Source organism: Ochotona curzoniae, unplaced genomic scaffold, assembly GCF_017591425.1.
Source record: "Ochotona curzoniae isolate NIBS_2020 unplaced genomic scaffold, NIBS_Ocur_1.0 contig_908, whole genome shotgun sequence".
NCBI classification, from domain to species: domain Eukaryota; kingdom Metazoa; phylum Chordata; class Mammalia; order Lagomorpha; family Ochotonidae; genus Ochotona; species Ochotona curzoniae.
Window position 1 is genome coordinate 21,752,790 of NW_024466607.1, and position 109,274 is coordinate 21,862,063.

The following is a 109,274-nucleotide window of genomic DNA, read 5'->3' on the forward strand; positions in this document are numbered from 1 at the left end:
CAGGGTGCATATGTGCAGGAAGCTGGAAGTGGAGGGGGAACCGAAGTCTGGAGACCCTGATAGGGGATACGGGAGCCCGAGCCATCTCAGCTTGTGCTGAGCTGTGCCAACACCTGTCCTGCAGCCCTGGCAGCGTGTGCTTGCCAGGCAGCTGGCAGACATGGATTCTCAGCCTGCATGTCTCCTGGATGGCTGAAACTTTACATCATCGACCTTACGACTCGGTGGGAGGGGTGCTACCTGGCTCTCCTTGTGACACATGTGGAAGCTAGTAGATGGCAAAGGGTGGTCAGGAAGCGAGCTGTGGCAGCTTCGGAAACTCAGAGAGCGAGGCTAAAGTTCAGAGACCAGCAGAGGGTGGAAATTTAACAGCAATGAGGGAGAAGATCCTGGCTGGCACGGGCTGAGGCTTGGCTGCCCCATACCCATCCCTCCTGACCCCCAAGTCCCGCAACGCTGCGGCATCCAATCGCACACCCACCTCTCTCAAGTGGGCGCCAGAGGGCGCTGCGCTCCGCGGGTCTCCCCTCCCAATCAGGATTCACGCCTGCAGCCTCGGGCGGACGCCGCGCGATGACGTCACCTCCCTGACGTCACGCCGCCGTGGGCGGCACAGGGAAAAAAAAAAGCCAAACGAAAACTTACCGGGAGTTTGCCCGGGGGGGGGTGGTGATATCGGAGGGCTTGGGACGCCGGCAGCCCGGTTGGGGCTCAGTCGGGCGGCAGCTGGAGCTGACCGGAGTCGGGGCAGAGCTGCTGCCCGTGCGACCCAGGGCAGGTAGGCGGAAGCCCGAGGGAGGACGGTGCGGCCGCGGCTGCGCACGCGCCGAGCCGGCCGAGCGGAGGTGCCCGGTGTCCTCCGGGCGGAGCTGCCCTCCCTCCGGCCGGCCCGGGAGCAGTGGAGTAGCAGTGCGCCGTCCGCAGTCGGGGGTTGCGTGGTGAGGCCCGCAGCGTCCCGCGAGGAAGCGTCGTGGTTCCCTGCCGGGGCGAGGGAAGAGAAGGGGAATCGCGTGTCTGCTACAGGTTGTCCGAGGCGGGGCCCGGGGGTCGTGGCGGTGTGAGGGGCGGTCACTGGGCCGCGCGGGGCCAGGCAGCAGGCGGGCGCCCCGGAGGGAGGGCCGCTCGGGTGCCCCGTGGGAGAGATTTGGCCCCTGGGCAGAGCCCGGCCTGGCTCTGGATTGAGCGGCAGGCGGTGTGGACATCCGAACAGAGCTGCAACACGGCCCGAGCAGATCTTCGCACTCCTAGGCTGCTGCGGACCATAGACTGGGGAGGGACGAAGTCGCTTTATTCCGAACCGAGCTGTTTAAAAGCTGGCTGTGCACAGTGACCACAGGTGGCACGAGGAGTGTGCCAGGCGCCTCTTTGAGTTCGGAACAGCCTGCCGGGGACACTGTCGCATAATGTAGGAGGTTAAACTTACTATTTGGTGAAGCCCATTCCCGCTGTTGGGCACTACGGCCGGTACCCTTCTCTGGCTTGCTCTTGAGGTTTTGATACTGACATCCAAGCGTTTGCACACGCTTCAGAGGCACCTGTCGTGTGCCAGGCACGCCGGGCAATAATAGATGAGACTTCTGCCATTTTGGAAGGGGGGACCTGGGACAGGTAACAGTGCCGGCCTGAAGATGAAGAGCCCGCGCGTTCCAAGGAGTCCCACCTTTGCTTCGCTGGCGCTGTTCTCTCTGCTGAGTGTTCTGCACGTGCTGCCAGGAGTGCATGAGGCCCCCGCAGTCCCGCTGCTGTCCTCTGGGGGTCCTCATCGGCAAGCGGACCTGAACCCCGGAGGCTTTGTAAATGCTGGTCACATCTGTGACCCCAGAGGAGCCCCTTTCTTTGGTTGGGCCTCCATGTCCCGGTCCGCACCATGGGGAGCTCCCTGTGAAGGCGCAGAAGCTGAAGCCTGTGGAGTGCTTAGCACAGAACTGGGTGCTCAGTAAAGAGAAACAGGAGCCAACACTATTTCCGAGTATTTAGAAATGGTTTGACCAGGGCCTGGCGCAGTAGCCTGGTAGCTGAAGTCCTCGCCTTCATGTGCTGGGATTCCATACGGGCGCCAGTTCTAATCCCAGAGGCCCTGCTTCCTGTCCAGCTCCCTGCCTGTGGCCTGGGAAAGCAGTCGAGGACAGCCCAATGCTTTGGGACCCTGCACCTGCATGGGAGACCTAGAGGAGATTCCTGGCTTCGAATCAACTCAACTCTGGCTGTTGCAGCCCGTTTGGGGAGTGAATCATTGGATGGAAGATCTTCCTTTCTGTCTCTCCTCCTCTTTGTATATCTGCCTTTCCAATAAAAAATAAAATAAATCTTAAAAAAAAATAGTTGGACCAGAGTTAGGTAAGTTACTGCACTAAAATAAGCCATGTTCTTAGTAAAAATATGAGAAATGGCATTTTTACTTATATGTATATTTTTTTATTTGAAGGCAGTCAGGTTGCTAATACATCTCTTGGTTCATTCTGCCAAATGGTGGCAACATCCCGGGCTGGGCTGAGCTGGGCTGCACTGAAGCAAGGAGCCAGGAACTCAGTCCGGATCTCCCCTGTGGGTGGCAGGGGCCCAGGCACGGGGTCACCTTCTGCCACTCTGCCAGGTGCGTTAGCAGGGAGCTGGATCAGAAGCAGTGCTGCACGGACTTAGGCTGGTATTGCAGATGGGAGCTTAGTCCGCTGTGCCACAGTGCAGCCTTGACAGCATCTGTCTGGACTTACTGCAGGTGTGTGTATTCAGCGTTGGAAAGGATGCCAGCCCCAGAGACCACTTATGAAAGAGTCGTGTACAAAAATCCCTCCGAGTACCACTACATGAAAGTCTGCCTGTAAGTTCAGTCTCCTCAGTTTTGTTTTAAATTAATTTTTTAATGGACCTGGGTGGTACACAATTTGATATGACTTCACTTTTTTTTAATCCTTTTTTAATGTTTCTTGCAGAGAATTTCAGGAACGCGGAGTTGGACTGAATGCCGCGCAGTTCAAACAGCTGCTGGTCTCAGCCCTGAAGGACTTGTTTGGGGAGGTAGGAGTCACCTGGGGTGGTGGACAGCCTAACCTTCCTTTGCTAGAAACACAGAAAGAATGCTTTCCGAATGTTATCATTTTTAAAGTATTTACTTACTTTGTTGGAAAGACACATATACCGAGAGGAGGAGAGACAAAGATCTTTCTGCTGGTTCACTCCCCAAGCAACAGCTGGAGCTGTGCCCAGGAGCCTCTTCCGGGTCTCCCATGCAGGTACAGGGTCCCAAGGCATAGGGCTGTCCTCCACTGCTTTCCCAGGTCACAAGCAGGGAGCTGGACAGGGAGCAGCCGGGACATGAACCAGCACCATATGGGATCCTTGTGTGTGCAAGGCAAGCATTTAGCTACTGAGCGATCGCATGAGCTATCACAGGCCCTCTCGCTGTTATTGTAAAACTGGGTTGGAGATCACAGAAGCTGACTTAACGGAAACCGTGATTTTGGGGCATATTTTTTCTAATGTGCCTTCTATTTGACAAGGACCTTGTTGGACAAATGGCGTTCTGGCTCAGTAATTCTCACAGGTATGGTTCCACCTGAGAATTGGCAAGCCTTTAGGGGTTTGGTTTTGTTGTTCCCATCTTGAAGATGTGGAACCAGCATAACTTCCTCTGGATGAGAAAGTATGAATGAATGAAGCAGTGAGTCAGTGCTGTTGATTGGCACAGCCGTGCTGCCGAAGGGTTCATCAGTTTCTGTAAAGTACTGGACATGTATCTGCCGTACAGTACAGACTTAGCACCTTTGGCATTTGTCCTAGTGAAACTTGGTGCACGAAAACCTGTACGCAGACGTTCATAGCACCTTTATTTGTAATAGCCAAAGGCTGGACACACCTTCGGTGTCTTTGAGTATATGAATTGATGAACTATGGCACATTCATAGTTATGCCATGAAATATATTCACGAATGGCAGGGGAGGGGGAGGAATCAGCTATTGATGCACTACTTGAATTTCCAGAGCATGAGGCTGAGTGAAAAAAAACTGAGTCCTGGAAGATTATATGCCCTTGAAATAACACCATTATATGCTCTGAATTAGGGGTGGGAGAAGCCAGGATGTGACTACAAAGGGGTTGGAATAAGGAATTATTTGGTGGAATTATTTGTCTTAATTGTAATCATAGTTCCATGAATCTACCTCTGTGATCAAGTGACATAGAAGTGTACACAGCTAACAAATACAAGTATGTGTATAACTGGGGCTCTCTGAATGAAGTGTGGCTTGTACCAATACCATTTTCCTGGGTTTGAAACTCCTGTGGTCATGTAAGACATTGACATCGAGGCAGATGGAGTGAAGGACGCATGGAGCCTCTTTGTAATCTGTGACGCCTGTACTTTTTCTAAATCGTTCTATTTAAAGAATTATTTATTATTTGAAAGAGTTACAGAGAGAGAGTGAGATATCATTCATCCACTGGTTCACTCTCCAGATGGCCACAATGGCTGAGTTGGGCAAGTCTGAAGCCAGGAGCCAGGAGCATCTTCCATGTCTCTTGCATGTGCAGAAACCTGAGGACTTGAGCCATCCTTTGCTGCTTTCCCAAGCACATTAGCAGGGAGCTGGATCGGAAATGGAGTGGCCAAACTCAAACATGTGCCCTTGTGGAGTGTGGCGCTGGCTCATCTAAATTATTATTTAAAGCTCTGTGCACCTTTTGTCAGGTCTAAAACTTGAGGACTAGATCTGCATTTATAAAGTCACGGGACCTCGCCTTGTGGACTGATGGTAATGGTTCTGAAATAAGAAAATGGGTCAGACAGCAGCAATGAGAATAATGAAGGCGGAAGAATGGTGTCAGTAGGGGGAAGATTGTAGGAGGGCAGTGTGACCCTAGAAGGTCAGTGAGCACAGGATTACAGTTGATTGGATAATATTTGCATGAGAACAACTGAATGGCTACCTTTTGTATACCTGATTGGATATCATTTGTATAAGAACAGTTGAGTGGACAGCATGTGAATGAAAACACTTGGTGGAATATACAAAACAAAATGAGTTCCAAACAAAAGTATAGAAACAGTTGATGGGGTTTGTTGATAGGCTCAATACTTTCTCCCTTATCCTATATGACCCTGATGGTATAAAGTCTGATGCTACTGACCATCAGTCAGAGTCCACGCGTGTTATTTTTGGCTCCCTGCACCAAGTCCATCACTGCCTCAGCCCATAAGAGGAGCATGCTAGGAAGCATGCTGTAACACGACGGTGCAGTTCCAGCACCATTGAACAGAGTGCTGCTTTTCCAGAGGTGGCTCAGGTCCCTGGGCTCCTGCCGCACGTGTGGGAAACCTGGAAGAAGCTCCTGCCGTCAGCCTGGACCAGCCCTGGCTGTTGCAGTCATCTAGGAGCCGAACCAGTAGATGGAAGATTTTCTGTCTTCCTCTCTCCTCCTCCCCTCCTTCCCCTGTATCTTTGGCTTTCAAAAAAATAAATCTTAAATAAACAAATAAATAATACTGCTTTTTGTGGAGGAGCAAAGCTCAGAGTGGACAAGTTTAACCACTAGAGCGTAAGAGTAACCATGGTGCCAGTGTGCTAATAGCACCATCTCCCGCGTAGGTCGGTGCGGCCTCGCCCGTGGATGTCCTAACCTATGAAGAAAAGACCTTGCTGGCTGTCTTGAGAGTGCGTAGCAGGTACGGGGCTGGGGGGCAGCATTCCTAGTACAGCACAGCTAATGGGAAATAGAGCAGACACCCTCTTCTGATAGTGAGAACTTCGTTGCAAGTTCTGAACAACTTCCAGGAGTTTAAATTGGGGTTAAAATGAATATTCGTTGAGCAGGTGCCAATACTGTGGAGAGATGGAATGTGTGATATGGTTGTAGGATTGTAGGGTTGCCAGTGGCTGGGTTGACAGCAGAATCAGAAAGGGATGTTTTAGGAACAGTGCTACCAGAGGTTCATGTGTTGTTACCTGGGATATAGTATGCCTCTGTTCTTGGGGTTGGTGGAGTTATTTAGTTAGTTAAGTAGGGTTTTGTTTAGCCACTTCAGGGACTACCAGAAGTGGAAGTATTGGGGAAATGTTGTGGGGTCAAATGTTGGTTTCCATGTTCTTGATCTCTCTGCAGTGATCTTGTAAAACTGTGGAGCTCTTTGACCATGTTGGGATCCTATAGAAGCAGGAAGTGTGCCTTTCGCGTGATGCAGGTAAACGCCGTGCCCTCACATGCCCCAGCCTAGACTGGTGGCCAGCAGGTGCTCAGGGGGTATAAGGTCACTTCTGCAGGGTTAGAGAAAAATGAATGTAAAGTTAAGTTTGTTTTGGTGCAAAAACCTTTTGAAATCCATGCCTAGTTTGTTCGTAATCATTTCCCTCAGCCTTTTTTTTTTTTTTTTCAAGATTTATTTACTTATATTGGAAAGGTAGATTTACAGAAAGAGAGACAGAAATATCTTCTGTCAGCTGATTTACTTCCCAGGTGGCTGCAACAGCCACAGCTGAGCTGATTTGGAGCCAGGAGCTCCTTCCAGGTCTCCCGTGTGGGTGCAGGGTCCCAAGGATTTGGGCCGTCCTCAACTGCTTTTCCAGGCCACAAGCAAGGAGCTGGATGGGAAGTGGAGCAGCTAGGACACAAAAGAGCACCCATATGGGATCCCAGCACGAGAAGGGGGAAGGTTAGCCAATTGAGCCACTGTTCTGGTCCCTCCCTCTGACTTTCTGAAGTGCCTGCATCTTCCTCAGTCTTGTGCTTGAACAGATCTGGGATGGTTAGCATTATCTAGCACAAAATAAGCAAGGAAGACTTCAGCAATTGAGAAAACAACAGGCAAAGTCCTTCAATTTTAGATTATAGGGGACAGGTTTGGGGATAAAACTTGGACTCTTGTGACAAAGGTTTCATGTCTCCTTTCATGCTAATGCCTGGCGTGCCGTCTCTGAGCTTATCAGTGCCTGTGTAGCTCACGCTGCCCCCAGGATGCTCTGGAAGTGCCCTTTCTCTGCTGTGTTTACCCTACAAGTGTTCTCAGGATGCTATGTTAACCCTTCCTCTGTCTTGCAGGTTTCTCCATTTCTGCTGGCCTTATCTGGTAATAGTAGGGAGCTAGTATTGGACTGAACTGTCAAGTGCAAACACTTTTCTTCCCACCTCCAAATATTCTTCGTTGCCTGCCGTTTGTCTAAAGACAGAAGCGAGCCAAGAGCACCTTTGGATGAGATTTGAAGGTGCTGAAGATGTTCCCACTAGCCTGCAGCCCTCGCCTTTGGCGGGGTAGGCTCCAGCTGAGGGTCTGCCTGAGTCGGCCAGGGCTGCCCAGGCAGCACCAGGAGTACATGCACGTCCGAGTTGGAGACCGAGCTGAACTGAGCAGGGTGTTCACACAGAGGGACGTGGCTGCCTTCTCAGCGTTAACAGGGGACGTCAACCCTCTGCACATCAACGAAGACTTTGCAAAGCACACCAAGTTCGGGAAGCCCATTGTGCATGGGGTTTTAATCACTGGACTCATCTCAGCGCTCCTGGGCACAAAGATGCCAGGGCCTGGCTGCGTGTTTCTTTCCCAGGAAATTAGCTTTCCAGCGCCTTTATATATTGGAGAAGTTGTATTAGCTTCTGCAGAAGTGAAAAAGCTGAAGCAATTCCTTGCTGTCATTGCAGTGACATGCTGTGTCCTAGAAAGTAAAAAGACCGTTATGGAAGGCCAGGTGAAAGTCATGGTCCCAGGAGCCCTCAGGTCCTGAAGGAGGTATGTAAAGGGGCACGGCCAAGCACCAGTGCTGCTGTGACGAGAGTGCCAGGCGAAGCAGGGTTGTCTCTTCCCCTGCCGGGGATGGCTTGTTAGGTGAGGGTGTTCAAACGAGCACTTCCCAGCTTGGCCTTCCCAGCTTGGCCATAAGTGTCCTGAATTTCATTCTTGGGTTTGCCTCTGTTGACACCAATGAGCCCTATGTATCCAGTGGAAATTGTTCACAGATTCTGCAGCTGGCATGTACGAAGCGAAGGTGGGTCATTCTTGAGTACTTGCTCTTTACCAGTAAATAACTCCTCGATCCTGTTCTTCAACTCTTTCTGGGTTAGAGTTTGTAATTGTACACCGGTTGCCCCAAAGTGACATCCTGTTCAACCTTCAGCGGGACTTGCTTTTCAGGTTTCCTGTTACTGGGAGAGGGTTTTACGCTCAGGCTTGGGCTCAGCCGTGGAAGCTTGGTCTCAGGTGGGAAGTGACAGGAATGCATTCCTTGTGGGGTTAACGTTGGAGATGATGGAGGCCGAGGGGTAGACACAGGGCTCACCTGTGGACCGCGGCTGCTCTCGCCCCATCTCCCCGGGTTTGAGATCAGGAATGGTGTGAGTTGAAGTTTGCCCTGCCTGCAGTTGAATATACAATGGAAGTCTTCGAGGGCGCTCATCTCTGCTGCTGCTCTAGGATACTCTATGCGAAGATATTTTTAGGAGTCCAAATTCTTTTCACCCTTGAAAATGTGCCCCCACTGTCTGTGACAGAAATACATGCTTATTGTTCCCCAAAGCAAATAATTGAGCAAATAGCATAAGGAAGACGATAGAGGCCAAATTCTTAAAGTGTTTGGGGACACTGAAGGGAAAGCATGCCTGAATCCAGTGACACTTTGAAGAGGAGAACCTACGGCAACTGTGCCTCCATTCCACTTCAGACATAAGTTCTGGCCACGGCTGGCATTTTAAGATCAAACGTGGGCCCGGTGTAGTAGCGTAGTGGCTAAAGTCCTCACTTTGCATGCACCAGGATCCCATATGAGCACCAGTTCGTGTCCAGGCAGCCCCACTTCCCATCCAACACCCTGTTTGGGGCCTAGGAAAGCAGTCGAGGATGACCCAAACCTTGGGACCCTGCACCCAATGTGGGCGATCTGGAAGAAGCTTCTGGCTTCAGAAGGGCGCAGCTCTGAGTGATTCAGCTGATGGAAGATCTGGATCTATTCTTCCTCCTCTCTGTATATTTGACTTTAAAAAAAAGAAAAAGAAGATTAAATGTCACTGGTTGACATCACATTTCCTGGGAATGCGGATTTTCCTTCTGCTGGTGGTTAATGGAGCTTTTTTTCTTTAATGAAAAGTAAAGCTGTTAAATGGGTTACTAGAAATAACCATTCTGGGCACTAGAGGGCAGTGATGCATACAAAATGAGTGCATGAAGACTGACTAGAGTTCCATAGTCCAGTCTGTGAAGGTAAGAAGAAAATATCAGGTCTATGTGAAAGAGTAGGGCTGCTTCTGTTTTGCAGTGCGTGGCAGGTACAAGCTAAGGCCCAGCTACACAACACTTAACTGCAGGCAAACTGCTAGTTGTGTCTTCTTTTTTTATTTTTTTAGTTTTTTTTTAAAGGTTCTTATTGGAAAGATTTTTTTTTTTTTAAGATTTGTTTATTTTTATTGGAAAGGCAGATACACAGACAGAAGGAAAGACAGAGAGGAAATTCTCTGTGCAACAGTTCACTCCCCAGGCAACCGTAACATCTGAAACTGCGCCAGTCTGAAGCCAGGAGCCCAAACCTCTTCCGGGTCTCCCACGCGGGTGCAGGGTCCCAAGGCTTTGGGCCGTCCTCGACTGCTTTCCCAGGCCACAAGCAGGGAGCTGGATGGGAAACAGAGCCGCCAGGATCGGCGCCCACATGGGATCCTGGCGCATTCAAAATGAGGACCTTAGCCGCTATGCTATTGCGTCAGGCTCTGGAAAGAAATTTTACAGAGAGACAGAAAGATAAATCTTCCACCTGGTGGTTCACTCCCCACATGGCTGCAACAACTGGAGCTGAGCTGCTCAGGAGCCAGAAACTTCTTCTAGGACTCTCACACATGCAGTGTTACAAGGCATTAGGCTGTACTGTGCTGCTTTCCCAGGCCAAAAGCAGGGAGCTGGATGGGAAGTGAAACAGCCAGGACACGAACCAGCACCCATATGGGATCCTGGCGCTTGCAGGCAGAGGACTAGCCAGTTCAGCCAGTGCACTAACCCCTGTACCAAGATTTGTTACAGTTCAAAACAAGATGGGGAGCTTGAGGCCGATTGCTTGCTCCTGTGGAACTCATCCCTCGGGGTTCTGCGGGCATCTTCAAAGCAGGTCCACAGTGGAGTATGACGACCAATCCAATGGCTGACAGTCATCAGCATCCTGTGAGCATATGTTAAGCCTTGAAATAACTCCATGAGTTAATGTCCTGTTGCATAGGCATGGAGTTATGATGATGTGTGACTCGCCCAAGATAGTGCCCCTAATATGCAGTTGAGTTGGGGTTCAAATAACAGGGTTTCCCCACTCCCAGCTTTAGAATCATTGTTCTGCCATCACCCTGTGAGTCATACAAAGTTTCCATTATGGGATGCGGCACAATGGCTCAATTCATTAATCCTTGCCTTTCAAGTTCCAGGATCCCATATGGGTGCTAGTTCATGTCCTGGCTGTTCCACTTCCCTTCCAGCTCCCTGCATGTGGCCTGGGAAAACAGCAGAGGATGGTCTAAAACCTTGGGACCCTGCACCATGTGGTGGACCCGGAAGAAGCTCCCAGCTCCTGGCTTTTGATGGGTTCAGCTCCACCTGTTGTGATCACTTAGAGGATGAACCAGCAGATGTTGGTCTCTCTGTAAAATCTGCAAAAAGGAAAAAAAAATAATTAAATGCCTCCTAGGAGTCAGGGTATTTAATCTCTGTAAGGCAATAGAAGTGGAAATCAAGAAACAGGCAAGAAGTTCCGGATGTATCTGGGTTCTAGGTGATTTTCATTTTCACTCGGAGCTGCGAGTCTCAAAGCACTCGGGCTTTGTCAGAGTCAGTTCTGAGCAAAAGCCAGGTGACCCTTTCATTGTGACAGAAAACGAACGACTGTCTCCTGATGAAAGCCTGGGTGGTCTTCAACTTCGGAAGATCTCTTCCAAGACAACGGAGATGTGCTACTGACGTGGTACGGTGCGGAAGTGAATACACCACGATGACTGAAACATCGGGCCCAGTGCGCTGGCACGCTCCACACAGGGGCTTGCTAAGACGGCAGTTTTGTGATGTTTGATTGCCACAGAGAGGAAAACTTATCTTAAGCAATTTCAGCCTAATGTACCGGAAAATTGTTTAACAGATTTTTATAATAATCGATTAGAAACATTTCCACCTCTGTGAAATGCCCTTAGTTTTTTGTTGTTGTTGTTTTTTGCAAGAGCAAACCTTGAGTGGCACCCGAAGAAACCGTCCCCCATGGTCAGTTTGTCTTAAGAGCTCGACTTGCGCATTCATCTAGAAAAAAAAAAAAGAGTTGCTAAAATGCACACCAATGCCTCTTAGGTAACCACAGAAATTCATTTTGTGCTGAATTATTAGTCATTTTCCTTTGTGTTCTTTAGAGTATGATTCACAGACCAATTTACTGCCCTGGAAAATTGCTGCTAAATTACCTCTATTACGTTTCTAGACGCAAACATGTTCTAGCAAGGGCCGAGTGTCACTGAGACAGCGTGCCATTGTGAATGTCTGCCTGCCTATTGGCATAGTCTGTTAACTACCTTGATGTGAGCGGAGCAGAGGCTCCACTGAAGGTCTCGGGGTCCCTGCATGAATACTCGCCCCAAGGTCCCTGACATTCCACGCCTTAGCTGTTCTGCCCTCCCTGGGGTATCAAATACAGCAGAGACGCATGGTTTCAGCACCTGCATAGATAAATTTTGAGTTGGAGCAAAAATCACCTGCTAGAAGAAACCCAAAACTAAGTGTTTACATAAATAAGAAAAAGATTTCATAGGAGGCTCCAAAAACAATGTATTTCCAAGGGTGACTGATTTAGAAAGCAGTTGCAGTAATCTTTATCAGCCCTGGGAGGAATTCCCCTGTGAGGTAATAGAAAGAATCCACCGGTAAGGAAAATAAGAATGTGGGCTGAATTTTGATGATTTTTACTTGCAGGTCATGAATCTTTAAAGAAATAATCTTTCTCACTTGGGAGGCCACACTGCTTGGGAGACACTTCTTCGCATGCTTCTAGGATTGGCTGCCAGAGCAGTTGCCAGGCCTCGAAAGTCCTCACTGAAACTCATTATCTTCATAAGTCTTGCCAAACAGTGAGTTGTTAGATAAACAACCTGTCAGCCATCTAAATACTTGGCCAGCAGAGACCATATGAATTTTTTCTGCTAGCCCTGAGTATTTGTGTCGCCAAGACTGAGGTTCCTACATTCCTCATTAGCTTTATCCAGCCAGATACAGAAAGTTGATTTGACTTAGAACAGCATTGGCCTTGGGAGGGTTTTTGCACATCCGACCTGACCCTGTGCCTTGGCCAAATGGGAGACAGGAGGTGTGGCATAGCAGCATTTACCGCCACGTTGACATGTGGGCATCTCATGGTGGAATATCCCATTTGAGTACCAGGCTCTGTATGCCCGATCCAGCCTCCTGCTATTGTACCAGGAGGCAGATGGCCCAACTACTTGGGTTCCTGCCAGACTATGGGATGTCTCAGTGGAATTCCTGGCTCCAGACTTTAGCCTGTCCTAGCCCCAGCTGTAGGCCTTTAGGGGAGTGAACCAGCAGATGGCAGGTGTCTGTCTGTCCCTCTCTTTCTCTGCCCTTCCTTCAAATGACAAACGCAGAGACTTGCTTCCGCTTCAGCCCAATGGCTGTGTTGAGGCTTTCCTGCAGTTTGGGGCTTCATTCCTAGGAGAACCTTGGAGCCCGTGAAGTACAGGATCCTCAGGGGATCTGAAACTTGCCAGCAGTATTTATTGTAAAAGGCCTTCTAGGAAAAATTTCCCGAGAAAGGGGAAGACTAGATTGAGATTATTTCGTGTTTCATTCCATCAGAAAAACCTGTCTCACTTCCTCCGTAAGCGGGGTGGAGTGGTGATTTTATGACCTTTGCGACTCAGCTTCCCCTTCAGCTCTGTATCAATTCTCTTTCCTTCCAGAAAGCAAACAAGTGAACAACTTATCTCTCTCCACGTGGTTCCGCGTTAGAGTGCCAGTGCCAGATTGAGTTCTGGGCCCCTTCCTTTTGGCCTGGCACGGCCTTGGCTGTTGTGGGCCTTTGGGGAATGACCCTACCATGCCACAGATACATCGCTCTGTGTCTGCATTTCAAGTAAATTTTAACAGTCCAAAGAGTGGAGGCTTTCATCATCTCTGTTTTGTAGATGAGGAAGCTAAAACAGGCCAGAACCCAAGAAGTGCCCTTAGAACTTGGGACCTCAACTTCCACCACACTCTCCAGCTTCCTCTTCAGTTTACAAAGGCAGCTTCCCGGGTGCCTGCCTTTGTCCCAGCCCGGCTCCCAATTCCAGTTCCCTTCACCCTGGAGGAAGCACGTGATGGCTTAAGAACTTGGATCCCTGTCAGTCCATTGAGGGAGGCCCCGATGGTTTCAGTCAGCTGGCTTTGGTATGGCTCATACTTGTCTGTTGTGGGCATTTAAGGAGTGAACCAGCAAAGGGAGTATCTGTCTCTTCCTCTCTCTAGCCCTTTCAGAACAAAAAAATTTTTTTAAGGTTTTTTTTTAAATTTTTTTAACTGTTTGGTATGTTTCCTCCCAATGTTTGTCCCATAATCTGTTAGAATCACAACAATATATTAACAGCTTTTCCCAGCATCTCAAATGTTGAAAACCCAATTCTTAGCTTTGTAAAACAACAACAGCAGCAGCAGCAGCAGCAAGACACTTCCTGATTGTGTTAGAATCTGTCTAATCCTTTACTATTAGACCCCTGCCTTTGCACACCATTCTGAGCGGGTGTCTGATATCTGTCTCACTTCTCCCAGCCGGGGGCCTTCCTGAAGCAGAACTACTGAATTACAAAGCTGCTGATTTGCACTGTTGAGCTCCAGCACACAGCACCAAGCCCGTTACATTGCAGGCGCTCCATCCACACAATAGTAGTCTTGACTCGGCCCACATCAGATGAAAGTAGTGATGAAAGCAGGATTCTGATTTCTGGGCAATGAAAGAATCCATTTTTCTTAAAGAAGTGGAAGTGAAAAGCTGACGCCTCCTTAAATAGCATTTGCTTGGTTGCTCCTGAACACGTTGGCATGCAAATGGGCTGTGAGAACAGCCCTGGCTCTTGGGGCCCGCTCATGAGGTGCCATTCTTTTGTTCACCTCTCCTGCAATCAGGTCTCGGCCCTTGAAGCCAGGCGGCCATGGCCATTTGGCTACTTTGGGGTTGCCCAACAGCCCCATGAAGCCTGCAGTCTGCAGAGGGGACGCTATGGATGCAACCTCGGCCTTATACCAGAGTTGTGATGATCATGGGAATGTGGAAACAAAGAGAAAGCTTCAAATATTTGCTGAGCTTTCGTATGCCCACCCCATTTCCATCCCACCGCATCCCCTGTTTTGCACAGGGGACAGCCGGGGTGCAGGTTAACTCGTTCAGGATCACACAGTAGGTAATACCAGAGGCCTGTAGCCCTTGGTCAGGACTGCAAGCTTAACCCTCTCCACCATCCTGGCACGCTGTGCCGATAGGAAGGCACAGTTGGTGGAGTGGTTGAAAATTCTGGGACTTGCAGACCTGGGGCTGGGCAGAGAGCGGACTAGTTCTTAGGATATGGAGTTCTTAGAGGTTGGGTTTGCAGGCCCCAAGGCCTCCAATTGTGGGTCCTGATTCTGTCGGTCCAACTTTTAGGTTTTTGGGCCTGAGAAGCCACTTTTAGCGACTCAGAAGACCTGAATATGAGGGTTTTTTTTTTTTTTAACTCTTGATCCAGGCATGGTAGCCTAGCAACTAAAGCCCTTTCCTTGCACACACTGGGATCCCATGTGGGCACAGGTTCTGATCCCAGAGGATCTGCGTCCCAGCCAGCTCTCTGCTTGTGGCCTGAGAAAGCAGAAGAGGATGGCCCAAAGGCCTTGGGACCCTGCACCGAAGTGGGAGACCTGGAAGAGGCTCCTGGCTCCTGGCTTTGGATCAGCGCAGCTCTGGTGCAGCTCCGGCCATTGTGATCACCTGGGGAGTGAATCAGCAGATGGAAGGTTTTCCTGTCCCTGTATTTCTGCCTTTCCAATAAAAAATAAAAATAAATCTTTAAAAAAAAAGGAAAGCCTTAAGATCTAGAGAGTTCAGACTGTGTCAGTTCTCATGTTATTATGTTGAGACTCGGGATCCTTGAACCCGGGACGTGGGGCCCAGGGGAGAGCTTCAGTTCTAAGGTTTCCAACTATTCTAGTCCCAGAGTGTAAGACCCCCCGATTCTAAAATCCCCCGATTCTTATACGCTTTGGTATGGGAATCTCTGGGTCTAATGGTGCTTGGGCATGATTTGTCCAGTCTCCGGATCCCTGGTGGTGCTGACTCAGGCTGCAGCGTTTCCCGAGGAGTCAGAGCCCAGTACGCCAAGAGTTGCCCGGCGGGTCTGCCGCGCGCCCAGGAGGATCGGGGAGGTTCGATCTCCGGGCAAGGACACCGTGCGACTCGCCGTGCAGCTGAACGTCCTACGCACGGTGCAGGCAGAGTCCCGTCGGGCGGCTCGGCGCTAGGACCGCGCGGGCAGCGGCTGCCGCCGGTGTTGACAGTGAGGGCGGCGCTAGGACCGCGCGGGCCGGCCGGGCGAGCGGCGGCGGCGCGTGGGGCGGCGCGTGTTGACAGCGGCGGCGGGAGTCGGCGCCTCGGGTTCCTTCCCCGCGCGTCCTGAGGCGGCGGCGGCGGCCGGGCGTCCTCCCCGGGATGGCCTTCATGGAGAAGCCGCCGGCCGGCAAGGTGCTGCTGGACGACACGGTGCCGCTGACAGCAGCCATCGAGGCGAGCCAGAGCCTGCAGTCCCACACGGTGCGCGGCGGGGCAGGCGGGCGGCCCGCGGTCGGGCAGCGGGGAAGGGGCTGGGTGGTCCCCGGCCCCGGAGGTGTCTGGGTGGCTGCGGCTCGCGGTCGGCCCTCGCCCGGCCAGGGAGGAAGCTGAGGAGGGGCGCGGCGGTGGCCTGGGGGAGCTGTGGGATTCCCGGGCCCACCCTGCGCTCGGCTTCGGGAGTCGTGGTTCAGGGACCGCTCAGGACCGAGTCTCGTCCACTTGCGCCAGCCCCAGCCTTCTCTTCGGGCCCCTGGAGGGGTCGGTCCCTTTACAGCTCCCCCTCTCTCCCTTTCCCCTCGGTAGAGAGGCTTGAGAGGGTGTGGAACAGATTGAAGTAGAACTTTAAGAGACTACTTGTGGGGACAGCAGGGGCCAGAGTGGCCCGGGGCGTGCAGCCCCCTTTTCCAGGTCAGCTGCTTGCTCTTGGTCCCAGGAAATGACCAGGGATTCCTTTGAGGCAGAATGTACGACTCTGCTGCGTCCCTTCTCCTCTCCCCAGCTCCCCACGGTTGCAGTGGTAGTATGGGTTTAAGTTTCGATTCCCCTGAAGTAAGAGGGCTTCGTGGTAGGTACAGGTGGAGTTCATTTCGGGTACACGCTCGGTCTTGATGGAGCTTTAAAATGATGCGTGTTTTTATTGGCCTCTACCTCCTTTTCTTTTTTCTTTTCTCGCTTTTACAAGCTGTAAACCCGGGGCAAGCAGTAAAACCCCTTGGCGCTGCCAGCCAGGGCACATTGGGAAGCGCTGAATGGGAGCCGGCGGATTCCTGGAATTGTGATGTTCAGCTCCCCCCCTCCCCAAGCTCGCCATTTCACAGGCTTGTTTGTTCACAAGGCAGGGTGTTTGGGGGTTCATCATCTGGCGGCGCAGGCCCCACAATAGCCTTCTGTTTGTCTTTTTTTGTTCAAGTTCTTCTGCTGTTCAAAGAGACCTTTTCTTCTCCGGTAGTAAAGTGGGACTTTTTTGAACCCCAGTTTCCTCTTCCGAAAGCCACGCTTTGTGGGGCTTGTCTTGTTTTTACAGTGTGCATTTCCAGCTGGGAAAATAATTGTCTCTCTCTTTTTAAAGTGCGTTTTGTTTCATTCTGTTTAATCCTATTCTTGAGACAAGTGAGAGAGAGAGCACCTATAGGGCAGAATTTGTGGAGGACGTGTGGGTGAAGGGTTAATGTTTAGGGGACCGAGACTGGGCTCTTTCTGCTGGTGAATTAGATCGTTGACTGTTGGCTAGGGAACCTTGAAACTTTCTGAGGCTGCAGGTGAGTCCTTTAGGTTTATTTTGTATTGAAAGTAAGGAGATAGATGCTTATCAGTATTCACAGACCACTTGTTCCAGGAAGTGCCTCAGTCCATGTGCCTATCCGGCATCTTCCCCTTTGATCATCTTATTCTGTAATTAGTTCTTTCTACAGAAGATTTACTTTATTTGAAAGGCAAAGTGACAGAAGTCTTCTATTCACTGGTTCACTCCCAGGATGGCAGCAATAGCCAGGGCTGGGCTAGCCTGAGGTCAGGAGCCAAGAACTTCGGGGTGTCATCCCACAGGGGAGGTGGGGCTCTGAAGCACTTGAGCCATTCTCTGCTCCGGGTGCCCTCCCTTCCTGGCACGGGAGCAGGAACCCGAATCAGGAGCAGAGCCAGTCAGGACCCCAGCCAGATCCAGTGTGGGATGCCAGCATCACAAGCCCCAGCTTAGCCTACTGTGCCGAATGCCTAGCGCTGCAATTCCTTGTTTCCTTTTCCTCTCCCCTAGCCTGTGAGAGGAGGGGCACTGCTAGTTGTCTTTTGGGGTCCAGGCCCTGGTGTCTTGATAGGATTTCATGTGTGTGTGTTGAATTGATAAATGAGCCACTACCTGGAGTGTCCTCTTTGTATGTAAAATGGCACCTGTGAGATTTGGAGCACCATGGCCTCTGAGGTGCTAACTGAGGCGTCAGTTCATCAGCAAGGAGGTAAAAGGTCCCACGAGGATCCAGATATTACTTCTGGGCAATTCTTTCAGAAATGAAATCATCTGGGGTAGAAAATGGCAGTTCTTACCATGATGACTGAACACAAAAGACAGTAATGACTCACAGGAGACCCATAGAGGCAGATGTGGTGGAATAAAAAGTGTAGCATTGTCTTGCATAAGCTCTTTGACTGGTCTGTATTCTTGTCATGTTAGCTGTAAAGTTTGGGAAATGTTGCATCAGCTCTGCATTTTATTGAGGAAATCACATGCTGCCAGTGTCTTAGGAGTCAGTCAGGCTGTGCCTTTTGTGAGGAAGCTGGAAGATGCCATTCCAGCAGCTTGTCAGCAGGAGGGAGCCTGCGCCTGGAGGTCAGAGGTCTGCCTCCCTTGGAAACACAGACTCGCTCAGATGCTGCTCCTGGGCTGTGCAAAGACAGAGTTAGCATGCTGAAGCAGACTCAGAAAAGGTAAGACCTCAGACAGTACAGCCCTGGGCTGACACTCGCTAGTCATGTGACCAGTTGGCTGTGCAAGTCCCTCAGCCTTCTTTTTGATGATCGGTTTTGTCAGCTGTACCTGGAAATAATAAATGCAGGCCCAGCTTGCCTCCTGGGGTTCTTAGGAAAATCCAGTGAATTCATCTTTATGATGTCCTTGTCAAGTGCGTCCCTCTTTTTCCCACACTTCACTCCCCGACGGTACAGATACACAGGACTAGACACGTGGAAGTGTGTTGTTGAAAATAAGCCTGCCTCTGTCCGTGGCTTCTGTCATCTGTTGGGTCGGGTGGGAAAGAGAATGGATAGCCAAACAGTTAAGGTTATATCTGATTTGGTTTTATGAGTTTAGACTGAGGAGTGAGTGAAGGGAGATCTGTGGCTTGGAAAATACACGTGCCAGAAGGGTGACGGGAACTCGGGGTCACTGGCAGAAAGGCAGGCAGTGTTTGCAGGAGCGCCTGGCAGAAAGGACGCGTGTTGGTGTGTGCTTCAGTGCCTGACTGTGGCTTGGGTCATATCATTTTCATTTGGTTGGGGCACAGCACAATGAATTGAACTTTCAGGAAACAAGACCAGGCCTCTGTTGCAAGGAACTGAAGCTTCCATAAAACTAATGCTTTAGGGTCTTGATGCTCCCAGCAGGGGGTCGGGAGAAGAGGGAGGATTTTCCAAAGGGAACCTTGGATTAAAAAAAAAGAAAAAGCCACACAGGTGAGTTAGGGCCAGGTTTGAGAGGACTGAGAGAAGACAAAAGGAGAACTTGTTGGATACCTGAGGAAGGGAGAAATTCACAGACCCGAAGCTGGTTATCTGGATGAAACTTGATTTTTGGAGAGGGCTGGTCCACATTCATCTCCAAGCTCCGCGGGTGGGCGTGCTGCGGCGTGATCCGTTTAATCTCCACCTTACTTTTTCACTAGGGTTTTTTGAGGTTCCTGTTATTCAGGGTCCAGTTAACCTGCCTTGAATGTGTTTTGTTCTTGAGAAACACAAGATGATTTTAGTGATATTTGAGGCATGTATAACCACATCTTAAAAAAAAAAAACCTGGGGAAATTCTTTCCTGAAAATGGATCTGTCCTAGAACTTCTGATTTTTTGAAACTGCATTCCTGCACGGTTTGTTTATTCCACAACATTCATACATTCAACCAGAATGTCTTGACTGCCTGCCCTGTGTCAGACACGCACTAGAGACAGGACCACGAGCAAGACAGCCCTTACTATGTGGAGTTTTTGTTCACTAGGATTCTGAGGTCTTGAGTTTTCTAAGATGTATGCAAGTTACCCACGACCTTGACCTGCCGTCCAGGTGGACCTGGAGTTCTTCTGTGGTCTTTGGTTTATTGAGCATCAGTGACCTCCTTTTATTGTCTTTAAAACTGTTCTTATGTCATCCAAATACCTATTTAGCTTTGGTCTCAATCAAGGTGATATCATTGCCTTCAGAACCTGAGAAACCATTTTTAAAAAAGATTTTATTTATTTATATACAAAGTCAGATATACAGAGAGGAGGGGAGACAGAGAGGAAGATCTTCCATCCGATGATTCACCCCCCAAGTGAGCGCAACGGCTGATGCTATGCCGATCCGAAGCCAGGATCCAGGAACTTCTTCCGGGTCTCCCATACAGGTGCAGGGTCCCAAGGCTTTGGGCCACTCTAGACTGTTTTCCCAGGCCACAAGCAGGGAGCTGGATGAGAAGCAGGTCCTCCGGGATTAGAAAGATTAGAAACAGTACCCAGGGCCCAGCGCGGTGGCGCAAGTGGTTAAAGGTCCTCGCCTTGCACGCCCGGGATCCCATATGGGCGCCGGTTCTAATCCCGGCAGCCCCGCTTCCCTTCCAGCTCCCTGCCTGTGGCCTGGGAAAGCAGTCGAGGACGGCCCAAAGCTTTGGGACCCTGCACCCGCGTGGGAGACCCGGAAGAGGCTCCTGGCTTTGGATCGGCATAGTATCGGCCCGTTGCGCTCACTTGGGGAGTGAATCATGGGACGGAAGATCTTCCTCTCTGTCTCTCCTCTCTGTATATCTGCCTTTCCAATGAAAAAATAATAAAAAAAATAAATCTTTAAAAAAAAAAAAGAAACAGTACCCGTATGGGATCCCGGTGCATGCAAGGCGAGGACTTTATCCACTCGGCTACTGCACTGGGCCCTGCGCACAGCAGCTTAACCCTTCATGCCGTAATAGTGGCTCCTGAACATTTTTATGAACTTATTATTTGAGAGGCAGACATAGGGAGACGAAAGTCCCATCTAGTGGCTCACTGAAAAAATGTTTAGTTTTCTTAGTCCTGGGGTTGGGAGCCAGGAACTCAGTTCAGGTCTCCTCTATGGGTGGCAGGAGTCCAGTTAGCATACCTTCCCCCCAGGTTACAGTCAGGAACAGGGCTGGACATTTTGCCCAGGCGTTCTGACATAAGAGATGGGCATCTATTTCTCTCTCTCTCTCTTTTTAAACTAAAAGATATTATTGCTTTTATTTGAAAGGCAGAGTTACAGAGAGAAGGGGAGAGAGAAAGAGAGAGAAATCTTCCATCCACTGGTTCATTCCCCTAGTGGCAGCAAAGGCCAGAGCTGAGCTTATCTGAAGCCAAGAACCAGGAGCTAGGAACTTCTTCTGGATCTCCCAGGTGGGTGCAAGGGCCCAGGCACTTGAATCATCCTCTGTTGCTTTCCCAGGCCGTAAGCAGAGAGCTGGATCAGAAGTAAAGCAGCTGGGACATAAACTGACCCCCGTGTGGGATCCCAGCGCTTAAAGGTGGAGGAGTAGCCTACTAAGTCATGATACTGCACACTTCCCCTTTCTGCCCTCCCTTTAAAGGTTTGTTTATTTTTTTTGAAGACCAGAATTACAGAGAGATGAAGAAACAGAGAGACCTTAAGCCAGGAGCTAAGAGCTTGCTCCAGGTTTCCCACATGAGTTCAGGGACTCAAGGAATTGGGCCATGTTGCTCTGTCTTTCTAGATGCCTCAGCAGAAAGCTGTATCAGAAGCAGCAAAGCAGTATGGGATGGCAGTGTCACACTTGGCAGCTTAACTCGCTGTGCCAACAATGCCAATACCCCAGATTTTAAATTTTAAGATAATCTAGCACTTGAGATGAAAATGTGTATTTGGACTCTCTTTTAGGATGTTATTTGGAAGACTTTTGAGGATTCCAAATTATATTGAATACTGTAAAAATTTGTGAAGATGTTTGTGTAGACAAAAGCAAGCTGGTGGTTCATTTAGCAGCATTTCCCCACATTAGATGGTTTTAATGGCAATTATTTCTGGGAGTCTAATCACTGCACTGGATTGTGCATTTCCTCCACTTGTCCTAGGAACCTGTGATGAAGGCAGTCAGAGTTGGAAGCTTTTAAATATTGGTAATGAATTCATGTAGAGGCTGTAAGTGATCTCTTTGTCTTTTTTTAAAGATTTATTTATTTTTTGCAAAGTCAGATATACAGAGAGGAGAGACAGAGAGGAAGATCTCCCATCCATTAATTCACTCCCCAAGCAACCACAACAGCTGGAGCTGAGTTGATCCAAAGCTAGGAGTCTAGAGCGTCTTCCAGGTCTCCCAGGTGGGTGCAGCTTCCCAAGGCTTTGGGCCGTTCTCAGCTGCTTTCCCAGGCCACAGGCAGGGAGCTGGATGGGAAATGCAGCAGCCAGAACATTTTGCATGGTCTCATATGGGATCTTGGCACCTGCAAGGGAAGGATAAGCCATTGGGCCATCACTCTGGGCCCTGAATGCTTCAGTATTTGCAGGATGTCAGGGAGAATCTGACTCCTCCTATTGTTTGTTTTCCCCTTAGTCTGATAACTGTTCTTATCAATGACTTGTTTTGCAAACACCAAGCATATAGTGGGGGAAATTAACAAGTGACTCTGGCTGCCCTTCCTTAGCAGCTTCAAACTGTTGAGTCAGGAGTGAAGGGACAAGTGCCTTCTATTGGGTCAATACTGGGACTCTCAGGAGGGGAGGGGTTCGTGGCGACTGATCCTTCAGTCTCCAGCTGACGGTGCTGACAACAGGGTTTTGGGGAAGTCTGGCCACTTCCTTCTGCTTACTAGCAGAGTACAACTGAAGGCGAAAGGGAATTCCATTGCCATTGTCGTCATCACATCCTTGAGTAGTTACTTCTGTGTGGCTGAAAGGACACTGTCCTGTTTATTAATGCAATGACAAGTTGGTTTGGGGAATCCATTGCAGAATCACTGTAAGGTGTGTTGTTTGTTTTAGATTACCCCAGTGTGTGCAAATCCCATACCATTCCCTTTAACCCTTTCACGTGTACAATTCAGTGGCTTTTAGTGTGACACAGAATTATGTCTATATCACCACAGTCAATTTTTTGAGAGTTCCCAGCTCCAGTCCCCAAATCTAACACCTCTCTGGGTCTCACTGACCTGAAGCCTGCTCTCAGAGTGTTTGGGGAAACATTTGTAGATGACCGCCTGGAAGGACTTTGAGTTGGTGACAATGCTCACTATTTAGAACAATAGGTGGGTCATGTTTTGTAGGTGTGAAAAAGTCACTTCAGGTTGCAGCTTATGTGGCATTTAGGTGTATATGCACAGGTGATTTATTAAAGTGGTACGAGAGAAGGGCAAAGGGCTGTGTGCCAGAAAGCAGGGTGCTTGTCCCAGCCAGAGTTCTGCCCTCTTGTCATGGCACTTGGGTTTGTAATGTTTAAACCACAGCTGCCGGGCCCGGCGGCATGGCCTAGCGGCTTTCGTCCTCGCCTTGAACATGCAGGGATCTCATATGGGCATGGGTTCTAATCCCAGCAGCTCCACTTCCCATCCAGCTCCCTGCTTGTGACCTAGGAAAGCAGTCGAGGACGGCCCAAGGCCATGGGACCGTGCACCCGTGTGGGATACCCAGAAGAGGTTCCTGGTTCCCGGCTTCAGATCGGCATAGCACCGGCCGTTGTGGTCACTTTGGGGGGTGACTCATCGGACGGAAGATCCTCCTCTCTGTCTCTCCTCCTCTCTGTATATCTGACTTTGTAATAAAAATAAATAAATCTTTTAAAAAATAAATTAAAAAAATAATAAACCACAGCTGCCCACTTTTCTCTGGCCTGGCTCAGCAGGCTATTTCTTGTTAACTCAACTGAGGCCATCATGGTGCTGGGGGCAGTCCTGGATCTAAAAATATCTCAGAACCACTGTGCAGTGAAGGCAGAATGTGGGCTTGTTCCCGCAGCACCTTCCTTCAAGCTTGCCCTTCCTCTGATGACAGGTGACTCCCACGTGGGGACTTGTTGCACCCTAGCCCTTGATGTGAGGCTTGATACCAGCAGGTCCCACCAGTTGCTGGTGCCCACCAGAGCCCAGGGCATGGCTGGGCCTGGAGTGGCATGCTGTGGTGTGGGCTGCTTGTTCAGCCTCTGGCCAGGTCTTTCTCTTTGATTTTTGTTTCTGTTACTCTAGATCCAGCTTTCTCATCTATGAGCTATTTTGGTTAGTTGCAAACTGGAATGTTTGCTGGCATATAGATAGTAGGCATTCAGTAAATATTTGTTGAATCATTGAATTTTTTAAATGAATGTAGTCATTCGCGGCACAGGATGGGTTTCCGGTGCCCTGCTGTGTATTTCTCATCTTACCTGCCAAGCTGGATGTGATTTCCCACCCACTGAAATGCCGGCAGAGAACTGTCCCCTAAGTACAAGTGTTTTACATACATGCCAATTTCTTACTGCCCTGCTTTCTATTTATACTTCCTCTCCCTGCCTCCACAGCTGAATAGCTGAGGAGATAGTGCTTTCAGAATTGCTGTCGGGTTGCTTAAGCTGCCCAACCTCCATTTTTCCGTCTGTGAAGTGGGGGTGCTCAGCAACGTCAGGGCTGCTGTGAGGACTGGCTGGACTGCCATGCTAAGTGTCAGCTGCTGGGTGCTTGTTTATTATCTTCGCGTAGGGCAGAGCCTGAGCACCTGCCTGGGGCTTTTTTTGGCACTCAGGTTTGTTGAATAGAAAAAGAATCACTTATTTAAGAGTTGATCTTTTTTTTTTTTTAAGTGATAGATTAATGAATATTTAATATATGAAACAAACATTTCATTGGTAACAATATATTACAATAGTAAAATAGCTGAAGCAGAAATCAAGAAAGCAACATGTCTGACCATAAATGCCAAGGAAATAAAGAGTACATTTAACAAAGGAAATCAAATATCTGTGTAATAAAAACTGATGAAGTTATTGAAGATGCATACATATACAAATGGAAAGACAGCCACATTCACAGATTAGAAGAATGATATATATTTTTTTTATTGTTATTAACATTGTATTATGTGATACAGTTTTATAGGCACTGGGGATTCCCCGCAAGAGTTGATCTTACTGTCAGCTGAAACTAATGGCCAAAAAAAAAAAAAAAATCAGTGACATTTTCTTCCTTTTTTTTTTTTTTCTCCCTTTTGCCCCAGATGTATATGTTTTGACAGCCAGGCCCTGGTGTACACAGCAAAGTGTCTCCACTCCAGCTAACTGGCAGTAGACCTAGTTGCTGGTGGTCAAAGATAGCAGTCAAGGGCCTGGCGTGGTGGCGCAGTGGTTAAGGTCCTTGCCTTGCACGCCCGGGATCCCATATGGGTGCCGGTTCTAATCCCGGCAGCCCCGCTTCCTTTCCAGCTCCCTGCCTGTGGCCTGGGAAAGCAGTCGAGGACGGCCCAAAGCTTTGGGACCCTGCACCCGCGTGGGAGACCCGGAAGAGGCTCCTGGCTTCAGACTGGCATAGTATCGGCCGTTGCGCTCACTTGGGGAGTGAATCATCGGATGGAAGATCTTCCTCTCTGTCTCTCCTCTCTGTATATCCGCCTTTCCAATAAAAAAAATAATAAAAATAAATCTTAAAAAAAAATAAAATAAAAAAAAGATAGCAGTCAAGGCCAATGGGAGGGTTGAGGGCCCAGCTATGGACCCAGTCCACAGAGCCAGCCACTAGCAAATGGCCATTTCAGCTCTTCTCCTAGCCCAGTCCAGGGTGAGTTCTTACATCAGCACACACCAATTTGAAGGTTAACAGACTTTTGTGAAGAGTCTTCTGGGCGCCAGGCACTGTGCTGGGCACTAACAAAGACATGAGTGAAGCAGGGAGCTCACACCCTGGTGGAAGTAACAGAGGTGTAAACTGGAAGTATGGAAGGTGCCGCAAGGGCCCAGCTGCCCGGGAGTGTGCAGGCTCCTGTGAGAGGCCAGTGCTGTGTTCCTGGGGTCAGGCGATAGGAGAGGCTCAGAGAGGAACCAGCATTTTCAGAGTAACGCTCACAACCCAGCCATTTGCAACTTGCATACCTCTCATGGTGATACGGAGTGATATGAAACCATGTGCCTGGAGGTGATTTTAGGTTACAACTAATATGTTCAGATCAGCATACCATAAACAATTATATTAATTGTTGGGATCTGAATTATATTGGATTTTTTAGATATTAGAGATTATAATTGTGATAAGATGAACATGATTTAAAGCATCTTTGTACAGCTTGAATTTTTACAATGATTCTCACCTCTGGTTTGTCTTTTTAAAATTTATATTTATTTATTTGGGAAGAGAGACAGAGATCTTCCATGCGCTGTTTTATTCCTTCAAATGTGTGCAATACTTTGAGTGGGCCAGGACAAAGCCAGGAGGCTGGAACTCAATCTGGGTCTCCCTTATGGGTGGCAGGGACCCAAGTACTTAAGCCGTCACCTGCTGCCTCTCAGGGTGCACATAGGCAGGAAGCGGGAATTAGAATTGGAGTCAGAACTTGAACCCGTGTATTCTGATGTGAGATGCACATATCCCAAGCAGCATCTTAACCTCACTTCTTGTATTTATCACCAGCCTTTGCTCTGGGGATTCCTTGAGTCTGTAGTTGGCCAGTGGCCCACTGTGGACTTGATGCATGATTGAGCCAACACGGCAACCAAGTTGGGAGCACACTCGTGTTACGCACCATTCTCCCCCTCAAGTTTTCTGTGAGCACATTTGGAGGCTCCTACTTTACTCTGAGTTCAAGGTTGAAAATGTTTACGTTGTCATTTCAGTGACAGTTCTTTAAACGTAGAAATAGATACAGAAGCCTTAGTAGCCTCTGATATAAATCTGAAACCCCCTTGAGTCCCCTGGCCATTCATCCTTTTCTAAACTGTGCTTAACCCACCATAAGGACTCAGCTTTAAAAACCGCATGGGACACCTAGAAGATCCTGGCTCCTGGCTTCACACCAGCCCAGCTCTGGCTGCTGTGGTTATTTGGGGAGTGGGCCAGTAGATGCAAAATTTCTCTCCCTAAGTCTCTCTTCTCTCTGTAAATCTTCCTTTCAAGTGAAAATAAATAACTCTTTAAAAAATTATAATAATACCCAAATGTACTATGGAAAGGGACCCATATGTTTAATGGGAAAAAGCAAGTAATAGCAGTGTTTAGTGTGGTTTTTTTTTCATGATTGTCAGTATATACCTGCAAATACTCGCTAGGTACACTCAGTGCCCATTACCATACCCACTGGATCACTTTAAAAGAATCAAAATGCAGTCCTTTAAGTACTCTCCCTGCATTTCATGAATTCAGTAGTACCATGAGCATGTGGCTGCCATCGTGGACTTCAGACCTTAGAACACTGCTTCCTTCCAGCTGCTGAATGGTTGAGGAGGACTGAGCAAGAGGATTGGGTCTGTTAGCCCTGTGGCCAGTGAGTCCTGAAGTCTCTGTGGTTTGTAACGGGAAAGTGCAGGAAGGAAGCCCATTGTGAAATTTAGTAGGAGCGGAGTGTGGAAACAACACAGCCTTGCCAAGGACACTGTTCCTCTTCTGAACCACTGAAGTTAACTGCCATTCGCATTGCTGGCTACCCCATAAACTTGATGTCCGCTCTAGGCATGTTCATACCCAAACACTTCTGTTTGCTGCTTCCAAAGCTGTGTGATGTCCATGGTGAGGCTTGTTTAACAAAGTGGAAGAAAATAGCTTTCCTATTTGTCCACAGCTTCCGTGTGGTGTGGTGTGTTCCAGTTACATTCCATCTCAGCAGCAACTCCGGGTGTAAGCAGTGGGTTACAAAGTGCAGAGCTGCCTGAGGCAAGCTTCAGTGGCCAGGGGGTGTTCCGAGGGCACTGTGACTTTAGTAATTCCCCTCTCTCGCCCAAGCCTGCGTTCTTGGCCTCCCTGCCCCTGCCTTCTCAGCATCATCCTGACCTGGTAGACCCAGTTCTGCCTGCTCAGCTGCCCTCTTCCCTCCCCCAAAAGGAGATCATGTATGGTGTGAAGACATCCTGCTCACAGCTGTAGGATGCAATGACCGTGGGCCAGACCAGCCCACTGTTCTCATCACCTAACCTCTCTGAGCCTCAGTGTTCTCACTGTAAAAGGGAGATCATAACACCTCTGTCCAATGGTGGCAGGAAGAAGAAACAGGGCGACACACAGAAGGCAGAGAGCCCGTGGCCCGTGAGGGCAGCAGCCTGGGCCTCTGCTTTGAGGAGATGCTTGGCCACATGATGCGCTGGTAAGGTACAATCCAGAGTCCAGCGTAAGGCTTTCTAGGAAACTGGAGCTGGTATCAGGAGGGTAGTGTCAGGCTAGAGAGAAAAGATGTCCTTTATCCTTAGTGATGGTGACGCCTCTGGTTTCTCAGATCAGCAGCACGTCTCTGGCTTGGCTTCAGCCCCTCATCCTAGGCTTCCTTGCTGTCAAGTGCATTACCAGCCCCAGTGTGAGTAGGAGTTAGCTTGCTTTCATCTTCTTACACCTGTCTCACACACAGTGAAGGTGCTGGTAAGTAGTAAGATCAGCAAAAGCTTCCTTGCCCTAGTAAAAAGATCAACTGCAAACAAGGTCAGGTTATCTCATTCCATGTCTTATTACTTAGTATTCCTTGTTTTGTTTTTAAAAGATATGCTTCTTTATTTGAAAGGAAGAGTTACAGAGGGAGGGAGAGACAGGAAGAACCCCCATTTGCTTGTTCACTCCCCAGATGGGTGTGATGGCCAGGGCTATGCCAGGTTGAAGCCAGAAGCTTGGAACTCCATCCTGGTCTCCTGTATGGATGGCGGGGATTCAGTTGTCTGAGCCATCTCTGCTACTTTCCCAGGCACATTAGAAAGAAGTTGGATCAGCCAGCCTCCTCTTCAGTTTTTTTTTTTTTAAGGATTTATCTATTTTTATATGAAAGGCATATTTACATAGAGGAGAGATATATAGAGAGAAAGATCTGCCATCCACTGGTTCACTCTCCAAATGGCCGCAATAGCCAGAGCTGAGCTAATCCGAAGCCAGGAGCCAGGAGCCAGGAGCTTCTTTCAGGTCTCCCACATGGGTACAGAGGCCTAAGGACTTTAGCCATCTGCTGCTCTCCCAGGCCATAAAGCAGGGGGCTGGATCAGAGGTAGATCAACTGGGACATGAACCAGCACTCATATGGGATGCTAGTGCCACAGGTAGAGAATTAGCTTGCTACTCCACCACACCAGCCTGTCCAACACCCTGTGGAGCTGCTGCTGTCACCTGTCCATGCTGATTAAGCCATGACTTATTTTCCTGCAGACACCTGTGTTTATTGTGTTCTTAGGGAAGAAAAGGGATGATTACAAAGCTGGTCATTGCACCAATGCTCTAAATATACTGTCTTGTTTCTTATTCATCAGAACCCTATTGGAGGGCCCAGCACGATGGCGCAGTGGTTAAGGTCCTTGCCTTGCATGCCCGGGATCCCATATGGGCGCCGGTTCTAATCCCGGCAGCCCCGCTTCCCTTCCAGCTCCCTGCTTGTGGCCTGGGAAAGCAGTCGAGGACGGCCCAAAGCTTTGGGACCCTGCACCCTGTGGGAGACCCGGAAGAGGCTCCTGGCTTCGGATTGGCATTGCACTCACTTGGGGAGTGAATCATGGGACGGAAGATCTTCCTCTCTGTCTCTCCTCTCTGTAAATCCGCCTTTCCAATAAAGATAAAATAAATCTTTTTTTTAAAAAAAAGAACCCTATTGGAAGGGTAGGAGTTAGCAGATGAATAAACTGAAGCTCACTGCCAGCCAGGCTTTGAATCCAGGTCTCTGAGAATAGAAAAACCTATGCCCACTCTTGGGGATGTGTGGCTGTAGTGTGGAGAGGTATTCTAGTGTGGCTAATCATTATGCGGTGACCAGCTCCTCCTCTGACTCCAAAAGGAACCCAGGGGAGCTGCCTTTGAGGTGATGGAAAAGAGGTGCAAGTAGAGCAGATGTGGCTCCAGCAGAGAGCACTTCCACCATCAACAGGTGCTTGGGTGGCTGCCAGCCAAGGGTGTGAGGAACAAGGACCCTTTAGAGTCTAGAGTCAAAATAAAAGTCATCATGCCTGGTTGATGTTATGGTGTAGTGGGTTAAGTCACTGCTTGCCACTCATCTCCTCTTTCTATTCAGCTTCCTGCTAATGCGCCAGGGAATGCAGTGAAAGATGGACCAAGTATCTTTGTGTGTGTGTGAGACTCTGCCTTTTCAAATTAATATTAAATAAATGAACAGATCTTTAAAAATCCTGTTGACAGCCAGATTGGAGTTTTCATGGTTAAATAGATGTTGGATGTTTCTCTGGGCTCATGTTTGCTGCCCCCATTTCTGCAGTTGCAGAATTGTTAACCAAGCAAAGGTTATATTTCATTTTGATTACTCTGTATTTGAACTTAAGAATTTTGAGGGTTTTTAAAATTTTTTTGGTTGCTTTTGTTTTGTTTTGCATTGTGAAGGAAGATGATATTCTCGTTTCAGCAAATCATGTGATTTGGCTTTGGTATCATGTAAGGGTCCTTGTAGCAGAGAGAGAATATTGGAGGAGCAGGCTCTCGTGGCCTTTAGGGTCATATCCATCCTGTAGTTATGTTAGAGTGGAGGTAAGAGGCTTTGGGAAAGCTCCTTTGCATGTTTCACTTGGTTGGAATATCCGCTGGCTTTGAAGTTGGTGGAGGTTGGCTCTTTTCCAGCTAGTGCAGGAGCTGGTCCCACAGAGCAGAACAGGGCTTTCAGAAGGGAGAAGGTTGGCGCCAAGCACAAAGGGGAGCTATATTTCTCACTGCAGGGAACCAAATGTTTGTGACGCATTCCTTGTTAATGCTGTAAATAGGAGAAACCACTTTGCATAAAGTTAAAGCACATAGTTCTGTGATTCGGCTGGTTGGCTTTTTAAATACTATTGATTTCCCTTGGCCGACAAGGAGATGCACCTGGCTACACTCATCTGCCAGAATGTGGGTAAAGATAGTGGGGATGCTTCAGAGGTCTGGAAAAACCCTTGTCATTTCCATTTGTTTGGGGGATGTTTTTGCCCAATATGGGGTTGCCCAGTAATTGGACTGAAACAAAGGTAGGTTCTAGCCCTGAAAATTTGCAGATAGAACAACAGTAATGAATATTTCACAAACAAGGAATAGTCATTAATTCCAAGTAAAATATCAAGGACTGTGAATAGCCTGGCAGGTGCCACTGAACTGAGCGCAAGTCTTACAAGCTGATTCCATCAGAATTGCCTCAGAAACACCACTGTCCATTAGTGGTAGTGATCACTGCCTGTGGGCTGCAGCTGTGCTGTGTGACACTGTGCCTTAGTAGGGCAGTTCTTGGAAAGGCATACATTTGGGGCTGGGGAGAGCTCACCAAGGTGTTCTTGAATGCTGTCTGATTTTAGTTGGTTGTAGGGGCGCAGGCATCCTCTTTCTCAGAGGTGTGTGTTGGGACACTCATGTACCACATCGGAGTGCCTGGGTGCCTATTCCAACTTCCTGCTCGTGAGGGACCATAGGTGACAGAGACAGCTCAAGTAGTTGAATTCTTGCTATTCTGCTAAAGACATAAATTGAGTTCCTGGCCATTGTGGGCATTTGGGAAGAGAACTGATGTGTGAGAGCCCTCTTTTTGTCTATCTCTGCTTCTCAAACAAACAAAACAAAACAACAAGTATTTTATTTGCCTCTGTTGGTGCTGTTGGTCTGACATGTTTCGGATGCTATTTGGAATACATGTGTGTGACTCCAATCCTTGAAGAACCTTGAAGTTCAGTTGGAGAACTACCCCCTTCCCAAAGATATGCAAAAATGGAACAAAAATGATTCCAAGGCTGAGCTTTTCAACTTTGGAATAATTATCCCCTCTTTACAGTGGAAGAGAGGTAAGTAAGGAATGTATAGGATAAAAGGAGTCTGAGCAGAGGAGGTTAAAATAGAATGAAAAGAAATGAATAGGCAAGAATAGAAGAGGGAAGAAAAGGTCAGTTTGGTCAGGAGCAGAACACAGAAACTAAGTTAAGAGGGGTGGATTTATCCTATGGCCATTTGGGGCCATGGGAAGTTCTGGAGCGCTAAGATAGCATAGTGCTGAATATTCAGCAAGGTGTTTGTTTTCAAGCCTTTCTTTTCTTTTCTTTTTTAAGATTTATTTCTTTTTATTGGAAAGACGGATATACAGAGAGGAAGAGAGACAGAGAGGAAGATCTTCCGTATGATGGTTCACTCCCCAAGTGACCGCAGTGGCCAGAGCTGAGCCAATCTGAAGCCAGGAGCCTCTTCTGGGTCTCCCATGTGGGTACAGGGTCCCAAAGCTTTTGGGCTGTCTTTGACTGCTTTCCCAGGCCACAAGCAGGGAGCTGGATGGGAAGCAGGGTAACCGGGATTAGAACCAGTGACCATATGGGATCCTGGCACGTGCAACACAAGGACTTTAACTATTATGCTATTGTGCCGGGCCCTGTTTTCAAGCCTTTGTATCATGGAACGTGCCAGGAAAGCAGTACCTTTAGGTGTGAGGGATGCTGGTGGGCCCTTGATTTACACAGGGCTGCTTTGTGTCCGAGAACCACCATTTTCTGGTCTAGGCATCCATCGTTCAGAGAACCATTCACAAAATAAGGAGAACAGCAGTTCTCCCTGCTCCCTGGAGAGCACTGGCACATGGTGTGAGGGATGCTGTGGGAGTGCTCCGAGAAACTACCCAGCGTGGGGATTACCAGGGACGCGGGGTGGACACACCGCCCCCAAGAAGACAGAAGAGTGGAACTCTTACAAAGAAGCAGAGAGAGATGGGTGGTGGGTGGGGGAGACATGAGGCATGACCAGTTTTTGGTTCATTCATTTCCTTCCTCTCATAAGAGGAGTTTTATTTTTGTGGACTGCAGCTGCTTCCGATTTCTGTAAAAGGCTGTAAGACAGTGATTCCTGCCCCTATCTGCACAGCAAAATCACCTGGGGAACTTTTAAGACCCTCAAATGCCTGTGCCCAGCACAGATTAAACTAGGCTCTGGAACTCGGGGCCATGCATCAGTATCTTTTTTCCTTTGTTCTCTGGCTGAGTCTAGAATATGACTGGTTTGACATATTTCCACTTCAGAGAAGAGAGGTGGGAACACTGGCTCCATCTTTAAAACATCTCTGCACAGGTGCCCTTGTCTTTCTGTACTTGGAGTCTCAGGGTAAATCAGACAGTTGAGCCCAAAGTAGAGAGAATTATATGGGTTAGGCTGACTTGAAGGTTTGCAAAAGTCTTGAAATGAATACATTTCATTGCAGCCTTGCTAAGGTCACATAGGGCCAAGCAGATTCAAAGTAAGTTTTCCTAAAATCTCAAGTGAAGGCAGATTTGGGTACCAAGTGCTGTGCAAAGAGATCCTAAACACCCTTCCGAAAACTCAAGAAACACAAAATGCCAGCAGGGATGCTTGGAAAATTGCCCAGGCTGGGAGCATGACATAAGATTTATGCATGTGACACCTCTCACATCCCTCCTGGTAGGAGTCGGTAAATCTGTGTCATTAGGGGTGAACTAACCTAGTTCCACAGACTAGTGAGGACCCTGCTCTTTCAGAGCTGCAAAAAGGGCGAGGCCCCTAGGCTTCCCTGGACACTGGGTGTCACTCATGTTCGGCAGGTTGGAGGCCTTTGAGTTAGCAGGATTTGGGTACTGATTCCTGATCAGCTGGTGTCTATCCCTGTGATCTTACACAGCTCACTTTATCCTGCTGGGCCACGATCCCCTGCCCCACCAGGGTCACTATGAAGCTTGAATGAGAAGTATTGGCTGAGTGGCCTTGGAAAGCTCCTAGTCTGTAGTCAATGCTCCTTTTACATTAATTCTGTCTTCTCTTCCCCTACTTGCTTGGATCAGTAATCATATGGTCCTAGTGCATGTCCAGTTTGACAACCTTTAGCAGCAGACCACAGTGACTTTGCCAAAGTGCTGGCAGGCTATGATAAGAGGTGCAAGTGTCAGGAGAGGAAGTAGAGTCCTTTGAGGAAGTGGTGACAGATGGCAAGGTTGATGAAAATCATAGATCTGTCTGCCTGCAGAGCCCTTAGCTCTCTCTTGCGTGTGATGGGCCTTGTGGTTGATGGGGAAGGTGGGAGTGGCTCACTGGAGACATCTGGGCTGCTGATTCTAGCTTGGAAAGTGGAGGTCTGACTTCAGGGGTCTGTGTTCTTTTGGTCTCCAGGGTAGTTGTTTGTTTGTTTGTTTTGTTTTGTTTTGAAGGTTTATTTATTTGAAAGACAGTTGCAGAGAAAGAGAGGGAGAGACAAAGAGGCACAGATCTTCCATTTAATGGTTCACTTCCCAAATGGCTACAATGGCTAGGGCTGGGCCAGACCAAAGCCAGGAGCTAGAAAGTTTGTCCACATCTCCCATGTGGGTGGCAGGGGTCCAAACAGCTGGATTGTCTTCTACTGCTTTTTCAGGTGTGTTAGCTTGGAGCTGGAGCTGGAACTGAACTGTTGCTTATATGAGACATATTTCCTTTTGTTCAGATCGAGGGGTGGTACCAAGTAATTTGTTTTACTGGTTAAGGATTAATTTGCCTTACTGAAGTGAAATAAAAATATTTGAGAAAATTCAGCTTTCCCATTCTCATTATGCATCTATAACCAGATAACAGATGGGACTTGGGAGCTACAGTCGAGGGAGAGGGAGAAAAGAAAAGGTGGGAGTTGTGGGAGAAAGGACCTTATCCAGTGGTTCATTCCTTCAAATACTTGCACATTCAGAGCTGGGTCAGAAGCCAGGAACTCAATCTAGGTCTCCCACGTGGATGGCAGGGGCTCAACACTTCAACTATCATTGCTTGTCCCCCAGTGTGTGTTAACAGGAAGCTGAAATAAGGACTCAGAGCCAAGACATGAACCCAGGTATTCTGATATGGGACATATATATTAACCTATATTATATATTTTATGCCAAACCCATACACCTAAATTTTATTTCAGTTAGCAAATAATAATTGTACATATCTATGGGCCACAATATATGATACCTACTCTATGTTATGAACACATGAAGAGTTTTTTTTTATTATAATTTTTTTTTTTTAATAATGATTACATGGTTGATCAGGATGGGAAGGATCAAGGTTTAGGGAAAATTGGGTGTACCCATTGCTTCCAAATTTGCTATTTCTTCTTGTTTCTGGGGAAAGGGGAAAAAGACTAAAGAGGAAACCACTCATAACTTCCCACACGTCCCAGTAACCAGGGAGAGGAACCACCACCTCATATCAACCCAGAGTCTCAATGTGTACATATTCTGAGGTTCTGTCCAAGTGGTTTGGAAAGTTCTGAAATGCTGTCGATTTCACCGATCCGAGGATGATATCACCCTCCCAATGTCCACTGGATCCATTCACTGAGATTTTTTTGCTGTCATTTGTTTGAGGTAGTTGTCAAGTTAGTTCTGTTCTTTTGTTACAGCACCAGATGAGCTGCCGTTTTCTTTTACAACAGGGCCTGTGTCCACTGCTCCACCTTTTTCATTAAGTAGGACATGTTCTTACAGACACATCCAAGGACCCAGGCCAGACGACTCAAACCCTGCTGGGTTCCTTCACCCCTGGGGCTCATAAATTTGGCACCCACCTCTCGGGCAGGCTCCAAAGACCCAGGCTAGGTGACCTGAGTCTCCCAGATCATCAACCCTGGGACTCATGAACCCAACACCCATCTAAAAGGCAGGCGCCAGGATCTGGGCCAGGTAACCCAAGCCCAACCAGTTCCCCCATCCCTGGGTCTCGGGAACCTGTTCCCCACCATGCAGGTAGGGACCCCAAGACCTGAGCTAGGCTACCTGAGCCCTGTCAGATCCCCCATCCCTGGGCCTCATGAACCTGGTCCCCACTAGGCCTAGGCTGGCAAGACTCACCTCACCTCAGCATCTGTAATCTCATTGCACAGACTGGCCCAGTCTAGTCTGCCCCCTGTGCTAGCTCCTACTGGTGGGTGCTGCAGCCTATCCCAGCCCAGTCTGATTGCTATTCCGGACCTAGTGTGAACTGGCTGGTGTTGGGGCCCAATCTGGTTCCTCCTGTCTCCTGCCCAGGTTCTCAGATCTGCCCGTGGGTGTTATGTGCTGGCCCAGACTGATTTGTCCCCAGACCTGACCCACATGTATGCTAGCGGGTACTGTAACCTGGTGTTTTCTGGGCTGCCTCTTGCCTTGCTTCTTGCACTCACCTGCAGGGACTACATCCCAATGAAGGAGTTTCCCACGCTCCTCCATGGAGTCTACTCCTGGTGTCAGTTCTCACTCACATCAGTGGGTCATTGACTCAGGTTAACTTTGTCTACTTCCCATCTTGACAAGGACAGTGGCCTTGTTCAGCTGGCTGCACCCATTGTAGTACTTGTTGTGGGGTGTTACAGCCCAGTGACACTTGATTCGCACCCAGACACAGCTTTCACATAGTTCAATGGGAGTCAAGACCTAGCCTGGCCTATCTACACTCAACCTGGCTCTCACGAGTACCAGTGGGGGCTGGAGTCTAGCCCAATCTGACGCTTCACAGTCCTGGTGTACATCCATGCCAGTGTAGGCTTTAGCCACGTACAGCCAAGCCTGCTGCCCCCAGTCCTATTCTTGTCCTGACCAGTGGGAACCCCACCCAGCTGGGGTGCCCCCTCAGTTGCACAGCAAGGCCTGACCCCATCTGTAGTTCTTGGGTAAACCAGCAGAGATTGCAATTCCACAGGGGTGAGCCCACATTTCCTGCATAGATTCTGCTATCAGCCTGCTTCTCTCACTCTTTCTCTCCCCTCCAAACCAATTTGATGCCAGTCCCCTACTTGCATACACATGTCGTGGACTTATCTATGGAAGTCCCTAAGCTGTAATCCCTAACCTGAGCATAAAAACCACAGGTCATTTCTCATTACCACCTATGTGATCCCATTAACTCCCTGTAAATGAAGAAGAGGGTGTGATGCTGGGCAGTCTGAGGGACTTCGTCCAGGGTGTTTGGCTGGGCCCTTTCAAGGGTGGGAGCCAGACAGCCAGTCTACAGACAACTGTGCGGGTCAAAAAAAACAACTTCCAGGATGGGGTGATCCTGGAGGCCTGCTGAGCGTCCCTTCCCTAGGGAACCAGTGTGCTCAGTTGTACAAACCTGTGCTGGGTTTGAAAAACCTCCAGTCAGGGCATCTTGAAGGCCTGCTGTGAGCATCCATCCCCCAAGGCAGCCACATGGCCTGGCTACAGGCACCCGTACAGGTAAAAACACACACACATCAAGAGATTTTGATCATCCAGCATACCTATCATTTCTTCATGGTGAGAACATGTAGAGTCTAGTCCAGATAGTTTTGATATGTGCAATAGATTTACTAGTAACCATAGTCTGCATGCTCTCAGTAGACCATTTGTTCCTTGTGTTTGTCACCCTTGCCCCCGTCCCCCAGCCTGTGGTAATCATGATTCTGCTCTGCTTCTGGAACCTCTTTACAGGGGAAGCAGGACAGATGGTGCTGAGAGGCCACCCGTGACTCACTGTACCCTCCAGCAAATGTGCACACTTGCAAATCCTGTTGCCGAGGGCAAATGACAACAGAAGCAGCTTCTACCACCATCCTGCACCCCATGCCTCCAAGCACTCTGCTGTGGCTTGAACAGAGTTGGGCTACTCAACTCATGCAGACAATGAGTTCCCTTCATGGGTTGATGGTGTCAATAGGGTGGAAGCTTGGACTAGTTATAGTATCTGAAGCCAGGGTCTATGATGGGAGGCAACTGGATTGGGTCACTGGCATGGAGCCCCAGAGTCGAGTCTTGATAGCTTCACAAGGAAACCATGTGGCCAGGTGTGCCTACGGCTTGCCTTGTGATCTTTTCCCTGCTCATGTTCCACTATCCACCACGCTCATCAGACACCAGCTGGATGGAGCCCTGTGATATTAGACTGTGAGACTGCAAGCTATGAGCCCAAACAAGCCGCCTTCTACAAATACCTTCTCTCTTGGCATTTGTTGCAGTGACCAAAGGCTGACTAACACACACTGGAATGACCCGCATCATCACCTAATCCTGGGCTTCTCAGCGCCTGCACTTTGGCCTCTGGGCCCAGACAGCTCTTGTTGTGGAAGCTATCCTGTGCGTTATGGGGTGTGTAGCAGCACCCCTGGCCTCTAATCATTGACTAGATAGCAATCTGCCTCCTCCAGCAAAATAAAAAAAGCCTCCACACATTACCAAATGACCTCCTTGGAGAACACTGACCTAAGGAAGTGTGCGTTGGCAGAAACAGTCACTGCTCTGCCATTTGGGGGTGCTACAGCCTGAGGTTGTTACCCAGGCTGTCTCATGGCTCCTGCTTCCCTTCTACCAAGTGCACTTTCCCAAACATTGTGTACTATTTTATGACCAAGTTTTTTTTTTTTAAGATTTATTTATTTTTATTGGAAAGGTGGATATACAGAGGAGGAGAGACAAAGAGGAAGATCTTCCGTCTGGTGGTTCACTCCCCAAGTGATTGCAACAGCCGGAACTGAGCCAATCCGAAGCCAGGAGCCAGGAGCTATTCTGGGTCTCCCATGTGGGTGCAGAATCCCAAGGCTTTGGGCTGTCCACAACTGCTTTCCCAGGCCACAAGCAGGGATCTGGATAGGAAGCAGGGCCAACGGGATCAGAACTGGTGACCGTATGGGATCCTGGTGCGTGCAAGGCGAGGACTTTAACCACTGTGCTATCACGCCAGGCCCAAATTAATTTTTTTTTAAATAGAAATTATACATCTATAAAGGAAAGGATTGGAGCATAGTGCCTTTCTGGTCAGCCTGTATCTTTATTATTCATTTGTATTCCCAGAATGAACAAAGTACGGGATTTGGAACACATTTACAATCAGCAGTTCACACAGCGTATTTATAGAACAGTTACCAAATTGAGAGCCAAAGTAGGTAAAGCGATCAGCACATGCTTCCTTATTACCTACTAGCTGTCTGACTTTGAGATGAAAATTTTTTTAAAGATTTATTTATTTTTATTGAAAAGTCAGATATACAGAGAGGTGGAGAGACAGAGAGGAAGGTCCTGAGTCCACTGATTCACTCCCCAAGTGGCCACAATGGCCAGAGCTGAGTCAATCCAAAGCCAGGAGCCAGGAGTTTCCTCCAGGTCTCCCAGGTGGGTGCAGGGTGCCAAAGCTTGAGCCATCCTTAGCTGCTTTCCCAGACCACAAGCAGGGAGCTGGGTCTGGATGGGAAGTGGAGCAGCTGGGGCTTGAACCGGCATGCAAGGTGAGGACTTTAGCCACTAGGCTACTGTGCCAGGCCTGAGACATAATTTTTAAATGTCGGATTATTCTTCTGCTCTGTGAAGGCAAGGATGTCTACAATATTTTTTGTTTGTTTGTTTTGCTTGAGATTTAACATTTTATTCCTACGTTAGGTGAAAAAAAAATCACCCATGTAGTATTTCTCAGCTCGTCATCATAGCAAAGACGGAGAAAGGAGAGTTCACTGCAGCCCGTGGTGTTGGGCATTCAGTGTAATACCAGGCAGCCCATTAGTGGGGAGGGTGGAGGCTTGGCACTGGCGGAGTGTGTGTGGAGGAGCAATCCCAAGGCAAGTTACGAAGCAAAGAGGGACACACGCTGCTCCTGGCTCTGTCGTGATCCAGTCATGGTGCTGCATCCTGGCAGCCCAGTCTCCATTGCTAATTCCTTCCCAAAGCCCCCATCCCCTTCAGGCAGCACAGTCAGATTAAGTCTCTGCTCTTAGGCCAAGACTCTAAAATATGGCCTAAGAAAAAGTGATACCCAAACTGAAGCACATATGTAGCAGACTGGAATTCCTCGATTATGCATGCTAATTTACAACTCTGCTATAAGAATGTAAGGGCACGAATTTTGGCAGTAAACAATCTTAAGAAGAGTATCTATTTCAAAGCCACAAGACTGATTCCCAAATGTTAATTAGACTGTCAGACAACTTTCAGCATTTTAACTTTATGTATTCAGAAGGAACTGCATTAGCATATTGCTTAAGAGATTTGCCACATTACACAGATCAGTTTTGAAATGTCAGTTTTATAACCCTGTGCTTGCTCATGTCCATGGGGCTCCAGGTGTCATTATGCAGTTGGCCTAGCCTCGCCTGTTTTCTGGGATTAAAGCCTCTCTGCTTCACCACGGCTAAATATTCTGCATCTGCTTCAATGTGTTCTCACCCCATTCTGCCATCTTGTTTCTACAAAATATCTTTTCTTGATTTTCACCATTTTCTAACTGGATTGTATTATTTTTTAAGCTGGTAAGTTGATTCTTTCGTAAAACAATAGTTTTAATTTTGTTTTTTATTATTTTTCATTTCTTTCATTTTTAATTTTTTTATTAATAGTTTTAAATTTTGAAGATTTTTTTTTAGAACTTTGATTTCTTTCTTTGGTGTTTTGTTGTTTTCAATATATAAGTCCTATGCATGTTTTAGATTTGTACTTAAAAGATTTTTTGATTATTTATGAGTGATAACATATTTGTTATTTCAGTGTCTATGTGTTCTTGCTAGCATATAAATATGCCATGGTATAGGATCACCAGCTAGATTTATTCTGATTTCTTAGCACGACAGATGAATTCAAAGCAGACATAGGTAAAGTACAAGAATGAGATCAGGATTTATGTAAAGAGTTTAAAGAAACACTCAGCTATCCCTGTGGGCAATTCCTGAGGGAGAATTGTTCCCATTTTTCTGATGCTAAATTCTGTTTGCCAAAATATTTTGGTAAGGATTTTCAAGACTATGCCTATGAATGATATTGCTTTGTAGTTCTCTTCTTTGTTTTTTTGGTCAGGATAATACTTCTATTTACAGGAAAAGTTGTAGAATTATTCTACCCCACACAAACACACACGCACAATCAGACCAGGAGAATAAAAAGAAAAGAACCAGAAAAAAAAAAAGAAATTAGTGTTATTCCATAAACATTTGGTAGAATTCTACAGTAAAATATTTGGACCTGTTCTCTTTTTTTTTTTTTGGAGGAAGTTTTTAAATTAGCAATTAATTTTTTAAAAGATTTATTTATTTTTATTGGAAAGGCAGATATACAGAGAGGAGGAGAAACAGAGAGGAAGATCTTCCATCTGTTGCTTCACTTCCCAAGAGGCCACAATGGCTGGAGCTGAGTCAATCCAAAGCCAGGAGCCAGGAGCCTCCTCTGGATCTCTCGTGCGAGTGGAGGTTTCCAAGACCTTGGTCTGTCTTCAACTGCTTTCCCAGGCCACAAGCAGGGAGCTGGATAGGAAGCAGGGCCATTGGGATTAGAACTGGCACCCATATGGGATTCCTGAGTGTGTAAAATGAGAACTTTAGCCACTAAGCTACTGTGCCAGGACCAGGAATTAATTTTTTTTAAAGATCTGTTTATTTACTCAAAAGACAGTTTGGGAAGAGTCAGAATGAACAAAGATCTTCTTTCCAGTGGGCCAGGTTGAAGCCGGGAGCCCGGAACTCCAGGGTATCAGGGACTTATGTATTTGAGCTATTCTCTGTTGCTTTCACAGGCATATTAGCAGGGAGCTGGACTGGAAGCAGAGCAGCCAGGCCAAACTGGTGCTCCTATGGGATGTCAGCCATCACAGATGGCAACTTCACTCACTGGACCACAAGACCAAACCCCCTGAATTCAGTGTTTTAATAGTTACAGAATTAGTCAGATTATTTGTTTTGAAATGGCTGAGCTGTGGCACTTAGTGTTATTGTGAAGAAATGACCCGTCTCATCTGTGTTGGATTTGTTCATAGCACTTCCTCGTCCTTTTGGTGTCAGCAGAGTGTGAAGCATGCACTGTTTTATTCCTGATCCTAGTAACTTGTATCTTTTCAAAGAATCAGCTTTTCATTTCATGTTTTTCTCTAAAAACTTCCTTCATTTTTATTGATTTCTGCTTGTACTTGTGTCTGTGTCCTTGCTTAGTCCTTGCAGTTTATTAGGTTCTTTTTCTAGGTCCTTGAGAAAGTGAGCTTCCGTGATTGATCTGAGTTTCTTCCTCTTTTTATGAAAGGCCATTTAGTGCTGTTCTAGGTCCTCGTGCGAGCGAGCTTCTGTGATTGATTGAAACTCTTCCTCCTTGTACCAAGACTGCGTAGCGCTGTCAGCCCGCATTAGCTCACCGGCTTGAGCTCGCTGCTGTAGGCGAGGGTCGGTTTCCCCTTCCCTCCCCGGGGCTCCTGGCTGAGTCTGCAGTAAAGCAGAGGTGAGCAGAAGGGAAGCACTTTTAATCAAGTTTTAGGTTTCAGAAACAAAACCCCGAGGTCTCAGGGAAAACTACTTCTGTGCTTGGATTTGATAAAGAATGAACAGTCACAGAGAAATGTGACTGGATAGAAGACCCATGCGTACAGCAAGGCGCCAGCCTGCACGCACTGTCAGACTTTTCTCATACTCTGTGAGGTGCCTCTTCGCCCTAGGTGTGGGGCAGGAACCCTTCCGGAATGAGGGCCTCTAACAGACCAGCTGGGTCAACTCCTTTATGGACGGTTCTCACACAGAAAGTCATGGGAAGGCCAAGGTCATATTCCCAGGCTTTATGACTGCAGTGTCTTTGACCAGCCTTGAAGAAAAGGAATTCAAATGTCTCTAACCTACCTGGGGAAAGAGGGGAAGGAAGAGGAGCATGAGAAAGATGGGCAGAGGAAGGTCCTAAAGGTCTGCTTCTGAGCTCCTTTCCTTCTGGTCTGAGTGTCTGGCATGCCAGGCCCCTGTGTTCTAGGGTATCATGTTCTTATCCCCAACGCTGTTTTCTTTCAATCCAATGGTATCATCATCATCGTTATTATTATTTTTAGTTTCCTTGATATGTTTTTGTCTTTGATCTATGGATTATTTACAAGTGTGTTACTTAATTTTCCTGTTATATTTTTGTTCATTTCTTGTTCATAAAATTTCAATTCTTTCAGATTTGTTGAGGCATGCTTGATGACTCAGAGTATGCTCTAAATTGGTCTGTATTGTATGTTCAGTTTTAAAGCAGGAGTACTCAATAAGTGTTAATTAAGTCCTGTTGACCCATGGTATTATTGAAATTTCTATTCTATTTAGGTGTTCTATCAATTACTGAGAGAGGGAAGTTGAAGTCTTCAACTATAATTTGGATTTGTCTGTTTCTTCATTCAGCTCCGTTGACTTGCTGTATATATGTCACAGCCGCACTGTTTGGTGCATGCACATCTAAGATTGCTTTCTTCTGGGTGTGTTGTTTTTGTCTTGATGAAATACCCTAGGTATTTGTATCCCTTTTCCAAAATGCTTAGTACCAGACATGCTTTGTATTTGGGTTTTTTCAGGTTTCCAGAATTTGTAGACTTTGCCAGTTGAGCATCCCTAATCTGAGGTATTAAAATTTGAAATAGGGCTGGCCTATTGGCTCAACCGACTAATCCTTGCCTTCCAAGCAAGGTATCCCTTATGGGTGCCAGTTCTTGTCCTGGCTGCTTCACTTCCCATCCAGCTCCCTGCTTGTGTCCTGGGAAAGCAGTCGAGGACAGCCCAAAGCCTTGGGACCCCACACCCATGTGGGAGACCCGGGAGAAGCCCCTGGCTCCTCCCTTAAGATCGGCATAGCTCCAGCCGTTGCAGTCATTGGGGAGTGAACCAATGGATGTAAGATCTTTCTCTCCTTTCTAAATCTGCCTTTCCAATAAAAATAATATATACTATATATGTATGTGTATATATATATATATAATATTTATTCTGAAATATCTCCCAAATAATGTAAGTGCTCAATAAGTTTATTTTTTATTACTTTTCATTTCAGATTTTCAGGTTAGGGCTGCTTAATCTGAAGTATACCTAATATTTTTACTTATTTAATTTTTTGACTTTGTAACTGAAGCTCTTTTTTCTTTTTTTTTTTTTTTCTAAGGAATATATCATTCGGGTGCAAAGAGGAATTTCTGTAGAAAATAGCTGGCAGGTAAGCAATTTTTTTTCTTCAACAATTAGAAAAATGCTTAATTTTGTGACCAAAACCCAAACTTTAGGGAATATTTAGAAAATTCAGAATGTAAATACATATAAATTATATATTTTGCTTTCAGCTATTAATCTTTAGCTTTAAGACAAGCATTACAAAAGACTTTAAAACTGTTCCCAGGTGTTTGAGAAAACTGTGTGTGATGTTGTCATGGAAGTTGTCTAGGAATTCGTTCTCCAGCTTAACCCAGAGCAAGCAGTGTCTCTAACTTCCTTCCCCACAGCCACGGTCTAAGTGCATGAGCTTGGAGTTCAAGCCAAACCTACACGTACAAAGGCGACACGCTGTCCCGGCTACTGTACCAAATCTCATTGACATCCACACACGGGCAACTTGGGGTGCTGGCTCCCTCACTGTCTGTCTCTCTCAGATGGACTTCTGGGGTGTCACATGCTGCTTTCCATGGCAGTGGCCTCAGAAATAGAAGACTTGAGAGCAAGATCCAGGGCACCTTCCCACCCAGTTTGCTGAGAGCCGTGGGGAGCCATCTCTCTCCAGTTGTGGTCATTATGATCATCACTCCTCCCGCTTCCAAAGTTTTGTCTTATCCTTCAGAGCCCAACTTGAACCTTACCTGCCACCATCCGCAGTTTTTGACCACAGTGGCCTGCATTTGGCATTTTGTCTGAAATCTCAAGCTGCTTTCTGTTTAAATGATTATTATGTCCAACATCTCTGGAGCGCTTACCAAGTGTTCAGAACTGACTCAAACGCATTCATTCACTTGATCCTTGGAAACAAGTGCTATGCAGTCATTGTATCCCCATTTTAGCTCCAGAAGGTTAACTGGCTTGTCTGAGGTCACGCCCACCCCACTGGCTGAACAGGACTGGTAGTCAAATGTTCTTCATGGTTAACCACTATGTATTAACTTTTAGCTGCTTCTCTCTTGCTTGGCATGTTTTATATTCAGGTTTTTTGGTATATGATTGGCAGACAAGACCAACAAGAATGTCTTAGCAGAAAAATCAAGCCTTGAGGAAAATTTCTAAGTCCAAAAACTGTGTTAGAAGCCCAGGGGTCACATGGCAAAAAGCGAGTCTTGGGCCTGGACTTACTGAACTGCTCTTTGGGTGGGGTCCTAGAGGATCTCCGGATAAGTCTCCGGCAGAGTAACTTTGGGGACTCACTGACGAAGGTCAAAGGCACACTGTTCAGAAGCACAGTCATGCGCTTGCTCAGAGCCTGAAGAGCTGGAAGACTCCCTGGAATCAGCATAACTGAGGAGGAATGTGTAGATAACCACAGTATAGGGGAAGATGCTTGGACAATCAGGCGGAGATGTGGCAGCCTGCCTACAGGAGTAATCCAGGACTCTGGGTGGTGGGATCTCAACCCGTGAGAGTTGTAGCCAGGACGAGGAGAAACTTGTCTCAAAACTCAATACTTTTGTTTGATTCCTGCTTAGTAGTCTTTGTGTGTATGTGTGTACAAATCATTATTCATTATTCTAGGCACCTGGTTAATAAGAAAAATGTAAGGGCTCTTTATCCTGAAAAGACATATTTTTATAAAACCACTTGGTGTCCCATGGCTTTGGCTGAAATTAACCTGTTTTTTATAGCCTAGCCCACTCTGTCATGGGCCTGTTAAACAGCTGAGCAGCACTTACAATCCCTCTCACCCTTAACCCAGCACCTCACTTCCAGAGGGTCAGCAGGAAAGAATTGGAAAGAAAGTGTCTTTGCTGACTCAAAACAGTACTGTCTTGTCTCTTACAGATTGTTAGAAGATACAGTGACTTTGATTTGCTGAACAACAGCTTGCAGGTAAATGTCTTGGAACTCCAGTGGTGCATGTTGCTGATTGCTTGGGGTGCCTTGGGAACAAGGATATCGGAAACAAGATAGCAGCAAATTTCTCTGGTGACGAAGAATGATTCACACTTTTAACAGATGATATATGACTCTGAAATTAAACTTTTAAGAGCAAACTTGTGATTTATAATTTATCAGTCAGTCATCTTGTCCCCAAGTCCCTTTGTGCCAGAGTGTGTCCTGACAGCAATCCTAGATTGCTGACACAGCCTGTCCTTAGACTCTCAGATTCTCCACGGAACTCAGCCATGGGGTTAGCAGTGCCAGTCCTTGTTCAACAGCAACTGTGGAAACTCAGCCTCTTCGGTTTAGTTGTTTTCTGTTGAATATGGGAAGTCTTCAGGAAGTTCGTGAAAAGATTAAATGCAAGGATAATGTGCATTTTGAAGCCCTTTCATGTTTTTCTATATCCCTTTAATTTGAACATTCCTGACTTGGTGGCCACAATGGGAGCCAGGTGAGCTTCAGAGCCTTCTTCTAGAAGCAGGCAGTCATGAAGGGTCCCAGAGGGCCTTCGCCATGTTTCCAAGAGCTGGCCACACCGCTCAGGTCTTTCCATGGCAGACCAACCTGCAGTGGTGTGAATTGTGCTGTGCCTGAGATTTGAGCGGTGACCTAAAACCCTTTCCAGCTGACCAGCTCTGCCAGGAGCTAAGTGCTGCTCCCGTCCTGGGTGAGCTAGCCATCAGCCCTTCAGAGAGACCTCTGGTCTGGTTCATGGCAGTCACAGGTATGCTGGCTGGAAGGGAGCACAGTGTTTCGCTCAGTAGGCCACATTTGATTGATCAGACTTGGGAAAAGAGAGCTCAGACTTCCCTTCACATTGTTGATGATGATGCTACCAGAAACACAAATGCCGTATTTTTCTTCTGAAAGAATTGGTCTGAGTATTTGTGTCTTGTCTCTTTTATTTTTAAGATTTATTTATTTAAAAGGCAGACTAAGAGAGAGAGAGAAACAAAGAACAATCTTCCATTTGCTGGTTTATGCTCCCAAAAGCCTAAAGCCAAGAACTCCATCCAGGTTTCCCTCATGGGTGGTAGGGACCCAAGTACATGAACTGTCTTTTGCTGCTTCACAAGTGCCTTAGCAGGGAGCTGGATTAAAAATGGAGGACATGGGCCCGGCGCGGTGGCGCAAGTGGTTAAAGGTCCTCCCCTTGCACGCCCGGGATCCCATATGGGCGCCGGTTCTAATCCCGGCAGCCCCGCTTCCCTTCCAGCTCCCTGCCTGTGGCCCGGGAAGCAGTCAAGGAGAGCCCAAAGCCTTGGGAACCTGCACCCGCGTGGGAGACCCGGAAAGAGGCTACTGGTATTCAGATCGGCATGGTATCGGCCCGTTGCGCTCACTTGGGGAGTGAATCATCGGACGGAAGATCTTCCTCTCTGTCTCTCCTCTCTGTATATCTGCCTTTCCAATGAAAAAATAATAAAAAAATAAATCTTTAAAAAAAAATGGAGGACATGAGATATAGATATTTCAGATAGTGACTTAGCCCATCATGCCATCGTGTTTTAATTTCAATATGATCAATTTTAAATCTCCAGAAGATTGGAAGAGATCAGATTCCCCTTAGTGAAGGATCTAACTGGGTTCACTTGTGAATGTTAATAACCTGTTATTTGTACTTACAATAAAGCTAAACCTGTGGTGACACAATAGGTGAGGCATCATGTACAGCTTATTGCAACAAATCAATTTTCTCTTCTCATGCAGTGGCCCATGTGACATTTCTGTAGTGATGTGAGTATCTGGAAGCTAACACTGGGCCTACTGTGTGTGCACACCTTTATAGCCAGCTAGCCAGTGCTGAGTCAGACTCCTGGAAAAAACAAGTCTGAAATTGCCATTTTCTAGGCCAAGTGCCTTTCAGTAGGTATGGGGAGGAAAGTTTTAGCTCCTACTTGCTTTCTTTTTCTTTCTTTTCCTTCTTCTTCCTTTTTTTTTTTTTTTTTTTAGATTTATTTATTTATTGGAGTGACAGAGCTACAGAGAGAAGGAGATACAGAGAGAAAGATCTTCCATCCATTGGCTCAGTCCCCAAGTGGCCGTGATGGCCAGAGCTGAGCCAATCTGAAGCCAGGAGCCTATTCCAGGTCTCCCACATGGGTGCAGGGTCCCAAGGCTTTGGGCCATCCTCGACGGCTTTCCCAGGCCACAAGCAGGGAGCTGGATGGGAAGTGGAGCTGTCAGGACATGAACCAGTGCCCATATGGGATCCCGGCACATATAAGGTGAGGATTAGTTACTGAGCCATTGCGCCAGTCTCCACTTGCTCGCTCTTTGGGGACATAGGTTTTGAATCGCCATGGCTTTGCAATGATAGCTTTTTTTTTTTTTTTTTTTAATTGGAAAGGCAGAGAGCAAGATCTTCCATCGCTGATTTACTCCCCAAGTAGCTACAGTGGCCTGGCTGGAGCTGATCTGATCCAAAAGTTAGGCGCCAGGAGCCTCTTCCGCGTCTCCCATGTGGGTGTAGGGTCCCAAGGATTTGGGTCATTCTCAACTGCTTTCGCAGGCCACAAACAGGGAGCTTGATGGGAAGTAAGCCTGCCAGGACACAAATCGGCGCCCATATGGGATCTTGGCATGTGTAAGGCAAGGATTTTAGCCACCAGGCTACCATACTGGGCCTTTTTTTTTTTTTTTTTTTTGGTGATGGCCTTTTATTATAATACAGTTTTATTTTTGCCTCAGTGTGATTTCCCCTTTTAAAATGGGCACTTGCTGTATGCATCTTATTTCAAATGCAAATATGCACATGTATTGATGTTGGCTTGCGTTGGGCAGAACATGGCCAGACATTGCTTCAGTGGGAGGTTTTTCTGGATCCAAGTAAACAAACAGAAGAAAGCTTTTGGCAAGAAAATAATTTCAAAACAGCCTCCATAAGGCAGACCAAAAAGACTCCGAAACCACAGAGTAAAACTGTGACCATAATCTTCAGTGTCTGATTACCCTTTTGACAGACAAATGAGTTCCTGCTGAAAAAGAGAAATATAATACCTGTATGCACATTTGTCAATCCAATAGGAACGTGCCCCACTTGGGAGGGGAGGGAAAGCAGAATGCAAAATTATAAACACAAAATGTTTAGGGTAAAAAATTGGAAGGCAGCATGCCAAAATACTAACAACGACAATCCCCAGGTGATGGGATCATGGGCTTTGTTATTTTCTGGTTCTTTATACTGTCCTGGGTCCGGTGTGATAGCCCAGTAGCTAAATCGTCACCTTGCATATGCTAGGATCCCATATGGATGCAGGTTTGCATCCCAGCTGCTCTACTTCCATCCAACTCCCTCTTTGTGGCCTGGGAAAGCAGTAGAGAACAGACTAAAGCCTTGGGACCCTGTACCTATGTGGGATACCCTTAGGATCGACTCACTCCAGCCTTTGTGGCCATTTGGGCAGTGAACCAGCAGGCGGAAGATTTTTGTTTCTGTCTCCTCTCTGTAAATCTACCTTTTTGATAAAAATAAATAAATTTTTTTTAAAGATTTATTTTTATTATTTTTTTTATTGGAAAGGCGGATATACAGAGAGGAGAGACAGAGAGGAAGATCTTCCGTCCGATGATTCACTCCCCAAGTGAGCGCAACGGCCGAAGCCAGGATCCAGGAACTGGATCTTCTGGATCCAGGAACTTCTTCTGGGTCTCCCACGTGGGTGCAGGGTCCCAAAGCCTTGGGCCATCCTCGACTGCCTTCCCGGCCACAGGCAGGGAGCTGGATGGGAAGCGGGGCTGCCGGGATAGAACCGGCATCCATATGGGATCCCGGGCGTGCAAGGTAAAGACCTTAACCATTGCGCCATCGTGCCGGGCCTGAAAAATAAATAAATTTTTAACTGTCCTGTACTTTACAAGTTCTGTACAAACAAACCCGTGTAAACTAGATAAGTAGAAATAAAATTTTAGGAGCTATATTTCTCAAAATTTTCATGGTGGACTTATTTTGTCATAATAATTAAGATCATCCATGGAGACTGCATACAGTGAAGATCGAGAAAGAAGCAGGTGGTTGAATTGATGAAAGCTGCGCAGTAAAGGTATGCCCCGCGCTTGGAGTGGAGCCCCCATGGCCAGGTCATTTCTTGTAGGGGCCTCACTTCCTGTCTCAAGGGAGTGAGTCAGGCGAGTTCTCAGATCTCTCACAGCACAGAAGTTTTGTGTTTCTGATTTTACTGTCCATGGTTGACCTAGCAGAGACTTTACTGTGCGTTGGAAGAAAACTGGGACAAGTTAAGGGTCTGTTGAGCACTCATAACTCTCTAGAATATCGACCAGAAGTTGGTTGAAGATCATTTGCAGGTTATTAAAATAGATGAGATGAAGACTAAGTGAGGGGAGGGGTGAGCAGGTTGTCCTGAAAGGCTTTCTCCACCAGACGAATGCTGGTTTCCTTGTAGCACGATCCAGTTGGTCACGTCACTTAGAGGCCTCTCGCAGGACAGCAGAGCAGATGAGGACACACGTTCGAGATCATCTGTCCCTCACATTGTCACTGCCAGGCTGCATTCCTTGCTGGCCTCTTGCTTTCTCCTCAGTAAGGACTCAAGAAGGGAACCCACAGGGCACATTAAAGGGCTGAGGTAGGGAAAGGTGATGAGCGGCCCTGGCTTGGAGCTGTCGGTGTGGAGATGTCTAGGAAATCAGGGCCTTGCCGGACTCATCACCCTACGTGCCAGGAGACTTTTGCCCCTCCCTTCTAACTAGTCCTGGTGTTCTACATTTTGTGTCTTGTGATTGGTACACATTTTAGAAATTCTAGGAGAACACTTTGAAAATAAATATCTCTTGAATGCTTATCTTTGTTAAAAGGCAGGGTTTAAAAATAACACACGTTGCATAAGTTTAGCACTTTTAGAACACTTATGAGGGCTTAAACTAGGGCAGAAAGAGCACCTGCAATGTTTCGGTCTGCAGCTTTTGGCCGGAGGGCTCTGTTTTGCCTGGTGATTTATATTTGTTTTTTCTAACTGTTTCTTTAGTCATTTTTATTTATTTGGAAGGCAGAGTGACAGAGACAGGCAGGCAGACAGACATCTTCCATTTGTTGATTCATTCCCCCAGATGTTCACAATCACAGGGCATCCTACAAGGGTGAGGGACTCAGTACTTGAACCATCATCTGCTGGGACAGAGGCAGGACTGGATTCCAGGCACTGTATCAAATTTATTCTCCCATCTCCACCGCATAAGAAAAAAGAGCTAGAATATTGGGGTTTAAATATGATGATGTCAGACATTACCCTTGGATTTAATTTCATCTGCTGTTGTGCAGGTAGTGCAGGCTACTTAATTCATATCAGTTAATATTATTTTTTATACTTGCTGCATAGACAGCTTGATAAACAAAAAGGATTTTCTTTCATTTTAAAGAGCATTGAGCATTGTAACTATTTCATAGAGGAGTAATAAAATTAATTTAGTAGCATGCTCCCAGAGGTAGCTGCTGTTAATTATGCAGTTGATATGAATCTTTTTATGACACCTTTCTCCCATATAAACATATCTCTTGTGCATGTACACACACACAAATAAATGAAATTATATTCTACAACTTCATAAAATAGTTATACATTTTTTAAAAAGATTTATTTATTTATTGGAAAGTCAGATATACAGAGAGGAGGAGAGAAAGAGAGGAAGATCTTCCATCCGATGATTCACTCCCCAAGTGAGTGCAACAGCCAATGCTATGCCAATCCGAAGCCAGGATCCAGGAACTTCTTCCAGGTCTCCCACATGGGTGCAGGGTCCCAAGGCTTTGGGCCATCCTCGACTGCTTTCCTAGGCCACAAGCAGGGAGCTGGATGGGAAGTGGAGCTGACGGGATTAGAACCGGAGCCCATAAGGGATCCCGGGCGCATTCAAGGGGAGGACTTAAGCCACTAGGCCATGCTGCCAGGCCCAATAGTTATACATTTTTAGATAATAAATTATCCTTGTTATGGCCCCAAACAGAAAATGGTTTGGATAGGTGGTTACTGAGAGATATACTTTCTTTGTTAGTAAAGAAACTGTTAGGCAGAGTGTTAATCAAATGCATGAAGAAAACAACATGAAATTTACGAAAAGTATCTCGCAGCAAATAGATTCACTGTAGAAAATTCCACTCTAAGTGTGCTCTGACTTGGTTTCATAATTATGCTGGAGAAAGACAATTTAGGATGGTCAGCTAGGCTTTTCATCTTGTTTTAGGTTATCCAGTTCAAGGCCTTCACTTGGCTGCATCATCGGTGGAGCCATATAGGTCAGTGGTATAGATTTCCCCCTTGTCCTGAAGTCTACATACGCTCCTCTTGAGACCTCGCCTCGATCAATACACACGCCACGTGGACTGTTCTAATAGCAACCCGAGTAAAATGGTGCTACTGCTTGAAAGTGACTTTCCTCACTAAATTCAGATGCCAACTTCATGCTTTGTTTTTTAAGCTTTATTAAAAAGTAGCTCTATAAAGCTTTAAATGATCTGGAAAATGATAGTAAATGGAACACATGTATTTTATCTCCTTCCCAAAACCACTCCAAGCAAAAAAATAAATTAATCTTACATGTGCATAACATCAAGGACAAAAAGAATATCAGAGAAAAACCACAGCAAAAACACTGTAAGCTGAAAACTCAGTGGAAGAAAGCTAACTAAGGCAGTATGGGTAGCAGATAATCTCACTGGATCCCAAGATTGGAGGGAGATGAAGGTTGAGGTAATACCAGGAGTTTCAAGTCTGTTTGAGCAGCTGGCATGGAGGCCAGGGAGCGTCAGCATCCGCTTCTAACTCGGGGCATCCCCGATCAGAATATCCATTCAAATCCTGTCTCTTCCACTTCATATGCAGCACTCCAACTGTGCACCTGGAAAGACAATGGAAGAAAGCCCCAGTACTTGAGTTCCTGCTACCTGTGTTGGGATATCAGGATAGTTAGTGTTCCTGGCTGCTGGCTTTGGCCCAGCCCAGTCCTGGCTGTTGCAACCATTTTGGGAGTGAACCAGTTGATGAAAACTCACGCTTGTTCGTTCGTTCTCTCTCTCCATTCTGCCTTTCAAACTGACCTTTAAAACAAACAAGGAAAACAAAAAGCCACCAGGGGCAAGCAGGTAGACCTTTGACTTAGGGGTTGCAATGTCTGTGTCCCAGTTAGGAACACCTGGGTTTGAATCTCAGCTCTGCTTCCAGGCCTAGCTTTCTGCTCTGGCGGACACTGTGTGGCAGCAGATAATGGCTCCGGTCATTGGCTCCCTGTTACTCATGGGTGAGAGACCTGTATGGTTCCCAGCTCCTGGTTTAGCCTAAATGCCTGGTCATTGTAAACATTTTGGGGATGAACCAGCAGATAGATGGTTTCTGTCAGATAAATAAATGCATCAATAAATCAGAGAAGGAAAAATAGTCAAATCCTTAGTCTTCTATGTTTGAGCAGCTTAAGCCTGTCCTCCCGCCCCCCCAGCAAAGACCTGGTTATTTACTCTCTGGAACCGGTAACACAGTGTTTAGACTGAGAGTTGCAGGCATGCTTGAAGACATGCATGTGACATACATGAGCGTCCATCCTTCCGCTGCTGCTGCTGCTCACTGTCTGGGGTTCTGGCAGTCAGGCCTGCACCGTCCTGCAGGAAATGGAGCTTTATTTGCTTGGGGGATCTGCCCAGCCTCAGAGGAAGGAGGTCAAGGTTGGTCCTGAGAAATGGAAGCTGCAGTAGAAAGCCCAAGTTGCTTAGCCGGAGCTCGGGAGCATCTCTTGGCACCCCGCTCAGGGGCCAGCAGCCAAGAGCCCCAGACCTCTAAAGGGTACCATGTTTGTTTGCTATTTACATAACTTGTAAATAGCTGCTCTTTAGAAGGGCTGCTATTTAAATAACTTGTACTGGAGTTTAATTTAAGGGCTCTGTGACTGATCCGTTCAGCTCCTAAAAATATTTTAGTTGCCTTTTATTTTTTCTCTGTATTCAATATTGGGCTCTGGTAAGTTATTTTCCTTCCTTTTCTCCATCTCCTGCTAAGATGGTCCTGTGTCTTCTCTGTCCTCATATGTGAAAAGGGCTGTCTGAGATTTTTTGCTGCAGAATTGTTTTGTGGGACTCTTCTGTTTTCGCTGAGTTGCTCTGCTCAGATCCCACTATCTCCCCGTCACTCCTGGCAGAAAGTAGACCTGGCATTATCCCCAAAACCTGGTTCTCCAAGGTTCCGTTGACCCTTCTCAGCCTCTAAGAAGCTCTGTTAACGTGGAGATGACACATGGAAAGACACAGATAGGTCATTTTTGTCCTCTTGACGCTTACCCTCAACCGAAAAGGAAACAAAGGAACCTTCATGAAGCAGAAAGGAATGCAGGAGGAAGAATGTTCCAGGCACTTCAGAAAAGCTAGCTTTTATCAGCTCAGAGAGATTTTAAAAAATTATGTTACACTTGGATGACATTAAAAAAACAAGAAGAGTACTTATGAAAAGAAAGATAATGCCAGAAGTAAAGACTCTAGAAGAGTTGAAAGATAAAGATAAAACCTTTGTGGACAGGGCTGTGGTATAGTGTGTAAAACTGGTGCAGCCTTTGGAGTTGAATAGAAAGTGGGAAAAAAAGAGACCACAAGTTGTTGGAAAAGTAGGTGTGGTTCTTGAGCAGTGCTGTGACTACCATTTGCCTACTGTTAAAATGAATAGTGAGCTAAATAAAATTACCAAACAATGTTGGGACGACTGGGGTCAAGATATAGGAGTGATAAAAGGTATGGGACTGGATGCTTAATCCTTTCCCTTCATAATAGAAGGTTTACAGATAATACCTAAAAAGGGAAAAATCAAGATAAACAAAGTGAGTGTTCTCCAAAGCCAAAATATCAGCTAAAAGCTGAATGTGACTGTTCCCAGATGATGGATATGTCATCTTGGTGAGGGTGGAATGTCATAAGACTGCCAATAGAAAAAAAAAAGTATTATTTTTATTGGAAAGGCAGACCTGATTTATGAAGAGAAGGAAAGACAGAAAGATTTTCTATCTGCTGGTTCACTCCCCAAGTGGCCACAGCAGCCAGAGCTGAGCCAATCCAAAGCCAGGAGCCAGGAGCTGCTTCCAGGTCTCCCACTTGGGTGCAGGGTCCCAAAGCTTTGGGCCATCCTCGACTGCTTTCCCATGCCACAGGCAGGGAGCTGGATGGGAAGTGGGGCAGCCAGGATATGGATTGGTGCCCATATGGGATCCTGGCATATGCAAGGCAAGGATTTAACCTCTGAGCCATCACACTGGGCCCCAAAAGGGCCCCAGTTTGTGTCCTGGATGCTCCACTTCCCATCCAGCTTCCTGCTTGTGCCATGGGAAAACAGTCAAGGACGGCCCAAAGCCTTAGGACCTGGAAGAAGTTCCTGGCTCCTGGCTTCAGATCGACTCAGTTCCAGCCATTGTGGCCATTTGGGGAATAAACCAGCAGATGGAAGATTTTTCTCTGTTTCCTTTCTCTCTAAATCTGCAAATTTATTTCCAAAACAAATAAATTTTTTAAAAAAACTTGCTGTGTTGGGGTTTACCCAGTGCAACAGCTTAGGCTTCTGAGAAGGGATCCTATTTGTGGCTGACATGAATATAATGCTTATTCCTTTTCTTTTTTAGATTGCAGGCCTAAGTCTACCTCTTCCTCCCAAAAAGCTGATTGGTAACATGGACCGTGAGTTCATCGCTGCGAGACAGAAGGGTCTGCAGAACTATCTCAACGTCATCACCACAAACCACATCTTGTCGAATTGTGAACTGGTTAAGAAGTTTTTAGATCCCAACAACTATTCCGCAAACTACACTGGTAAGCCAGTTGGGTGTGTGCCTGGAGTCCTGTGGCTGAGCACTGCCTATTGCTGCAGACAGCAGTGGTGGGAACTCTGCTTCCACACGAGAGAACAGACATATTGGTGCCTTTGTGGTGTTCTGGTGCTGAGACTTAGGTGATCACAAATTACTGTAGGTTTCTAATAGAAAAATCATTTACTTCCAGCTTTTTGTCACATCTGCATGGAACAATACAGACGTTGTGATGTCTATATGGTTATTTTTGATCTTACGTTTATCATCTTCCTTGACTATTTCAGATAGGGACGTAAACCAGTGCACAGAACATCTCTCTCCCTCTCTCTTCCTGTTTCCTCCCACTACTCCATAACTCTGCCTTTCAAGTAACATAATTAAGTACATTTTTCTTTTTAAGGAAAGTCATTTTTTAACGAAGAGAAGGAAAAATTGGTCTTCAGTTCATAAAAAAGCGAGGAGCCAGGAAAGGCTAAGAGAGACGTGGACGTTTGTGATTGCAGCATGTCACCAGATCCTGGGGACAAAGGGGAGTAATACTGGGGCCTGGTAGTCATGTGGTTTGACCAACAGTCATAGTTCACTGGAAAAAAAATGTTCCTGCTCCAAGGCCCTATCCTTAAGGTTGAAAAAAAAAAAAAAAGACTGTTTCCCAGTACTCTATTTTTCAATAGCAAATGCAGCTTATTCCCTATGCTTACTGATAGCTTTCAGTTTGTGAAATGGCCCATTGGTGCCCCATAGTGTGCAGCCCTGCAGCTGAGCTGTGGCTTTGTGGGGAATGATGATTAGTTGTGAATGGCTGTCTTTCACAGGCTCTGAGGAACAGTGCCCCACATCAGGGCATGACTTTTCGTGGTCCTGCTGCTTGTGGATGGAAACAATTTTCACTTAAAATACTTTTTAAGGACCAACATTGAGGCGTAGCGAGTAAAGCCTGCAATATGGACATCTCATGTGGGTTCTGGTGTGTGTCCTGGTACTCCACTTCTGATCCAGCTCCCTGACAATGGTGTGGGAAAGCAGTGGAAGATGGCCCATGTGTTTGGCGCAACGGCCGATACTATGCCGATCCAAAGCCAGGAGCCTCTTCCGGGTCTCCCACGCGGGTGCAGGGTCCCAAAGCTTTGGGCCGTCCTCGACTGCTTTCCCGGGCCACAGGCAGGGAGCTGGAAGGGAAGCGGGGCTGCCGGGATTAGAACCGGCGCCCATATGGGATCCCGGGCGTGCAAGGCGAGGACCTTAACCACTTGCGCCACCGCGCCGGGCCCTTTTGGGTCACTCTTAAAAAAGCTGTAATGGCTGAGGCTGGGCCAGGCTGAAGCCAGGAATGTGGCAACTCCATCCAGGCAGCCAAGTACTTGGTCATCCTCTGCTGCTTTCCCAGGTTCATTAGCAGGGAACTGGATTGAAAGCAGAGCAGCTAGGACTTGAATCAGCTATATCACAGCACCAGTCCAATCTACAGAGATAAGCATAGACATAAAGATCCTCCATCCTCTGGTTCACTCTTCAAGTGGCCACAGTGGTTGGAGCTGAACTTATCCGAAGCCAGTAACCAAGAGCTTCTTCTGGGTCTCCCACACGAGTGCAGGGCCACAACACTATGGGTTGTCCTCTACTACTTTCTTGGGCCACGAGCAGGGAGTTGGAAGGGAAGTAGAGCAGCTGGGATATGAACCTGTGCCCAAATGGGATTCTGATGAATGCAAGGCGAGGACTTTAGCCAGTAGGCTCCTGCACTGGGGCCAGTCATTGAGTTTTCTCTTTGTTCAGGATTGATTATCATGAAGTTTGGAAATAAGAAAAACATTTGGTATCAGCATTCATCATAGAAGAGATTCAGTGTTCCCAACATTGGTAATGTACGTGATATTCCTCTGCTAGGCCCAGTCCTTCCCCAAATGGCTCCTTAGACACCTAGGGTCAGAGCAGATGTCAGTGGAGCCAAGTTTGCACTTGATTGTCACGTGTTTCCGTTTTGAGTAGATGTTACATGTTGAATGACTAAACAAATAGCTAGTCGGGTTTGTTTTGTCCCTGAATCTCTAAACTCATCATGGATTGTAAAATACATCAAAATGTTATTGTAACCAAGCTCCTGGCACATTCATTCCAAGTTCCAGACGCGTGGAGAACACTAGCAAAACCTGCCCTACCTCTCCACTTTGCCCTGGAATAGAATGTATGGCAGGTGGAGGTGAAATGTCCCCATGCACTTGTTGTTAGCGCTGTTTGCGTTAAGGAAGCCACAGTGGCTCGCTGTACTCACTGGGTTGAGGGAGAAACAACAAAATACTGGTGCTGCTGCTTAGAGGAAATATAAGAAGCTCAGTTTTCCTGATAATGTCATAATTCTAAGAAACTTCCTTTTGTCATTGTCTTCCTAGAGGGGGAAATATTATCATGACAAAAGGACACAAAAGAAGGATGTGCTTTTTTTTCCAGCAAGCGATCACATGGTGACTTCCCACAATAAAACTGTGTTGTTGCTCTCCATAGATGTTTTTCAAAAACACTGGCCTTTGTTTCCAATATATATTTAAGACTAATCGCTTCTTTGTTTGATTGAAAGCAGTTCCTCCATGTGGAATGAAAAGGGGATAAGTATCACTTGGTGTGACACCAAATGCTATTCCAAATTGGCCCAGACAATATGGGTCATGATCTGGTGTGTAAATTGAATTCTTGGCTTACGCCAACTAGTTTGGTATACTTTAGATTTTCTAGTTTCACAATGTATATTTTCACATCATTAGTAGTTTTTTTTTTCCTTAATAAAGCTTCGTTTTGCAATAAATTTAAATTTACAGAGAAGTGGCAGAGAAAGTATAGTTTCCATATACCCTCTCCCAATTTTCTCTAATGTTAATGTCTTATGTAACTATGGCAAACCTAGAAACTAAGAAATGGATGTTAATATGTTACTGTCAAATGGAGGTTGTACTGAGATTACAGCAGTTTTTCCACAAATGTTCTTTTTCTGTTCCAGGATCTGATCTATTTCATCTTGTCTGAGTTTTTTGGTTTTTGGTTTTTTTTTTTGTTTTTTGTAAAATTCAGTTTTTTAAGGAGGTCATAGACTGTCAGGATTTCATTTGCAGGAGTAATAATCATAGTAAATAAATGGCTCTTTGTAAAGTTGTGTGACTAATGAGTTTCTAAAATGTCTTTGCAGAGATTGCCTTACAACATGTTTCCATGTTCTTCCGGTCAGAACCAAAGTGGGAGGTTGTAGAACCGTTGAAAGACATAGGTGAGAGACCAGCACGTTTATCACATAACAGGGTTCTTGCCATACTTTCCCTGTGGATCCCAAGAAAGCTCTTGTACTTCCTTCCTGCCTACTACTCGAAGATTCAGCCCTTAAGTTTTAATACTCAGTGAACTTCAGCTAGGGCCCCATCAGAGAGCTTGGGTAGAAATAACTTTGAGAACCACTGTTCGTCTTTCATCTCAGCTTTTCATTGATTTCAATATGGAACACTGTTTTCCTTTTGTTTTGTGTTTGCTGCCTTCTTTCATTGTACCCTTTCCCGTATCAACATTATCAATGATTGTCTTGCTGGTTCTATAGAGCTGTGGATAGTATTGCCAAAGCTAGCTTGTTATTTGCCCATGAAATCTTATGTCAATTGTGCAAAAAAAAAAAAAAAATCATGCATCTGTAAACACATCTTTGTTTTTATGGCAGGATGGAGGATAAGGAAAAAATATTTCTTGATGAAGATTAAAAATCAGCCAAAAGAGCGGCTCGTGTTAAGCTGGGTGAGTCAGTTTGTTTCACTTCACTCCCTTCCCAAGAACTGTCGTAAACTGTCCATTTACAACAGCAGAGTTGACCAGAGAATCAGAATTGTGCTGGGCTGTTAAGGAACCACAGAAAAATCTGCTCAGTCCCATATCAAAGCAGAGTTGTTTAAGTTATTTCACTATACATTTTGGTTATATATGGCTTTATTTATGTTTATCTAACTAGTAAATATTTGGAAAGATATGAGAACAGCTGAAACTCTCTGGAATCTCTTTAGGGTTGATAGTTTTGGAGTATGCTTCCAAAGAAAACACTCAAGTATGACTTTATTTTGTCTCTTTGAAGTTCTAGAATACATTTTGTTAATGGAATGAGGTCAAGTTAAGTCCTGGTATCCCTGTGTTTACATACCACCCTCTCCAGAAAGGCCTGGAGGCAGTAAGACTAAGTGTGGTTTGCAGTCATTGTATTTGGACAAGTAAAAACTAAGGGGAAAGACGTAGAAGGAGTTTTTCTTCTGAAAGCCCAGCAGTACCCTGATACTTGCACCAATGTTCCCAGGCTGACCTTGGCCCGGACAAGTACTTGTCAGATAAAGATTTCCAGTGTCTCATCAAACTTCTGCCTTCCTGTTTGGTGAGTACAAATCCTTCTGTTTTTCTCTAATCACAGATTCATGGTGGAGTTGTTTTATTTTGTTTTGTTTTGGCGGTGACATGGACAGAACAGTTGGGAATAATCTATAGACTCAAGCGAGTGGACAGCTATACTGGATTTCCGTTCAGGTTGAAGTTGTAGGTCAAGGGCCGTTTGTAAAGATGTGCATGACATCTCTACAAACCAAGAAACATGAGCATTGAAATAGAGGGTTTTTTTTTAAATGTGTTATAATATTTATTTGAAAGAGAAAAGAGATAATTCTAAAACAGTCCAGGTGTTACAGAAAAGCTGATTTTGAATTGATTTTTTTAAAATTAATTTTATTGCATTATGTGACACAATGTTAAAGGCACTGGGATTCCCCCCACCCCTCCCTGAACCCTCTCCCCATGGTGGATTTCTCCACCTTGCTGCATCACCACAGTTCAAATTCAGTTGAGGTTCTTTCAATGGAAGTATTTACCAAGCATAAAGTCCAGCATCTTATTAACCTAGTGGGTTCAATGATTTCTTGGTGAGACCATCTCTGGTCTGAAGGTAAAGCTGGCAAAGTACCATCCCAATCAATTAGAAGCTCCAACATAACATCAACAACCATTTACAACCTTATGGCATTAATTGACATGGTATTGATTAACAATACGTTAATAGGAAAATGTGGGTTCTTAACTATATCCTGTGACTTCCTCATACACATTTCAATTTTTATTTTTTATTCAACTGGATTCCATACACCTCAAAATGGCTATAGATTACTATTCAGCTGTCTTGTCTTTTTATTTTAGTATTTAGCTGTTTATCATCAGTTTAGGTACAGAACATTTTTTAGGATGGGTGTGCAGAGAAATCCCCAATGCCCCAGTGAGGCGTAACTAATTAGAGGGTTTTTTTTTTTAAGATTTATTTTATTTTTGTTAGAAAAGTGGATTTTACAGAAAGGTGAGACAGAGAGAATGATCTTCCATCCACTGGTTCACTCCCTAAGTGGCCACAGTGGCCAGAGCTAAGCTGGTCCAAAGCCAGGAATCAGGAGTTTTTCCAAGTCTCCTATACAGGTGTTGGGTCCCAAGGCTATGGGTCGTCCTCTACTGCTTTCCCAGGGCACAAGCAGGGAGCTGGATGGGAAGCGGAGCAGCTCACAAACTGGTATCCGTATGGGATCCCAGCTCTTGCAAGGTGAGGATTTATTCACTAAGCCTTTGTACCAGACCCAAAGCAGCCACTTCTTTGAACCTCTTGTTCCTGGTGAGGGTGTTTAGATCAATAGTATTAAAAGAATTATTTGTAGCCTGGGTGAACAGAACTAATATGGATTTAATAATCCAGTTGAAACAAAAGCAAAACAGCCATTTTGCTGTCCAGGTTCCTGCTCTCAAAGGCTAACTGACTTTCAGTGGTAGCTGGCCACATTTATGTTAATTCACAATTTTAACACAAAGCCTTTCAAAAGTATGTTCAAGGGACTGAGTTAGTTTTGATGTTCTTATCTGCATGAAGATACAGAGCCCTAGAATGTGTCACCTGTGGACTGAGCACAGTTGTTCTGACTTGTTTACTTCGCTTGACAAGTTCATTTTTAAGGTGAGACTGTCTTGTCAAGGCAGCAAAAGTAAGCTTTTGATGAGATCCAACATGTGGCCACAAATGTGCTGTGGCCTTTGAGTTTGGTGGTTTGTGTGACCCAGGCTGTTATCTGCTCTAAATTTGCTTTCATGTGCCTTTTAAAAAGAGATGGTACATATATAAGTGTTACATATTTTTAAAATTTAATTTTAATATTTATTAAAAAGTTGAGGGGTTTGTGGTCTTATGTAGGTCTGTGATTAGGATGGGGAGGATCAGAATAGGGGAGAAAGTGGCTAAGATAAATGTTGTCATTTTCCCTCCAGTGTCTGTGGGGCAGGAAGCAAGTGGCACATACAAATTTTTTTAAATGACAAGATACAAGTAAATAAACATAAGAAAATAAAATTCACTTATAATCCCAACCAACAGTGACTATGAACCAAAATATTCAGTTACCATTTGTTTATATGATTGTTTTAAAAAATTATGTGTAGGGCCTGGCACGATAGCATAGTGGTTAAAGTCCTTGCCTTGTACTTGCTGGGATCCCAAATGGTCTCCAGTTCTGGTCCCGGTGGCCCTGCTTCCCATCCAGCTTCCTGCTTGTGGCCTGGGAAAGCTGTTGAGGAGGGCCCAATGCCTTGGGACCCTGCACCTGCGCGGGTGATCGGAAGAACTCCTGGCTTCTGGCTTCAGAATGGCTCAGCTCCGGCCCTTGCCGTCACTTGGGGAGTGAATCATTGGACGGAAGATCTTCCTCTCTCTCTCCTCCTCTGTATGTCCACCTTTCCAATAAAAATAAATAAAAAATTATTGCTTCATTAAAAAAAACAATTTATTTATTTAAAAGAAGCAATTATAGGCAGAGAGAGAGAAACAGAGAGGTCTGATATCCATTAATTCACTCCCCAGATGACTGCACTGGCCAGGACCAAGAAGAAGCCAAGAGCCAGGGCTTCTACCCAATCCTCCACATGTGTGCAGTGTCCCAAGCACTTGAGCCATCTTCCACTGCCTTCCCAGGCACATGGGCAAAGAGCTGGATTGCAAGTGGAGTAGTCACTACTCAAACTGATGCTTATATGGGATGCTGATGCTTCAGGAGCAGCTTAATTCTCTATACTATAATGCCAGCTGCTGTGTATTATTTTAAAACTTGTTTTAACTAATGGTGTATCTTTAACTAATGATGTGTCTTTATAAACTGACATTACCAGTACTGACTGCAAAGAGTGATTATTGCCTCTACCTTAGTTTTTCAGCTGAATTACTAGATATTTGGGTTACCTCCAACTTTTAAAATTTATTTTATTTGTTTGAAAAGCAGAGAGAGAGAAATTTTATGTCTATTGAGTCACTTCCCAGATGGCTGCAGTCAATAACTGGACTGGGCCAGGCCAAAGACAGGAACCTGGAGCTCTGTCAGGGTCTCCTGCATGGAGGAGAACAGCCCGAGTACTTTGGCCATTTTCTTCTGTCTTTCCAGACACACTGGAAGTACAACAACAGGGATTTGAACTGATATTCCAGTATGGGATGTCAGCATCATGAGGCAATTTAATTGGCTGTGCCATAACTCTGGCCCCAACACCTCCAATTTTTTGCTCTTACTGGTTTTTTTTAACAAGCAATTTTAGCTAAACAACTACAACCATTCTTAATGGCTTCACAAAAAAGAATAGGGCCCACCACAGTAGCCTAGTGACTAAAGTCCTTGCCTTGCATGCCTGGGATCCCATATGGGCACCGGTTCATATCCTGGGTGCTCCATTTCCCTTCCTGCTCCCTGCCTGTGGCCTGAAAAAGCGATAGAGGGTGGCCCAAAGCTTTGGGACCCTGAACCTGTGTTGGAGACAAGAAGAAGCTCCTGGTTCCTGGCTTCAGATTGGCTTAGTTCCGGCCATTGCAACCACTTAGGGAGTGAATCAGTAGATGGAAGATCTTTCTCTCTGTCTTTCCTTTTCTTTGTAATTGTGATTTTCCAATAAAAATTTAAAAAAAATAAAGAATAGGTGATATGTAGGGAAGTATTTTGCAATTATATAAATCTTGTTTTTGTGAAACCTGGTTTAAGTATTCCATGTACTTGTCTTTTTTTAAAAAAAAATTATAGTTATTTATTTGAAAGAGCAGGGAGGAAGAAAGAGAGAGAGAGAGATCTTGAATCTTCTGGTTTACTCCTAAAATACCTATGTTAGCTGGGGCTGGGTCAAGCCGAAGCTAGGAACCAGGAATTCAGTCCAGGTCTCTCTGGGCAGAAGGAATCCGAGTACTGAGTCATTGCCTGTGCTTAGAGCGTGTGTTAGCAGGTAGGTGGAACTGTAAGGTGAACCAAGGCTTAAACTCAGACACTGGAATGTGGGATGTGGACATCCTAACTACTGTGCCAAACACCTCCCGACAACATGATTTTGTAACTCCATTGTTCTTTCTGTATCTATTCATTGGTATTCTACCATAAGGAGGAGCTTCCCTTCTTTGCTCTTTGTTTACATTAGTTTGGAACCAAGAATTTTGTAGTTATTTATTGAATTTTTTTCTGTGAAGATAAAGTGTTCAGTTTAAATTGTGTAATGGTTACATAACCTTGTTAATGTTAATATACTGTAAGCTACTGAATCGGGACAGGTGTGTGGCTTAGCAATTAAGGTGCTGGGTAGGATACCCGTCTACTCTGTTTGAGTACCAATGTTCTATCCCCTGCTTGAGCCCTCGATTCCAGATTCCTGCCAGTGCACACTCAGAGAGATAGTAGGTGATGATTCAAGTGGTTGGGTACCTGGCACTCCCATGGGAGACCTAGATTGAATTCCTTGCTGTTGACTCCAGCCCCAACAGTTACAGATGTGTGGCTGAGTAAACTGGCAGATGGGAGTTCTGTCTCAGTCTCTGCTTCCGTGCTTATCAAATAAATAAATAAATCATTTCATGAATATCTTTTTTTTTTTTTAACTTGAGGGGCAAGTGTTGTGTTGTGATGGTAAAGCTGCTGCTTGTGATGCTGGCATCCCATATGGGTGCCAGTTCAAGTTCTAGCTGCTGCACTTCTGATCCAGCTCCCTGCTCATGGTCCTGAAAAAACAATGGAAAATGGCATCAAGTACCTGGGTCCCTGCCATCCATTTGGGAGATACAAAAGAAGCTCCTGGAATTAAAAAAATGATCTTATTTCAGTATGAAAGAAAATTGAAATACATGCATAATTTTTCCATAATCGTCACGTTCATGAACTTTTTAAAAGTTTGTTTGTATATGATTTCTACCTCAATAAAATGGTTAAAAACTCAACAATAACCATTAAAATGTGATATTCGGGAGAAGCCTTGCATTGGGTTACATGTTTTCCCAGGCATACCCGTCCACCCCCCATTATACATGCCAGGACTCCAAATACCCTACATAGCCCAGCTCCCATGGGTTTCAATTTGCATGTTATTCTGAGCTAATGCACACTTCTGGAGCCAGGCTGTTAGTGTAACGAAAATTCCAGGTTATCTGAGGACTGTGCTTCCAGACATGAAGTACTTTGCCTTTTCCCCACCCTCCTTGGTTGACGTCAGTATCTCCATGTGAGGACACTGAATCATCGTGCTGCAAACTTGTGGGCGGGTAGGAGGGATTCTTGCTGTCTGTGTCAGCAAAGTGCTGAGATGCTGCTTTGGCTTGTTCTCTGGCTGTGGTGCTCAATGACTTGGCACCACAATAATAATGTGAATACTAGGGAAAGCCGTGTGAGCAAAGACATGTTCATCTTGGTCCTAAGTTGGTGGTTCCCAGATTTGACTGTGCTCATGACCGATTCACAGAGGCAGAAGATTGAAACCTTTATTCTAAAACCTCAGACTTCTCTCTACTTTTTACCTGTACAATGAGGCTGCACAGGCCAAAGCAGAGACATTCACATCCACATGGGTTACCCACTTCCTGTGTCACCACAGTGTGTATCACTCCCCACATCTAAAGGAGGGTGAAGTACTTGTTAAAACTTGAAAATACCATGCAGCTGGGGAATGTCATCACATTTATATATATTACTAAATCAGCTTTGGCTCCCATATAATGAGATGGGTCCCTATAAAAAAAATCAGTATAAATTTCATTTTTGTTTTGTTTTGTTTTGGCAGCATCCTAACATCTACCGGGTTACTTTTGCCACAGCCAGTGAGTCTTCAGCATTGCTAATTAGGATGTTTAATGAAAAAGGAACTTTGAAGGATCTGATCTACAAGGTACTTGGGGCACAAGTTCACGGACATGAAGAAGCTCTCAAGTCCCATTAAAAGCTGTTGTGTGGTGCTCTAGCCCTAAGGTTCCAGAATTAGGGCACTCCCTGAGGTTTTACTTTGGTTTTGATTTTATTTAAAATTTGTCTTTATTTTAGCAGTAAGACTGGATGGTTAAAAAAAATGTTCCTTTCCCTCTGAATATTTAATGATTACATCCATTATGTAAGCTGCTCTCTTAAGTCTGTGTCTTGTACTTAATAAAGTTGTACTAATGATATGCAAGCTGTTGGAATCTGCTGATGTCAAAATCAGAGGGAAGAGGGACTAGAAGAGGGACAGAAACCTGACCAAATACACATTGTTGTTGAAAACCCACATCCTTCTTGAGGGTTGGCCAGCCCTGCACCCTTGGCCCTGTGGCGCCCAGTGTGCTCAGGGAGCCTGGGTGCGGATTTTGGCTTCCTTGCCACCTTCATATGTGTCCTCTGTCTTTTCCCAAAGGCGAAACCAAAGGACCCATTCCTAAAAAAGTACTGCAATCCTAAAAAGATCCAGGGCCTTGAACTCCAGCAAATAAAAACATATGGACGGCAAATACTAGAGGTAAGAGATACTTAGTTTTTGCTTAAATTACATTGGAATTTCATCCACGGTTGCATAATTCTTTTGGAGAAATTCCCAGGGAATATCCAAAATTGCTAATGTTGTCTGAGTACGTATGCACTAATATCGCAAGGTCATATTTACACCATTTGGCAAGTAATTGAGATGAAGGTGGGAATAATTTAGATGCACAGGCTTCTGAGAGCTTGGCACTGGCATTATGACACAGCAAGTTTAGACCCCCACTTCATTTGCTCCGCCAGCTTCCCACATTGGAGTACTTGGGGTCAGATCTCACCTTCACTTCCCACACAGCTTCCTGCTGGTAATTACTCTTGGAAGCAAATGATGATAGCTGAAGGACTCCCGATTACAGTTCTCTGCTAATGCACCTGGGAAATAGCAAGCGATGGTGCAAGTATTTGAATTCGTGCCACCCATGTCAGAGACTTAGACTGAGTTCTAGCCTCCTGGCTTCGACTCAGCCAACTCTCAGCTGTTGGGTACATTTGGGGAATGGTGAACCTGTGGATGGAAGACCTGTCTTGCTTTACTTCTTCCTCTCCATTTCTGTTGATCAGTCACTGTGCCTTTCAAATAAATAGAAGGACAGACTTTTAAAAGTAAATGCAAAGTAACTAAATAAATAAATGCAAAGTTACTTTAAGTTATTTTTTAAAAATTTTCAAAATCTTTTGCTATTAGACTAATTGAGTATTTGCTTTTTGAAGAACTTTATTGTGCATTTTCCAACTGTTAGGTTATTTTGTATTGATCTTTGTCTCCATGGCAGAATGTTTGGTTTTGTTATGTCACCCACAATTCCAGAGGGCTCCCTACAGAACCAGCAGTGGAAGCCTTTCCCCAGTCATCCTCTAGACCAGGAGTGGGAAATTCTTTCCTTCCGCCAAGAACCATTTTACATTTATAACATCATTTGTGGACCATGCAAAATGATCAACTTAAAAACTAGCCTGCTCTAGAGTTACTGAATTTTAAATCTTGAGTCCTGCCTGTGGTTGCCTTGGTAGGCCCAGACCAAGTGGTTTCATCGGCCTTGTGCAGCCTGCAGGCTAGACATTGCCCTCCCCTGCTATAGACCACATTCTCTGTGCATCTCCAACCCTATCAGCATAAGTGTAATTCTCTCCCATGTTATGTGTATGAGCTCTTCAAATTGTGTATCTGTGCTATGATACAAGGGTATTTCAAAAGGCTTACAAACAAATGGAATTTAAAGACATTTTTAAAGTTCATGCTTATTTTTCCATAATATGCATTTTCTATGAACTTTTTGAAGACCCCTTCGAAAATTTTTTCAATATTTTATTTACTTAATTTGAAAGACAGATTTACAGAGAGAGAGAGAGAGAAAGAGGGATACAGAGGTCTTCCACTACAGGCTTACTTCTCAGATGGCTACAGTGATCAGGACTGGGGTAGGTGGAAGCCAGGAGCCAGGATTTTCTCTCTCTCTTTTTCTTTTTTTTAAGATTTATTTATTTTTATTGGAAAGTCAGATTTTACAGAGAGGAGAGACAGAGAGAAAGACCTTCCATCTGCTGATTCACTCCCCACGTGGTTGCAATGGCCAGAGCTGAGCCAATTCAAAGCCAGAGACCAGGAGTCTCTTCTGGGTCTCCCATGTGGGTGCAAGGTCCCAAGTTTTTGGGCTGTTCTCCACCACTTTCTCAGGTCACAAGCAAGGAGCTGGGAGGAAAGTGGGGCAGCCACGATACAAACTGGCACCCATATGGGATTCAGGCACATGCAAGGTAAGTACTTTAGCTGCTAGGCTGCTGTGCCAGGCCCGATAGATTTGACTTTTTTCCCTAGAAATCTCCCTAGTGACTTGTTTGATTTTTTTTTTCTTTTTAATATTTTAACCTTAGGGACTGGTGTGATGGCTCAATGGCTAAGTCTTCTCCTTGCAAGTGCCAGGATCCCGTATGGACTCTGGCTTATATCCTGGCTGCTCCACTTTCCATCTAGCTCCCTACTTGTGGCCTAGGAAAGAGGTAGAGGATATCCCAAAGCCTTGGGACCCTGCACCCACATGAGAGACCTGGAAGAGCTCCTACCTCTTGGCTTTTGGATCAGCTCAGCTCCGGCCATTTCAGCCACTTGAGGAATGAATTGGGAATAAAATATCATTCTCTTTGTCTCTCCTACTCTCTGTAAAGCTGCCTTTTCAATAAAAATAATTTTTTAAATCTTTAAAAATATATTGACCTTGGGCCCGGTGCAATGCTCTAGCGGCTAAAGTCCTTGCCTTAAACACACCAAGATCCCATATGGGCGCCGGTTCTAATCCCGGCAGCTACACTTCCCACCCAGCTCCCTGCTTGTGGCCTGGGAAAGCAGTCAAGGAGGCCCAAGGCCTTGGGGCCCTGCACCTGTGTGGGAGACCTGGAGGAAGTTCCTGGCTCCTGGCTTTTGCCTTTAGATTGGTGCGGCACCAGCTGTTGCGGTCACTTGGGGAGTAAATGATCGGACGGAAGATCTTCCTCTCTCTCCTCTCTGTATATCTGACTTTGTAATAAAATAAATAAATCTTTTAAAAATATATATTGACCTTAAAAATAAACAAACATAAAAGCAAAACCCAGAGTTGAAGCTGTTGGATACCTAAGCACGTTGTAGGGAGAATGTTACCTATGCATGTTTTCTAACAGGTTTTAAAGTTTCTGCATGACAAGGGATTCCCTTATGGGCACCTTCATGCCTCCAACGTGATGCTCGAAGGAGACACTTGCCGGCTGCTAGACCTTGAGAATTCCTTACTGGGTCTGCCTTCCTTCTACCGATCTTACTTCTCACAGTTCCGGAAAATCAATGTAAGTGGTGGAAGTACTGATGTACTGATGCAACAGGCTCATTCTGAGATGTGCCCATGACTATGGCTGAAATGTGTGTTTAACACAGAAGGGCTTCTTGGGTAGGCTTTGCCCATGTGCCATGCTTCTCCCCTGGAGTATTGCTGCTTTTCTCAGGGGTTAAGTTACAAGCACTTAGATCAAGGAGACAGTAGAATCATTGACTGGAGGACACCAGAGGGTACCATCATGACCTTATTGAGTACTCACAAAAGTGTTCTGAAAGGGTTAGGTGTGGGACTGTTCTAGGGGTAGTTTCTCATTGGAGGCCTGGAACAAGAGCATTGGAGTTCCCAAAGCTTAACTGAAGGATGACCATGCCACTGCTCTCTTTCTTCCACAGACCTTGGAAAGTGTGGACATCCACTGCTTTGGCCACTTACTGTATGAAATGACTTACGGACGACCACCAGACTCAGTGCCTGTAGACTCCTTCCCTCCTGCACCATCCATGGCTGTGGGTCAGTATGGGGCTTGGAGGGGTCTCTGGGCCCTTCTAACCAGCTGAGCTACTCACCTTCCTTACAGAGTTCAGGAAAGCCCCAAAGAAGTTGTTGTTGTCCATAGCTAAAAATTTCTATCTAATTTAGCTGTTTATTGTTGCTGTGTTTTAAAGATTTATTGATTTATTTGGAAGACAATGACGAAGAAAGAGAGGGGAAGACAGAAAGAACGAGATTTTTCCATGTGCTATGCTAGTTCACTCCCCAGAAGGCTGTCAGGAACTCCAGCTTGGTCTCCCATGTGGGTGACAGGAGCTCAGATACTTGGACTGTCTTTAGTTTCTTCCCAGACACATTCACAAGGAGCTATAAGAGACATGGGCTAGCTGTGTCTCAATCCCAGGGCTCATAAGTAATGCCAGCATTACAGGCAGCAGCTGAGCTCACTGTATGACAACATCTTCCCCTATTTAAAAATAGATCAGATTTGAGTAGTTTCCTTGACTATACTTCCACAAAAAAAGAGGGTAGTTTGTTCTATGAAGCCATTAGAGGATTCTCTGTAAACAGCATCAGACTTATGAAAGCAGATGGATAGAAATAGAACTATGGTTAACATGAGTATGATGCAGGAGCCAGCGTTGGGCAACTTCAAGCCAATCTTGAGGCCTCAGACAGGTGCCAGGACTGAAGGCTAGTGTGAAACTTGCAAGGTGCAAGAGAGCCCTAGACTAGAAGCCTGGCACAGGCAGAGTGGCACAGGTGGGAGTGTAGATGTCTAGACCGATTGGATCCAGCATTACCTGAGATTATAAGGGCACCCAGCAGGCAGTGGGAGGTACCTTTAGGAAGAACCAGTGTGGAATCAGCCAGGAATCCTTTCATTCCCCCTACTCTCAGCCCAGAACTCATGGTGGGGCAGACGGGAGGGCAGGAGGCTCTTGAATTGCTGAGCCTTGGAGGTATGCAGGTCAAATCTCTACAAGGCAGGCAGTGCCAGAGACTATTCTGAATTGAGTTTAAACAACCAGAACTGAACAGTGAGCTGTGGGTAGAAAAGTCTGGCTGCTCTTGCTTATAGCACCCAGAGTGTTAGATTGACAAAATGGCAACAGCTGGCTGGAGATGAAAACAGGCAGGCAGCAAGCTGTCTTTCAAATTCAGAGTTGTACTCCTGTGTAGTGTTTACTTCTCCTTATAGCAACAAACACTTTTATGAATGATACCATGACTCGTCTCAGATGATCTTTGGAATCTCTTTGGCTTTCTGTCAGCACATGGTCTCTGAAGCATTTCTTCTGAGTCGTGGGTAACCCCAGTGTTGCTGGCCCTCCTCTCCCCAACGTGTGCCATCTGTCTGTGTGAGGAGTTTTGACACTGTCCTGGTGAACTTGCAGACAGTGGCTGCAAGGCAGTGTCAAACTTTTCATCACCAAGTGGGTTTGCCAGCATGGTTCCGTGGAACTAAAATGCGTATCTGTTCATTTCAAGTGGCCGTGTTGGAGTCTACGCTGTCTTGTGAAGCCTGTAAAAATGGCATGCCCACCGTCTCCCGGCTCTTACAGATGCCGTAAGTCACTCCTGCGCGTTGTTGTAATCGTGACGGCCATGTCAAGCACCGTGCTGCTGTGTCCCAGCTCCTAATACTCTAGTAAAGACTTGGGCACTGTCCCTGCAGAGTCAAAGTGACTCATGCTGGCTGATGTTCGGCTCTCCTCCTTCTGTGACCACTCCGCTCTGGTCTACTCCTACCTGACCGTTTTCCTAGAGGGTCATTCTGCCGCATGCCTCTCCTCTGTCACCATGTTGGCATTGTATGCATGTGTTTGTGGCAACCGCTCTCCCTCCTGGCCTCGTCTGAGCTCACCAGTCAGTTCCAGGCTCTGGGTAGCCCACAGCTCACAGGAGCTCAGAAGGGCTACTCTCCCCAAGGAGGGCCAGGACTTTCTGGGCTCTCCTGGTTTTGTCAGTTCATTTTCTCACTAAGAGTGAGTGGACATCTGGCATGTGCCAGGCACTGTGCTAGGGCTGATTCTCTTTTAGAGGGTCAGGAGTAGTTTTTTGGAGCAATCGACATGGTGCTTGGGGCGCCTATCCTGTAGCTGCCTTTTCTGTCCCTTTCTGGAGAGGCAGCAGTTGTTTGGGGGTCCAGAAAAACCAACAAGCAGGTAGATGCCAGCTTCACCAGGTCCACTGGGGGGAGCCTGAACGTGTCTCCTCTTTTCTGGAAGCAGTTTCCTGAACTATAAGAGGGAGACAGTGACTGAAATGGTTGAATGAAATGATTGCTGGTGTGTGCCAGGCACTTCGCAACACTGTTGCCGATTCCTGCCAATTCAGCTTCTTCAGTTTCCCCCACCAAGAGGCATGTAGCACACAGGTACCTTGGCCATCCCAGCTTGTGGAAGAACAGGTAAACTCAGGAAGTCTAGCAGGAGCAAACTGGGATGAGAGAGTTCAGAGGAGGTGGTGGTAACTTGGGATTCTTTACTTGTTTTCTCCCACAGGAGTTTCAAAAAGGGCCTACTCCGGGCTCTCCTAGGACCAGAGAGGGGTGTGCTAGATAGGAGAGGCAGACCCCTGTCCCATGAACAGAGCAGTGCCATTTCACCAACACACCCATTAGTAACAGTGTGAGCACGGAAAGACAGATCTAGTTTGAAAGCAAAACCATTTCCTCAGGAACTTATAGATCAAAGTGCACCTGCGGTTAGGGGCAACCTGCACATGGGGGGCCGCATTCATGCTCCGCTAATCTTGAAGCTCTTGGATTTTTGTCCCAGTCCTCCAACTCTTTCTTCCCTGCGAGCTTCAGCCTTAAGAAAAGCTCTGGGAGAGATGGGAATGCTCAGTCCCAGATCATCCTGGAGGAGAGAAGCTTGTGGGTTCTTCTCGTGATGGATTTGTTGTCTCTAAGAGGGGGGATGATCCACTGGGGCACTACCCAACCAACCGTTTAAATTCTAAGACCTGTTTTCTGCAAAAGGGTTAGGAGTTCCCTGTTCTCTGTTTTGTTTAATAGCATTCTTTTGAATGGAAAGTTCTAAATGTTCCTGCTGTATATGTGTATATATATATATTTTTTCAATAAAATATGAGAAACAAGAAAGTGGTTTTCTTCTTAGACTGCAATCAGGACAATTGCTTTCAATATGTATGAACACTTTTACTTTCTTGAGTTTTACAAGGCAGGGTGGGGTTGGGGGAGAAAAATGTATTGTGTGTTCCAAAAATTGTTTACAATGTTTCTGGATGTTACCATTTGCAGCCTTTCTTTTTCCCCTCCCTCTAAAAGGAAAAAGAAAAAAAAAGAAAAACAGGTTGCCCATGAAGGGGAAATGACCCCCGAGCTTGCATCTGACCCCGCACCCGGTGTGAGGTGGTGCGGTGTAGGGTCCTGGGGAAGGGAGACCGCTGAGGCCAAAGGTGTCAGAATCTGCTTGGCTGCTATTCTGAGAGTCCAGTAGTTCATAAAAATCTTTTTTTATTTGTTTCTTTTCTTTACAGATTATTCAATGATGTCTTACTAACCACATCTGAAAAGCCACAGTTTAAGGTAAACCAAATCGATTTTGTTTGTTTGTTTGTTTGTTTTTGCTGCTGCTTTCTGGGCATGTTAGCAGGGAGCTGGATTGAAAGTGGAACAGCCATGGCTTGAATTGGCAATTATATGGGATGCCAATGCCACAGGCCACAGCTTAACCTTTGAACCAAAACACCAGTTCCCTACTGCCCTTTGTTGAACATCCTGTCCTTTCCTCATTGTGCTCTTGGCACCCTGGTCAAAGAGCATTTGACCATACACACAAGGGTTTAGTTCTAGGCCCTCTGTTCTGTTCCAATAGCCTGTCTTTATGTCAATGGTACAATGATTTTGATTACTGTTTCTAGGTAACAGGTTTAAAAGTCAGTAAATGTGAGGCCTACAGTTGTGTTGTTCTCTTTCCAAGATTGTGTTATTTGGAATACATATTTAAGTTGTGTGTGTTTGTTACTAAAACATGCTGGATAGGTGCCTGTTGAACCCCCCAAACGTGGCTGGAGTAGGATCCAAGTGGACAGCTGCGCCTGGCTTTATTCCAGATGACCTCCTCCTAGGCAATCAGCTGCCCCTTCACTGACTCCACGACTTTACAGAGTCACCAGCCACTTTATTCAATGGGTTATGTGCTTTCCCATCTTTTCAGATCCCCACCAAGTTAAAAGAAGCATTGAGAATTGCCAAAGAATGTATAGAGAAGAGACTCGTAGAAGAACAGAAGCAGGTAACTTAGTCATTGTTGTTCGCTGTCCTTTCGAGGCTGGCAGCAGTTGGCCTCTGGCACACCACGGACTCCCTCCACACCTCGTGCATCCAGGCTCACACTGCGGCAGGTGCTTCACATTTCTGCCCTTGGGGACTCTGGCTGGGGAACATCGAGCATGTCCACAACAGGTGGTCTGTGTTGGTCATCAGGGCCTGCCCAGTGGAGGTGGCTCAGCACATACCTGCCCTGTTCTCTTCATCTGTGAAACAAAGGCAAGAGGCAGTAGGGGAGCGAGGAGGACCCTCAGCCTCTGACATACTCTCCTGTTATATCCAGGCCCCAGACAGAGAGAGAAGGGCTGAGCAAGGAAAGATTGTTTTTCTTTGTTTTTGTCTAACTAATTTGATTCAGCAAAACTTTCTGGAGAAGACTTTGAGCAGGAAGCTGCTGGACGCAGCATGTGCTGACCTTTGTGGTGGCTTGTGATCTCTTTTAAGATTCATCAGCATCGGAGACTGACAAGAGCTCAGTCACACCATGGATCTGAGGAAGAGAGGAAAAAGAGGAAGATTTTAGCACGAAAGGTGAGACCAGCATCCCTTTGAATTCTTGACCACCTATGATAAGAGTTCTGAGTTAACCAGGCACATTTTCCAAATGCATTTATTAAGATTTACTTAATCAGGCATGGCACAATAGCCTAGCGGCTAAAGTTCTCACCTTGAACGCACCAGGAACCCATATGGGCACCGGTTCTAATCTCAGCAACCACGGTTCCCATCCAGCTCCCTGCTTGTGGCCTGGGAAAGCAGTCAAGGATGGCCCAAAGCCTTGGGACCCTGCACCTGCGTGGAAGACCCAGATGAAGCTCCAGGTTCCTGGCTTCGGATTTGCGCAGCTCCAGCTGTTGCAGCCACTTGGGAAATGTGAACCATCAGATGGAAGATCTTCCTCTCTTTCTCTCCTCCTCTCTGTATATCTGCCTTTCCAATGAAAATAAATAAGTCTTAAAAAAATTTTTTACTTAGTAATGTGGTCAAGGGAAAAGGAGAGACAGAAGGAGAGATCTTCCATCTGCTTGTTTTTTGCTCAGATGGTGGCAGCAGCCTGATCTGGGCCAGTCCTAAGCCAGGAGCCTGGAACTCCATCCAGGTCTTCTATGTGGGTGGCAAGACACAAATATTTGGCCATCTTTTGCTGCCTTCCTAGGTGCATTGGCAGGAAGCTGAATCAGAAGCAGAGCAGCCAAGGCTTGAACCGGTAGTTCAGCATGGAATGCCGACTTCATAAGCATTGGCTTAACTCACTGCACTGCAACAACAGTCCAGGATAGTACACATTAAATGACAGAGCTTGTGCTGTAGCTGTTTGAAATGAAAATTATTTCCAGATGACTAGTTTGCAGCTTTTAAAAAAAGGAGTCAGATAATATCAGCAGAGAAATGGACCATGGGGTTTCCTGGCTCACTGGGTTTGCTTGTGGCATATTGTGACTGGAAGAAATGGTTGCCTGAGTCCGTGAGGTCAGCACTCTGGAGTCTGGGCCTGTGGCTTCTTCCCCGGCTCACGTTGTGAGACTGGATAAGACCTTGTCTGTGACTGTATGTCTTGAAAGTAGTTTCATTCTAATTCCCAACTTCATGTATGTGTGTATGTTTTTTTTTTCTTTCTCCCCTCCCCACTTTTTATTCATAAAGAAGTCAAAACGATCTGGGATTGAAAATAATGAGGAGCAGTCCACAAAGCACAACTCCAATAACTCAGGTAACTAATTGTTTATAGACTGCAGTGGGGCTCCGGCACCTGGGAGATTGGAGGGAGTCCAGAGGTCATGGCACCTGCTGGCCAGTGTGCTAATGACCGCAGAGAACAAGAACAGTGTCCCCGCACCCACGGCAGCGTGGCAACATTCACCTTCAGCCATCAGGCACAGGAAAGGGACACAGAGGTTGTCAGGTGCTCAAGGTGGCCACCCTCTCAGCTGAAGACATAGGAGGCATAGCCATGAAAGATGCACAGATTCAACTTCAAAATGCTAGCCCTTCTGTTGCTAGCTAGAGTCTGCTGAGCAGAAATGACTGTGGACCTTGCTCTCTGTCCCCATATGCTTGGAGGGATGTACCCTCATGCGTGGATGAAAGGGAGGACTCGAGGGATGTGGGGTAGGCAAGAAGCGTCATTTCAGAAAGGAGCACCATCCTCTGTCAGCAGCCTTTACTGCCTCTCCCAGCTGCCCCTTGCTCTGCCTTGCTGGTTTTGGGTTTGAGTGTCACCTTCTGTGGAAATCATCGCCACACAGAGTGATCCTTGGGGGCCTTCCTGTCCTTGCAGCAGAGGAGTCTGTGGAGTGGAGTTGCATGGGGAGAAGGGAAGGTTTCCTCTTTATGCTGACAGCCTTGGCTCAGTCCTAGCAGCCTTGAAAAGGGGAGGTCTTGGGGGAGAATAGGGAGGCCAGGTTGAGGATTAGCTAATTAGACATTTGGTAGGGGGAAGTCCTAGCAAAGGCAGAGAAGCCAAAGATGCAAAAGTAGTAGGTGGTGAGAAGGCCGAGGGGAAGCAGCCAGGGCCCTCCAACAGCCTCGAGGGGAAGAGGCAGGCCTGTTTAAAAGCAGGAGCCCAGGGAAGAGGCAGGCCTGTTTAAAAGCAGGAGCCAAGGAGGACACTGAGAGTGTCCCCAGGCTGTACCTGGGCCTTCCTGTGCAGTCTGCAGGCAGGCTGCCTGCCTGGCACTGCAGGAGAGCCGGGGAGGTGTGTCACATGGTTAGGCTGCAGCCCCAAGAGCTGGGCTAGCCACAGGTGGTGGGGTGGGCAGAGAAAGTCCCTGGGTTCCACAAAGAAGGGGAACATCCTGTTGACACCACTGTGGAAAGCTATAAGGTAGAGGCAGAATGGGAGACCCCAGCGAGGACCGAAGCAAGCTCGTGTCATGGCCGGCAGTTAGGTTCAAGCTTGGAAGTCTAGTTTCTCCACAGATCCAGCATTATCATTAGGCGGAGACTCATGTCTCCAACAGGCATGCCTCTTTGGCAGTCATGCAGCGGCTACTTTCTCAGGCAAAAAGCCTGACTCTGTGCTGCCCCTGTTTGTGAGAGGATGCCTGCCTGCAAAGCCAGTGCCCTCCAGGCTCCAAGGCATGCGCCTGCTCTCTGGAAGCTTCGGCAGGTGCAGTATTGTTGGGAGCGTGCAAACCACTTCCAGCCCCTACCAGAACCACAGGCGTGTCTTCTCCCTACGCAGCTCTGCTGACACTTTGGACTTTGCCTCCTCTTCCAAGAAATGCCTCTCATGTTTTAGAGGAGCCACGGGAGTGTTACGGTATTGGAAGGGCACTAAAGGTGGAGGCAGGTGTCATTTAATCAGGGCATTTCTTATCATGCTTGGTACCCATGAGGCAGCCACACATCCTGTGGGACAGCAGAAGGCTCAGCTGGGGCAGTTGGTCATGAATTCTCAAGCGAGTGACAGCAGCCCTCCCTCTGGGTGTGCGTGGAAGGTGACATTATCAAATCCCTGTGTGAGGCTGGTATAGGAACTTCTAGACCAGGCTAGGAGAGTATTTTTTTGGATTTCACTGTAGTGAGAAAATACCAAGAACTTGAGAACCTCTCAGGTAGGAGTAGATCATTAAGTGAACAAAAGGAATATATAATTTCTGAATGGGATTTCAGGCATTATTTTTATATAAATAAGGATTTATTTACTGTAAAGGCATAGGAAAACTACATGCTGAGCAGACTGACCTTCTCTAATTGAATGTCCATAATGATAAAATAATAATAATAAAATATATATATATAATAATAATAAATAATAAAAAAGGTTCTCCCTGCCCTTGAAGAGTGATAAGTACTCTGCACCTCTCTTTCCCTGTATCATTTGTGGTCACTGTCATTGCCACTACCCATGCCTGGACAGTGGGTCTGTAAGAAATAATGCTGCCCTATGGCATAAACTGTGGACTGAGCAAAGTAAAGTTGGTTTCCAACCAGACCAGCTGTGGGGAGCAGCCAAGGCAATGAGCCTTCCGTGGCCGGGGGCAGGGTTGCAAGCTCTGCACTGTGTGGCAGGGGGTGGAAAGCCTGTGGGCACTGGTTCACCTAGTTCTCCAGCTTTATGTGCCAAAGCCAAGGGCAGAGTCTGAGACAACCATGGATACCAGCTTATTCCAAATTCCAGGTCTCTTTCATTGGTCCCCATAAAGGTTTCTTTGTTGTTTTTTGTTTGTTTTGTTTTTATCTTAGCAGGGTCTGGGGCCAGCTCACCTCTCACATCCCCATCATCACCGACTCCACCCTCTACAGCAGGTGAGTAAGGGTCCAGGGAACATTGCTGCTTCCTCGCCACCGACTGGAGTTGGAGGCTTCCTTCTCTTCCCCATGCCCAGCCTGAGGCGCATGCGTTTCAGGAGTGTGGCTAGCCACAGCCTTCTCAAGGGTGCCCGGTGTGAGTGCTGATGAGCTGTGTCCTCTAGGAGATGTTCTTGCAGAGTTCTCAGGGAATAGGCTAGTGTCAGAGCCACCTGCCGCCCTTTTGCTTAAGCTTGCTCTCTGCTCAGAAGCCTCGCTCATGCAGGAAGGGCGCTGCAGATAAGAGCTTGGCCTGGTACATACCTCACCAAACTCAACAGACACCATGCCCTTCAGGCCCTGTCCTGCCCGAGCTGTTCACCGAGCGTGCCCACCTGCAAGTGTGGGTTTGGCTCAGAGCAAAACCATTCAGACGGCTCGGTGTATGGGTGAGGTAGCCACTGAGCTTCCTGTCTGCCCTGAGAGGCACTCAGTTACCAGAATATTTTCGTGTCCTTAGTCTTTGTTTCACTATTGTGAATGAAATCAGATACTAACTGTTTGGTAAGAAAAATGTAAAAAAAAAGACTGTATGGTGGGGACTGCTTATACAATAAGCTGTGATTCTGTAGAGTAGCGTGATAATCCTGTTCTCTCTTCTTTCCTTTTTTGCCTTTTTTTTCTTGGTCCCTAAAAGCTTATTGGGACCCTAGTATTTCCTTCCACTTCTTGAACCACGTGTTCTAGACATCTTGGGAGCTGATTCTGCCGCTCAGAGCTTGTGGGTTGGGCTCTTGGAAGCACAATTATTGGCAGGTGCTGATATGTGAATTGATAATGTCAGTGCTTAAGGTGGCACACGGACATTACCAAGGGCACTATCCAGCTGCTCCCAAGTGTTCTCACTGACCCCCTTAAGAAGCCAACAGCAAGCAAATTCAAAGGAACTGTTTAAAACATTTATAAGAGTAACAGACAGGGAGCAATCGTTCATCACTGATTCACTTCCCAAATACCCACAACAACAGTAGCTTCATCTGTTCCACAGCACCCTCCACTAAAGGAACTAGTTTGAACTCTTTAAGAGGGTGGTTTACTGAAGAACATTCCAGAGTCAGGATCTGTTGAGTTGCAAAGTATCTGGCTCAGGAGCATGGTATTCTTGTAGTTGTCTGTCTTGGCCAGTAGATACTGCAGGCATTGATCCAGACAGAGGCTAGATGTCCCTGTCTCCTGCAGAGGTGACTTGGCTAAGCTGGTCGGATGTTTCTGGAGATCTACTGCCCAGACCATGCTGAGGCATATTACAGAAGATAGTGCCACAGTATCACCCCACTTGGACATGTGAAGGATGCTGGGGGAATGTCTGGAATCCCATGACCCTCCTTTAACAAATGAAGTGTCAGTTGCAGACCATGTCAGTGGTATGCATCCAGTGTGGTCCCAGGTCATTATCTGTCCATTTTTATCTGAAAATGCCTTGGAGAATTGACAGTCTTGTTAGCCTTTTGGGTTGGGGGTGGGGAGGAAGGGGAGAGATTCCCTACCTGTGCTTTACATGTGAGCTGTCTCCTTCAGTAGCAAGTCTTCATGAGGTGAGGATGAAAGAAGAGGAGGACTCTTCAGTAACCCAAGGTGATACTGGAAGAACTTGGTTGAAGGCAGACAGGAAGGCAGGGGCAGGGCCGGGAACTTGCCAGTGTCCATCTGAAGGGAATGAGAAGGAAAACGCCTGTGAGGCCGAGGCCCACATGGCAATGCCCGGCAGGAGTGAGAGGCTTCCAGTGGGTCACTGACTTCTTTTCTCTTTCTCCTTTAACGTTTTGGGGGCAGAATTGCCTCAGCCCCAGAAAACATACTTTGACCTCTGCTGGTCATTTCTCATAATGCAGCTCATTAGGAAGATAGCTAACATCAGCATTTGTCTGAAAGATAACACTACAGGTCCTAAATGGGACACCCATGCACTTACTCATTCCATATGCATTAGCCGAGGACCTGTGGCTTGCCAGCAGTTATACTTGGACACTGGACACAAAGATGATCAGACAAGGCCTAAGCACCTGTCAGGAGCTGCAGAATGACAAACACAGTGCAAACAGAGGCTTTCTATGAGGTCCAGCTCTGGTCCCTTCTGCTCCCTGTAGGCCCTGTGAAGTAAAGGGTGATCACTTAACAAATGAACCCATCAACAAACCACATCTTGAGTGTATGTACACAGCAGCAGGAAAGGTCCCTGCAGATATGCCACTGTACCTGCGGTAGATGCTGGGCAAATCTTCCTGGATGTCCCCATAGAATGGACCTGCCTTCAGGGCCTTGCCAGCCAAGGACAGGGCTCACAGCCTCTCCGGCTGGGCAGCCTCTACTTAGATTTCTCTTCACAGGACAGGAAGACCCACTTCTCCTAGGGTTCATTTTTCTTGCCATCTCTTTGCCCACTGCCCCTCTTCTGACATCCTGTCGACTGCAGCATCTTTACTTCTGAGGTAACTCTTTACCTAAAAGCCAACTTTTAAGTCAAGGATGGATTCTCCCAGTTTGATGATGAGACATTGTGTTTGGAAGGGAGGGGTGGCGTGAAGAATTCCTGCCAAAGGCAACCTCTCAGCTCAGTCTGAGAACCCTCCAGAACCGCACCAGGGGTCTGGGAGCTAAGCTTGAGAGCTGCTATGTCCTGGCTGCCACCTGGCGCCTGCCTGCAGCGAGTGCCTGTGTCAGGGCCTTAGGCAGGCACCCGGCACTTAGCCTTCAGGACCCTGATAAAGTCATTGTCGAGGGCAAGGTCTGTGTTCCCTCCTGTGCACAGAGCGAAAGGACCATGCCATAGTTTCTTCTAACCAAGTGTTGGCCACGTCCAGGACAGACTCCATCCTTTGGCACTTCACTCATCAATAGATCAACAGCAGTAGGTCAGCTTAGGCAAGGTCAGTTAGCAGCAGCTGTTTTCTCCCTTAAATGGTCAGTATCTCTTTTTTTCCCCCCTCATAATAGAAGTGAGTATATTGAATCGTACTCAGTCCATGACACAGCAAATATGTGAAGAAACGAATTCCTGCTGCAGCATGTCCAGTGACTGGCAGCAGATAAAGTTGGTTGAATGAAGGCCAGGCAACTTGGCCTTGGAAGGATTAGAACTTAGGGCCTCCAAAATCATCTGACATCTCAAAGCATCAATTTCAAGTCCGGTTAGAGTAATAGACTGCTGTCTTGAAGTTGGTTCCTTTTAGAATAGGGCAGAAGCGGACAGATGTTTAAGTCTGGAGGGGTCTTATCCTTGGGAGCCTTTGTTAGAAACTGTACAGTTCATGGGCCCCTTCACTTTGCTTACTGCAGCTCGCTCCCTGGAGGGAGCCTCTCTTTGAAGTTCTTAGCAAATTGGTGAAAAAAAAAAAAGACTATTTCCTTGTGTCTGCTGGCAATCCCCAAGGGGCGCTCTTTTGCTAAGACCTCTACTTTTTTGGGATGGGAGCAGAAAGCATTCCTAACTTTTTTTTTTTTTTTTCTGTTTTGCTTGCTAAAGGTTGTTTCCTGCTGAAGAAGGTCACTTTTTCAGCACCTTCAAAACTCTATCCTGACTTACCTCATGGTAAATGTCACAGACTACTGCCTGTGCTCTGGATACATGGAGCTGCGAGGTTTAAAAGGTCCCAGGTTACACACACACACACACACACACACACACACACACACACCCCAAAACTGATCTCCTTCTGCCCTTTGGAAGCACACAGACCCGTTGCCTTGTCATTTTTTTTTTTAAGCCAGGTTTGCAAAATAATATTTTTGGAAAAGTAAAATAAGCAGGAGGCTCTAAGTTGTTGTCGTTTTAACTAATCATACGTAATATCTTTTGAGCACTTGTTTTGTGCCAGGTACTGCTCCAGGTGGCTTATAGTCGATTTCCCTCCTATTTAATGAGAGTGGACTCCTATGTAGTTCCATTTGTGAAATGAAGAATTGAGGCTCTCACAGTGTTGCAGGAAATTCAACGTGAAACACAAGAGCAACCTCGTTTCTTGTCTCACAGGACAGAAGAATTTTCATGTGGACAACTCTAGTTTGCAAAGCAGGATTTATTTAAGAGCAGGAGGGAAAAGATCCAGTGCAGAGAAGGGGAGACAGGGACCACAGGAATTCCCAGCATCCTTTGTCCCTCCCAGAGCTGTCCTGCTGTGAGAGGTCAGCCCCACCCTGCACTGGACCTCTCAGGGGGAAAGGAATGTTTCTTCTAGCAGCAGTGGGGAGGCCTTAGAAATGTTGGAATTAAAAAAAAAAAAAAGAGTTGGAATTCGCCATTTAACCAGAATTCTGATCAAAGTTTCAAAGAAGGCAGAAATGTTTGCCTGGCTGTTTTCTTTCTAAACAGTTTTAAAGCTGTAGGTAAACTGCCTGTCCACTTCTGTCTCCAGACCCGGGGAAGGCAGCTCAGGGCTTCTGATGGGAGTGTCCACCCTAGGCAGTCCCTGCTTGGGAAGAGCTGCAGGCAATCTGGGGAAACCCTCTTGGTTCTTCTCAAATGAGCCTTGTGCTTACCAATAAATAAGCCAATCTCTGGCCTTGGAACCAGAAGATGTGAGGAGGACAGTGACTGTTTAGTAGTGATGGTGCCCATGGTCCCAGGGCATTTTGTGAGTGAATTCTAGGATAGCCTAGTTTTGCAGTGAAATTACTTTGGTACATGACTTAAACTAATGTTTTATTGTCTATTACTGTTTGGTTCAATGAGGCAAAATCGGAATAATGATTTGTGTCCTCTCTCTTTCTTTCCCTGCGTTCTCAGTAGAGCATGCACCATTTTGAACGTGAATTTTCGGTAAAGTAAGCTATGGTGATTTCTCTGTCTTTAAAGATGCTCTGTTTCTGCCTATGAAATAGGAACTAGGGTGTCTCAATCACTTGATAAAGAAATGGGAAGGCAGACCTGAGACAGGATCCCTTATCTGAATATTTCAATGAAACACAGCATCTTTAAAAAAGCACCCCAAGTAACTTCATGGATATTCATTACATTTTCATCATGACCTTCAAAGTCTTCATTTTCACTCCATCATTAGTCTCACAGTGCAGCTCCAAAGTCTATGAATAAACTGCATGGCATTTTGGCACATCTTCATATTGGAAACCACGACTCTGAGTCTTGTCATTGCTGCTGACATGTGGGTTCTTAGTCTAATGAAGGACAAGGGTGTTAGGCAGAGGAATTCTCCATCCTAGGGAGACCTCTTACTGGCTTTGCTGACCTCAAAGGGGTATGGGGGATCGCTCCTTTCTCATGCATCCCTCATCGTTCTAAGGTTGGGACATGAGTACAACCTTGCCTCCTCTGCCTGAGGTGAAAGTGGCTCATTCAAGCTGCGGGATGCTCTCAAGTCTCCCAAGAGTAGGTGTGGGTCCACTGTGGCTGAAGGGTGATCCAGCACCCACTTGTCCTCACCACCTTCATAGGTGGATCACAAAGGAGCTTGGAGTTCTACTGATAGCCCGCAGTTGAAATTGGACTAAGGACAGGGGACACTTGGGCATCCTTTGCAGAAAATAGTGGAGAATATTTCTGCCACAGTGTGTCTCCCCCCACCTAACACACATACACATCAGATCTACTCCAAGTTCTGGCTGTAGCAGCCTTGTGCTCTATTTCAGGGCCTCCACTGGACTGCCAGGTGCCCATTGGGTCTGGTAGATATGATTCTGGGGAGGATGAAGGAGGTTTTTGGCTAAGAGAAAGTGAGATGGGAGACATCAGCAGTGGTTCAGGTCTAATTGTAGATGAGCTGGCTTGGAGCATCCCCTGTGCTTGTGTGGTTTCTCTTAACCATCAAGATAGCATGGAGTCTGCCCACTCCTGTCTGTGGCCTAGTATAAGGGCTGTTTGAACCCTCTTGATGTGAAGGAGCTCATTCTTTCACGTTTGCCACCCTTTCTTATTGCCATTGTTACCAGCATGTTATGTAGCCCCAATGGACCTTTCATTTTGTCTTTAAATTTTAATTTTTAAGTGATATATAATCATTTATGGCATTCAGTGTGACAGCAGATTGGTGTGATTGAATATTCGTCTCATTTGTCATTTTTGTGTTGATAACATTTGCACTTTGATTTTCAAATGTCTGGTTGGTCACAAGGGCACAGTGAATGGTTTGTTTCCATGAGCTCAACCAGTTTTGTTCTGTGCCAAGATGGCAACCTATATCCCAGAGCTATCCCCTGTCCCCCTCCCCAGACCTGTGTATCACCTTCCAAAATTCTGGGCTGGAAGAGTAGTGGTCTCTGGATAGTCAGTTCCATGCCTTTAATAAAAGCCCAAGGCTGCTGCAGCCCACCTCCTGGTATATAACCCTGCAGTGATTCTTCAGCCAGGGGTCAAAGCACAAAACAGAAACAGAAACCCTGGGCATTCTTTATGGTGCCCGCTGGGCCCTGAATGTGAGTCCAGATTGCGCTGCCTTTTTCTGGACACTGGGAGGAGTGTGTACTGGGAGGCATTGGCATCCCCTTGCCCCCAAGTGGACGGAACTCACCTCTGCAGGACCTCTGGGTGCTGAACCACTAACTCCAAGTTCCAGGAGCTTAGCCAAGGTCTCCCAGGTCCTTGTATCCCACAGGTTGCTCTCCCAAAGTCCTCCTCCAGAGCTGCTCCTATCACTTGTCATTCGCTCACGTTCTCTCACCTCAGTGGTCAATTCAAAAGTTTACAGCCTTCTTTATCTTTATAACTCTATGACTTAAAGGCAGGAACATATGCCCATGAGCCTCCTAGCAGAGAATATAATGGAACCTCATTCATGATCATTTTTTATTGTGTAGAAACAATGAAAATTACATGTTGCTCATTTGTCTGTTTTCAGTCTTTGTATTGCTCAGCATGAGTGTGAGTGTATGTTTGTGTGGTCCTTTATTTTCAGCTACCTTAGGTTTGGGTAAAAGATGTAAAGGAAGGTAAGTGGCTTTCTGTGAATTGTGAGACTTTAACTGCTGTCTGTCACACTTGGTGAAAAGGATGTACTTACTGGATTTTTTTATTGGTAATGCTAAACAGCTCCTCCCCCTCAGGCGTCCTTTCCATTCACAATGGATGTCTCCCTAGTGTAGCTCCAGGAGGGGTGAGAGGGGAGAGGTAGTAACAGACAGAGGGAGTCTCTGGGAACTGCTGTGTTCTCAAGGGGTTGGGCAGCTCACTATGAAACAGGAGTGTTCTTCACGGCAGGGTTTTTTGTTTGTTTGTTTTTCCCTTTCTTGTATTCAATACTTGTCTCAAGAGAGCAGTTCACTTGTTCATTCAAGCATATATATTCAAAGGTGTGTGTGCCTGGAAGTGGAGAGCAGTTGTAGGTAGATTCCTGTCCAGTACCCTTCTCCTTGCCCGCCAGGGTGCAGCCCAACCTCCAAGAGCTTCCTGACACTTCTGCAGTTCCTGTGAGTTCCTGTGACTGCCACTGCCAGGGAGTGATCCCCTGGAGCCCCTGCCTCGTGTTACTCGCTCTTAACATTTTATATTCCTTTCATAAAACCTAAGACAGACTCCCCTTGGGAAACACATAACCCAGCAAACACCAGTGGGTTCCTTGTTGAGAATCCAAAGCAGTTTGTCATTTTACATGACATCACACCCTTTAGACACCATGGCGGTTGGAGCAACTCAAGAACTGTTGTATTCCTTCTAAGTAACTGGCATTGCCAGCCACCATACTCTGTGTATACAGATGTATACATTTAATTGCAGGCTCAGAAGTTGGGAGAGTTCCCTGCAACCTGGCTAAAGTAGCTTTTGGGAGCATTACAGGGATTTGGAAATGGGGTCAGTTTCATCGGATGCTGTAGCACTGTGTGTGCTTTCGTATAACCTGTGATATTTGTTCCAAGTGTTTTTTCCCATGACTGTTATTTAAGGCAAACAGCAGCCTTTAAATACTTTAATTTTATTTTTTATTGGCAAGTCAGAGATGCAGAGAGGAAGAGTCTCCTGTTGGTTCACTCCTCCAAGCAGCTGCAACAGCTGGAGCTGCACCAATCTGGAGCCAGGAGCCTTTTCCAGGTCTCCCACTCAAGTGCAGGTCCCAAGGCTTTGAGCCGTCCTTGACTGCTTTCCCAGGCCACAAGCAGGGAGCTGGAAGGGAAGCGGGACTGCCAGGATTAGAACTGGCATCCGTATGGGATCCTGGTACGTTCAAGGCAAGGACTTTAGCCACTAGTCTACCGTGCAAGGCCCAATCTTTAAATAATTTGCCTTTGATGCATCTAGTTCATTTTTTTTTTCAATTCATTTATTTGAAAGGCAGAGACATAGAAAGAGTAAGCTCCCATTCACTGATTCACTCTCTAAATACCCAAAACTCCCAGGGCTGGACCAGGGCTGAAGCTGAGTGCCAAGAACTCCAGTTAGATCTTCCACAGGAGTAGGAAAGGACTCAGTCACTTGCACCATCGCCACTGCCTCCCAGGACCTGCATTAGCAGTTAGTTACAGTCAGGAGCCGAGCCGGGGCATCAAACCCAGGCAACTGTGATAGGGGATGCAGGGGTATTAGCATATTAACCATTAGGAAATACCTGCTCCTTTTGTTAGATGTTACTAGCATGTGCAGTAGTGGTGGGTGGTGGGCAGGGTGGGTGCTGACTTGGCCCTGCCCCTCTGTCCTCCGTAGGAACGTCTGCATTACCTCCTCCACCGCTGCCACCACCACCACCGCCGCCTCCACCGCCACCACCAGCAGCTCCCTTGCCTCCTGCCAGCACAGAGACACCTGCACAGCTCTTGCCCCAGGCTGTGAATGGCGGGAGCCGAGGGGCCCTGCTCAGTTCCATCCAAAATTTCCAAAAAGGAACTTTGAGGAAGGCCGAGACCTGTGACCACAGCGCTCCGAAGATCAGCTGAAGCTTCCTGTTTACACTTGGAGGGAACTATTCCTTTCCTCCCTTCCACTCCCCTACTCTGAAGTGCCCTCTTTGGGGCTGAATGGTTGTTGAACGCACTGTCTGGCAGATGCTCCCCCAAGAGGTTTTCCACGAAGGAAAACATCAGTCCAGCACTGCTGCCTTGTTCAAGGAGTCTTTTTTGTTTGTTTGTTTTTGCTCCTTGATGACCAATGTCTGGGGGGTCTTGTTCCTCCTCTCATGGGCATCTTTTTGAGGCAGCAGACTATTGAAATCAATATTTTCACCCAACAAAAGTAAATGGAAAGAAAAGCAAAGACCATGGTGATAGTGAATGACCTTTGCATCACACACAGTCCCTCCCTTCCCCCCTCAGACAGCTCCTAGCAAGGTTCCTCTCATAGTTCACTTCTCTAAAGCATTTTCTGGTTGTTTCTTAGGTAACTCCTATTTTCTGCAACTTTTCAGTTTCATCTTCTACATTGTGGTCCATATCATAGTTTGTGTTGCTGAGTCAGAGAAGCAGTCAAGTCCTACCCTTTCAAAAAGCACGGGGAGTCTCCTAGTTTCCAACAGGAGACCATTGAGGTTCTAGAACTCAGGGCTGCTCAGTAACTACTCCAGACCCCTTGTTCTATTTAGTTAGGATGTCCTGGAACAGTCGGAAAAAAAAGTTCACATCAGAAAAAACTCTGACCAGTTACAGAGGATCTTTTTAATCCTCAGTAATAAAATCAACTTTGGGGTTTGGGTCAGGGCATTGTGGGTCACTGTGACAAGTCAATTAGACATCTACAGAAATCAGTTCTGATTTTTTAAAAATTTATTCAAGAACATCACCTTTTTAATGTCACTCATTTATTAGAAAGATCATTTATCTTATGATTTGCTTAAATAAATTGCACTTTAAAGGATTATAAATAATCCATTTAAAAATTCAAGTACACACATCAGTGTTGGTTACTATGCAGAGAATGTCATTGTGTATAGTTTCATGTAATCTGTGACAAATGTTCAGCTGTATTTTTTATTAAAAGAAACCATGTCAAGAAAACATGTTTCATCTGTAGCTTGGTTACATACTTCAAATGGGAGCTCTCTGAAGCACTATTGAAAATAGTAAATTCTCACAGTTCTGGTTTCATTCCTAACTATCTGTATTTTCCTTCTTAAAACTAATAGTTGCTTTAAAAATTTATCTTTACTGGAAAGGCAGAGTGAAAGAGAAGATCTTCCATTTGCTGGCTCACTCCCCAAAAGCCTGTAAGAGTCAGAGCCTGGCTGAAGCCAGGAACCCCAGACTCAGTGTGGGTTTCCCACATTGGTGGCAGGACCCGAGCACTTGGAGTCATTTCCTCCCAGGGTGTACATGAGCACAAAGCCAGAAGTACACATGAAGCTAGGACCTGTACCTGGCTATACCCTGGACCTGTGTGGGATACGGGACGTCCCAACCACACCACCAAACATCTGCCCCAACAATCCTGTTTAAAACTGGACGCCACCAATATGCTTCTGGAAGTTCATTTTTTTTTAAGTCTTTTAGTTTTTATGTATTTATTACAATACTTGTATATTTGAAAGGCTGTTAAAAGGAGAGGGAAAGACAAAAAGAGATTTTTTTCATCTGCTGATTCCTTTCCCAAGTGGCCACAATAGGTGGGTCTGGGCTGAAGCCAGGACCTTGCAACTCCGTCTGGGTCCTCCACATGTACGGGCCCACGCACATGGGCCATGTTCTGCTGCTTTCCTAGGCACATTAGTTGGAAGCTGGACTGCAAGTGGAGCAGCCAGGTTTTGAAGTTGTTGCTTTTATATGAGATGTTGGTGTCATAGGTGGCCTTAGTCCATTGTGTCACAATGCTGGTCTCAGGCTTTTTAACTTTAAAAAAAAGTACATGTGAGTCTCTTTAAAAAAAAATGTTCTTTTGAAAGGCTGAGATACAGAGATAGTTCTGTTCACTTGTTCACTCCCTCTCAGTGACCACAGCAGCCAAGATTGAGTCGAGTCAAAGCCAGGAGGCAGGAACTACTTCAGGCTCTCTTTCACCTGCACAGGGTCTAAGCATTTATTCTGTCCTGCACTGTTTTTCTGTGCATCTTAGCAGAGTTGGATTGGAAATGGAATATCCAGGATTCAAACCAATGCCCATACAGAATGCTGATGCTGCAGGCAGTGGTCTTATCCATTCTACCACAATACCAACTCCTGTAATTTTTTTTTTAAATTGTAAAGTCAGATACACAGGAGACAGGTCATCCACCTGCTCTTTCACTCCTCAAGCAGCCAAAACAACCAGAGCTGAGCTGATCCAAAGCCAGAAGCCAGGAGCTTCTCCCAGGTCTCCTACATGGGTATAGGGTCCCAAGGCTTTGGGCTGTCCTCAACTGTTTTGCCAGGCCATAAGCAGGGAGCTGGATGGGAATTGGAGCAGCTGGGACATGAACCTGCATCCATATGGGATCCCAGTGCTTGCAAAGCAAAGATTTAGACAGCCATCACCAAGACCCCTGCTTTCATTTTTAAGGGGAATTATATTAGAACTAAGCAAATGACTAGTTCTTCCAAGTATGACATATCTTAGGTTATTAGTTCCTTAACTGAGGCTGTGAGGCATGATTTTTTTTTAATGTCTTTTAGGATCTTTTTATATTAAAAAGGCAGCATGATAGAGAATCTTCCATGTACTAGTTTGTTCTCTAAATAGCCATAAAGGTTGGGGCTGGGCCAGGCCAAAACCAGGCAGTTCCATTCTGGTCTCCCTCTTGGGTGGCATTGGCCCAACCACTTGGGTCATCTTTTGCTGCTTTTCCAGGTGCAGTAGCAGAGAGCTGGATCAGAGGTAGAGTAGCTGGGACTCAAACTGTTGCTCAGCTATAGGATGCCAGTGTCACAGCAGCAACTTAACCTGCTATGCCATAACACTGGCCCAAAGCCATGATTCTGAGGTCAGTTTTGCTATCAGAGATAAAATTTGAAATCTGAATACAAGCAAGCAATGGTTTTGTAATTTCAGCTTATCTTCTATTTGGCACTAATTTAATAGACTAAAATTTTAATTATTTCAAGAATAAAAAAAATTATAAAAACACAACTATTCATAGTTAGGACTTTCTTTATTCCTTATTAAAACAACCTACAGTAAATGTAGATTGTACAATTATGTAATACATATACATTATTTATTTTGGATATATCTTTAAGACTGACACACCTGTACCTGTCCTGGTGAGAAAGGGCAAAATATTTCTTCCAAGAACAAGGTAACTGTAACAGACGGAAGCAAGCGTGAGTCTGGGGCAAGAGGGAGGATTTTCCACAGAGACATGAAAACTGCTTCCCAGTACAAAAACACATGTTGCTGCTGTAGAGATTACTTCATGAACAGTGAGGTCTTGCAGTACAAGTATTTTAAATAAATTTCAATGCCTTGTTGTTCAGGTCCTGATTAGACATTTAATGTTTTCTTTATTGCAAATATGATGTCTTTGACCTGAGGTACTGAGTTGTCTTCTAGAATCTTTGCATAAGGCATAGGGACATCGGCACCAGTGACGCGAACAGCAGGCGCATCTAGGAAATTGAAAGCAGGGCCTACGGGAGAAAGAAGACACAAGTGAGGCCCCCGGGCCGGCAGGAAAAGCCAGTGGAGCACTGCCACGTGGCAAGACGAAGAACTGCCCTGGACAAGAAAGCCTGAATAAATGGGTACTACTTTATTAAGACGTTCTGATTTTGATTTTTAAAACATTTATTCTCTAGCAATAAGGATATAAGTTCAAGTCATTCAACAACCCCTAGCTTTTTATCCCTGTACAGTCTGTGTTCAGGTACACAATGTTTGCTATGACCATATTCTAAAGCGGCTTCATTTGAATTACCTTCCATGATCCTGGCGCAAATTTCAGCTCCTACTCCAAACTGTGGCCAGCCTCCTTCTACGGTCACCAGATGATTTGTCTTCATGACACTGGCTTCTATGGTTTCAATGTCCATTGGTCTGATGGTACGCAGATTTATTACCTAAATAGATAATCCAACAAATAAGCTTTATGGAACTGCTACCTCACAAATCACAAGCTCACTTCAAAAAAAATCTACAAAAGTGTAATTAAAAGATAAGTTTATCTTGGTGTGAAAAATCCCCAAAATCCAGACATAAAAAAAGGATCTTAAAAAAGTCCCAGAAATTTCTGCACCTAAGTAGGTTCTTCTAGGTCCATTTTTTTCATGACCTAGCTGAAGCACCCTCATAAGCCTTGTCCACATGATACCACTTTTTTTGTAATTATTATTTCATTTTAATATTTGTTTCTAGGAAAATCTAACAGGTATAAAAATACACAAAATATAAAAAAAAGAAACAGCAATTAAATTCTGTTCAAGCAGCTCCACTCACTTACAAGTTTCATCCATCCTCCTTGGCTTTAACTCTGGTCTTGTCTAAGTGATCACTAATGCATAGTGGGCACTATACTATAATTCTCCAGCCACCCTGTGATCAGGCAGTATATTTTCCCATTTTACAGTTCATATAACAGATGTAAATTACATGTTCTGTTCAACTATAAATAATAAATGGTAGGTCCCTAGATATGGCTTCACCCTACCATGCCAGCTGCAAAGCTGGATTAACAGTGAAGGCACGTACTATTCTCAAAGATTCAGGACTAAATATGACAAAGAAGCAGGTTCTTGGCTTTAAGTAGAAAAAGAACTGAGCACGATTTTATTGATCTATTTACCCTATTACAGGACTAAAATCCCCCATTTTTAGGCTTTAATTATTTTGAGCTTTACTTATTTGAAAAGCAGAGACAGAAACAGAGACCTTCCATCTACTAGAATGTCCATAATAAAGATCCACAACAGCTGGGAGCCCCAACTCAACATGGGTCTTCCCCGTGTGCAACAGGAACCAAGCACTCAGCTGCTATCTGCTGCCTCCCAGGGTTGCTCATCAGGAGGCTGGATGGGAGGTAAAGCCAGGATGCAAACGTATGCACTCTGGTATGGAATGTGGACATCCCAAGCAGCAGTGTAACTGCCGTGTCTGATGTGCAATCCCTGGCAAATTCTCAGTTTAAAAGGAGCAGGTTCTGTAATAGGCCAATGTCCACTTACCTCACACTCAATTCCCTCTTTAGAAAGCACCGTTGCAGCTTCTAGGCAGTGGCCCACGGGTCTTGAATGGGCAACCACGGTGATATGGGTCCCTGAAACACAGTGACCACAGGTCAAAGATCAGGTTGAAACTAAAGATGCATCATTCCTGTTTGTGTAAAGTCTTCAACTCAACTTCATTACAATGAGTTGAGGAATGAAATAGACTCAGAAATAACATGTTAAGTCCACTGAACTGAAATGTAGAAAAGCATACTGTGTGCGATTATCAGGCTACCATGCATTCTTAACTGGAACTAGCAATTTTTTAATCATGGCTAAATGGTAATAACATCTAGATTATATCTGATCAACACAAATAGAACAGATGAATTTAAAATGCTTAAACATTTTCCTTACCTTGTCTTTCTACTTTGGCTTTCCCAATAGGAATCAGAAAGTCTTTTGATTGAGCTTCCTCAGGAAATTCAAAAGGAACTCCATACATCAATTCATTCTCCAGTACCACCACTGCAAAATATTACACATATTTAAACAAAAATGATTCATTACATCCCGAGTGACTATAGAGCACGCCAAGCAGTGTTTTCACCTTACAAGCTTTCACTGTGCTGGTAAGAAGGCTGTGTTTCTACTGTCCAGTAGTCTGGAGGATGATCTGGGTACTTACATAAGACTTTTCCTACTGAGATTAAAGCAGTGTTGTGGGTGTGTACTAAATGTCTCCTCTCCCTAACTGCCCCATTTCTAGTTGGAAGAAAAGCCAGCACTTTTTTTTTTTTTACTATTTTTACTGCATCTACAAATCACATACATAAGTCATGTTTAAGTCTAACCAGAAACCTTGAAAGACTCCTTCTTTGTAAAAATTTCAGTTTAAAAAAAAATTGTTTAGTTTTTTTTATTGTTTAAAAGAGAGCCCTCCCAGTTCACTCTGCTGACCTGGGTTGTTGTCCCGAATAGCTGACTTTATAAGTCCTTTCGCATCCTCTGAATTCCAGGGGCTGACCACCTTTAAGCCCGGGCAGTGCCCGTACCACGCAGCGAAGCACTGTGAGTGCTGGGCAGCTACACCTGCCGAGGCACCATTGGGTCCCCTGAAGACTATGGGCACAGACTGAAAGCCTGCTGACATGTAGTAGGTCTTGGCGGCTGAGTTTATAACCTGGTCGATGGCTTGCATAGAGAAATTGAAGGTCATAAATTCACAAATGGGCCGCAACCCCGCCTATCAGATCAAAAACACATGTGTTAAAGATGAGAAACAGCAAATGAGAGCGGCAGGCACTGGGCACTGTTTTCAAACTGTCACATTCAGTAGCTTTGGATAAGCCTCACAGAGACTAGTACGTACCATAGCTGCACCCACAGCAATTCCAGCAAAGCCCATCTGTAATGTAAAATGAAAAGGAAGTGCAAATCGTAAAGCTGAGAAGAGAGAACACCAACACACATACCCTGCGGGCGCCTGCTTCCTCCTGGAAGCTTACCTCGGATATTGGCGTGTCTATGATCCTCTTGTCGCCATACTTCTTCCACAGGCCCCGACTAACCTGCAATTAAGAGTAATCTCATTTACTTTAAAGTGGATCTGGGGGCAAACAGCCACCTCAGTGTGTCTCTTTCATATATTTTGGTTACCTTGTATGCCCCATCATACTGGGCAACTTCTTCCCCGAGCAGAAACACCCTCTCATCTCTTTCCAGCTCCTCATCCATACCTTGATTGATAGCATCACGAACTGTCACCTGTCAAGAGTTATGAGCAAGTTGTCAATAAGTTACACAATTATTTAGGATATTCCTGAATTTTTCTTCCTTTATATCTAGGCAGTCTACAACCTATAATTTATACTATGAAAACTAACACTGGAACAGGCGTGCCTTTAAAAGTTCAAAGAATTCAGTAAGGTTTTCTGTCATACAAAGGTGGTCTTCATTAATGGACTGATTTGATAGGCTTTCCTTGATTAGGAAAGCAGCCTATTGGTGTGGCCAGCTGAAGGCAGCTCCCTAAGGAGAAAACACACTGGATTGCTTTGTTAACACACTTGGACTACTATGAAGGAAATCTAATCCACGCTATTTTTCTTTAAGATCTAATTTTTTTTAATTTATTTTTAAATTTTATTTGAAATGCATATTTGCAAAGAAAAGGAAACACACAGAGATCTTTCATGCGCTGACTCACTACCCAAATGGTGACAATGGCTAGAAGTAAGCCAATCCAAAGCCAAAAGCCAGGAGCATCTTCCAGTCTCCCACACGGGTGTAATGAGGGTAGGGACCCAAAGGCTTGAACCATCCTCTTCTGCTTTACCAGGCCATAAGCAGGGAGCTGGACAAGAGATAGAGCAGCCAAGACAAGAACTGAGGCCTACATGGCATGCTGGCACTGGCAGGTGGAGGATTAGCCTGTTGAGCCACTGTGTCAGCACAAGTGCTGAAGGTTTTTCGTTTGTTTGAAGATTTTTTATTGGAAAGGCAGATTTACAGAGAGGAGAGACAGGAAGATCCCCCATCTGCAGGTTCATTCCTCAATTGGCTGCAACGTCTGGAGCTGAACCAATCTGAAGCCAGGAGCCTTTTCCAGATCTATCATGTGGGTGCAGGGTCCTGAGGCTTTTGGTCATCCTCCACTGCTTTCCAAGGCCACACACATGGAACTGGATGGGAAGTGGAGCAGCCGGGACACAAACCAATGCCCATATGGGGTGCGGGGCTTGGAGATAGAGGATTGGCCAGTACAGCCAAGACACGAGGCAGTGCTAAGTATTTTTAAGCTTATTTATTTACTTGAAAGGTAGAGCTATAGAGAAATATACAGAGAGCCAAGCACTGATCTATTCCCCAGATGACCACAATAGCCAGGTTTCGGCCAGGCTGAAGTGTGGTATGGCATGGACCATATCATTCAGACACAAACTAGGAATTTATCCAGGTAAGTGAAATAAGCCAACACAAAAGGACAAGTGACTTTACTTCCAAGAAGATTTAGAACAGGCAAACTCATGAGTCAGGGGTGAGGGAACAGGGAGTTATGTAATGGACAGAGTTTTTGTTTGGGATGATGAGAAAAGTGCTGGGAACGGGTAAAAGTGACAGCTGCACAAAATGGTGCATGCATTTAACGCCGCGGAACTACGCACCCTCAGCAAAATTGAGCTATGCGTAATTTAGCACAATGTTTTAAGCGGCAAGGGGTCAAGGAAGTAGCGTCAACTGTACTTCTCTTCCGAGTGCCCATTTGGTGCCAGGCAACCTGAGGGGGTGGCATGCCGGTGTCCCGGACGCCTGGTGGCACAGGATCAACTTCAGCCCCACGCAGGATGTGCGCGTTCCCAGACCCGCAGGGCCCTCAACGCCAGCCTGTGCTCCACCCGGCGCTACCCCGCGTCCGTGCCAGTTACCTGCAGCGCCGCCGGCGCCGTCCGGTGAAAGTGTCTCTTCAGCAGCCCGGAGACCTGGTGGAAAGAGAGAAGGACGATCAGAGGGGTCGCGGGGTGGGCACGGGTCGTGCAGACTCCTCGTGGGTTCGCGCCGGTGCCTACCTGCTGAAGGGGCCTCCGCACCAGCCCAGGCACCGCCGCCATCTTGACCGTGTCCTCTAGCCGCCGCCTAATGACAACACAGCGGGGCCGGATTAAGGCGGCGAGCCCCGCCTCCCCGCCGGCAGGGCCAATGGCAGGGCGCGGCGCCTGCGTGCCCCGCCTCTCCGCTCGCTGCTCGGGCCGCCGCGAGGAGACGGGAGGAGCGGCCTTGCTCCTCCTGACGGGGCGCTGACCGGGCGAGGCCTCCCGGAGCACGCCGCCGCCGCGCGGGGTGTCCTAGGGACGCACGCCTCGGGAGCACCGAAACTGAGGCTCGGTAGCAGGATCGTTCGACGCTGCAGAAAGATTCTTCGTTGTTGTTTTAAAAATGACACTTCATTGTTTTAGAGCCACACCGGGTCTTAAATATCTTTAATTGATGTCTCGCTGACATGGGAAGAAGCAAATGGGGCAAATCAGGAAATGAAGAATATTAGTCTTCCCCGAAGAACATCTGCACCAGGTTGGCCTGCTGACACTCCGAGTCGACGAGCTTCCTAGGTGTCCCGTATTTCTGTAGCGTCGGCAGCGACATGACGCTCAGCTTTCTCCTGAAGTCGTTATTCGGATCCCTCCAGGAAGGCTTGTCTCCTATTTGGCAGTAGATGAACACACATTCCTTCCTAGTGTGTTTCAGGCCCTCTCGAATGACCGGTTCGGCCTCCACGCAGAGGGGACACCAACTCTTCCCTTCCGCATCCAGGGAACCCACGAAGAAGACGAAAATGGGCTTGCCCTCATGCTGTTTCACAGCCTGGTTGAACTCCTCAAAGCCGCACACGCGCATCTCCGTGTAGGCAGCCATCGGGAGACCGGAGGGGCCGCTGACTGCAGGGCTTGAAGTCAGTCCCCGGGGGCAGCACGTGGCCTGGCCCCCCCCCCCCCGCTGTGGTGATGACGCCGGGTCTGCCCTGGATAGGCCTGGATGGCAGTTCCTGAGAAGATAAACCCATAGCTTTCACTGACACATTAAGGCCAGGTGGTAAGTGCCCTATTAGAGCTCACAGAGCTCCATTCTCACAGAGGGGTGAATTGCCACAAAGGGGCTAAACAAACTAGGGTTTTCCTCTCTGCCCCTCCTCCCTCAAAAAACAAAAAACAAAACGCCCTTACTTCCTGTGTCAGATGTTAGGTCCTGTCTGGGAAAAGGTTACAATGACCCGGATTTAGAGGGAGCCTTATAGGGAGGTAGGCAACATCTGACCATGAGGACAGCTTCTGGAAGCTCCTTAGGTATAGCCTGGTCTTTTGGGGTCTAGGGTGGGGCCGATGGGTACACCGTAATCACTGGGAGAGGCAGAGAGTCAGGCAGGACTAAGGAGCCAAGCACTGCCAGCGCCCAAGCCACATGCACTGCCCAGATCCTGCCATCTTCCTTGCTGAAGGCGCCCTACACCCATTCTTACAGTTCAGCTCAGCCTCACTACGTTATGCAAAAACACCATGGCACCCAAGAGACCACCAGGCACTCCAAAGCCTGGGTCTGCAGCTAGGCCCTGCTCTGGGCACCACTCCCCCTCTGTGAAAGGATGACCCCAGCTGGTGAGGGAGCCGAGCTCCTGCTTGAGGTTGCCTGCACCTCACGTCTTGAGTGTGTACCGCCTATTTGCCCTTCAGTGAATCCTGCTCTTCTGCCCACCCCTATCTGTCTTCCTGGCTGGTTTCCTGCAACTGCAATAAAGGCATCTTCCCGATTTCCATACTGTAGCTGGCACAAAGCCAACTGCTAATACTTACAGTTGCCTGTGACTAGTCTTGTGAATAGGAATGTTTGCATAAGAATTCCAGGGACTTACTGAAATTAAATAACTAGAATAATAGATCTTACAGTCAGTTAAGCTCTGTATTAAGAAATCTCCACCAGGGGGCGGGCGTTCTGGCCTAGAAAGTTAGGCTATGATTCCTTGAAGTTCTGAGTACTCTGCTGAGGATCCAGATCCCTGTTCATGATCCTAGCAAAGCAGTGCAAGACAGTCCATCAAAGCACTTGGAACGCTGCACCCACATGGAAGACCTGGAGAAGGTTCTGCCTGGCCCACTCCTGCATGTTGCAGCCATTTGGGGAGTGTACCCACAGAGGGGAGACCCTTCTCTGTCTCTCCTTATCGCTGTATTTCTACCTTCCAAAAGAAACTTCCACCTCATGAATTTCCAGACCCACCTGCTCATTGACTGTACAGATTTTTTTTAACCTTCCTCTTCAGCTATGCCTGTCGCTTAAAAAATCCTTTTTGTTGGCTTGTTACATGGAAAGAGCACATTTTAGATCCAGAGATCTTTCTTTCCCTAAGACTGACTTTCCCTAAGCTTTGTCATGTACACCCCTTCCTCTTAGCTCTGAGGTGAGTTAACTGTCAGTGAGCAGTTAGAGTGCATTGATCCAATGACATCCTTATACATGGAAAGACAAAAGCCTGGCCTAAGTCTAATGGCAGTAGGGGAGAAGGGTTTCTCCAAGCCTAGGCAGGGCCATTGATCCCCACACCAGAACTTGGGGATCCCCTAGCATTGAAGACCTTCAACACATTTCCTTCTGTGGACCAGAGTGCCAGGCTCCCCAGCTGCAACCTGCGGGCCACGGCTTTGTGGCTGTGATATGTCTGGATTTCATCTCAGGACTCTAGGGGAGTGGTATGGATGGGCAGTGACTGATAAGAATGGGTTTGGCTGCTAAGTGAGAGCACAGCAAGCAAGGAGACTACAGGGAGTTGGCAAGAGAGAGCTGGGCTAGGCAGCAGGTTCTGAATGGGACAGATTTGGGATCTCCTGGGGGTAAGAACCCAAAGGATTACCATGAAGACAGAAGCAAAAACGAGGAAGAATAGGTATTTTGGATGGATTGGACAGGGGAGGAGCCCAGGGTGATGCAGGTGGATGGGAAGTTCAACTCAGCAGGCTGAGTTTAGAGGACTGGGCCTTAAATAGCCAACCACGCTGTATCTAAGAGCCTGGAGACTAGCCAGGGCTATAGAGAGAAATCTGGGAACAGCTGCTTCTGCTTGGAAGTAGTCTTTATTCTTTGAGTCACTGTCTAGTCATCTGAAAATGGAGAGATGGTCTCTAATAGGCACCTTCCAAGTCTCCTTAACCTGCTGCCTGTTAGGCAGTCCCTGCTGGGAAGTTTCAAGAACATAGCACTTCCCAGACAACCAGAGCCTCCCCGAGGAACCCGGGACTTTGAGTTGTTAGCCCCCAGGAGATTGCTGGGTCGTGTTCAGAGTGAAAATGGGAGCGCTTCTCCCTGTCTGCCTCACCACTCAGCGCTGATAGCCAAAGGTGACCTCAAGGTAGGAACAAGGGACTGCAAGATAAGCTGGATTCCAGGCTACACTCTAAACAAGGCACAGTATTCTCAGTCTCAGTGCTTATGCAGAAACCCCAAAAAAGCCAGGGCCAGTGGGTATGTGCAGTCTAATCAACCCAGTCAGGAGAATCTTAGGGGTTTCTTTTGAAATAATTTGGCCTAGTGCAGTAGTAGCCTAGCAGCTAAATCCTCAACTTGCACATGCCAGGATCCCATATGGGTGCTGGTTCTAATCCCGATGGCCCCACTCCCCATCTAGCTCCCTGCTTGTGGCCTGGAAAAGCAGTTGAAGACTACCCAAACCCTTGGGACCCTACCCCCACGTGGGAGACCCAGAAGAAGCTCTGGGTTCCTGGCTTCAGATCGGCTCAGCACTGGCTGTTATGGCTGCTTGCGGAGTGAATCAACAGAATATCTTTCTCTCCTCTATATATCTGCCTTTCCAATAAAAATAAATGAATCTTAAAAAAAAAAAGAAAGAATGAATGACCATGGACATTTTTGAGGGATTAGGCAAGATTTATGCACTTCCCACTCAAACTGACCAGTTTGGAAAAGGTGGACACAATTTTTTGTTCAAGTAAAAGGTACGACAGATCGAAGTGGTGAAATCCCTCATCTTTGCAACCCCCCTCTACATCTGCATGCTCACTCAGCAGATGTTCTCAAAAGCAGCAGGAAAGTGACGATTGGCTCGCCAAATGGAATCTTTGCAGAGCTGTAGTGAGCATTAGGTTCTTTAGCAGTTGCCAGGAGGGTTTTTGATCTCTTGGGTTTGACCAGCATGTTGTTTGTCATTGCAACCAAGGTTTATCAAAAAACACATTTGGCGGCTCCTTCCTCCATCCCCCGTTTTTAGGTAAAATATAAATTGTAAAATGCCCCATGCTCACGATCCCAGGCCATGTCCTCATGTCTCCTTCCAGTCTTTCCCCACACAGTACCTCACAGGCCAGATTTTTGACACTATATTTTAGTTCGCCTATTTTTATTTTAAGATTATTTATTTCAAAGGCAGAGTTCCAGACAGAGACCAAGAGACAAAGATCTTTGGTTCACTCCCCAAATGACCTCAACAGCCCTGCTAGGCCAGGTTGAAGCTGGAAACTCTATCTGGGTCTCCCATGTGACGGCAAGTACCCAAATGCGAGGGCCTTCCTCTGCTGCTTGCTTAGGTGCATAAGCAGAGAACAGAATCGGAAGTGGAGTGGCTGGGATGTGAACCAGTACTCTAATGTTGGATGCCAGTATTACAAATGGTGGCTTAATGTGCCATACCATAATGCCAATCCCTTCCCAGTTTTAGAATTTGAAATAGTTGGAATCATACAATGTATACTCTATTTTGTCTGCCTATGTTCAGGAAAAAAAAATTTTTTTTAGTGTGTGTGTATGTTTTATACATTGCAGTTTATTTGTACTTGTTTTGAAACTGTATGACTTCAAATTAATCAGCTACAGATACATACATTAATATAGATAAAACTCAAACTGTTTACTCCTTTATGATTAAAGAAACACTCAGCTAATTAGGAATTAAAGGCAATTTTCTCAGTCTGATAAAGGATTATCTCTGAAAAATGCACCACTATATATTCAATAGTGATCAAGTTGATGTTTTCCCTTAAGATTAGCACAAATATGTCCACTCCCATCAATTCTACCCAATGTTGTATTGGAGGTTCTAACAAGGTAAATTACACAGCAAAAGTGAATAAGAGACATTTTTTTCTACATGCTTGTGACAAACAATCCAAAAATTTAAAAAAATAATTTTTATTTACAATAGCATCACAAAGAATAAAATATTTTAAAAAATTTAGAGAAACAAAGTTTTATAACCTGACAACTGTAAGACATTGTTGAGAGAAGGTTTAAAATATCTGAATAACTGGGGAGAAAAATACCCAGATTCAGGGTTCAGAAGACTTAATGTGGCACTACTCTCCAAAATTATCTACAGACTAAATACACAAAATCCCAACTGATTTCTTTGTAGAATTTGACAAGCTGATTCTAAAACTCAAATGGAATTACAAGAAACCCAGGACAGCAAAAGCAATCTTATGAAAGAGGAATATGATGGGAGGACTCACACCTCCTGATTTCAAAATTTACCACAAAGCATTGGCAATCATGAGAACATGATACTAAAAGAATAGACATAGTTTAAGGAATTAAACTGGAGAGTCCACATGTAAACCCTTGTACCTATGGTCAACTGATTTTTTTTAAACTTTTTTTTTATAATTATTAGCATTTTATGACACAGTTCCATAAGCCCTGTGATTTCCCTTATCCCCTCCCCAAATTCCTTCTCCCCACCTCAAGTTCCCCTGTATTATTGCAATAATACAGTTCTTTATGAACAGTTATATGTCTAACAACAGCAAAAAATGTTTTTGAGATTCATCCAATGTTAGGTGTATTAGTAGTTTGCTACACTCTTCTCATAACTGCTTTTGAAGGAGTTTATCTAGGGTAGATATTTGGCACAGTAATTAAGACATCACTTAGGACCCTCACATATCAAAACTTCTGGGTTCGAGTCCCTGCTGTTCTGAAGGGCAGTAGATGATGGTAGCTGAGTCCCTGTCACACACCAAGGAGAATTGGATTGAGTTCCTGGTTTCAGCTTGGCTCAGCCCTAGGTGTTGTGGGCTCTGGAGGGAGTGAACTAGTGTACAAAAGGTGCTGTCTTTCTGACCTTTGTCTGTGTGTGTATGTGTCTTCTCTCTGCCTTTCAAACAAACAAGCAAGCATAAGATATAAGAGGTTAGTGTAGCTCACAGTTTCGAGGGCAGAAAATCCAGGACTAGGTAGCTCTATCCATTTGGCCTCTAGTGTGGGCCCCCTTGGCTGCATCACAATATGTCTGGTGACATCAGCAATATGTCTGGTGATAGGAGCAGGTGGGAAAGGGAGACATCTTAAGGCACAGGAGCCAGGAAGCCAGCACACAGGATATGCCTAGTCTTGTTCTTTTTGTAGCAACCAGTTTTCCTGGAGTGAGCCAGAGTCCCGTAAGAACCACATCACCCTTCCAAGAGTGATACCCCCAGTGACCTAATAGCCTTCTGTTAGGTCACGTGCCTTAAAGATTTTCTTGTTAATTGGAAAGTCAGATATACAGAGAGAAGAGACAGAGAGGAAGATCTTTATCCAATGATTTACTTCCCAGTGGCCACAATGGCTGGAGCTAAGCCATTCCGAAGCCAGGGGCCCAGCACCTTCTCCATGTTTCCCACATGGGTGCAAGGTCCCAAGGCTTTGGACTGTCTTTGACTGCTTTCCCAGGCCACAAGCAGGGATTTGGATGGGAAGCAGAGCCACCGGGATTAGAACCTAGAACCGGCACCCATATGGAATTCTGGTGCTTGCAAGGAAAGGACTTTAGCTACTATGTTACTGTGCTGGGCCCAGATCAGTTGTCTTAAAGGTACCACCATTAAAAAAAAGATTTATCATATTTTTAATGGAAAGTCAGATATACAGAGAGGAGGATAGACGGAGAGGAAGATCTTCTGTCTGCTGATTCACTACCCAAGTGGCCACAGTGGCTGGAGTGGAGCTGATCTGAAGCCATGAGCCCGGAACCTCTTCAGGTCTCCCATGTGGCTACTGAGTCCCAAGGCTATGGGCCAAGAAGGGAGCTGGATGGGAAGCAGGGCTGCCAGGATTAAAACTGGCACTCAAATGGGATTCCAACATATGCAAGATGAGGACTTCAGCTGCTAGGCCACCACTTAGAGCCCTACCACCATTTCTTAATATCTCCACATTAGGGATCAGACTTCAAACACATGAATCTTTGGGGGACTTCACTCAAGCCATATCCAAACTGTGGAAGGGAGCTTATGACTGGCAGAGGTCAGGAACACTTGTCCTTTTACACCTATTAAGTAGTAAATATTTTAAAATAATTACAATGTATTTCTTCTAATCAAAGGTTAATTAACATAGATAAGGCACAAAATTACAGTTCAATATACTGGGATAATCTTAGCCACATATGGCAATACCTTTATATAATAATTCATATATTGTTTTAAAGGTTTATTTTTAAAAAGATTTATTAATTTCTATTGAAAAGGCAGATCAGATTTATGGAGAGAAGGAAAAACAGATCTTCCATCTGTAGGTTTACTCCCCAGTGGCTGCAATCACCAGAACTGAGCTCCAGCCAAGAGCTCCTTCCAAGTCTCCCATGTAGGTGCAGGGTGCCAAGGCTTTGGGCCATCCTCCAGTGATCTCCCAGATCACAAGCAGGGAGCTGGATACAAACAAAACCAGTAGAAGATGCTGATATAGATAATACAGAATTATGGGAGGGAATTGCTTATTTTTATGAAGGATTTATTTATTTATTTGAAAGGCAGAGAAACAGAGGGAGAACCAGAGAGAGCAAGTGAGCTTCTTCCTGCTGGCTCACTTGCTAAATGCCTGTTGCAATAAGGGCTGGGCCAGGCTGAAACCAGGAGCCAGGAGCTCCATTGAGTCTCCCACATGAATGGCAGGGGTCCAAGCATGTGGGCCATCCTCCACTGCCTTTCCAGGTGTGGCAACAAGAAACAGGGTGGAAAGAGGATCAGCGGGGACTGAAATGGCACTCCCATGTGGGAAGACAGCATTGCGGCTTAACCCCCCTACGTCTCAGCACTGGCTCCACAGACTTATCTTTTACTTCCATCCTTTTTTTTCTCATGCCTTTTTGAGATTACCTTATATTTGTTCTTGGACAGCATTGCAACATTGAGCCATTTTAATCTTTCTGTTTTTTTTTTTTTTCAAAAAAGGTTTTATTTATTTGGAAGGCAGAGCTACAGAAAGAGAGGGAAATAACTGTACAGAGAGAAATCTTTCATCTGTTGGTTCATTCAAAGAACCAATCCATTTCATCTAAGTTGCTGTGTATCCAGTGGTTTGTTCATAATATTCACATGTGAACCTTTTGATGTCCTAGGGGTAAGACAGGCATTTAGCCTTATGGTTAAGATAGGGTGCTGATGTCCCACACCAGAGTGCCTGTGTTCAATGCCTGGCTCTCTGCCTGACTCCAACTTTGTGCTAATGAGCATCCTTGGGGGCCGCAGTGATGGCTCAAGTTCCTGCCATCCACAAAGGAAACCTGGGTGGAATTCCTAGATCCTGGATTTGCTGTTGTAGGCATTTGGGTAGTGAACTGGCAGGTGGAAGATTCTCTATTTCCTTATCTTTTTACATCTCCTTCTCTGTCTCTGTCTCTCTATCCACCTCTCAAATAGAAATAAATAAATCTTAAAGTCTTGGGGGAATTTGTATTAATAAACCCTCTTTCATTCCTAAATTTAGTATCCTGTATCTTTCCTCTATGTTTCTTTTTAAAAAGATTTATTTATTATTTTTATTTGAAAGGCAGATTTTACAAAGAGAAGAAGAGACCGAAAGAAGGATCTTCCATCTGCTGGTTCACTCTCCAAATGGCAATAATGGCCAGAGCTGAGCTGATCTGAAGCCAGGAGCCAGGAGCCTCCTCCAGGTCTTGTACATGGGTGCAGAGTCCAAGGCTTTGGGCCATCCTCCACTGGTTTCCCCAGCTACAAGCAGGGAGCCAGAAGGGAAGTGGAGCAGCTGGGACATGAATTGGTGCCCATATGAGATCCTGGCATTTGCAAGTTGATGGAAAAGCAGGATGATGAAGGAAGGGAGGGAGCAATCATTCTGTCTGTTGGTTCACTAGCCAAACGATCACAACAACCAGAGCCAGGAATTCTGGGATGCCATCCAGGTCTCCGATATGGGTGGCACAGGATTAATTAGATGAGCCATCATCCACTACCTTCCCAGGCGCTTTAGCAGGGAGCTTGAAAGCAGAAGTATAACAACCACAGCTACAACTGGTACTCCAATATGATACACCAGCATCACAAGTGGCTTAAGCCACTACATGAGACATTTATAGTACTTGTTTCCTCATAGTATTTCCCAGCCTGGATTCAAAGGCTTAGAAGTGTGAATCAGTCACGGAGAAAAAGAGCTCTATGAGATTTCTCTTTCCTGTGTGTGTGGTTTTGGAGGAGAGATGGAAGAGAGGCATTTCCCATTTTGGTATTGGTTTTGTTCTCTTTCTCTTCTATCCTAATCTGTAGACCGTATATTGGCATTGGTGGCAACAGCAGGTGGACAGCACTTAAAACTGAGGAAGGGTGCCTGGCACAGTAACCAAGTGGCTAAAGTCCTTGCCTTGAATGCTCTGGGATCCCATATGGGCGCCGGTTCTAATCCCAGCAGCACCACTTCCCATCCAGCTCCCTGCTTGTGGCCTGGGAAAACTGTCAAGGACGGCCCAACACTGGCCATTGCAGCCACTTGAGGAATGAACCAGCAGACAGAAGATCTTTCTCCTGCTCTCTATAAATCTGAGTTTCCAATAAAAATAAATAAATCTTTAAAACTGAGGCAAAATACCTGTTTCTTAGCAGAGGAGCTATGAGGAAGTATCCACTGCCTTACTCTGCCCTTTTGTCATCCCAGCTGCAGGTACCATGTTGGGAGGTGCACAACAGAGCAGAAAGACTAAAGCCTCCTGGGGACCGAATTTTGTTTTTGAGCAAATTCATATGTTGGCATGGAAACAAATTCAGTTTAGTTTTTATCACCAAACTCATTATGTGGTGGTGGATCAGGGGAATGTGTTTATCTTCCCTGGAATCAGAGCCCTGTGCTTGGACTCGGATATTAGTTTTTAAGCACACATACATCTGCAATACACTTTTTAAAATTAAAAATACATCATGAAGGACTTGGTCTATCAGTACTAGTTGGTTCTCCTCTCTCCTTATTCCCCCTCTCTTCCAGGAGCTGTCTGGCCCCACTGCACCAGAAGACTTTGGTTTTAGGGTTTTCATTTTCATTTTGTTTTAAGATTTACGTTATTGGAAAGGTGAACCCTGGGCCTGGTACAATGGCTCAGTGGATAAATCCTTACTGGGATCCCATATGGGCACCAATTCATGTCCCAGCTGCCCCACTTCCCATCCAGCTCCCTGCTTGTGGCCTAGGAAAGCCATAGAAAATGGTCCAAAGCCTTGGGACCCTGCACCTGCATGGGGGACCTGGAAGAGGCTCCTGGCCTCGGATTGGCTCAGCTCAGGCCATTGTGGCCACTTGGGGAGTGAACCAACAGACAGATCTTTCTGTCTCTCCTTCTCTCTGTAAATCTGACTTTGCAATAAATAAAAAATCTTTTAAAATAAATAAATAAATAAGTGTAGGCAAAACCAAATGAGAGAAGGAGGCGGGATGGGATTAGCATTCATTGTCTTGCTCATTGCTTATTTGACCCCAACAACCTAGTCTGGGTCAGGAGCCTGGAACTCCATCTAGGTCTCTCATTTGGGTAGCAGGGGTCCAAGCACTTGGACCATCTTCTGTTGCAGTTTCCAGGCACATTAGCAGGGAAATGAGTTAGAAGGGGAGCAGCCAGGACTTGAACTGGAGCTCTAATGTGGGATGCTGGTATTACAGGTGGAGACTTAATGTGCTGGGCCACAATGCTGGCCCCAGCATACTTGGTTTTTAACAACCTGCTCTCGTTGGTGGCCATGGTGGCAGCAATAGGGCCAAGACAACTTACAAAGGGGACACTTAAGGAGCAGGTAGAGTCCAGCTCTGTGGTGTAGCAGACAGAGCTGCTGCCTACAGTGTCAGAATTCCACCTGAGCTCTGGCTCGAGTCCCAGTTGTTCCATTTTCCATCCACTTCCCTACTGATGGCCTGGGAAAGCAGCGGAGAATGGCTCGAGGGCTTGAGCCCCTGCACATGTGGTAGACCCAGAACAAGGTTCAGGCTTATGGCTTCAGCTGTATGACTCTGGCCATTGTGACCATTTAGGGAGTGAACCAGTGAATGGAAAATTTCTGTGTCTCTCCCCTCTCTTTTTTTCTGTTACTGTGCTTTTTAAAGAAAAGACTGGGATGCCAGGTGTGTCTTGTGGTTACTTGGAAGTCTCAAGTTCCTGGGCCTCTACATATCCATGGGAGACCTGGGTGGAATTCTAGGCTCCTTGAATTTCCTGGATCAACCTCAGCTGTTGTGTTTGAATAGTGAACCAGCAAATAGAAAATTCTTGTGTCTGGCACAATAGCCTTGTGGCTAAATTCTTGCCTTGCACACTCGGGATCTCATATGGTTGCTAGTTTGTATCCCGGCTACTCCACTTCCCATCCAGCTTCCTGTTTGTGGCCTAGGAAAGCAGTAGATGATGGCTCAAGGCCTTGGGATCGTGCACCCACATGGGAGCTCCTGGCTTCGGATTAGCTCAACTCTTGCTGTTGCAGCCATTGCATAGTGAACCAATGAATGGAAGATCTTTTTCTTTGTCTTGGTCTCTCTTTGTCTCTGTATAACTGCTTTTCCAATAAAAATAAGTCTTTAAAAAATTCTCTCTTGGTCCTGGTGCGGTAGCCTAGTGGCTAAAGTCCTCACCTTGAATGCAGTGGGATCCCATATGGGCACTGGTTCTAATCCTGGTGGCCCTGCTTCTCACCCAGCTCCCTGGTTGTGACCTGGGAAAGCAGTCGAGGATGGCCCAAAGCCTTGGAACCCTGCACCCGCATGGGAGACCTGGAAGAGGGTCCTGGCTCTGGCTTCAGATTGGCTCAGTTCCAGCCATTGTGGTCACTTGAGGAGTAAATCAACAGAAGATCTTCCTCTCTGTCTCTCCTTCTCTCTATATATCTGACTTTGGCAATAAAAATAAATAAATCTTTTAAAAAATACCTCTCTTTTCTTTCTGTCACTCTGCCTATTAAATAACTTTAATTCTCTATCACAAACCTCTTAGAGGTGACTACTAGAATGATTAATAAAATTGTTTGTATATGTGATAAAATTGTTTGTATATTATGCTAGGGTTTACAGACTACAATGGGGCTGATGTCATGGTGCAGTGGGTTAAGTCATCGCCCCCTGCCTGTGACACTGATGTCCTATGTGAGCATCTTTTGAGCTCCTTGTTAATGTGCCTGGGAAAGCAGTGGAAAATGGCCCAAGTACTTGGACCCCTGTCTTCCATGTGGATGGAGTTTTTAAGATTTATTTATTGAAGGAGAGAGAGACCCAAATGCCTGCAAAAGTCTCCCATTGGTTGGCATGGACCGGAGTATTCAGCCCCCCTCTGCTGCTTTCACAGGTGCATAAGCAGACAGCTGGATCAGAAGTGGAGCATCTGAGCTTGAACTGGCACTCAGATGCAGGATGCCAGTGTAAGAGGTGGCAACGTCACTTGCTGTGCCAATAGCGCTGGCCCCCAAAGGCAACTTGTAAGTGCTCTTGTGTTTTAGTGTGACATGAGATCAGGTGTGGAGTGTTCCACATGTGTCAGTGCGCATGCAAGCTTGGGTTTTGCATCATTTTGGACTTCAGATTTTCAGACTGTGGTGCTCAACCTGTAGTTTGTTGCTCTGGTTCACCGCTAGAGGGCACCCTCTTCTCTTAACTGGCAACTGCAGCCCTGAAGGCATGGGAACCTCTGTGGGGCCACTACTCTGATCTTCTGAAGCTGGTAAAATGTGTGTTCTATGGCATTGGCCAGTTTTCTTGTGGGCTGCAGAACTCAGATGCAATGTCCACAATTTGGCTTTATAAGGCTGAAATTGGGAAAGGTACTTGGGAAGCTTCACCCACACAGACCGTTGGAAAGTTTCAGAGAATGAATAAAACGTGTCCATTCTGGACACAAAAAGAGATCCTTGTTTGATACATTAGGACTGATTGACGCCATTGAGGTCAGACAAGGTCTCCTTGAGTTAACGATAGTGCCAGGCTTTTTCCATGTGTAGCATGTGACGTTTAGGAAGACAGGATTTCACCATAATATCTCTGGATCTGCATAAAAGCAAACTGTATTAAATAGGGAGTATATTCCTTTATAGGCTACAAAAATTAATTTTCTATTAGAAATATGTATGTGTGTATATGTATGTATATTGATGGGACAGAGAGAGAGAAGTTCCTTATTCACTGATTCATTTCTCAAATGCCCATAGCAACCAGGGCTGGCCTGGCAAAGCTCAGGACCTCCCCCCAAGTCTCCCACCTGGGTGACAGGAACCAACCATTTGAACCATCCCTACTGCCTCCCAGGTGTGCATTAGCAGGAAGCTGAAGTCAGGAGCCAGAACTGAGGATCAAACCCACATCTCCCAGCATGAGATGAGAGCATCTGAACCAGTAACCTAACTGTCGGCCCCTCTAAAGTATTTAAATCAACACCAGTGAACACATGAGTGGTTTAAATGAACCAAATAAAAATGCTTCATTAATATTGAATACAAGCAGTTAACTTGAAGCAGATTAAAATACATTTTCTTCCATTTAGAATGTATACTAAATATCTACTTTCAGAATTTTGAGGCTTTTTGCAAAACCATTTGAATCTCTCAAATATTTGTAGTCAAAAGGAATGTAAAGACCAAGATTCTCATTTGGCATCAGCAACATTTGCTCTCAGCCTGGCATATATTCATCTGAAACTTTTACTCAAGTGCAGAAATATGGACTCACCTTGCTTGTAACTACTGATCCAGAGCTCATAAAATACCCAAGTAATGTGGTGGAACAGCTGAAAGATTTGACTATACAGGTGTTCAGTTCAGAAATTGG

At 46.1% G+C, this 109,274-nt stretch overlaps 5 protein-coding genes and 1 long non-coding RNA gene across 34 annotated transcripts; 3 read left to right on the plus strand and 3 right to left on the minus strand.

Annotated features, from left to right (window-relative positions):
- Positions 1-662: 662 nt before the first annotated feature.
- On the plus strand, positions 663-7,115 carry RPP14 (ribonuclease P/MRP subunit p14). Of its 3 annotated transcripts, none has more exons than XM_040994701.1 (6): positions 663-778; positions 2,717-2,818; positions 2,931-3,015; positions 5,584-5,660; positions 6,098-6,176; positions 7,031-7,115. In XM_040994701.1, exons 2-6 carry the CDS (start codon positions 2,742-2,744, stop codon positions 7,085-7,087), a joined length of 375 nt encoding a protein of 124 aa, XP_040850635.1. In that variant the 5' UTR covers positions 663-778; positions 2,717-2,741; the 3' UTR covers positions 7,088-7,115. The 3 variants fall into 3 exon arrangements, with proteins under 3 accessions (XP_040850635.1, XP_040850636.1, XP_040850637.1); XM_040994702.1 differs by lacking the exon at positions 663-778 and adding an exon at positions 974-1,023; XM_040994703.1 differs by lacking the exon at positions 663-778 and adding an exon at positions 2,331-2,337.
- Positions 7,116-7,203: 88 nt separating this feature from the next.
- On the plus strand, positions 7,204-12,103 carry HTD2 (hydroxyacyl-thioester dehydratase type 2). Of its 2 annotated transcripts, none has more exons than XR_005885316.1 (2): positions 7,204-7,971; positions 11,901-12,103. XR_005885316.1 is itself a non-coding variant. In XM_040994699.1 (2 exons), the coding sequence occupies exon 1, from the start codon at positions 7,204-7,206 to the stop codon at positions 7,708-7,710; it is 507 nt and encodes a 168-aa protein (XP_040850633.1). In that variant the 3' UTR covers positions 7,711-7,715; positions 10,822-12,103. The 2 variants fall into 2 exon arrangements, 1 of the variants encoding a protein (XP_040850633.1); XM_040994699.1 differs by having other exon boundaries at positions 7,204-7,715; positions 10,822-12,103.
- Positions 12,104-15,539: 3,436 nt separating this feature from the next.
- On the plus strand, positions 15,540-86,744 carry PXK (PX domain containing serine/threonine kinase like). Of its 25 annotated transcripts, none has more exons than XM_040994707.1 (19): positions 15,586-15,756; positions 43,358-43,408; positions 45,190-45,237; positions 54,892-55,078; positions 58,256-58,333; positions 58,772-58,845; positions 59,393-59,467; positions 65,182-65,286; positions 65,785-65,886; positions 68,562-68,723; positions 69,106-69,223; positions 70,697-70,775; positions 72,713-72,761; positions 73,393-73,470; positions 73,950-74,036; positions 75,150-75,216; positions 77,694-77,756; positions 84,644-84,677; positions 86,383-86,744. In XM_040994707.1, the coding sequence occupies exons 1-19, from the start codon at positions 15,655-15,657 to the stop codon at positions 86,585-86,587; spliced, it is 1,764 nt and encodes a 587-aa protein (XP_040850641.1). In that variant the 5' UTR covers positions 15,586-15,654; the 3' UTR covers positions 86,588-86,744. The 25 variants fall into 25 exon arrangements, with proteins under 25 accessions (XP_040850640.1, XP_040850662.1, XP_040850638.1 ...); XM_040994708.1 differs by having other exon boundaries at positions 77,697-77,756; XM_040994706.1 differs by lacking the exon at positions 84,644-84,677 and having other exon boundaries at positions 15,540-15,756; positions 77,697-77,756.
- LOC121165813 lies at positions 84,251-88,039 on the minus strand. Its single transcript, XR_005885317.1, has 3 exons — positions 86,755-88,039; positions 86,147-86,153; positions 84,251-84,261 (listed from the first exon to the last, which is right to left on the minus strand). It is a non-coding gene; the product is annotated as an uncharacterized LOC121165813 (long non-coding RNA).
- A 1,670-nt stretch (positions 88,040-89,709) lies between these two features.
- On the minus strand, positions 89,710-95,373 carry PDHB (pyruvate dehydrogenase E1 subunit beta). 2 transcript variants are annotated; one of them, XM_040994731.1, is made up of 10 exons: positions 95,288-95,373; positions 95,147-95,200; positions 93,378-93,485; positions 93,227-93,289; positions 93,091-93,126; positions 92,679-92,964; positions 92,136-92,246; positions 91,737-91,828; positions 90,494-90,635; positions 89,710-90,206 (listed from the first exon to the last, which is right to left on the minus strand). In XM_040994731.1, the coding sequence occupies exons 1-10, from the start codon at positions 95,327-95,329 to the stop codon at positions 90,061-90,063; spliced, it is 1,080 nt and encodes a 359-aa protein (XP_040850665.1). In that variant the 5' UTR covers positions 95,330-95,373; the 3' UTR covers positions 89,710-90,060. The 2 variants fall into 2 exon arrangements, with proteins under 2 accessions (XP_040850665.1, XP_040850666.1); XM_040994732.1 differs by lacking the exon at positions 95,147-95,200 and having other exon boundaries at positions 95,288-95,329.
- Positions 95,374-95,688: 315 nt separating this feature from the next.
- Positions 95,689-101,670, minus strand: LOC121165812 (thioredoxin domain-containing protein 17-like). The gene is made up of 2 exons (XM_040994733.1): positions 101,421-101,670; positions 95,689-96,261 (listed from the first exon to the last, which is right to left on the minus strand). The coding sequence occupies exon 2, from the start codon at positions 96,129-96,131 to the stop codon at positions 95,760-95,762; it is 372 nt and encodes a 123-aa protein (XP_040850667.1). The 5' UTR covers positions 96,132-96,261; positions 101,421-101,670; the 3' UTR covers positions 95,689-95,759.
- Between the last annotated feature and the right edge of the window lie 7,604 nt (positions 101,671-109,274).

What these genes read in the sequence shown, in the direction of transcription:
- RPP14 (XM_040994701.1), top strand. Translation starts at nt 2,742, where the DNA reads ATGCCAGCCCCAGAGACCACTTATGAAAGAGTCGTGTACAAAAATCCC. An exon ending in CACTACATGAAAGTCTGCCT is followed by an intron (nt 2,819 to 2,930) that starts GTAAGTTCAGTC and finishes TGTTTCTTGCAG; the next exon opens with AGAATTTCAGGAACGCGGAG. An exon ending in GTGCCTTTCGCGTGATGCAG is followed by an intron (nt 6,177 to 7,030) that starts GTAAACGCCGTG and finishes TCTGTCTTGCAG; the next exon opens with GTTTCTCCATTTCTGCTGGC.
- HTD2 (XM_040994699.1), top strand. Translation starts at nt 7,204, where the DNA reads ATGTTCCCACTAGCCTGCAGCCCTCGCCTTTGGCGGGGTAGGCTCCAG.
- PXK (XM_040994707.1), top strand. Translation starts at nt 15,655, where the DNA reads ATGGCCTTCATGGAGAAGCCGCCGGCCGGCAAGGTGCTGCTGGACGAC. An exon ending in TGCTGAACAACAGCTTGCAG is followed by an intron (nt 45,238 to 54,891) that starts GTAAATGTCTTG and finishes TTTCTTTTTTAG; the next exon opens with ATTGCAGGCCTAAGTCTACC. An exon ending in TCGTAGAAGAACAGAAGCAG is followed by an intron (nt 73,471 to 73,949) that starts GTAACTTAGTCA and finishes ATCTCTTTTAAG; the next exon opens with ATTCATCAGCATCGGAGACT.
- PDHB (XM_040994731.1), bottom strand. Translation starts at nt 95,329, where the DNA reads ATGGCGGCGGTGCCTGGGCTGGTGCGGAGGCCCCTTCAGCAG. An exon ending in AGTATGATGGGGCATACAAG is followed by an intron (nt 93,290 to 93,377) that starts GTAACCAAAATA and finishes TCTTAATTGCAG; the next exon opens with GTTAGTCGGGGCCTGTGGAA. An exon ending in TTGCTGTGGGTGCAGCTATG is followed by an intron (nt 92,965 to 93,090) that starts GTACGTACTAGT and finishes TTGATCTGATAG; the next exon opens with GCGGGGTTGCGGCCCATTTG.
- LOC121165812 (XM_040994733.1), bottom strand. Translation starts at nt 96,131, where the DNA reads ATGGCTGCCTACACGGAGATGCGCGTGTGCGGCTTTGAGGAGTTCAAC.